General features: G+C 54.6%; 8 protein-coding genes across 8 annotated transcripts; 4 read left to right on the top strand and 4 right to left on the bottom strand.

The window, feature by feature from the left end:
• Positions 1-2,847: 2,847 nt before the first annotated feature.
• Positions 2,848-49,726, bottom strand: KDM2A (lysine demethylase 2A; the record flags this gene model as incomplete). The annotated part of the gene is made up of 20 exons (XM_082000569.1): positions 49,670-49,726; positions 29,200-29,338; positions 27,897-27,975; positions 26,429-26,475; positions 25,888-26,066; positions 24,097-24,203; positions 23,399-23,492; positions 21,148-21,301; positions 19,202-19,317; positions 17,850-17,976; positions 15,889-16,310; positions 9,352-9,435; positions 7,356-7,622; positions 7,007-7,138; positions 6,838-6,927; positions 5,371-6,083; positions 4,065-4,228; positions 3,558-3,716; positions 3,180-3,395; positions 2,848-3,029 (listed from the first exon to the last, which is right to left on the bottom strand). Exons 1-20 carry the CDS (start codon positions 49,709-49,711, stop codon positions 2,848-2,850), a joined length of 3,513 nt encoding a protein of 1,170 aa, XP_081856695.1. The 5' UTR covers positions 49,712-49,726.
• Positions 49,727-53,213: 3,487 nt separating this feature from the next.
• RHOD (ras homolog family member D) lies at positions 53,214-54,953 on the bottom strand (the record flags this gene model as incomplete). The annotated part of the gene is made up of 5 exons (XM_082000600.1): positions 53,214-53,381; positions 53,471-53,605; positions 53,743-53,852; positions 54,103-54,190; positions 54,825-54,953. The coding sequence occupies 5 exons, from the start codon at positions 54,951-54,953 to the stop codon at positions 53,214-53,216; spliced, it is 630 nt and encodes a 209-aa protein (XP_081856726.1).
• A 2,426-nt stretch (positions 54,954-57,379) lies between these two features.
• LOC309405735 (mas-related G-protein coupled receptor member H-like) lies at positions 57,380-58,362 on the top strand (the record flags this gene model as incomplete). The annotated part of the gene is made up of 1 exon (XM_082000591.1): positions 57,380-58,362. The coding sequence occupies one exon, from the start codon at positions 57,380-57,382 to the stop codon at positions 58,307-58,309; it is 930 nt and encodes a 309-aa protein (XP_081856717.1). The 3' UTR covers positions 58,310-58,362.
• Positions 58,363-60,294: 1,932 nt separating this feature from the next.
• On the bottom strand, positions 60,295-61,239 carry LOC309405732 (mas-related G-protein coupled receptor member H-like; the record flags this gene model as incomplete). Its single annotated transcript, XM_082000588.1, has 1 exon — positions 60,295-61,239. The coding sequence occupies one exon, from the start codon at positions 61,237-61,239 to the stop codon at positions 60,295-60,297; it is 945 nt and encodes a 314-aa protein (XP_081856714.1).
• A 6,719-nt stretch (positions 61,240-67,958) lies between these two features.
• Positions 67,959-68,939, top strand: LOC309405431 (proto-oncogene Mas-like; the record flags this gene model as incomplete). The annotated part of the gene is made up of 1 exon (XM_082000201.1): positions 67,959-68,939. One exon carries the CDS (start codon positions 67,959-67,961, stop codon positions 68,937-68,939), a length of 981 nt encoding a protein of 326 aa, XP_081856327.1.
• Positions 68,940-69,362: 423 nt separating this feature from the next.
• LOC309405430 (mas-related G-protein coupled receptor member H-like) lies at positions 69,363-72,666 on the top strand (the record flags this gene model as incomplete). Its single annotated transcript, XM_082000200.1, has 2 exons — positions 69,363-69,471; positions 71,672-72,666. 2 exons carry the CDS (start codon positions 69,363-69,365, stop codon positions 72,664-72,666), a joined length of 1,104 nt encoding a protein of 367 aa, XP_081856326.1.
• A 7,205-nt stretch (positions 72,667-79,871) lies between these two features.
• Positions 79,872-80,858, top strand: LOC309405428 (proto-oncogene Mas-like; the record flags this gene model as incomplete). Its single annotated transcript, XM_082000198.1, is given in 2 exon segments — positions 79,872-80,543; positions 80,547-80,858. Coding segments are annotated over 2 exon segments (984 nt in total).
• A 14,280-nt stretch (positions 80,859-95,138) lies between these two features.
• LOC309405731 (proto-oncogene Mas-like) lies at positions 95,139-96,312 on the bottom strand (the record flags this gene model as incomplete). Its single annotated transcript, XM_082000587.1, has 1 exon — positions 95,139-96,312. The coding sequence occupies one exon, from the start codon at positions 96,310-96,312 to the stop codon at positions 95,356-95,358; it is 957 nt and encodes a 318-aa protein (XP_081856713.1). The 3' UTR covers positions 95,139-95,355.
• Positions 96,313-102,278: the final 5,966 nt, after the last annotated feature.

Raw genomic sequence — 102,278 nt, 5'->3', positions numbered from 1 at the left:
ATGATGACGGGGACACGGGGACAGCCGCCACCCCGGACTCGGGCCCGCCAGCCGGCGCACGCGACGGCCCCCCCGGCTTCCCCTCCAGCGGCGTGGGGAGCCCAGTGCCGGGGCAAGCGGGGGGCACAGGAGGTCCCCGGGGGGGCCGCAGGCCTCCCGGCCCCGGCCTCGTCCCTTCCGCTTCCCTCGCGGACAAACAACGGGCAGAGCTGAGACGCAGGGTTTTTGCTTTTCTTGAAATTTTTTTTTTTTTTTTTTTTTATTCCAAAAATCCACCCCCAAGAAACAAAATATTTCCCTTCAGAGGCTGGTATCTTCCCTCCCCCCCCCCCAACAGCTCTCCCCTCCCTGTGGTAATGTTATGAGCAAAGATCCTTTCTAAAACCAGTATCGGAGAATGCTTAGAAAAAGGAAACCAAACCAACAAAAAAAGAAACAAAAACGAAACAAAACCAAAAAATTAAAATTGCCAACTAGCTCCCCTCCCTCTGCCCCCAGACAAGAAACCCTCAACCCAAACCATACCGACTGAGAGAGCGTAAGACTTTTTTGCTTTTACCCTTAATGCTTACATTTAATTTTAAAGCACAAACATCAGAGATGGACTCTAAATCGCCAACAAAAAAATATATATTTACAATATTTCTCCGGGGGGGTGGGGGGTGGGCGGGGGGGGGGGGGGATTGAAACAAAACGAAAACACAACCAAACCCTTAAACAATAGTGACTTTTCTTGCAGGAGTCGTCTTTAGGGAGCAGTCTGGGTTGCTTTTAAATCACTAAGTGATTTTATATATATAATTCTCTTTTTTTCTTCCTTGTGGATTTTCACCCCCAGCCCGTGGGCGGGGGCCGGTGGTGTGACGAGAGTCGCACGCCCCGAGTCTCCGCGGCCGGGGTGGCAGCACCGGGGCAGGCTCGCGGCCGCCTCCGGCACGGCGGAGGGAGGCCCCGCTCCGGCTAAGCTCTACCCCAGCTTTTTTTTTTTTTAATTTTTTTTTTTTTAAAGTTTTTATTCTTTCTCGTTGCAAAACTCAAAAAAAAAAAAAAAAATCAATCCAAAGGAAAAAAGAAAAGCTTTGATTCTTCCGACGTCTTTTCACGGGAGCCACTGACAAGAGAGACTAAGGCAGAAAGGCCGGGGGCCCGGCTCTCCGCTCTTCCTCTCGCCCGGGGTGTTTTTCTGCTCAAATCCCTCCGGCTTCACTGCGGCAAAAACCTCCCCTTGTCCCGAGGGACCGCGGCACTCGCCCCCTCGCATCCCCCTCCCGCGGCCGGGGAGCGGAGGACGTGCCCCCGGCCCCTGCGCCCCGGGCAGAAGGGTCGGCGGCCGTCTCTCCTCCCTTATTGCTTCTGAAGCAGCTGGGGGGGACGCGGGCTGCCCTCCGCGGGAGCCCCCCTGCCCCACGGCCGGCCTCTCTGGGGCTGGGGACCAGTGGCACGGGGTGGGCCGGTTTGTGCTATCTGTAGGCGCTGCCAGGGCCAGGCTGGGCAGAGCGGTGTCCCGACACCGGCAGGAGAGATGGGGAGCAGGGCAGGGAGGGAAATAAAATAGTGACCCAAAAGAAGATTCCAACCTTTTTTTCCTTTTTTTTTTTTTTTTTTTTGTAGCTTATTTTTTTGTTGTTTTTTTTGTTTGTTTTTTTTTTTTGTTGTTGTGTGGGGGTTTTTTTGTGGTTTTTTTTTTTTTTAAAGTGCAAAAAGCTCTCTGCTGCCCTAGAGAGAGGTTCTTTGGACCGACCATTCATTGCAAAGGAAAAACGGCAGCTAAAAGAGGGTGGGGGAAGGAGAGGACAATGCGGCGGGGCGTTCGTGCCAGTTCGGTCCCAGGCCACAGCGCCCTGGGCAGACAGAGCAGCTGTCACCCCTCCGGCCGCGGCAGCCCTAGAGTGCTTGACGATGCCGGGCCACGCGCAGGGAGCCGGGGAGGAAGAGGAGGCAGCTCTTGTCCCCCTGCGTGCTCACTCACCCCTGGCTGATGCTTTCCGAGTCCTCCCTGAGCTCTGATGTACCTGTGGTTTCTCCCCTGCTCCCAGCCAGCGCCCGGCCCCGGCCATCACCGCTGCGCGGGGCTGCATCGGGACAGATGGTGCTCCGGGAAGGCCGGCGCTGCCCCGGAGTGGAAGCGCGCTGTCCCCCAGCCTCGTCTCCCCGGGCAGGGGGGAGAATGGGCTGCAAAGCCCCTGCTCCCAACCAGCGTGTGCCAGCCCTGCGGCCGGAGAACCCGCAACACCCTGGCTGCGGGGCTCCTGCCCTCAATACTGAAAGAGCCGCCCGGATGCGTGAGAGGGGTGGAAGGAGGAGGGGGTTCGATCACAGCCCCTGCGGCCGGACGAGGGAAAGGGTAAGGGGGCCGAGAGCGCAGGGCAAGCAAGGAGCTGGCGGTGGCACAGAGGGGTATGTTTTGTTCCAGCTCTGCTCCCGCTTCCTTGGAGAGACCTTGACCCTCAAGCTTTGTGCTAACAGGGAAGTGACAAGTGTTTCAAGGCAAGGAGACGACGGGGAGGAGGGGAAAAGCTGGGGGAAGAGGGTGCCCCATTTCTCTGCACAGAGATCTCTATTACCACCTCCGCCTTGGGAGCGGCCAGCCTCGGGGCCGAGGCTCCCTGCCATTTGCCCATTCCTCCTCTGGTACTGGCCAGCCTGGCGGGACATCTTCATCGGTGGAAGTCCCGGGGGAGGAGGAGGAAGGACGGTGGAGCGAGGCCAGCAGCGGCCCTGCCTGCTGCGTCAGGTGGGAGGCAGCGGCAGGACACGGAGGGCAAGGTGGGGATGTGGAGGAGCGGCTCTCCGAGAGGGGTGGGATGGGCTCTTTTCCTTCTCCTCAGTCTGCCCCGGGAAGGGTCTCTAGCTGATTTTTTGGATCAGCTTCTCATCGGACAGGCAGTAGAGGCTGTTGATGGACAGGTCCGAGATGAAGTGCTCACAGGCTTTGCGGGTGATCTGTTTGCAACCTCGCAGGTCAATTAGAGTGACGTTGGAGATGCGGCGCAGGTACAGCAAGGCCTGGTCCGTCAGCTTATTGCAGCCTGCAGGGAGATGAGAGGAAGAGTGAGATACAAAGCCTCTGTGAAGCTGGGAGGAAGAAGCCGCTTTATGACGGCAAGTCCAGCCAGGCCACCTTTAGTCCAGCAGGGCCCGTGGAGGCCAGCGTGGGCCAACCAGAGCAGCGTACCCACCTGCCATGTTGAGCTCAGTGAGGGAGTTGCGTGTAGAAGAGCCCACGGCCGTGAGGAGGTTGGCTGACTGGTCCGTAAGGTGGTTGCAGTGGCTGAGGTCGAGGCGGGAGAGCAAGGGCATATGGCGGATGATCAGCCGCAGCGTGGCGTCGGTGATGTCCAAGCCGGCGAGCCGGAAATCTATCATGTTGCGGAGTTTGCTGCGATTGTCCTGACCTGCAGAAGGGAGAGGAGAAGCTGAGCACAGACTATCTGCCCTGCTCTGTGGGGTCACTCTGGATCCGACGTCACCTCCTCGCTCTGCACCCACCACGTCACCCTTCCTCCAGCTCCCCACCACCCCAGCCTTGCCCCGCAGCAGCCTGGGCAACAGCTTACTGGGTTTGTCTGTTGGAGGCGTGAGCAAGTCCCGGATCTGGGGGTCCTTGATTCCTACTGCCCACCGAAGATCGAGGGTCCTGAGAAGGGGGCAGCTGGAGGTACTGAGAGCACAGACCGCAGACCAGGAACAGCCCGCTAAGATGAGGTCTTTCAGGCCTGCGCCGGGAAAAGGGAGAGAGGTAACAAGTCAGACAGGCTTGGTCAGCTCCGAGGCGTCCCAGATCTCAAACCTCTTTCTCCAGGCACATGAGGAAGCAGGTCACCTCCCTGCCTGGGGTGGGACGGGGAGTCAAGCTCTCTGAAGGAGGAGAGGTTAAAACACACAGATGTAGGAAACCACATCACTATCGGCTGCTTGCTGGATGATGGGATCCAGGCACCCAGGAGTTTTCAAGCTGGTGGGTACCATGGTGCAGAGCCTTCTCTCACTGGGGTCCAAGCTGTCAGGAAGCCTCGGAGCAGGCTGGTGGCGGCGGCAGGGACCCCTCCCCAGCCCACGCTCACCTGGCAGCCTGTTGACGAGCCACGTAAGCTGTTTTTTGGAGATATTGGTCCAGCTGAGGTCGAGGCTGACCGGCTGTCTTTTGATGATGCCGCTCAGCGCCTGGGGGGTGATGGACTTGCACCTGCTCAAATCTATCTTTGTCCACAACCTCTTGTCACAGCACCTGGGGACAAGGACAAGGCTGAAAGTCAAGCACCCCGGGACACAAGACGGCTGTCACCCTGGCTTCAGGGAGAAGCCCAGCCCTGGCATGGCCCCAGCCGCAGAACAAGGCTGCTCTGCCTAGTTTCCCCGGGTTTCCCCAAACACGTGGGAGGTTGCTGAGGGTGTCCGGCCACCCAGGGATGCCCCGAACAGCCCCAGCAGGGTTTTGCTGCCACGTAACAAGACTCCGAGTTGCAGCTGTCAGCCTGCTTGCCCCCTCCCGGGTGCTCCTCCTGCCAGGGCGAAGATCTTAAGCATCGCCGCTCCCAGCGGGTGCAACACTCAGCCTGGTCCCACCCCGCGGCCTCAGCAGCACTTGCTGCTTCGCCAGGAGCTGCAACAGAGCCTGGAGGTGGCACAAACTCCTCCTCTGCCACAGGAGCCTGGGGAGAGCTAGAACCTGATGGCAGCTCAGCTGTGCCCCTGAAGGTGCTGCACCGGTGGCAGGTGAGGGGACGCTCTCCTCCAGCCACCACGCCACGCTGCTCCCACTGGCTGCTGATCAAAGCGGTCCGGTCCTTCCCCATCGTGCTGTTCCCGCTGCTCAGCGGTTAGAAACCTCCCAGTTTCCAGTCCCCGTCTGTTCCCAAGCCCTCTTCATCCACAGTTGTCCCGGTGCCAGCATTGTCTTCAGGCCTGCTGACCCCCGAGGCGTTTCCAGCCAGCAAACCCATCCCCGCCTCAGCCTGCCTTCCCCAGCCTGCCGGGAGGCCGAGGCAGGAAGGGAGGCAGGGAAGGGCAAGGACCATGCAGGGCGGCGGGCAAGGAAAGGGCATCAGCACCTCTCAAGGACGTGGCGGGGCACATGGATGCTCAGGTGACAGCACAGCCTGCCACCGTCTCCCAACAGAGGGGACAGGAGGAAGGCAGAAGGGGGACAATAGAGACCAGTGCACATATGGCAAAGGCAGCAGCTGGTTACAGGGTCCACGGGCAACACCGCCCGGCCAGTGCCAGCTCTGTCCGGGGAGGTCCTTTCCCCCCCTTCCCTCTGGCTGCCCGTCAGGCACAAGGCTTGGCGTGGCCACGCCGGGTCCAGGGGTCAGGATGTGGGCAGGCCCAGCTGTGCCCCCCGCCCCTGCCACACGTCCCCACACTCACCACTTGTACCAGGTCTTGCACACCCGCATGCACTCGCAGAGCTCCCTGCGAGTGAGGTAGCGGAAGACAGACATCCACACCTCGCGCTGCATCCAGCTCTCCTCGCCCTCCTGCGCCCGGCCCCCTCGTCCGTTGAGCCGGGCCGCCCCCCCCTCCTCCACATTCTCGTCCTCCTCTTCCTCTTCCTCCTCATCCTCCTCGGCGGCTGCCTCCTCCTCCCCCCCGCCCCGCAGGGGCATCCTGGCGGGTGTGTGACGCATGACCACGCGAGGCGAGTGCTGCAGGTTGGTGGAGGAGGCCGTGATGGCTTGCAGCTTGGGGACGATGGAAGTGCCGTGGACGTCTTTGGTGGGGCGTTGGAGCGTCACGGTGAGGTAGGAGCCGTGCAGCTTGGCCTTCTCCACCTCCGACAGCTCCTTCTTGCCGCTGGGGTTGTTCTCCTTCTCCCGCACCATGGTTCGCTCAGTGGCCTGGAGCCGCAGCAGCTGCCGTCGCTTGAAGCGCTCATCTCTGCTGGCGCTGTGGTGGTCGCTGGGGCCGGCTCCCGGGGACGAGCGCGTCACCATGCCTCGCGGCGACGCCGGGTCATGGATCAGCTGCAGCATGGGGGTGGGCGAGTTGGGTGGGGGGGTCAGGGGCTCCTCGCAGCTCCGCAGGGGCCGCAGCACCTTGGCTTGCGCCGTGTCGTCATCACTCTCCTCCACCTTCCGCTTCTGCGGGGAAATGGGATAACATGTTAGTGGGGATAGAGCCACGGTGGGCCTGGGGAATGCACCCCCCTCCTCCTCCCCCAGGCAACATGCACGGTGCAAGCAGGGTCTGTACCAGCAGTGCCCAGTACCACCAGGACCGGAGTCCACCCACACCAGCAACCAACATTTTCCTTTCCCCTTAGCAAAAGGGGTGTCCCCTGAGGCTGGGGCTGGCTTCCACTCCATGCCTAACAGTCCCTCATCTCATGCAGTGGAAACTCTCAGGATCACAGCTCAGCGCAAGATACCGTGGGGACAAGGGGTGCTCATCACATCTGCTTGAAGTGCTGGGGAACCCAGGAACCAGGCAGATGCCCACCCCAAACACACACATCACTCAGGCCAGCTGCCACCGCACGCAATCCCCTCGCTGCCTGGCAGAGGAACCTGGCTGTCCCAGCAGCAGCATGGCCTTGGCCTGCTGACTGGCTCCCTGGGAGCCGGGGACAGAGAGCAGGGGGCTGTCAGCTCACCCCGCTGTGGGGTGCCAGGACCAGACCGCGGCAGGAAGCTACCAGGCCCCCAAGCACTGCACCCCCAAAGACCCCCTGCTCTCACTCGTCACTGCCCAGCTGGTCCCCTGGATTGCACTGGTGCCTGCCTGCCCTCCAGCCCACCCGTGCAGCCCGGCCTGGTTGAACATTGCCTGTTCAGTGGGATGCAGTGGGACGGAGGACACGCGTCCTGCCTTGCCGCAGCACAGCCCGCCTCCTACCTGGCCCTTCTCTGCGTCGTCACCCTGGTAGCATTTGGGGCACTCCCAGCAGTTAGGGAGCTCATCGTTGAGCAGCCCTTCACCATCCATCTGCAAAGCGAAGAGGGCAGTCAGCAGCAGTCCTTCCCCATGGCCAAGCACGCTCTGCCCTGGCACCCATGCTGCTCACCTGCAGGCAGCCAGGGTGGACGATCTCATTGCAGATGCAGCACTCCATAAGCTTCTTCTCAAAGTCCTGCGAGTCCTCGTTCTGATCCACCTCCCCGCAAAGTGCACACGTGACCGAGTGAGGCAGCCTGGGCTACAAAGGAAAGCAGGATTGAAACCAGGGCAAGGTGGGACAGCCTTCCCCCTTTCCTCTTTCTATCACCCACTGCCTGAACAATGGGGAAGGGGCCAACTATCCCCCAGGAATCAAACTTAGTCATTGCTCTCCTGTCTCTGAACCTGACTGGCCACACAGAGGTGCTGCCAGGCTGCAGCGGACTTCTGAGAACCGGATCAGGCCGCAGACTCACCGCTAAGCATTGCCGGAGGACACAGGACTGCTTCATGCGGCCAGGCCCACCAAACTTCTTCATGTCCCTGCAGTAGTGGCACATGCCACACTCGCCCTGCATGCAAGCCTTGCATTTTCGGCACCGCACCCGCCTCCGCCTGGCGCCTGACACGATGGGAGAGACTGTAGGCCTGACGGGTGTCGGGCGGGGGGTTGGCTTCATGGTGTGCGGCTTGGTGATGGGTATGGTGGGCAGGCGGACCCTCAGCCGGGCCTGAAGCTTTAGCTGGCAACAGAGAGAGACAAGTGAACCGCTGAATTCAGCTTGGATCAGAAAGCCTCTGATCCCCAGCTCCCTCGCTGCGACCTCAGATAGCGTGCCAGAGAGCAGCCCTGCTCCCTCACCTCTCTGCAGACAAAGGGGCCTGTATCAGCACTGCCCCGGGCAGCTCTCCTCCAGCACACTTGCTCAGCCTTCATCGCCCCACGCCAAGAGCTCTCCTTCCTCCCACCCCCCCATCAGGAGTCAGAAATGGGTCTGAAAAGGACTGCTGAGCCCCAAAAGCATCACGGTGCTCCAACAGCCACCACTCTTTACTTCTGAGGCAAGGAATGACAAAGTCCACCCGAGCAGCCAGAAAGGCTGTCCCCTCTCTGTGCCGCCCAGGTCCTCTGCCAGCTGCGCAAGGGGATGGGGCTCAGCTCTGATGTGAGTGCTCTGGTCACTCTTTCTCACAAGCTCGAGGCGCCCTGGGAACACCCAAGCACTCCTGTTTACAGTGCAGGTGGGACAGCACACATCCCACCAGCCCTCACAGCAAATATGCTGGCTGCAGAATCCTTCTTGTCTGCACCACAGCTGGTGGGCTTGGGGAAGGGCAGGCACCCAAAAAACCCAGCACAAGGACAGGGTCGGGGATGTGCCAAGCATCTGGGTGCTGCATCCAAATTATGCAGATGTCTCCAGGTCTCTTCCCCCAGAAAAGCTGCCTGAGATAATTGTGCTGCTGAAGGACCAGGAAATTACACTGGCTCTCCTTGGGCAGGGCAGGCAGGCAGAGACAGGCACCTCCAAAGGGCAATCTGAGAGGCTTGTTTGCCTCCAGACAACCAGACGAGGTGTTACCCACCCTTCCCAGTGCGATGGGGTCCTGCTCTTCCCATACGCCTGCCCATGAGCCTGTCTCCTGGCAGGAAGGAAGCAGTGACCTACAGGAGCCATCCTGGCAGCCGCGGGAAGGCAGCCTGCGGAGGGGAAGTCCGGCTGGCCAGTCTCACCTCCACTGCCCAGCGAGCTCAGCCCAGGCCGTGGCCCAGCTTTGGGTCCTGGGTTATAACCACAGCTGGAGAGGCAAGGGCAGGGGTGCACTGAAAGGTCCCTTTCCTGAGAAGCTGGCTGCTATCTGCAGGTAGAGACCCCCAGGAGGGAGCTGTCTTCGTTGGGGCTGCAAGAACCAACACTGTAGCACAGGCAGCATGCTGGCAGGGACCCAAGGGGCATGCTCACCTAGCAGTGAGGGGCCAGCCTGCCCACCGAACAGGCACGGTTGATGCTGATCATCAACCCCCACACCTCGTCCTTCATGTCTCGGGGAACACGATAGCGATACGTTCCCCTGACACACAACGTTACTCCTATCACCCAGGACTCCCTCGTCAAGCCAGAGAGCTGCCGGGAAAACACCCTTTAGAGGATCACCCCTTCCACCACCAGCAGGGCTCCAGCTCCTCTGAGCACGACCGAGGGGCTGGAGAACACGGAGCAGCTGGGGCTGACCCAGTTACCACCCGTTGGCTGAGCCAGGGTAACCGGCATGGTGGGAGACCTCCACCGTTGCCAGCGAACGGTGATTACCCGCAGTGCTGTGGAGGCGGTTGCGCCCCACGGCCGGCCTCTGCACTGCTCTCTTCCTGCCTGCCGGCTCAGGCTCCCGAGGCTGGTACGGACCCCCGTCACAGGCAATCAGCTCAGCCACACGCGATACCCGCCCGGGTCCCCTCCTCGCAGCTCCTACCTTATCTCTCTTGGGCCACTGGACGATGGGGATGCCTGTAAGTGCCAGTTTGGGGTCGCTGTTCGCGTATTCTTCTAACAGCAGCTAATGGAGACAGAAAGGTGGGGGGGAAAGCGAGACAAAAAGCACAGGTGTGAGCAGAGAGAAACAAGGCTCCCACCAGCGAGGCGGGCTCCGACCAGATGCCAAGGCCAGCATGCTTCAAACACAGCTGGGAAGGAGCCCTCCTCTACCCACGCCCGCGAGCACCGATCCCTCCCCACATTAGGCAGACAAGCTCTGTCGAGTCGATCTGCACGGGCGGCTTCCATCAACTGCATTTCAGCCCCGAGGCCCCGCTCTGCGCGGTGGCAGGAGGGGAGCGCCAGGCGTTTGCAATCCAGGGGGATTTACGCGGGAGGAAACACAAGGGTCCCCCCATCTGCTCCCCGGGCACTGGGGTAGCTGGAGGGTGCAGCGGTGGCAGGATACGGTGCCCCAGCACCCCTCCGTAGCCTGGCGCAAGCTGCCGGGTAGCCAAGAGCTGCTCCCTTGCACTGCCTCGGGGTTTGGCTTTGACTTTCATCCCTCGGCACTCACCGGACGGCCACGCTGCCCACCGGCACGACAGCACCCTTCACTCTCGGTGGACGGGGGCTCCTTGCGCTCGCCCTGGCCCTTTTGGCCCTCTCGCTCCCCTCCATCACAGCCCCCCTCCCCACGGCCATTCCCCACCGAATTTGCCCGTTGCAAAGGTGCTTTATTTACTTGGCGTTGCCATGGCTACACAGGCAGGAGCCTCCTGCCGGCATCCCCACTCTCCATGCTTCCCGCTGCCAGGCAGGGCCGGAGCAGGAGCCTGCTGGCATCCCCCGCGGGGCTGCCCGCTCCCCAGCGCGGCTTCCCAGCGCTCCCCTGCCCTCCTCGGGTGGCTGCGGGAGGCAGGAAGCCGCGGCCTCCCCTCCACTCCCCGGCAGCACAGCGTGCTGCCTACAGACCTTCCGCCTGCCCGTGAGCACGCGCTGAAAGGAAAGGCCAGGGGCTGGGGGGCTTGCACAGACACACAGACACACAGACATATATATATATAAAAAAATAAGTATATATAAAAGTGTGGGCAGGGAACTGCAGCCTCCCCCGGGCACCGTGGGAGGTGGCAGTGGCTCAGGCATGCTTCCAGCCGGGACGCCGAGGGGGCTGGGGGGGCACCGGGGTCCCATGGCTGCATCTGGCTCGGAGCCGGGGTGGGCAGCAGCCCCCTCGCCCTCTCTGACCCCTCGCGCTCTGGCTGGGGGGACAAGGCAGAGGGGACCCTGCGAGCGCACCGCATGCTTACCCCGGCCGGCAGGAACTCACGCCAGCGAGCGCGCCCCAAGGAAGGGGAGTGGAGAGGCGAGCCCAAGCACCAGCCAGGGACCCCTCCAGGGAAGCAGCGGTCCCCCCGTGCTCCCCTTCCACCCTGGCTGGGTCCGGAGCGTCCCCGCGTCCCCTCCCCATCCCGCGACCATTGCCAACTGCCTGACCTTGTGCCTCTGGAGCTGCTGAGACTCTGGGGTGAAGTTTGCCGAGCCCTCTTTGTTTCGGCGCCCGCACTGCGAGGGCTGGGGCCCCCCCCCCTCTCCCCAGACACCTCCAGGGGCTGGCTCAGTCTGAGAGGACCCGAGCCGGACCCCTGGTCTTCGGGGACATGGCTGGGGGAGCGGCCGCACCCCCTGCCCTGAGCGCTCCCGGCTCCTCCCCGGCTCCGGCAGCCGCACTGGCAGCCGCGTGCTCCTCCCGAGGAGCCCTTGGGCAGCAGCGGCAGCTTCCTGAGCCTGAAACAATGCTGCTGCGTCACCCACATGCGGTTCCCAGCAATGCTTTGCAACGGGAAGATGGCAGAAGAGAAAAAGCGAGCGAACGAGCAGAGGGCAGAGCCGTTCTGCTGCAGAGCCGGGAGGGGCCGGGACGGGCGGTTGGCGCCGCGCGGATTGGCGCAGGGGCCCGGGCGGCGCGGCCCACCTTCCTCCCTCCTTCCGCCACTGCAATCGGAGACGCCGGAGCCAGGCTCCCCGGGGCTGGGGCAGGCTGGGGAGAGCGCAGAGGAGAGCCCTTACCCCAGCCCGCCTGCCAGCCCACAACCCTGCTCACGCCCAGCCTCCCCAACGCCTTTCTTTTGTCTTCTCCAAGGCAGTTTTCGGGGTTCCTGCTGGAAGCCGAAGCCACCTGGATCTAAGAGGCAGCACTGGTGTGAGCAGGGAGAAAGGGCTTTTAAATTAAGGCAAGGGGGATGAGCCCCTCAAAATGTGCAGGCTGCAGGGACTGCACCCACACCCTGCTGACCTGGGTACACAAACTTCCCCTGACAAACGTCCCGTCAGCCAAGTTTGGGAGCAGCTGTAGTCCCAAAGCCACCGGTGACCTAGCCACTAGAGGGGGACAAACCCACACCGGGCGAAGCAAGGTGTCCCCAAGCAGCCCCAGTTCCCTGAGAGCCCCCACCCCAGCTACAGACTACCACAATTAAAATGGAGGAAAACTCTTGAATTAAAGCAAGCTCCCCAAAGCAGGAGTTGACAACAGCGACTGCTCCCATTCCCGATGCAGACAAAGCATCTGCAGGCAACCTCAGTTTTTGGCTCTCCTGTCCCTGGAGAGCCTGGGAAGCCACCGGGCCACACCGACCAGGCACTTGGGTCCAGGCTGTCACCACCTGATGCAGCCATCAGTGATGCCCTCAAGCCCCCGCACAGGCTCTCGGTGGCTCTCGCTGGCTGCATCACACTGGGGACGCCCAGCCCTGCAGCGTGGTTTGGCCCAGAGCAGAGGACGTGCAGGGTGGCTCCTCTGTCAACGTTGCCAAGGTCAAGTCCATCAGATGGCATGCTGAGGTGACGTCTGGTCAGGCGGGACAGCAGAGGGGTCTTTGGCCCCCAGTACTCCAGGCTGCAGTGCTCCCATTTGGTCCATTTGGACAGTGACCATGTTTGCTGCTTCTCTTAGACCTGAGCACCTGGAGAAAAACTGTCTCGGGAAAGCAGATTCCAGCTGGCAGATTTACTGGGGCAGGGAAAGGAGAGCATGAGGCACAGGGAACGTTTCAGACAGATGTGACCCACAGGAGGAGCAGACTAAGCAGACGAGAAGAGTAATGTGCATTTGTAGAGGAACAAGGAGATGTCTGATCATGGGGAGACCCAGACACCTGGAGAGCCAGGTACGTGGGCAATGCCAGACCAGAAGCTTTGAGATGAAGTCCTGGAGACAGGATCCACGCTTCTGGAAGAAGCTTTTCTACAATGCTTGGTGCTCCACCACCTCAGGCAGAGCACAAATATAACCCGTTTGTGCCAGTTACTGAGGCCAGTTACTCAGTGAGGTGGCACTGCAGCAAGCAAACGGTTCAGACGTGGGCTCAGCTCCCCACAAGTCAGCCAACAGCAGGTCTGACAGCTCCAAAGCCAGAGCCTCATGGACCATCCTGCGCCTCTGAAGCCTAAATAAGGGAAAGCAGCACGGGGGGGGTCACAAGCAATGGACAGAAGCAGTCAAAAGGCAACAGAACCTCTCAGAAGTTCCCTCTTTGCCAATGATCTTTCCAGTGCCTCCAGTCCAGACCATGCACAGAGGCATCACCAAATGCACAGAGATTTTTTCAGCAAGGCATCGGTGCTACAAGGCAACATGTTCACAATCTCATTTCACAAAGGCAGATCTTCTCCTGAGGCGGTGCTAGAAGCTATTCTGATTTCTGGGAGCCCTCCAATTTAAGCTACTGGAGAGCAGGAGCTTTCCAAGGGTGACAGGCAAAGCTAGAAAAGTTAAGGCGAGGCAGAGGTGGCAACATGCTTCTTCCTATTGAAGATGCCTGATGCAGCCTTGTTTACAGTCTCAGCAGACCAACAATCCCTCCTGCCATGGAGCTGGAAGCACATCTTTGTCACATCTAAAGTGTCATGTCCCACCATGTGATGGCTCCAGGCTCAACCCATGACAGGATACAGAAGCCTATTTCTTCACGTGACCTGACACATGGGCATCCTGAGGTCACGATCACCACCCAAGAAGCTGTGGGAAAAGGCAGCGTTCTCCCGCTCTGTGCCTGCTCCAGTGTGCCTGGGGACACCGGTTAGCAGAGGGTGGCAGGAGGCGTGGTAGGATGTTTGATCTGACAGGCAGATCAAGGTGCCAATGTATCAGGGCTCTACGATGAGAAAATACCATGTTCTGATACCGGGTAGCAGACCAACCAAATAAACAGCCACGAAACCCTTCCACAACACAGCGTCTGCCTAAGTGGACACAGTTACATAGTGACGGCAAAGTTGGTGAGCCCTGAAAAGACGCTGATTATGTGCTTCTTTAGCGTGGGTCTTTCCCAATGGTCTCGTCGGCCAGATCTCAGGTCTGTTAATGACCTCACCTGGTGACGTAAGGGTAATAGTACCTGCTGCAGATCGATGGCCCCAGAGCCAGGCTAAGATGCTGTGGAGGACGCATGCTTTCCGTTTAGCTTGTCACTAGCGCTCCACTAGAGCCTTGGATTAGGCTCTGGTTCTCCACAAGCACATAAAGAGAAACAGCAGATGAACAGAAGGGATCCAGGTCTGGGGTGCAGCACGAGGGACCCCACACAGATCACACCTCCCAAGAGCTGCGAGGGAAGGCAGGAGCATCAGAAGATGACCGGAGGAGGGAAGGGCCACGCTTATGTACAGCCACAGTAGGACCATGTTCTGGGAGAGTCAGCTACAGCTGTGCCAGAACTAAACAAAAGCTATTAGAGGAGGGAGTTATACTGAAGCTTACAAAGGAAACGTGACTGAACTAGGATCTGTATCCCACATCATGAGTTACAGATGCATGGATGGCCACTTCAAGGCTCTAGCTTGGTAACAACTTGTCCTGCCCTAAAAAAGGTGTTCTCCACACAAGCTGTTGATACTGCAAATTAGACCTCACTCATCAGGCATTTCAGTGACCAGAGCAGTTAAAATGTTTAGCTAAAAATGTCTTATCCCTTTTCAGGTTTTATAAGCCAACCTACATTTTGCCAGTTCCATCATCTCTAAGGAAAATGTAAGTTTTGAAAGTAAAGGTTTAATGTAGTTTGACAAACTTTTCCTGTTTTCTCCAACCACTGCAGTCTGATGACTAAGGACCTTCAGGCCTTGAGGATGCCCTGTAGCACAGCTGCTAGTCCTGAGGGACAGTCCTGCTGCTCAGGACACTTCTGAGCCTCAGAGGACAGCCAGCTTTAAGGAGCAAGTCCTTCAAGGGAAGCCGTTTGCTCTGACCAGACTGCAGGGACTTTGGCAGCTCATCTGCGAGGTACAACCGGACACAGGGGCTGATGGGTCCCATCAAAACCATAGGCACATGTCCATTAGCTCCAGAACATGACAAGTCCTTTGAACAGGTCTCAAAACCCAGCTAAACACCAACAACCTTGAATGCGCTGCCTTTCAGAACATCCAACATCAGCCTCCCTTTCTCAGTCCAAGGGTGAACAGCTTGAGTTTCTCCAGAGCATCATATGTTCCGTGGCAGGGCCAAGGCCACTCCACCACGGTGGCTCAGAAACACATGCGTTGCATACTCCAAAGCCACAGCACACGCTCGAAAAAGCCACAGGAAACCAGAAGTGCAGCCCTCTAACAGCACCTACTCCCACCCCTGCAGCCAAGCTCCACCAGAGCTCAGCCTGCACATGACAGCCCACCCTGGGACCCCAGAGCTGCGCCCTCTGCTCCCAGTGCAGCAGAGCGCTGAGTTGTACTAAATGATCCACAAAAAAAAAGTCAGGAGACAGTGCTCGGAAAAAAACCATGATGGCAAAGACAGGATACACCCATGGCTGTGTCTGGATGTCAGCTTCAGAACAGGCAAGCAGCTGAACAGATCAACAAGGAAGGGAGCAGAAGGTAACTGTGGTTTTAGGCACTAAAACGTACTTCTGGGGAATAGAGGGAGGCTGACATTCTCACTGCAGTGCTGAAAGGGCTAAAACACTAAAGCTCATGGAGTCAGCACAACAGGACTAGCAGATACAGCTCAGGGTGTAAAGCTGGGGCGGGGGAGTGAGGACTCATATAACCTAAGGTCACATCCTGTGCAAACAACCAAAAGAAACAAGGCCAAATGCACCTGGGGCAAGGAAAGGGCTCCAACTGTCACAGTGTCCAGCAGCCCAAGGATTCCACAGCCAGAACGGGAAACAAACTGCATCGCAAATGAGCACTCTTGCGCTGATGCCCGTTAAGCGGCCCAGAGGGTCTCCAGAGGAGTCTCAGCCATGCTGGCTGGGAGCAGTTACTGCTCCTGCTAGCCCCAACCCAAAATCCAAGCCAGGGCTGTCCCTCAGTATCAGCTGGTGTAACATTAGCCTCATGTAGAGGAAGAAGAGCACACCAAGCCTGACGACACACCACCCCTTATGCCAGGTTGGGGGTAAAGTCACAGTCAAGCACAGCATCCTTGTGGGGAAATGCCCTTCCACCTCTGATGCTACCAGGGTATAGCCACTTTCTTGCGGCCCTGAGGAATGCCAGCGCCTGAGTCTCCCTCGCGTCTACGTACCTTGACGTCAGCGATGAGGGCGTCCTCATCCTCAATGCCGGTGGGAACACACTTCTTGTGCAGAGGGAGTGACTCCAGTTTGTCCACGAGGCAACGCAGCCCCTCCAGCTCAAATTGTGTCAGGTGCACCCTCCTGCTCTTGCGTGGGCTGCCACCATTTGGGTCCCAGGCCTGGCCGTTTTGGGAGCCCCGGCTGGAGTCGGAAGAGTCTATAGATGGGGTCTTCTTCAGACCCGGCAGGCTGCTCCGGCAGCTCTTGCCCAGTTCATCATAGTCCACACTGGCACCATTGGCTATGGGGCTGGTGAGAACAGACCGCCTTGTGACTGGTCGCCTGGGTTCCTTCCCTGCTGCATCCTCCTCCTCCTCTTCCTCCTCCTCCTCTTCCATGTTTACCGAGTCCGAGGAGCTCAGCTCCATATCTGCCACAATGGAGAAAAGAGTGAGAGAAGAGCACAGTGGCCAGACAGTCACCCACAGGAGGCATTCAGTTGCTAGAGGAATCCCCCCAGTTACCAGAGATGCTGGGGCAACGGATACATACGGGGACAAGGCGAGAGGAAACGATGGGGCACGTATCGGCTAGAAAAGAGCAATTAAAACCCCTTCCCATTCCTGGCTCGTTTTGTGGGAGGGAGAAGCACAGGACATGGGAAAACCTCCCAGAGGAGGAGACAGCAACACCCTAGACTGAATTTCATAGAATCCTAGAATGGTTTGGGTTGGAAGGGACCTTTAAAGATCATCCAGTCCAATCCCCCTGCCATGGGCAGGGGCATCTTTCACTAGATCAGGTTGCTCAAAGCCCCATCCAACCTGACTTTACTTTGGAGGGCTTGGGATCTCCAGCCATCTGGTCCTGGGAGAGACTTGGGACTTTGATCCTGACTTCATGATGGGAGAGAGAGGATGTGGACCATGAGGTCTCCAAGCCTGACTGTGCACAATAAAGCACCCTTCCCTGACAGTAAAAGGGAAGGGAAGGGGGCTCTCCAGCTCCCTTCCTTTCAGCTCTGCACTAGTTCCCACTTCACGCTGCTCAGTGGTAGAGAAGGAGCGATGAAGGCACTGGAGGCCTCCAGGCAGGAGGAGGACACAGACAGACTTTCCCAAACCAAGTGCTGCAGGAGATCTCCAGAGAACCACAGGAAAAGAACAATAGCTGGGAGCCACATCCCTCTGTTAGGGCCCCTTGGACAGAAGTCGAAGGCCCCAAAGAGGCTGTGGCTGTGAGGAGAGGTGCCCAGGAGTCAGCATTTACAGCCTCTTAGGAGAGTGAGGACAGATTTACTTCAAGGGCCTTGGGTGGAGGCTATGCAACTGCCTCCCACTCTGCAGAAGGGTGTCTGTAAGAAATCATCTCTTGAACCACTGCTCAGGCCCTGCTTGCCTCGGCTGTAAGGAGGCCAAACATTCCTTTTGCGAGACACTCCCTGCGCTCCCTTCCACATAACCTTGACAGCACTTTAAACTCTGCGTGCAGGAAGGCCCTGACCAGCAAGAAAGCATTACTGCCCCGCAGCCCACAGCACAGTGGTGGTTACTGCAACTTCCCTCTGCCTCTTCTGTTAAAGGCTTTGCATGTACCAGCAAGGCCAGGAACTTGTGTGCTGGTTTTGCAGCTGCAGGGAACCTGGCCTGTTGCAGGGGCAAAGGAGGAAGTAAAAGTCTGGCTAGTTTTGACTTCTTACTCAAATGAAAAGAAATAAATTGCACCTCCTTCAGCCAGTCTGCAATGCCCTCTGACTGCTCAGTACAGCAAACAGCAAAAAAGGAGGAAATACCCAAAGAAACCACCTTGCAAAATCGAGGAAGTGATGGTCCCAAATTCTTCCCACACAGCCCTCCCCGGCCCACTGCGCTGCTGAGCCTGGCAGTACCCCAGCAGGAGGGTGCAAGAAACCGCTTACGATACAGGTGAGGAAGGAATAAGGGCTGGACAGCCAACGCAGGGGGCTTACCCATACTGAGCGATTCCTTCTGGAAGTCCTTGGTCAGATGTGAGCGGCTGGTGATGCAGTAGACATAGCGCTCCAGCACGTACCAACACATCTCATAATAGAAGGGATAACGAAACTTATTTGGGACCTGCAAGAGGCAAGGGGAAGGGGATCAGCTCAGGCTGCCTTCACCACTGGGCTGCTTCAAACCAGACCGATCCCCTCCGGAGAGACAGGAAACGCGTGTACATGTTTAACAGCATCATTCATGCTTCTGGCAGCCTGATGCAATTCTCCTTGCTGAAGAATGTTATCACCAGGCAGAGCACAGACTAGGCACTACTCACTTACAAGCCATTAAGATTTTATTTTTCTTTGTTAGGGTTGCAGCTCTTCCCCTCCAGACCTCCTTCTCATTAGTACAAGAAGAGAGCGGCAGATGCCATGAAAGATTTCAGTTAAAGGTTCAAGCCCTCTTCCCAAGCCCCAGCACAGCATCTGACAGTATTTGTATGGTGGCAGGGAAAGGGTTGGTCTATTAAGAGAGGTGTTACCACCTCAGCTATTTAGCAGAGTGCTACTGGGGCTCTGTCACATCGGCCTGGCAATTCACACGCAGGCAGAAGATGGCCCTGACCCTGCTGCCTGCCTCATGCCTTCCTGAGGCTACCCTGCCCAGGGTGGAGCAGGCACACACTCCATTGTCCTATGTACGTCTCAGCTGCTCTGGGTGATAGTCTGACATCTGAGTGCTAACCCACAGGTCCTGACTGCTGCAGCACCCTGAACTGCTTCAGAGAGGCCAACAGTCCGTCCATCACAGCCCAGGCATGTCCCGAGGCTTCTCCGCAGGACCCACATCTCCACAATGAGCAAGCGAGAACACCCACTTGCTGACAGTGTTCTCTGCTCAAGACCTCAGGAAGCCTTTAGTTTTAGTCATCTTAGGCCACATCACGGTCTAAGATCAACAGCAAGCAGCAGCCAAAAGGCAGCCAGGTAACGGAAGAGGCAACACACTGGATGCACTCCCATGGCCATGTTGCTGCCGCCTTCTTCCCTAGGAAGGTAGCCAGGGGAGGTCCCCGTCACACTCACAGCGAGGCTTCCAGCCCCCTCGGAAGCCTGGTGTCAGTCTGGAGGCAGCATGAAGGAACCCAACAAGCCTTAGTGCACACCGCAGGCTGCCCCTCTGCCAAGCTCCTGCCTGTACATCTAGCAGGCTAGGGCATCTCGCTTGCAGACCTCTGGAGTTTGAGCGGTCTGTCACAGGGTGAGGCTCAGCTTGCCTGCCTGCACACCACCGCTCTCGGCCGCACCCTCCCCACCATCGCGGGAGGCCACGTCCTCCCAGCTCTCCCGCAGGTCCTTACCCGCGTGCGGTCTTCGATGCTGTAGATCCGGAGCTGCATAGGGATGTTGAAGCTGTGTAAGAAGTTGCCTCCGAAAACCAGTGTGTCCATGGGAGTGTACACAGCATGGATCCACCCTTGGAGAGAAAGCAGAGTTTGAAGAATCCTTCTGAGCGACTAGGTGAGGTCAAAGTCTCACAGCTGACAGTCCCTACTAACTCCAATTCCTTTGCAGTCTCTTACGAACTGCGCTCCTCAGAGCAGGGCCGTCAAATCTGCACAACCTTCACGCAGCTCAGCTAAACCCACGCTGACAGGCGCACCCTTAACCTGCACCCAGGTTAGCTGCAAACACACAGACTAGCTATTGACCCCTTGTCACATCAGCCAGCCCCAGCAGCAGCAGGGGGCTAGGATGGGACCAGAGACTCTTTGAGGGAGGCAGACATTGCTGTTTTACAGCAACGATGTCCACCTGAAGTGTCACTACTGAATTACTCAATATCCAGCTCACTTGACCCATCTAAGAGCTAGAGACAGACTTGTACTTTGGCACTTAAATACACCTGTGGATCTGGCCTCACATCATCCCATATGTGCCGGTATCCACCTCCTGTCCATAGCTTTTTGTCATCCTGGTGTCTCTGCAAAGTTGCTTTCTAGTTGTGTTAGGCCTAAGAACATCAGCAACAAGGAAAACAGCCTTCCCAAGTCTGTTCAACAATTAAAATACTCAAAAGTAACAACAGAGCTGGGACTTGAGTTATCTCCAAGGCTAAGAGATCCAGCCAAGCCCAACATCTTGGGAATTCCAGCATGGTTCTTTCCTTAGGATGAGGCCACTCAATTCAAAAGAAGTGTCAGTCGTGATAACAGGACTCAAATGAGTAACTTGTGCAATCCCTGGTGGTTTCTGTTCCTGGTCCCGCTGTGAGCTACAACACAGCTTATTCCTGCACTGCTGTTGGAGATGAAACGGCAGGTTACAGCGGCCTTTGACATCTGAGACAGTCTTGTGGACACAATTTTTATGCAACAGTTTTACTTGAAGCCTTCAGAAGGGCCCAACAATCTTTTGCCTTGCAAGGGAATATTCCCTAGTGCAAGCACAACATTTTACAGACGTCCCAAGACTCCATCACAGCTTCTAACAGGCTGTGAGCCAGTCCTTGCAAACAACCAACTTGAGCTGCTTTTTCACCTGCCTCATCTCTTCTGCCTTTGGCGTCTTCTAGCACAGCACTGGACTAACTGTGCATGCAAGACATTGCTGATGCCCTCCAATTATTCTGCTTGCTAAGCCAAGTCAGGCTAAAGATCTCTCCTCACTCTTTTCAGTGTTCCCACTCCCAACCTCAAAGTCTCCTTGCCCAAGCCCTCTGCAAAGCAGTTACCTGCAAGTCTCTCCATGTTACTGCTTCCCAGCTCCCTAGTGGGATTCAGTGTTTTCCAACATCCACTTCTAGCTACATGCTTTCCAATTCTCCTATCTCCAGTACATGCAGACTTCGATTGTCTTTCCTCGTGTCCAGAGCAGTCACTTTGCTCTTTAAACTCACACACTGGCTCCCTTTCTTGCTTCACAATTTGAACATAACTCTGCAGAGATTTCACAAAAGACTCAGGAAGCTGAGGAGTTGTGCTGCCTTGGGCCAGCCTCTGTCCTCAACGTACACTGCTCTGCATGTCAACGTGACGGGCTCTGGGAAAGCCATCTTTAATAATTGATCAAGCGTGATGTGAGTCAGCCACAGCTTTCCTGTCACCTGGGCTGAATCCACAGTGCCATGACAGCCATGTTTCGGGAGCTGCCAAGCAAGAGGACAGAGCCACATCACATCTCCCTCTCCCAGTTACTCATGTGAGAGGAAACTAAATCCTGCCTGTTCTGATTTGTGTCCCAGGAATTTCAGCCTCTTGCCACAAACCTGGCAAAGGCCAGGATGCACCTGCCCACCCTGTGGTACCTGAGGGGATGACAAATGTGTAGCCCTGCTTGAGCTCGATGCGCTGGCACTCTGACACTCTGTCCCCAAGAAAAATGTCTCCCTGCTTCCCTGAGAGAAGCCAGTTTTCATAGAGCTCCAGGTTCTGGGGTGTAGGAGGGATCAACCAGAAGATCTGCAAGTAAGGAGAACACATGTATGTCAGTCATAACATAGTTAACAACAAGGGGCTACCCCCTGCTTCTGCCAAACCTGCCCTGCTCCCTCTCCAGACATCTAAATCTCTTCCTCTCCCCACCCACAGAGGATGCAAACCTGCAGAAATACCCAGCAGAGTGACCTGAACAACAGTCCCATTTGAGAGGGCAAGCTGCTGACCAAGGTCCTTCCTGATCTGACGCACTGAGCACCACAGGCAGGCTGAGCTTGGGATGCTTTGTAGTATTTACAACATGAGTGCCAAGAGATATAGAGCCCACTGAAGACACCAGAGTGTTACAAAGGTGACATCTATCTGCATGTTTCTGCCAGGTAAGACCTTCAACTTAACTAGAGATTTGCACCTCTATGTTCTTAAAGGTCCTTTCCAACCTAAATGATTCTAAATGATTCTGTAATTCTAAAGAAGTGACAAGAGTTTTTTCCTAGAGATCAGCCTTTAATGCCTGTGGAGGGAGTCCAGCCAGCCAGCTTCAGCAGCATACTTCTTCCATAGCAGCTACAAGTGAAAAGGTTCCCTATCCTAAGGCTGTCCATGGCTTTCTCAGAAGCTGTCCAACCACCAAAGGCAGCCTTTTCTACCCCCTGACTTCCTCATGAATTCAGCCCTAGATGGCTGATGTTTTTTTATCAGAAGCAGTGAAGTCTCTTCTAATTGCTCACAAGGGCTAACTCAGGAGCTAGGTGCATTTCCCTGGGCAAGAGGTGGGACCTGCCTTTGGTAAATTCCGCACTACAGGATATTTTCCTCCACATTAGCTTTTCCTAATAATACTAAGCCGAACTACCACCGGATTTTGCTGCTCCAACTGCATCGATTCAAAGGTACTACGATGATTCTGTCTGCATCGCTGCCCTCCCTGGACAGCAGTGCAAAGTCTCCTTGACTACAGTAGAGCTGACAACTGCAGCCAGCGAAAACCTGAATACAAGCTCTTCCATGCTGTTCTAGCAGTAAAGCTAAAGCACGGGCTGAGTCCCAGGCAGTCAGAGGGGAGGTTTTCCCAGCAAGGACTTCATACTAAGCATCATGCTCTGACTGTGACTGTGCTCTCTAGGGCAGCGGAAGCGCTAGCTAGGGTGTCCGACTCAATTGTTCAAGTATTAGCTAGCCTTTTCAGTGATACAGCACCCAAACTATTAGAGATTTGTTTTCTGAAAGTTAAAAGACAAAATACAACATCCCCACCTGTAAAGGGGAGCTTAAGGTGCAATTCAGCCTGCCTAAGGGCAAGTGGGCGGATTGGCACCTCCCCAGATCCCCTTCCAGACAGATTCCTTCCAAGCCAGGCCCTAGTACAACACACAGCTGGGGTGATGGATGCCTGGCACAGGGAAATCCCTGCACAATTATAACTGGAAGTCATCCATCAGTGAATAAACATTGCACTCAGATGAAGTCTGTAACCAGAAAAAACATTCAAAAAGGAGCCTGGGGTTCAGTTTTCATATCTTGGGCTGAGCTCAGCTACAGGAAGTAACTCCAGACAAGCAGCTCAACTCTGACACTGTTTCAGAGCTACTTCTCACTCAAGGCTTTTGCAGTGAAGACCTGTCACTAACCTTCAGTTCAAATACTTCTGCTTTTGAAGTCACTTGATGTTCTAAGGTGACCCCTCACACATCTGTTGGCTATTTAAAACCCCTGGACAGCTTAGCTTTAGGAGAGGCTCCCATTCATCTTTAATTACCTTTCTTCTGTTTGCTGCTGCTCCCAGTGTGCTATTTGCACCACACCAAGAGGTGATCAGCCACGTAGCCAGATGATCTCTCAGAAGCCCAAGGCACTGGATGAATTGGGTTATTCTACCCTAGGTCATTTAATCTTTTGTAAGGTTGTCTCAGCATCATCTCTACAGCATGGGTTTTCAGCCTGTGCCTGGTGGACCTCTGAGGGTCTGAACTACTTCCAAGAACCATATATGAACACGTTTAGGGTGGAAAGAGTTCAATTCGCTGTCTGGGACCCGCATCTTCAAGGATCATCAAGAACATAGACTAAAAGCCACTCTCAAAGCGTCTGTAACTTTCCCAACAGGGACTGTCCTCCTACCTTTCCCCCTCTGTGGATGTGGTACCACACAGAAGTACCACCAAAGTCCACGTGGAAATCTGTATAGCAGCCCTTGACACTCATCAGACAGTACCTGGTGGAAAACAAGACGACAGTAAGGTGAAAATGAGTGGTGATCCACATTTATAGAGCAGATACAATGTCTTCAAAAGGGAATGGGCTACCCAAACCCAGGCCAATGGCTCAGAGCAGTGCCAGAAGCCAATTAACTGCAGCACTAAGCCCTTTAGCTGCAGGGAAGTGGTGGTTTGCGGAAGAGCTCACTTTGCATTTATATCACATCCCCACAAAAAAATCTAGTCCAGGCAAGAGGCGAGCTTTCATCCTCACACACCTGGCAGCTCTAGAAACCCCCATATCACAAGTCTGGCCTACAGGGCCTGATGAGCAGCGCCTAACAGCTCAACCGACTCCAGGTATCTCAGGGTGGTCAGCACCAAGAGTTTCCTCAAAGTGCAGCAAGCTCCTAGAAGCCACGCGACTACCTTTCCACACGGAATTCAGCAGGGGCTTAAATAACTAACTGCAGTGTCCTGACAAGTGTCACCCGCTGAAATAAACAGGGAGACTGTTCCTCTCGCTTTCCCATGATACAAACTGCTTCTCCCTTGGGCGGTTTTCTTGCAATAGATGCTTTGCTGCCTGCCACCACTGGAACAGCTCAGGAAGTCACTTACTTCTGCACCTTTGGATACTGCATCTCCAGGATAGCATTCGTAGACTCTGTCTGACTCTCCTTCAGGTGCCTGGGCCACATGTTATCCACCCAGTCAATCAAATCCACCTACAGCAGAAAGGTGGGAGACATGAGTAGAGATGAAAGGGGCACAGTAACTTCTTTTGCTACCCCCAGGCTGTCCTGGAAGATATACTGACTGCCTGCTTAGTAAGCTGGGTGTGGCTGGGCACCTGCGGGATGCAGGGTTGCGCTGGGCCCACCAAAGCCACTGCAGTGCTGCACAGACTGCCAGCCAGTCCAGCCCAGAGCACACCCACCAAAAATGACAGGACCAAGGAAGGGAAGGAAGCCCTGGTGTTAGCTGAATGGCCATGACACTCCCTTTTTGGCCCCCACACACCCAGCAACCTTCCCGATGCCACTGGCGCAATCCCACACGTAAAGCACTTACGACGAGCTGTTCTGATGCCAGTTGCTGTACTGCGAGCCTCTGAATTCACACAAGCAGCAACCACCACAGCAAGATCCCAAGTACGGTACTGGGATGCTGGTCTCCTACTTAGGGGCTAGGCAGGAACTGCTGTGCACTGGGCTTACATATATGACATGTTGGGCAGTATCTGCAAGGGTGGGATTCAACTCACTAAGCTTCAGGACAGCCAGAGCAGGCAGAGATGTCCAGGCTCCCTCTGCAGTTAACAGAGAGAAGTGAATGGCCCTACAGAGCTGCCCCTTCCGCTCCACCGACTGCAGAGGAAGCCCAGGATGTCCGTCCCATTCAGCCCACCTTCCACGCTTCAGTAAGGGCAACTCGTTTTCCCCCTGCCAAACAGCCTCCTGCCCCGCTTCCGGCACACCTCCAGTCATGGCCTCCTCTGCCCTCAGAGATTCCAGCTCTTTGCATCAGAAACCCTCCCTGCCACGCTCTGGAGCCCCAGCTGAACACAGGGTTGCTGTCCTAATGGGACCATGGTTTCCAAACACCAAGGAAACCACAAAGCTCAACCAGCATCCAGGCTTTAGCTACTCTCTCAAAATGCAGCAAGCATTGCTGAGTTCTGCTGTCCAATTTCAGCCCTGCTAGAGTTTTACACCTGGACATGCATTATGGCAAGCCACCCCTGCCCTGTGCCTCTCTGGCCACAACGGAGCCGATTTCTGCTGCAGGACGCAGGAGAGGGCTCCGCACCAAGCATCAGAGCAGCGCAGTGCACAGCACAGAGGGAAGGTAGGCCGAGGACTGCATGACAGCCAAGGTCTTGGCAGGCAGTGGAATCAGCTAATTGGGAGAGGCTGGGAGCCAGCGTCCCCATCCTGTCCCCAACACTCACTGTGGCTGAGCACAAATCTGACCCCTCTACTCAAACTCAGATACTTGTTCAAACTCTGTGCCTGTTCTTGATCACCAGCCATCAGGAGCAGGTTACTTCGCTCTAATTATTCCTCAGCCAATCACTTCCACTTCTCTAACTGCTGACAGCTAACGAAAAAGTCGGCTCTCAGCAGAATGACACACCAGGGACTTGACCGTGGTCATGACAGCTGAGGGATGCGCAGGCTGAGCAGCCCCAGCCTGACTGTGAGATCAGCTACAGCAGATGAGGTCCAGGTCAACACAGGATCAGCTCCAGTGGCTTCCAGAGCACGGCAGTGACATCCCTGGCTGAGCCCATGCATGTTATGAGCAGCTTCTCTCCTCCCGCATTCAAGTGCCAGGCTGCACCTCGCCTACAGAGGACCACAAGCACAAGGGAAAGGACATTCCTGCGGAAGGAAGAGCCACGCTCACCGTAGCAGGTCTCTGCACCAGGTTCTCCAGTTTGGTGTGGCTAAACTCCAAGCTGATGACATTGTAAAGTTTCTCCCGCTCGGCCTCCGGTGTTTCATAGTAGCGTGCCCACTGTGCCATGGACATCTCAATATCCCTCTGCGTATTCACATCCATGACATCCACCATCCGTCGGCTCCCTGCCAGAACAGACAGATGTCACTGGAACCATCCCTGTGCACAATGGACCACCCAGAAAAGAGACTCCAGGAGACATGAGATCCTTCCCCAAAGAACCCACCCACACAAGTGTGATGTCTTGGCCTCTCTCATAACTTCATCTTCTTCCATACCCACATTGAAACAGAAGCTGCTTCAGATCAAACTAGACTCAGAGGTAAGAGTTGTGATCTGCTGGCGAAGGATGGCTCAGGTTCAACCAGTGGCACATGGGGGAGCTACAAAACCAGACCTCTAGCTTTGCTAAACCCGATGACTCTCCCCATTCCTCCTTATCTGCCCAGAGCACAAGAGAGGTGCACGGTTGTCCCCAGACACTTACCGACACACAGCCGCACATCATTCACGCTGAAGTCTGGATCTGGCATCCTGCAGGACAAACACCTTGCTAAAAAAATCATGAAGTGCTTCTGGTTGCAGACCCTTCCCACCTGTAACCCTGGTATGGGCACCCTGAAGATACTACTGTGCTTCTTTTTGCCTCCTGGGTGTGGGTGAAGAGCATGCAACTATATCTCTGGAGGCATAGATCTGGGCTGCATACTGTGGTGAAACACAGGGCCCAACTTCTGGCTAGGGAAGCAGATTTGGGAATAGGATATACCATCTCTAGAGCATGAGCTGTTGTACAGTGGCTTCTGGCAAACGAACAAGCAGGCCTTAAGCTAAGCAATCCTAGGTCTTATTTTAAAGACTGCTCGTATGAGTTATCCCAATATAAAGGGCATAGCCAGACCAGCACAAGCAGTGTATTTCACTGACGCAACATAACTGCTCTGTTTGTACTGGCATACTTATCTGTAGAAACACTGCTGTCACAGGCAGAATGGGCAGGCAGCCACTCAAGCAGCTCTTGACCCAGAGGAATAACCAAAAGCTCATGAGAAATCCAGTTTCACCCACGCTGTAATCCTCAGTACCAAAGCTCTGCTCTCCCAAATCGCCCAGCAGTTAAAAATGAGCCCGGCACAATTTTCTATCTAATTCACCACAGTAGAGTACACACGTGCTGGATGAGATGTTGCTCATCCATTCACATCCAGCTGAGGAATTTAAGAGCAGTGCTGCTGACACTGGCTCTGACAAAGTTTGCTAGGGCTAATTTATGCCTCTTTTGTATTGATCAAAACAAAAACCACTAACCCAGCAGAAACACTGGATCAGATCAGGTTTTTTTTTTTTATTTTTTAAAAGATAGCTGTAATGATTTGATGTAGTTTTCAGGTATGTAATACTACATCTACCATCCCATAGCTTATTTATATGAACATCACAAACCAGCACAAAGTCTTGCATAGGTACAGCTTTACACTCAAAGCTGTAAACCTTAGTTGACTGACTGTAGCAAGAGAGGCAGATGACAGTTTAGAAGTAACCACATTGGATAAATCAGGTTGGAATTCTGGAAAATGCCAGAAATACTACAAATTGCTTGAGACTCTGGCAATAGATGCCTATATTGCTAGGAGAGAAACCCAGCCAGATGTTGCATCAGAGCAGCAGCGGGACTTTCCACACATTTGGTTGAATTGTGATCACCTACAGCCAATTCAGACCTCTCATTTTAAGTCCAAACAGACTAGTAAGAAGAGGGTAACTGAGGTGGAAGATACATCTCTCTGCTCACTGCACGTAAAGAACAGCGTGGACAGGACACAGTCATACCAATTTGGCAGAGCACAGATCCAGCTACCAGGATCAGATCTCATGCAACGTGGGGAGAGGCAAGAAATCAGGCCATCATCCTGAGTCGTCAGAGTCATCCACTACTCTATGCCCCTAAGACTTACTTTATCCCCAGGCCATCAGAGCTCCTGAAGATGAGAGGGTCTCTCAGGCCGCCCCGCTGGATGTATTCAACTGTGAAGTCTGGTGTGGGGAAACAAAAAGAGGGAAGGTGTTAGAGGAGACTCCTTCAGAGGATTATAGACAAACTGAGGTTAGAGAGGATCTCTGGAGATCTCCAGTCCAGCCCTACTCCCAGCGGACTGACTTCAGATTCAGATCAGGTTGCTCAGGGCCCTGTGCAGTTGAGACACGGGAACCTCCTCGTACCTCTGTGGCAAGGCTAGCCAGCCAACGAGAGCCCTGCTCCTTGCTATTTCTACACCCCTTTGGAGATCCTGAAACTCCTTTGCGGCAGTTCTGTGAGCAGCATGGTGTGAGCTGCTGAAAAGCCTCAGACAGGCCCCCCAGGGAGTGGGGGGAGTTTAATCCAACAGGCTGCACCAGACAAGGGAAGAGCACGGTTTTTGGCCTCACTTCCCTAAGCCCACAGCCAGGCAAGAGACTCCTTGAAGAAATGCTCCTCCTTCACGGTAAATCCTCATGAGGCTTGCACTGGCTGTGCGATGAAAAGACGTCCCACTGAGCCATATGCGTGGTGAAAGAAAGGGGAGAGATCCCACATAGTCTTTGAATTAAGCAACTAGTAGACATGTGGCTGCAATTACAGGTGCTGACCCAGGCGAACCCGCTCGTTCCTGGCTGCCACGTGTCCCAGCAGGCCTGCAGCACTGCACACTGGCTCACTGCTCTCCAGACCAAGCAGCTTCCATGCCATTTCCCACACACGCTCCCTGTTACCAGCTCCCCTGGCCCAAGGGCTTAGCAGGCTTGAGCCAATCCTCCACCAAGATGCCTCACATTGCCTTCAAACTGTTTGGGGACTGCGCAGGACTTGCAGGGGAGCAGGCAGAAACGTCCCCCGCCTGCTCTGCACCACTTGGGTTATGCAAGTAAATCAGTTTACGGCAGAGGAAAGCACAGAACTGGTGTACACAGCAGACAGCTTTCCCATCTTTACAGAAGGATGGAAAGTAAAAGGCAGCAAAACGTAGGACAGTGGGAAAGGATTTCATTAACACCACAATTGCCTTGTAACCGCCCTTCAAGTTGGCGGTCAGGGAGGCTTTGGGTGTAGTCAGATGCACAAGAGCACATCCAACTGCGCTCACTGTTAGCTTTCTACGAAAGGCTTGGGGAAGGGTCATCTCACACACCATGCCTCACTGGAGAAGCGGCCAACCACAGCAGCTGTCTGGTTACTGACAGCAGCAGCACACTCTGCAGCACGGCAATCCCAAGACAAACCTTTGCCTTCCATGAAGACCACGAAGGTGGAGTTAAACTTGTTGGTGGACAGCTTTTCCTCGAGGTCAAATGTCCTCTTCCCTTCAATTTCATCATCGGAGATGCCATCGTCCTCGTAACGCCGCCTCATCGTGCCTCGCTGAGAAGAGAGCAGACCAGGAAGGTAAGAGTTATGGACCAGGAGGAACAACAAGCTGGCCTCCCAGAGCCTCATCTCAACCTGGCACAGCTCAGCCAGGGCCTCTGGGGGAGCCCTTGGCCAGCAGCAGGCGGTCCCCGGAAAGCCTACGCGCTTCTACTCCCTCTATCACCGAGTTATATTATCCACTAGGTCTCTCGCTCAAAAAGCACTGCTGGTATCAGTCTTCAAGAGAGACATGCCAGAGAAGATCTACATAGGCAACATCTGTCATGGATCCAAAACACACCACTGAAACACCAGATTTGCTCCTCCTACAACCAACAGATTTGTGCAAGTTGGGCTCTGTGGGAGATGGATAATTCACTCCTAACGAGTGCTAACACGGAAGGAGGGGAGATAGTTCAGTATAACTGGGGCAAAGGAAAAAGAATCATTTTCCCATTTTTACAGGTGCATCAGTATTATGCTGCGCTGGAGGTAAAGGCACTTGTGAATTCAAATCCCTGCCAGAATGCCAAGTGATAAAGGAAGGGTTTTATGCTGAAGACAGTTCTCAAGTTTTCATCTTTGGCTATGCTTGTACACAAGAGTTGATTTATTCCCTTGTTTGTGTGTGTGGGAGTAGCAGGGGGGAAGTAACCCTTTTCTTGGAGGGTCTCATATGTACATCTGTACTGGGATTCCTGACAGACATCCTCTTCTAGCATTGCTGGATCTGGAAGGAATTACTGTCCCCAGCTGTTAGCCACTCCTCCAGAGACCAGCCATGCTGTGGCAGAGCTGTTCGTGGGAATGCTCCCTAAATCCCCTCAGATAAAAGTCAACCTGGTCTGAATTAGCCAAACTGACTTGCCCCAATTAGGGATGCTCCCGTTATAAAGCATTCACACCAACTGTTGTGCCAGCAGACAGCCAGGGACAGGATGGGGCAGAAGATGACGCAGCAGCTACTGTCACATCTGGGCCTGGAAGCTGGCACCTGCCTGCAGCAGGGAGGCAGAGCGGCATTGCAGCACCAGTAGCAGGGTCCCAGCCCCAGCAACACCACCAGTCCCGGCCACAGGCCGTGATGCTGAAATTCATCATTGCCAGCACGGCGACAGGTGTTGCACGTCTGTGCATCACGGTCCCTGCACGGCCTCCTGCCATGGCACACTTCCCACTGCCTGGAGCAGAGCACATCTGACAGTTCACTTCCTCCTCCTTTCAGGGTCTCCTGGAAAAGACAAGAGTGCTCTTTTCCAGGCGAGGGCACACGTCTCGGGCTCCCTGTGGCAGCGAGCTGCAGGTCTCCGCCCCGTAGCTCAGCGCCGACTGGGGCTTCACCCAAAGCCACTCTCCGCTCGCTTCCGTCTTCCTCACCCAGGCAGGGCTTGCTCTGACCTCATGAAGTCCCAGGAGGTACAAGCTCACCTTTCAGTGATGGTGAAAGCCCTTGAGGGTTTATTTTGCCCCCGAGCAGCCAGCCCCAGCTCTGCCCTGGCCTCACCTTCCCTTTAACCCCTGGCCTGCCAGCTCCCCCAGCCCATCACACACTACAAAGCTGCATCAAACACACCCAGTATACCTTCCAGTGAGTTGCTGCCTGGTATTAGCCACCCATCAGTCTGATCACTACATTGCTTTGCTTGTCCCTCTCCTTTTTGGCCTTACCTATTTACACAGCGTCGGTGAAAAAGAAAGGACCCCCTCATACACATGCACCACTTTAAAGATGCTTTTAAACGAATTAGTTCAACCAGTGCAGGAGCATATGGGGACACTCGTTTTGAAAGCAGACTTCCCCCCCACCCCGTAACATATAAGTTTAGCCTCACGCTTTCAAGAAGGCTGATAAAGTCACAAGTAGTTTCTCTGCCATCAAGGCAGAGCAGCTTACCTCTCCCGGCTCTTAACACCTCATTAACTTCGGCTTCGTTTTCCAAACCCCCCTCCAGAAACCTGAACACAATAGGGGCACAAACACCTCGTCTGCAAGGCAGGAACAACAGGCTGCTCCTGAATGGGGCATCTCAGAAACAGTGTTGGAATGGCCCCGGTGCTTAAACAATCTGGAAAAGGCTTAAGACAAAGGACTGCAAATCCAAAACCCACCACCTAAACAGCGATAGCAAGCAGGAGTACTTTCTTTCACTGTTTTTAACAATACAAAGATAAAATTTTGATAACAATAAAAGAAATATAGTTTTGCTTACTGCTTTTATGGACACACTTATATAAACGCACAACGACGCATTAAAAATAAGGACAAGAAGAGGTGCCACCCGCAGAAGCCAAGCGACGTATTCCCAGCTGGGAACAGCTGTGGGGTGCTAGGGCCACGCATCCTGCTGCTACCAACACAAATCCAGGGGCTGAAACTTCCAAACCCTCAGCCTTTAAACCCAGACCAGCTCTTTCTAATAGATGCACCAGAGCATGAAGTTACAGATGTAGAGGTATCACTGGGAGAAGAGTACCTGGCTGTGTTGTATCGGAGGATGAGCTTACCTTATAAAGCACTTTCCCTTGAAAATCACTGAATCAGTTAACATGGCATGGTGCTCAGTTTTAAACAGGCCTGCCCTGTAGAGGATTTAGGGACACACAAGAGACAGCCTCATACTCAGCTTTTGCTGAAAAGCCCCAGCGTTTCGAGAAAGGCCCATTTCAAACTCATCCCTGCCCCAGGTGGGCACCATCCCGGCAGGCTGGCCAGGTAGGCTGCTGGGAGCATTGCTGTGCTTCTGCTGAAGCCCAACAGCTAGCCAGGGCTGGGCATGGCTTCCAGCTCCCGGGAGGAGCGGAGCCTCTCCCCTCATTGCCAACCCTCTCCCCGCTGCAAAACCTCACATCTCACCTCCGTGCTGGTGGTCTGAAACAGTCCAAAACAGCTGCCTGGGAAGGATGGAGCCAGACGGCCCTGGCTCGGCTGCACCACAAGACACCCATGGCGAGAAAGGATGGCGCAGGTACGCTGCTGTTAGCTGAGAACCGTGTTTGGGTGCCTTTAGGATCACAGCATGGACAGGCGGAGCCATGCTGGCCCCACCTTTGGGGGGCAGGAAGCTGCACAACCAGCTCCCATAGGTCTCAGCTCCTGTTAACCCACGGGAGACCTTGCTGAACTCCCCACAGGCAGCAGAGCACGCACAAACAGCGTCGAGATGCTCATCTCTGGGTGCCAGAGCACCCGCTTTCTCCCCATCGCCGATCAGCCCAGGAAGCACCGCTCGCCGCTGCGTTCACCTGCACCGGGAGGGAGAGCCCTGACAAAAGACGCTCGCAGGTCTGTCAGGCAGGATGCAAACACGGGGCTTTCCTGGCCGGCCAGCGCCAAAGTCCGACAGAAAAAGCCACCCCAGCTGATTCCAGCTCCATGTACATCCACAGATCCTTCCTCACCTCCTCTGGACGTAAAGGGGAAGCCCAAACAGCCCCACGTGCTGGACAACCACAATTCCCATCCCAGAACCATTTCAAATCACTTTTGCCTGGCAGAGCGCTGCACGAGGGTGCGGAAGGCTTAGGTCATATGGGCAAGCACGCCAAGGAAACACGATTTGTAGCTTCCCTTTTATATTTCTGTGCTTTCAGAGAAAAACGTAGAGGTCACGGTGCTTCCTTGTGCTTGTTTGGTTCCTTAGTTGTGCAGACCCTGATAAACTGAAGCACGACTCAAATCCTGCCCTGTGATGCTGTCAGACATCAACTGCCTGTTGCAGTTCCTGCTGGGACACCTCTGACTGCTCTTACTGTTGTAAGGGTGGCAGCTAGAGGAGACTTAAGATTATTTTGTAGGTATCTTGTTCCTTGCTAAAGCACACCAGGGACATTCAAGGCACACCTTGTCCAGACAAGCATGCTAATAATCTTCCCACATGACTAGCTTTTCACTCACCGGTTCCCAGGCAAGCCTAGGAAACAAGGCCTAGGACTACTGGCCCCAGCAGGTAGTTCTCTGTCCTTAAGTCGATTAGAGGATATGCATAATCAAGCAGAGGACGCTGGGCCCTGTAGTCTGTGGGTCTCACCTGCTTTGGGATCAGGTGGGTGGTGGCACACTGCAGGACCAGGCTGTGGTCTGCATTTCAACCTGCTCCCTTACTCCAGACACTAACTTTTTGTTGGCAGGTTTTGGGAAAAGCAGCTCTCTTGCCTTCACTGGGTACAAAACCTCACGAGATGAAAAAGGTTTGGCACGCTAAATGCTGGCAAGAAGAGGCTATATTGAAATTTGTCTCTTAACTTATATTTGGCTCCCAGGCTGGAAGCCTGAATGGTATTTCAGGGCTCCTAGTTAAGCTACACAACGGGGGTTACTACATTGGTCTGAAACTCAGGCATGATCCATTTGACCACCAATCTCTCACCCTGGGAGACCCAGGCTGGAACGCAGCTCCAGCCACGGGCGTGTGACTGGCTGCAGCCCCATTCCACGCAGACATCTCTCATAGTAAAAGCAGCACAGGCCGGCTGACAGCACTTGTCCAAGGACACCGTCAGCCTGAAAAACTAGGTAGCAGCAAGGTACAGCAGGAATGTACCGTGCAGGTAGGTAACCAACACACTGAGAAAGCCCCTCCTCTGCTGTCACCTCGCAGAGACCCCAGTGCCTGGCTCAGGTGCTCGGGTTTCCTTTGTCCCAGTGGAACGTCAGATGGCATTAGCCAGCTTGCTCCTAGGCACTCTTCTACAGCTACTGCCAGGAGAGGAAAGACAGGGCAGCACACGGAAGTTTTACATGGTTTAAGTATAACTACAGCATGGCTGAATAAGCATCCTTGGGAGCCTCTCCCAGACCACGACTGCTGCAGCCACACAACTGAGTACTAACCCAGCGCAAGCTCAGCCTGACAGCTCCCTTTAGGATTTCCTTCTGGAGTGGACGCAGTTACTGCCCTGCTACATCAGGCATTGGCTGTCCTTCTGGAAGTGGCACCGAGCCAGCACGGGCTCTGGATTGTGTAGGCTGGCTAACTTAACAGAAATGTGACCACATGGCCCGGCCTGATCCAGATCCCACTGGGGCCACAGGTGGATGCTGCGCTCATGCTGGGAGTCCAGCCCCAGCAAGAAAGCAGTCCCGCCAGGACCGAATGACCCAGGCTGAGCGAGGGGTAAATTGCCAGAGGTGCTATGCAGAGGAGCTCCTGCTCCCTTCCCCATCCACCCGCTCCCTCCTTGTGCCCAATCACTGCTACTGCCAGCTCTAGCGCTTGGTCACTCCAGTGTGGCATTTGGGCCACAAGACTGCTTTGTGTTGGTTAATCCTGAGCACAAATTACAGCCTTGAGGACAGATCCCACTCCTACCCTCCGTGAACATGCAGCGAATGATCTGGTCACTCACCAACCAACTTGGAGGCTTTATGACCAAAGAAACACAACATGTTTCAGAGGATGCCACTCCACCAGCCCAACCTGCCGTGGACTCGCATTACGTGAAATGGCAGCAACACAAATTTCACCTCACTCCATCTAGATCCACCCCTTGATCTGCACTGTGGCATCAGGGAACCGTTCTGACTCTTTTCCCTGATCTTGTTCACAGCACAGCCTCAGAGGCAAATGGAAGGTGGCCACACCACAAAGGAGCAAACACAAGGAAATGGGCAGAAGCACCTTAAAATGCTAATCCCTTTGCAATGGGGAAACAGGGATGCAAAACACAGAAGGAAAGGGACCGTCTCCTCCAGCTGAGCAAATTCCAAAGTCTAATGCTCTTGTCATCAGCAAAGCATCAGCCACAAACCCCCCCACACACTCCCAGCCTGATCAGTTTTGCTTCTTCCTGTGGGCAGGGAAGAGTCTGGCCTCCTAATTTGCACAGTATGTAGGAGAATAGGATCCCAGTCATGGCTGAGGACCCAAAAGCGTTGCCACAATACAAATAGCTCCCATCAGTTATACAACGCCTCTCGTGTACTCGGCCGGGGCCACAGCACTTTCATGTCATTGTTGTCTTGGGAGGGTGGGGAGAAACAGTATTTCAGTGGATGCAGAGCAGACAGGAGGAAGGAAAGGCTTCTCTGCACTTCCAGGCATGCATTTTGGGAGAGACAGCATCTACTGGGACTTTGGGCAAATCTCTGCAGCAGAGTTTTCCGTGTCTGGAGTCTGCAGCTTCCTCACAGCACGGTTACACAAACCATGGTTCCCTAGCTCCCCAAATCAGGTCTCCGTATGAGGACGGACGTGGCCAGTGCATGAGCCTAGGGCTTGTGAAGGGACACTCCAAGACCCCTTTCTTCTCTGATGGGTTTTGATCCTCACCTGCCATGCAGGGAATTGCTAGCTGGTTAAATAACTGGCTACAGGCAATACCTGCAAAGGGCAAGAGACATGCAAAGCCATGACACACTAATGCCAATCTCACCTTTCCACTAGCACGCACTTCGTGAGAGCAGCACAAATCCTTCCTGCAGCACAAAGTTTGATCTCTTCCCAGGAAGAGCCAGCTACCTTTGTCCCGCAGCCCATGCCAGGGCCGGGTCTTGGCCAGCAGACTGCTACAGCCCTCCTAAACTCTTCTTTCTGCTTCTTGGTGCAACCCCATCCAGGAGGGCCTTGACAGAGCACACCAGCAAATCACAGTGCTGAACTCTTTGACGAGGACCGCTTCTTCCCAGAGGCAGCTCTGCTACTGGGAGGTTTTCCAGTGTCAACTGTCGGTTCAGCCAGGGACAAAAAGGAGATCAGCAGACACCCCCGAAACTGCCATCCAGGAGAACGTCCTGGACGAAGCTCAACCCCAGCAAAGCAAGGAGTAAGAGTCAGGCACACTACATATATATCTGTTGGACAACCTCAGCATTAAGCAGCAATATTTAAATATTACTTTTTTTTTTCCCCCCTCAGCTTTGTGATCTGCGTTAGGATTCAGGCATTTTTCATCCTGATGAGAGTTTTACTAAAGGAAGAATAGACAAGCAGTCCAAAGCCTTTCTCTCTGTGTCAGGCAGGGTCAAGATAAAGGCAGTTTATTCATCCTCCAACACCAGACAGCCAGCAATTCTCATCTAAGATAGCTGTCCTTCACCATTTTTTTTTCTGAGCCTCTTGGGTACTGTTCACTTAATGTAGGAAATAGGAAGTATGAATATTAATCCTGCAGACAGCTCCAGTGCTATCCCTTCTCTTCTGATCCTTTCACTTGCAGTCTCCTACTCACAGGGACGCCAAGGGAAGTGCCTCATCCAGCTCCATGGTGGTACTCTTCAAAACCCTTCCTTGGACACCTCTCTCCATCAGCAAACACTGCCTTGACGGAGCACAGCTACCTCCAAAGGCAGAGGAATGGATAGTCGGCTGAAGAGAACCAGAAGGCTACTCTCCTGTGAGGTTTTTTTGACAGAACTAGTACAAGGTCACATTTGAAAAAAGAACAAGCCGTCCTTTCGCTGAAAGAGCCTCATATATTTACAGAGTGAAACCAACAAACACCACAGTATTTTAGTGACTTCCTGTCCTGTCTGCTACCATTCCTTCCCTGATCTCCCAACATCTCCATCTCCCAGTCCCCAGGAAGCCTCCTCCTGCTGTGCCACTGCTCCTTCCACTTCAGGGGACCAGGGCATGCCTCACTTTTCCTCTCCCTGTGCCTCCTCCCCTTTGTCTGCTGAGTTTCCAGAGCAGCTTGCCTGGTTTGAAGTCTCCCACAACCCTCCCTTATTTCTGTAGCAGAAGGATGTTGACATGAAGACTGCATCCACCTTTCACTCCTGTTTCGGAACTCCTTCCTTCCAAACTCCCCTCTTTGCAGGTATAACAACTTCTACCTGGTTCTTAGCGTACATACAGGGCAGCGTATCTTACCAGTGGATCTCACGTTCACCACTGAGCTTCCTCACCAGGTGCCTCCCAGACACCCATCCCTTTGTAGGTTTACTTTGCTGAAATACATCCAAACTGGTTATAAATCAACAAGCTCAACTCGCTTCAGTTTATGAATTTAACTTCTCACATACTTTTACAGCAATCAGCTATGGCTCTTGTCTAGGTAAGTCCAGACCTTCAACATCCAAACTTGCTGACGGGTGTTTTCACCTTGAGTGACTACCTCTGCTGAGCAGCAGCGTCAAGAACTCAGTCTCCAAGACACCGTGCTGAGATCCTCCAGCAATTAAGAGCCATCCCTCAAAGGTCCCGTGAGATCTGTTACATCAGTGGAAAAGGGTCCTGTTTCTCTGGGAAGGCACAAGGCAAAGACAACCCCTGGCAGGAGGACGGACAAGCGTGGCAGCAGCAAGGCCACTGTCAGACAGACCCAGGGCAGAGCCAATTAAACCCAGGTGCCAATGCCAGGACTGACCATGCAGGGAAGACACTCCCTTGCCAGTATTTTCAGATAGAGTGTGAAGAACCAAGGCACAAAGATTCTGACATCCAGTCAGTGGTCTGCCAGGTTATTGCTTATCTTAAGCACAAGAAGTTTTCCTTCCTATATTCCTCTCCTTCAAGCCTGCACCTCCTACTTCAGCTCCAGGTCTAGGCTCCAAGCTCTGGTCCATACAAGCACGTTACTTGTGTTTCTCTGTGCCAGGCTTCTGTCCTCTGTGCCTCCTCTACTTCAATCACTTCAGTTTCTCTTCAGCTCCTCTTCCTCTCATGCCTGGGAAGCAGTAACTAAACCACAACACCTCCTGCCACCCTCGAGGTAGAAAGGGCCCTACAGAGGTAGGCCCATGTCATTCTGCTAATGTTTTGACTCTGCAGAGCCTCTTGCTTTGACAAACAACTGCCCCACAGATGACCAATAAAGTGGTCCTGGGCTCCCTACTCCCCCAGCTAAAAGGAGGCCCTGCAGAGAAGGCCATAATCCCCCAGGCAAGAGAGCCAGGAAAACCTGCCAGTGGCCATATCTGTGCCAGGGCAAGCCTAGAGGCCAGCCTGACCAGCTAGGACCAGCTAGCAGGTGGCTAATCTTAGCAGCTGTGTGCCCTACCCACCAGTGATGACTAGCTGGACAAGATAAATTAAACTAACTCTTTTGCTGTCTGGTTTAAAAAAAAAAACAACCAACCAACCAAACCCAAAAACTAACCCAGCAGGCTTAACCCAGGTTAAATGCCCCTCATCATCTCCTGCAGACCTGGAGAGCATCACTGGCGTATCCCAGGTTGCACATTCCTGGACAAAGACAGACTCAAAGCACCAGGCTGAGGAGTGAACAAGAATCTACGCAAAACTGGAGCCCTTCCAGGCTACACAGCTCCAAGAGGGATTCCTATCACAAGCAGGGCTGGCAGTGTTTCAGAACGAGCAGGGAGAATACTTTGGTTTGCACTTTTGGGTTACAAAAATTGGATATACACAAGGAGCAATTGGGGAATTGGAGCAAGGCTGAAAGAAGTGGGTGGGGAGACGGTACCAATGGGCCAAGGAGAACTCTAGCAGCTGCCACTAAACCACACACTGACCAGCCACAGCAGAAAACCACAAGACAGAGGAACATGCTAGATCAGATCACAGATGGGCAAGTCTGGCAACAGTCCCAACAAGGAAACACTGCTCCTAGGAATGGATATGGCTTCTCACTCCAGTCACCTGCAGTGTAGTTCACACACAGCCACTGTCCCAAATAGCTTTTATGGCACTACTAACCCTCAAACTGTCCCTACCCACCACTTGCCGTAGCACCCTGGTAACCTGGGCAAACCCTCCTTGGATTCTATGAGAGCTTGAGGAAGCTCATGAAGGACCGAAGTCCTTTCGGGACTGATCACTAATCTTCTGAGACACATAGGTAAAGTGTTACAAGCCACTCTGACATTCAGCCTTGTTATTTCTCAAGTAGACTAAGCAAACCCCTTTAATTACCTCCCACCCCTTCCAAATCAGAAGAAATCCAAGGGAAAAACCAAACTTGCTGTGCAGAGCCCTTTCCTACCAGGGTGTGCCCAGCACATGTGCTATGCAGTCAGGCAGATGAGCCCTACCAGCTCTGCTACTGCTTTTGCTTTGTATAGGAAGGCAACAGAGCATCCCCCAAATGGAACAAAGTAGACCAAACTTGTCCAAAAAGGCAGGCTCGGAAGTTACACGCACGTAATCCATTTTCCCACTTGGGAAAGAGGGGGCTGTTTACGTCCAGACTGCTGAGCCCACACAGACCAGCGGGCAGAGAGCCAGCAGAGCTGGCACAAGGGACAGACGGAGCCACGTGCATTCAGAGACAGCGGTGCAGCTGATCTAGCATTAGTAGGTCAGCTCCACACAACTTTCACTCCTTGCTGGGCCGGGCAGAGCACCTCTCTGTCCACAACACGGTGAGAGTTCAGAGGACTAGTTTGGATTTCTCAGTGAGGAAAAGCTCACCCTCCAAATTTCCCAGTGTCCCAATCCAGCTCTGCAGAAACCTGTTGCCAGTTCTATCCCATGACACAAACTGAACCAGGCTGGACCACAGGAGTACTTGGATAGCAAAAATCACAGGAAGCTTTGGGGTTTGTACCGCAATTCTTGCTAAGCTGACACTGCCCTTTAAAAATAGCAACAGGCTGCCAGAATTGCAGGCTATAGGGCCTAGGATGCTTATGAAGAAGGAAAATAACCTAGGGCCACAGGGAAGAATACGGACAGTGTGTGAAACCATCCACTAGGAAGGGTATTTCCTCCATACTCCGCACTGTTACAGCATGACTGCACACACTCCCTCCCCCTTTGCTCCACAAGAAGCCCAGTACTTGCCCCTTCCTTATTCCAAATGGGACAAAGGGGCTCAGGAGTTCAGCGACACATGGAAATAGTTATGCACAGCGAATTAGAGACACTGAGGCAGCCTAACCTTGAAGGAGCATACATTGCCAGTCTTCTCCTTTCCACTTCCAGCTGCTTCAGCTTGACCCCAAGATTACAGCTCCTGAGAGCCAGGGGTACATGGGAGAGCAAGGGGGAAGCAGGGCACTCTTGGACTAAACAGCACAGGCCAGCCTTTTTAATTTTTTTTTTAAATACAGGCTTTACTGCTCTTACGCCTTCCGACTGTTCCTCCAGCATTCGCTTTGCGGTCTCACCAAGTTCTGCGGCAGCACGTCTCTTCTCCCTCATGCCACAGACTTTCACCACTGCCTCATGAAAAGTTAGGCAAGGTAAGAGGCAACATCAAAAAGGACCATCCCCTCCGCATATCTTGCTTGTAGGGAGAACACTCCTCACTGGTTGGGATCTGCTTCTCTAGGTAACAGTTCTACCAAGAAACGTCCTGATGCTTCCCCCAGTGCCTTCCATCAAGCGACCTCTCCTCCCAAACCCTGTCAGGGCTGGCTCAGGCATGACAGCATGATTCTGCAGTCGGTTCCTAACCCTAAGGACCAGCACTAAAAAAACACAGATGACAATCACACCTCAGAGCCTCTTCCTTGACATAAGAGGGTACAGGGTGTGTGTGTGGGGTGGCTTTATTAAAACTCTCGTTTATGTTCAGTGTGATAGCTAAAACACGTAAGATCCAGGGAAAGACAAAAAGCAGACAGTGTTTAATGTACTATAGGGAGGAAATTTTACTGCTCCACTCACCACCTCACCATCAATATGACCTGTTCTAGTTGATGGCAGTAAAAACTGCCAGTTTCCCCCATCCACCCGCCACCAGCTCGCTCACACACATAAGCACATCGCATGCAGCACCGTGAACCACACCTCAGCTCTTCGGGCAGCAAGGATGCCACTCAGATTTGCACCCTTGCAAGCACCCGACCTGGGTGGGAGTGCTACAGAGAGTGCACCTCCCCGTCAGACTGCTGCTGCACAATGGAAACCCACCTATCTCTTCTTGCCATCCTGCAGCCCGGGGCAGATCCCAGCCCAAAACCTCCTCCCGTTCAAGTTCCTGGGACTTCCACAGGGATTCACAGTCCCTGGACAGGCAGCTCACACTGTTCACTACCGGTACTGTTTCTACAGCAACAGAGATGCACAAGCATGGACGCAGAGAAAGAGAACAGAGAGAAACCCTGTCAAACAAATCCATCATGGATTCACAGGCTATACTTTGTCAGCGGGTTTATCTGAACTATCTCAAGTGCCAGCAAGCAACACCTGCGGACAGCTATGCATCTTCCCTCCCTGGTTCCTAGGAGCTGGGAAAAAGATAAACAGGGAGGATCAGCAAAGATAAAACTTCAAGTTCATCACATCCCTTCTGGTCTCTCCAGATTAAGCTGCAGGCTGTATGAGCAGAGCTGTTCTAGCATCAGTGACCCACAGCAGCTCACGCTCATTCTCATTACGCCATCCTGGAGCCTGTGATTGCCCCATCAGATGAGTAAGGACAAGCGAAAATTAGCCAGCGCAGTCCAACCGTTAGCATGCAGGCTACCTCTAGCTGGGTGAGGGACACAGCACAGAGCATTTCCTAACTGCCCAAGATGCAACACAGAGGTGGCAGAGCATTTGTGCCTAGAGCTGCTACTTGGCAGCACTGACAGGACCTGAGAGGTAGTGAGTTAAAGAGAGAGCAATAAGGACACGCTCTCACCACTCCTTGGCTCTCAAAAAACAGAAGTCATTAGCATCCTTGCCAAGGGAGATCTGCAGGTACCTAAAGGCAGGCAGCACAGGGGAGTTCAGACCACTGTGGAAAGGGAAGAACACCCCCAAAGCTCCCCACAGCCCCTAGGAGGCTGACACCCTACCCTACGCCCTCCAGGAAAAGAATCGAGCCTGGACCAGCAAAAGCACTTGCACAGCAAAGAGTTCAGTCTGCAGCTCAGCTAGCTTGAGACCACCCAAGACAGAAGATAGTAAAATCTGAAGCCAGCATCACAGCTGACAGGCTTTTTCATGATGCATTTGTACAAGTGCAGTCACAGATAGCTGCTTAGCTTCAGCTGAAATAGTCACATCCCGCTTTCCAAATGGGGGCATATGCCTGTCCACTGCTCCCTCCCAGCAGGAGGGCTTTGCACAGGTTTGTCCTCTCTGACCCCCAGCCCAAGAACATCAAATTTTCACTGAGATCCCAGGCCCTCCAAGTCAACCAGAGACAACACTTCCCATTCTGAGGTACATGCTCCCCCTCTTTCTTGCCTCCCAGTGCTTTTGACAGCTTAGTATCTTTGCTACCCAATTACAGACCCTGTCATCCTACTGCAGGTTTTGCTCTTCCACTTGGCTCTTTTGCTTTTCCCAAGGCAACCATGCAAGATCCTTCTGTCCTCTCACACCCCTCTCCAGCAGGACTAAGAACAGGCAGGACATCCAGTAAGGCAGATCTCAGCTACAACTCCTGTTCTCTGAGCACACCGGTACGTGCTTCGGTGCAGCAGCCACCCCCAACCAGCTCCCATCACAGGATTGCACTGCGGACGCACTGTCCGCTGCCACAGCTGCACGACAACGCACAGCGATTCAGCGTGGTATGCCATGTTCCTCCTCACCTTCTACCTCTTCCACTTGCCTTTAACCTCTTTAACCCAAATAAAAGCAAGTCAGGCATTGTGTAAGAAAGTCTGTGGACTAGTAAGTCAACTCCGGCAGCAAATTGAGCTTTTTCCAGAGCTCAGGCTACCCACTCGGAGCTCGGCCATTGTTTCTTCCTCTGGAACCAGCAACACTCTTCTGTCAGCAGCAGCTCATACATTTTCAGAGTTCAGTGTTAACGCACCACCTTGTTTCTCCGCCTTCTGAGCATACCACCACTTTCCCCATGTGGGCCATTTCTCCCCAAAACCCAGCCAGTGACCTGTAGACCCCTGTCTGGGTGGCTCCTGACTAATGAGCCAACAATAAAAAGGTACTGGGGGCACAGGGACTGCTCTCTTAACTTGCTAGTGTCACCTCCAGCTGGGATAACCCTGTGAAAACCTAATGCTGCTTATTAAGAGGAGACGTAGATGCAACTTGCAAATATTGTTTGGTAACTCAGAAGTAACTCCAAGTGCTCCCACACCATCTGGCTGCTCGCTCAGTTAGCACTGCAGCTTCCAGGACACACTCAAGGTACAGCCAGGCTTGGGACAGTAAGAAACCAGCAGAGATATTTACCTCCTGTGTTCCTCTCTGCTGACACGGAACATCATCCAGTTGGTTGCTGGGATGCATTCTCCCAGGGACCAGCACACTCTTGCATCTCTCAGGATCAAAATGCTCACAGGGATTTCTAAAGCTTTCCAAGGATAGCCTTCAGTCGCTGCTAGCTTCCACCAAAGAGCTGCCCGGATCAAATCTGAACAGTCCCTAAATTATTTAGAGCTCAATTATTACACCTGGGTCATTTGGAATGACTCATTTGTAGTGTCTTCAATTTGAGGCATGTGGGAAAGATTAATTACCCTACTCTCACAGGTCCTGTCTAGACTAGGAAATTGAGGTGTGTCCAGCAGACCAGTGACATTTGGCCAGGCAGGATTTCACATAGGGCTCTCCAGCAGACAAACTCCTAGCCCTTTCAGGCAACAGGAGGGAGCATCACTTGACAGGGCAAGAGATTGCTAGTGTCAAACTTCATGGGGAGGCGACGTACAACCACCCAGATTCTCACCCCAGCGCATGTAGCTCGCCATTCCTGCAGGTACCGAAGCGTGGGACGAGCCACGTGCGCTGGGGTGAGAATCTGGGTGGTTGTACATCGCCCTCCATGAAATTCCAGCAGGACAGCCCGCTGTCAAGCACAGCAAGATCTGAGGATGACAAACACCAGCAACCACAAGGGATCATTACCTGGTAGCGAGCAGCATTACAAAGAGTACAAACGAGAAGTCAGGCTGAACCTGATGGGACGCGTGAGCTGTTCAAGACAGAGCAAGGGCAGCTGCTTGACCAACACAGGGAGGGCAAGCAGCTGCGTCCTCCTCTTCGCTATCTTGCCAGACACGAGCAGTGTCCTGCCAGCCCACAGCCTGCTTCCCGCCGACCTCCCTCTCTCAGCTTTGAGGCCATGTATCCCCTTGACAGCATGAGGAAAAGGGCTGGAATTTTGTCACGAGTGTCAGGCGAGTGCTAACACACACATGGGCCTTCCTGGCCCCATGGGTTGTGTCCTGCACTTGACATCACCCCATCCCGCAAAAAGGATTTGGTACCACCGATACGAACAACTTGGAAACCAACAAGATTAGAGCCCCTGTGACTCTGGGCACCTGTCACAGCGAGCCAGCCTTGCCATCCCCCAGGCATGGGCTGCGCACCCCTGAACATGCTGGTGCCACATCACAGTACACACGGCTGCAAGAGAAACCTTTTCCTCCACGCTCCCCAAGCTTCATCCCTCAGCTGATGACTCCACATACTGTAAAGCTCATGTGAACTCTCGCCCAGGGGATAAGTGTGGACACCAACATGTAAGGACAGGTTTGTTAACTGCTGTTTACAGGAGAGGCCTCAGTTTTTGGCTGGTAGGGACAGGCAGAAGCCTCCTCTCAAATTTCAGGTAAGGATCTGACCAGAGGGCAAGGCAGGGCAGTGCTAAGGCAGGACACGGACTGCCCCAAGCAATGGGAGAGACACCATTTCACTTTCTGTCTCCCCCCTCATCTCCCACATGTTCGAGCACCCAGAACACTTGACAGCGGGTGGGTCTCCTCCTCCACAGGCCCACTTCCCTTCATGGGTGTCACAACAAATCTCCAACAATCAAAACAAAGGTGCCACTGCACCCAGCCGGGGACGGTCACTCAGGGCCCAGGCACCACAAAACCTTCAGCAGGAGCTGTGCCAGAGCCCCAGAGAGCACCCGCCGCCCCGAGGGAGGGCGCGGTTCCACCGCAGGCTCTCTCCAGCAGCAGAGCCAGTTTAAGAGGTTCCTACCCCACCCTGTCTCCCCATCTCAGCCTGCCACCTCTCCAGTCTCCTCAGGCTTGCTGGTGGGGCAGTTAGCTCACTAGCCCAGCACAGACAATTTGGATTAGATGCCCCCACCTGCCAACTTTCATCTGGTACGTGATCCACATCTCCCTGAAGCAGCACTCAGCTCAGGGGCATCGGCTCCTGAGGCACTAACAGGGGGAGGGAGAGAACCTCTTAAACCAGCTCTGCCACACTGGCAATCCTAACGTGGAACCACACCCTGAGATATAGGCTGCTGACTTGACAGCAAGAGAGAGACCATGATGGGCAGGATTTGTCGCTTGGGTAATGGCACCCTCCCGCTCTGCTCCCCCAAGCCATTCTGAAGTGATCCAATGCTGCTGCCCTTCCCTCCTCACCCTCAGCGCTGTCACTGAAAGCGTACGGCATCATTTCGGTGATGTGCTAATCTCAACTCGTAATTCACGGAGTCTTGCTAGTCTTTGTTCACACTAACGGCCTGGCAAGATTAGCCCCGGAGCAGACAGAAGGCGAGACTCCCTCACACTTCCAGCACACAGGAATACTCAACGGCTCCTCTGCCAAAGGACAGGCAGACACCAGCCCTGCTTCCCACCGAGGAGCCCTTCAGCAGCTCCACAGACTCACCCGGATGCGGACGGGTAAAGCAGCGTTGTGTGCAGTGATGCCTGGAGTAAGGGAAACCCCTCCTCAGCGGAGCACCACGCACGCACTTGGCGCTGCGGCAGCGAGGCAGGCACACCTAGCCTCGCGCACGCCAAGCACAGCTTTAGAAAAGAGTTGGGTCAAATAGCCCCTCCGGCAGCAGTTTCCAGAGACGTACTGTTGAGTTCGCTGAACAGCTCCCAAGCACCACCAGGAGATTCCTTCCCTCCTGATGACCTAACACAGACCTAACCTTACCAAAAAGTTAAGTTACATACATGCAACAGTTTCTCCTCAGACTCCCAGATCACCTCATTGAGATCCTGGTGAGTGCTGAGGCGGCGCAAGGCGGACGAGGTACTCTGTGAGGAAACTGCTGGAGAGCCTGAACCAGGCAGAGTATCTGAGGACTGCAGCACCAGACGGACCAAACTTCTTTTTCTCTAGAGATGCTCATGTTGCTGCCCCTGCCTTTAAGAAGTCGAGGCTCCAGCTCCAGGTGCCAGCATGCCCTTGGCCTCCTCACAGGGAGCTGAACAGCTCGGTGTGACGTGGGCTGGGTGCCACCACCCAGCCACAGTCAGCGGAAGACTCCCAAGCCTCAGAGAGGAACCATGGCATTGTTAGTGCCAGGGCTGGACTGTCACTCGGGGTGCAGGATACAATAGAGCGTTTCAGCTCCTCGATTAAGGGCCTGCAAAACATGCATCTACAGCTTATAAAGCCAGCACCTCAAACCAGTCCCCGAAGTGCTGCCTTACATAGAGCTGAGGAGCGGAAAGACAGATGCAGACTTAGTCGAAAACTACTCCACAGTGCCTGACAAATCCTATCCTCCACTGCTCACGGTGCAGGGACGCCCAGCTGAATCTCTGGGTCAGGAACACCGACATCCTTTAAGCCGCTGTCGTGGGCACTCTCCCTGCTCACGCAGCATCGCCCACAGGCTGCCTTCCCCTCCCTGTGTCCTCCTCCCAGAGCCTGCCGGGACACAGCTTCTTCCACAGTCTAACTGTTCCAGATGGGTGCAAGACACCCTCTCAGCAATACCCCTGCGTCCAGACCGACTCACCCAGGCATTCAAAATCTTGGGAGTCACAGACGTAGAGCCTGAACTAGGAAGCAAGAACAGTTAGAGCAATACGACCCACATAATGTACTACATCACTGTACTACACAGGGATGTGCAGAGCATTCTTAGAGCAGAGTGACTACTTCTGAAGCAGAGGTGAATTTCTCCTCAAAACCCAGCTCTTTCACCAATACTGACAAATCCATTCAGAAAATATACATAGGTCAGATTTTTGTTGAACCAGAGGAAGGTAACAGTATTGCCCACTAAACAAAGTAACACAAAACACTCAAGACTTCCTCTACATCCTGATGGAAACCAGTCAGTCAAAAGATGCTGTTGGCGTAATTACCCTGACACACCAGATAGCAAGCTGCTTTTGCCATCTCAGGCCACTGGTACCACCAAGCCATGCTACTTGCCCATGTTCCTTCACAACGATAAACTATTCTGGCCAAGGTTGTTTGGCTGGTAGGACTACCACCATGCTTGGATTTATTTATTTATTTTTTAAAAAAATTTATTCTTTTGCTATCACACCCACATTGATCACCAGTCACACACAAGAAACACAGCTTACAGCAGCAGAAACATACTGTACTACCAACTACCTGTTTCCCTACCTAGAACTTTTAATGTAGGCATATTAAAACCAACTCCCAAGACCAAGCTGTATGTAGGAGGATATTCAAAAAAGTCATGTTCAGCACTTTTGTCTTCCTGGATAATTCACTCCTGATACCTTGTTCTGCAAGGGCCAGAAACACTAGCTAAGAGAACAGCATTTCAAAGCATGCATCTTGAAATAAAATAGTCATCTTTTAAAGGTCCTTCAACAAGGGAGCATCACTGACACAGCAAGAGAGTGTAACGAGCTGCGTAACGAGGAAAAGCGAAGCAGGAGGCACGAACTAAGCCTCACCTACCACACAGGGGTCATGCCTCCTCCTCCCGGCTGCCAGGCCGGCAGAGACAACATGCACTTGAGGCCACAGAAGCCTAGGTGAGCCTCATCCTTTGCTCACTGCCCATGTGCCTTCCCAAGCCTGTTAAGCACATACCTCACCCGTCTGCAGCCATTTATCCGGCTTAGCGCATTCTGCTGGAGTCCAGGCCACCTACACCAGAACAGCAACTCTTCCTGATGATTTTTGTTTGTGAGATTATAAGCATTTTTAAACTGGTAAGCTCCTGGCCACTAGTCCCCTTCACCTGCCATTTCTTTATCCAGCCATTTTGGATTACTTCTGCTTAAAGTGTAGCGAAGATCGTAGTTTAAGCAAAATCTGAAGCCAGCATTGTCTCCAAGAGAAGCCATCCTGCCACTGCTGGCTAGAGAAATGGTCAGTCCCAGTCAACTCCTCACCTTGAGCTGTGTGCTGCACAGTCGTGGAACAAGTGCGTCAGGACGAGGGAGGAGGGGGGACTGCTGCTTTTTGGCAGCATTGCCAAATTAAAGCATCCACCAAAGCACTTGGGAAAAACAAGTCATCTTGAAGGGCCCACAGATGTATTACAATTTTCCTTTTTTTTTTTTTTTTTTTTTTTTAGCACCCTCTCAAAAGAGAGAAAAGATTAAAAACCACTTCAAATCAGAGTCACTTCACGTTCCTGAAGCGGGCTAAGGCGGCTGGCTATAAAAGTCTAGATGCATGTTACCAAATCATCTAGTATGACAATCCTCCCTGCAAAAAGTAAACATGCAACAGACACCAAACATCACCCAGAAAAGGAGCACACCTTCAGTAAATCAGGTGTTTGGACACACCATGGCCACTATCCTCCTCTCCACAGGGGCCACTGCTGGAATAACCGTTTCTCTCCTCACTCGGGGATTTCCATCTCTAGGCCACCTACAAGGCACATGCTGGCTACATCTCCCCAGCACCCTTTCTGTGGCCGGGCACCCAGCAGCAACAAAAGAGCAACAAGAGCTGCTTGCTCTTGAGGGCAAAGCTTAATGCCGAGTACCACACTGCCCCACACCAAATGATTTCAGAGCATTAAAGGATAAGGATTTACCTTTACAGACAGCACCTTGAAGATGACGGTACACGTACTGCCGTGGCTTGGAGAGGAACTCCATCACAGAAGGGACACTCACCTTCCCCTGGGGGTTTACAACTGCCTCAAAACAACGTGAAAACAACCTGCAGGAGATAGAGCAGCTTCCCTCCTTCTCTGGGATCTGCAGGAATATCATTGCAGACTCTCAGAGCAGCTGCTCCTAAACTGCTCACAGTTACGGCCCAGCTCACAGACCATGGGCTTTGTGCAGTCCCCTCAACAGCAGCGCAAACATCAGACAAGGCAGAGCTCCTAACAAGGCCTAACTAGGATCCGACTTTAGGAACAGCTCCCTCCGAAAGAAAAAAACAGGAGGAGACATGCACACATGTGCACAAGCAAATTTGAGCCTGAAGCTGAAGCTAGTTTTCTCAGATTTCGCAGCACACTCAAATCAAGTCCAGGCCAACATAATGGTAACACACAGTATTTCAGCTTCTCTGCTTGTTACAAACACATGGAGAAAACCTGCTGTGCCAGAAACTACACCAAAAACTCCTTTCATATTTCTATCCAGCAGCTTCGCAAGGCATCTTACCCAGACTTAGCCTCCAACCTTCCCCTCTTCCAGAGTTCAGTAGCCAAGTGCCCTTCATTACGGCAAACTTTGTGACAAGCCAGACCCACGAAGCCATTTAACCCACCGCCAGCTGAGCTAATACCTCTGGGCAGGCTGCAGCGATCCACCACAACACTTCTTTGGGTTGTTTAAACCTGTTGCCAGTAAAAACCTTTTCTTTCTTCAGTTGTAACAGAACCAAGAACAGAATATGATTGTTTAGGGCCAATACTGACCAGTCTTTGGCTGTAACGGATCCTTTCTTCCTCGGGCTCCATCTCCGACTCTTCTGAAGAGAGCGAGAAGGACACTCCAGGACTGCTGTCTTCCTCCTCTTCCTCCTTTGAAGTCAGAGGGAAACAGTGAAGGAGAGCACACAGACACAAGATGCCTACATCCCTCATTTCTTTGCTCATTTTGAGGCCGATTCCATGCCACTGTGCAGGGATAAATGAACACAGTGGATGTGCCCACCTCAACTTTTAATGCTCCCATTCTAACTTTAGGCATGACCTAGGGTAAATGACTTTACCAGCTGTTCTGTAACATGACATGAGCTGCAGGTCTCAGATCAGGAAAAGGCCTCCGCTCCGCACTACTACCAGCACAAGTAGCAGCTCAGTTGGCCCACAAAACGAGCAAGCTGCTCTCAAATGATCGATGGCAGTCGGGAGCTGCCTGGTTTCCCCCACAGTACAAGATTACGCACTAGAGAACCAACTCCTCCAAACAACACGATCGCTGTCCTCTGGATATCCTGTACCGTGGCACTTGGGAGAAGCTACACAGGTACAGAACACCTCCCATGAACAGGGAAGGCGTACGGGATCTCTCCTACATGCAGCGCTTGAGCACGGCTGTGGTTAGGGCAGCTAACTCCTGTCTTGAGAAGACCTACATGCTCAGATCTCAAAATCTGCCACCTTGTGACACCACACAATAACATGGGAAAACCTCCCAAGGCGTCAGATGGCACCTAAACTTTTTTTTTGAAGGAAGCAAACGAAATCAAAGCCTAGGTATATTGCAGCTCTCAATGCCCATGACTATGCCTACACCAGACCTTCGGGGAAGGAATCTGCCACCCCGTGTAGTGTTAAAGAACCGCTACCATGGCATGGAGAGAACTTGCTTCAAGCCCGCTCTTCCCCAACCCTCTGAGCATGGTTTGACAGCAGAGCGGACACAGCAGAGCGCTTCCAGTCCCGGTAGCATCTCCCCCATCCCCGCTGCCCGCACTGCTCAGGACCGGGGCTCCCCAGCTCAGCTAAGGCAGCCTAAAGCCGTTTCGCTACACTTAGTAAACTCTGTTTATAAACACCCGGACAACCGGAGTGCAGCACTCCAGCCAAGCCAGCCCACTCGCAACACCCGCTGCCACAGCGCGGGGCAAACACCCGGCCCCATCCCACCTCCGCCGTGGAGGCCCGTCCCGGGCCGGCCCCGCCACCGCGGCCTCTCCCCCGCCCCGGGGCAGGAGGGACTCAACCCCGGCCCGGCCGAGCGAACCGGCAGAACAAAGCGGCGGCGGGCGGGGGGAAGCCCTGGGACGGCGCTCAGGACGTCAGTCCCCGGGGAGCTGTCAGCCGGCACCCCCCGGTCCCGGGACCCGCCCGCCCCGCCGCCCCCTGCCCAGCAACTTCCCGGCCCGGCCTCCCGGGGGGCCGCAGAGAAGGGGAGACCCGCCCGCACCCTCCCGGCCGGGGCAGCAACCCCACCGCCCGCGGCGCGACCCGGCGGGGGCGGCGGCCGGTGCCCGCCGCCCGGCCCCTCTCTGGGGGACTCGCGGAAACTTGGGGGTCGGCCGGGGGCGGCGGGACGGGGACGGGCCCCCCCACCGCCCCCAGTGAGTGGCTCACCAGGTCTCTCCTGCGCCTTTGTCCTCTTCTAGCGCCGAGACGGGGAGAAACAGAAGAGACGGAGGAGGAACCCCCGGGTCAGGCAGCAATCGCGCCCCGGGCCCGGGCCCGGCCCGCCGGTCGCGCCGCCCCGCGCCCCTCCGGCCCCGCCGCCACCCCCCCCGCGTCCCGCCGCCCCCGGCGCGGCAGCCGCGGCGAGCGGGCGCTGACAGCCCCGCCGGCCGCCCCGGGCCGCTGCCCGCTCCCGCGGGCCCCGCTCCCCGGCCCGGCGCCGCGTCCGCCCGGCGCCGCGTCTCCCCGCCGCCGCGCCCCACCGCCGCCCCCGCTGCCGGGTGCCGGGCCGCTGCCGGCCTTGCCGCCACCCGCCGTGCCGTGCCCCGCCAGCACCGCCCCGCCACCGCCCCCCGGCCGGGACGCGGTTCCCCTCCTCACACAGGAGCCGCCGCCGCCATTTTGAACCCGTCAGAGTCTCACATACACACTGACTCGGCCGCCGCACTGCGCCTGCGCCGCCCGCAACCTCCCCTGACCCCCCCCGCCGCCTCCCCCGCCTCCCGCCGCGCGCATGCGCCTCCCACCCACCACCATCACCACCCCCCCCCCCGCCCGGTCCGCTTCGGCGCCGGGGCACGGCGCGGGCGCGCGCACGCACCTCACGGCCCCGCCCCGCCGGAGCGGGAGCGAGCGCGCACGCGCGGCTTAGGGACTGGCCCCGCCTCCTGCTGGCCCCGCCCCACCTGACCCCGCCCCCTCCCTCCGCGCATGCTCGGGGGGGGAGGGGGCACGGCTGGGCTGGGTGCCTGCACCCCACGGGCGTGGGCACCTCTGCGTGTCCGCCCAGGCTCCCCGCCCACCCGCGGGCACGCGTATGGGGCTCTAGACACGTGCATGCAAGCGCACAGCCATAGGTGTGCACAAACACTCACGCACACGCGCGTAGGCAAGCCCGCACTGGCACCTATGTAGATGCACGCGTGTACGCATATACATACCTGCAGACACGTGAACGCGGGCAGAGGTACATGTGCACAACCCATACACACACACGCATGCACACCTACATACATGCAGCACACGTGCACACCTATATACATGCAGCACATGCATGCACACGATATACATGCAGCACACACGTATGCACACTTACATACATGGAGCACACACGTATGCACACTTACATACATGGAGCACACACATGCACACCTATATACATGCAGCACACATATGCATACCTATATACATGCAGCGCACATGTATGCGTGCTTATATACATGCAGCGCATGCATGCACATGATCTACATGCAGCGCACACGTATGCACGCTCACATACATGGAGCACACGCATGCACACCTATACACACGCAGCACACGCGTGTACACCCACGCATACTCACGCCCCGGCCAAAAAGCAGGAGGGGGCTCATTCCCTGAGGCTGCCCGGACGCAGGGGGCCCGGGGCAGGACCCCGTCTCCCCGGTGCCGGACCCCGTCTCCCCGGTGCCGTGCCCGGGCTGCCCACAGGGACCGTGGCGCTGAGCAGCATTGAGCTTTAATGGCAGAACTGCACCAAAATCACCCCGTGCTGCCCGTCTCTCGCTGGCCTGCCAGCGGGAAGGGGAACCCCCCCCCCAAAAATCAGTTCTCTGCTCCCAGGCCCCATCTGCCCGTGGGGTGCGGCGTGGGCAGGCTGGCGGAGGATGCTCGGACGTGGGGTTCCCTGGCCGGAGCTTGTCCACGTTCCCTGCTGGGATGCTGTCCTGCTGGCACCCCACGGCGACCGGCAGCGCCAGCCCCCCAGGGCCGGCTTGCAGGGGGACATGGGGGTGGCGGCGGAGGTCGGGCGGTGGCAGAGGAGCTCTGGCCCGAGCCGGGGCGGAGGGACAGCAGTGGGTCCCAGGGGCTATGCCAGGGGTGGGGGGGCTCAGCAGAGGACGCAACCCCTCCTGGGTCGCCTCCTGCGCTGGCTCCGACGGGCGGCACCGAGGGCGGCACCGCAGGCCTCCGCGAAGATGTCCCCGACGTTCTCCTGGTGCCTGGCCGAGCACTCCAGGTAGGACGTGGCGTGGACCTGCCGGGCCATGGCCTCTCCCTGCGGGGGGCTGCAGGGTCAGACCCCGCGGGGACGCCGGCTCCCCCACCACCCCGTGCTGGGGGGCATCCCCGGCCCGTGGCACTTGCCTGCTGGTAGGAGATGGGCTCCAGGCGTCCCTCCTGCAGCCTGCGCGGCACTGCCCGCTCCTGCCGAAGGTCGGTCTTGCAGCCCACCAGCAGCACCGGGATGCCCTTGCAGAAGTGGTTCACCTCCGGGTACCACTGCGGGACACGCACACACGCACACGCATGTCACTCGTGGGACGGGGACACGGGACGGGCAGCAGCCCCAGCTCCACGCCATCTCCCACGGGGAGGACACGCGGGGCAGAGGCAGCCCCCCCTGGGGGCTGCGTTACCTTCGTTAGGACGTTGTCGTAGCTGTTGGGGTCAGTGACGTCAAAGCAGATGAGGACAACACTGGCGCCCGAGTAGGACAGCGGGCGAAGCCTGTCATAATCTTCCTGTCCTGCCAAGCGGAGCAGCAAACCATTACGCACCAGTTCCCTATTGGGCTGGGTGCCCCCTCCAGCCTGGGGGCACCATGGGGCTCCGGGGACAGACAAGCAGCACTGCTGAGAGCGGCATGCTCAGACCTATGGCTGTGGGTTAACCCCCCATCTCCCGGTGCATGGGGACACTCTCGCAAGGCATGACCCACGGGTGTGGGACACCCTGAAACCCACGAGCTGGGGCGGGGGGCACAACAGGAGTCCCACCTGCCGTGTCCCAGAGGTGGATCTTCACCGGCTTGCCGCCAACCTGGAGCGAGGCCGTGTACTTCTCGAACACGGTGGGGACGTAGACCTGGCAGGGGCCGGGGGGGGCGTGAGACAGGCCCCACGGGCAGCGGCGGGGGGCGGCGGCGGAGGGGACCCCCCCGGGGATGTGGTCAGGTCAGGGCACTGGGAGAGGGAAACGGGGGGGGGGGGGAGGGGGTGGCGGTGCCGCCCTGGGGCAGGTGGGGTGGGGACATCGATCCTCAGGCAGGCGGGGTGCCCCGGTGGGACCCGGGGGGCCCGGGAGAGAGGTGCCGGGGTCTCTGTGGGCTGCCCCCCTCTCTCCGCACCCCCCGGGTCCCCTACGTGCCCTCGTGGCGGGACAGACCCTGCTCCCCGTCCCGTGACCCCCCCAGGCAAGGCAGAGGTGCTCCTCCGCTCGCCGAGGGGGGGCCGCCCTGGACCCCCGTCAGCCCCAGGCTGGAGCTCCCCCCGCCCCACCCCACCCCCCCCCCCGCCCCATGTCCCGCTGCAAACGGCCCCGCTGCCGCCGCCGTGCCCGTCCCGTCCCGCGTCCGCCGCCCTTCGCCTGTGCCGCCGCTCCCGGGAGCCTCCCCCGGCCGCAGCGGCGCTGCGCGGGGAGCCGCTCGGGGACGGTGACCCCCGCACCCGCCACCGCGTCCCACCGGGGCTGGGGTCCCAGGGGCCAGGGAGGCTGGTACCTTGGGGAAGTCCCCCCTGGCGAAGGCCACCAACAGAGACGTCTTCCCGCAGCCCCCGTCCCCCACGACGACGACCTTGACCTCGGCCTCGGGGGGGCCTGGGCTCTGCCCCCCACGCTCCCGCTGCATGGGGGCGGCCGGTGGAGCCACGGAACCTGCGCGGCCTCAGCGGGGATGGGGACGGGGTGGCGGGAGGCACCGATCCGGCCCGGGGTGCGGCCCCAGCCCGCCCGCCGGGCCCGCCCGCGGCGCCGCCGGGGCTGGGGCTGGGGCTGGGGCTGGGGCTGGGGCTGGGGCCGGGGCCGTGCCGGCGGCCGGGGCTGGCGGGCGGGCGCGGTGCCCGCACCCGTACGGGCGCCTACGCACACGCGTGGGGCCGCTCCCTGCGCGAGCCCGGGACCCTTCTGCGGGCAGGTCCTGCTGCACGCGTGGCACACGGCGCTCGCTTGTGCCTCCCGTCTGCTTGTGCGACGCTCCCGCTCACGGGCAGCTGCCTGTTGCACACACGCACACGTATGGCTCCATCCCACGCCTGCAGCTCCTTTGCACACACGCACCTGCTCGCACGCCCGGCTCCTCCTTGCACACACCTGTGCAGGTTCCCTTGCACACGTGGACGTGTGCCCGGGTTTTACTGCCCAGAGCATCCGTGGGAAGCAAAGTCCAGGGCGGAGGGAGGCGCGGGGGGGTGACTCACAGCCCCAGCCCCCCCGCCAGTGCCACCCCTTCCATCGCACCGGGTGACGTGCCATGCCCATCCCTGCCTGGCTGTGCCGTGCCGAGCCGAGCCGTGCCCTGCTGGGGCCCTGGCACCCGGCCCAGTGGGATCCGGCTGGCGCGGGCGGCTCCCCGCCCACGGTCTTTTCCCGGTGACCCCGACACGCTGACGGGGATGGGCTGCAACACCCCACCAACACATACACACCCAGGGGGCCCAGACGGTGCCACGCATGGACCCCACGTTGACCCCCCAATATTACCCACAGCAATCCTTGCCCACCTCCCCTGGGACGGGGACCCTCATGGCCCTGCTCTGGGAGGTGGGAGCTCAGAGGATACTCAGACATGAGGGTTTTGGGACGTGGGGCGTTTCTGGGTGGTGGCCGGTCTCGGGGAGCCCCATGTGTGGGTGCCCCCTCCCGCCAGCTCCCCCAGCCCTGCCGTGGGTGCACCAGACGCCCAGGGGAGCCGGGCAGGGGTGTTAGCAGTCCTAGCAGCAATTAGTCGGCTTAACGAGATGAAGCAGCGGCTTCCTGCTCTTGCTAGAGGAGCAGAGGGCACCCGGTGCTGGGGTGTGCTTTGGCTGCCGTCTGGCCACATTCCCCCTCCGGCACGGGGGGGCCCAGCGGCTGGAGGGGACACGGAGGGCAGGCGGTGCTGCTCTGGGGAGCAAGGAGAGACCATGTCCTCCATGTGCCAGCTTGGAGGTCCCCAAGACCCCCTCCCCTCTGGTCGCTGCCCTCCTCTGCCTCCCCAAGTCCCCAGCGGGTGTGAGCGGGCGCTTCTGGTACCGGGGAGCAGGGAGGGATGGGGGGATTGCGTACGCCGTTCCCTGCTGTCCCCCCCCGCCCTATGGCTGGCTCATCCCCTGCTCTCCTGCCTCCGGCCCCCCCATCTCCCTCGGTGGGTACCAGCCGGGCTGGGAGGGCACTGCAGCCCCCAGACCAGCCGGGTCCAGCCTGAACTGATAGCTCCAACACCAAATCTCCACACAGGCCTGATGGAGGAGACACAGCGGCGATTCGCATGCCAGGAGGCTGGAAGGCAAATGGACATGGTAATGAACAATCTCAGAAAGATGCCAGCATCAGGGCAGGGTGGGGGGAGGAGACTGGAGCACGATAAAACAATTAGGAAGGTGGTAATTACCAGTCTAATGAGATATCAGGTTGAATCCTAAAAGCATCAGGATTCTTTCACAGCAAGATGTAGCTGCTGCAGTATTCATTCTCTGGGGTATTCTCTCAAACAAAACATTTCCTTTCCCACAACACCAACAGAAATTTGATGGGAGAAGAGGCTCGGTGATGCAGCATGTGTCTCTGAAACTGCCCAGTGCTTTCTTACTGCCTGACCCGTGATCTTGCAGAAACGCCCCAAGAGCAGCTTTATTTGGAGGAGAGACGGGCCGCTCGGGCCTTCTGAGGACGCGGAGACCCCAGTTCTCCTCATCTGAGAAGATCGTGGCAAGGGGAGCGGCAGGAAGGCAGCGTGCCCCGCTCGGACGCGCGGGTCGGCCCCGGGTGGCTGCCTGGAAAGGTAGGGGGTCGGGACTGGAGCCCAGCCCGGGAAGCAGCTCGTGTCTCCCCGGAGCTCCCCTCATCCTCCCTCGGGTTGCCTGGAGCCCCTCCAGCCTCTCCTCCACACTCACCCCCCAGCCCATCGCGGCGAGGCAGCCGCCTCCCCAGCCCTCCCGTCACCGCCTTGCCCCCAGCCCCACGGTGTCATGTCCCCAGGGCCCCTCTCCCTGGCGTGTCCTTTGGGGTCCCGCTAACTCCCCGTCCGGTCCCTCTGCAGCCGGGGAGCACATCCCACCGCCCGCCCAGCGCCCATCCATGGAGGCGAACCACGCGTCCCCACCTCCGGCACCACCCTCACCGACCGCCGACGGAGACCACCCGTGCAGGATAGAGGTCACCGACGTGGCCGTAGACGGCGTCACGCTGCTCATCTGCCTCTGCGGGCTGGTGGGGAACGGGGCCGTCCTCTGGCTCCTCGGCTTCCGCATCCGCAGGAACCCCATCACCGTCTACATCCTCAACCTGGCCGTCGCCGACTTCACCTTCCTCCTCTTCATGGCCGCCTCCGCCCTCCTCTACGTGGTGGAAAACGTCTCCTGCTCCGCTGTCGTGTCCCTGATGTACCTGAGGTCGCTTTTGCTGCTCTCGCTCTTCTCCTACAACATGGGCCTCTACCTCCTGACGGCCATCAGCATCGAGAGGTGCGTGTCCATCGTCTGCCCGCTCTGGTACCGCTGCCGCCGCCCCCGGCGCTTGTCGGCCGTGGTGTGTGCCCTGCTCTGGGTCCTCTCCATCTCTGTCATTGCTGCGGTGAGTTCTCTGTGCCTGTTGCACGAGCACGAGCACGAGCACGAGCACTGCCGGGTGGCTCTCATCTCCATGTACGTCCTCAATTTCCTCATCTTTGCCCCACCCGTGGTCATTTCCAATGTGATCCTGTTTATTAAGGTCCTGTGCGGCTCCCAGCAGCGCCAGCCCAGGAGGCTTTACATCGTTATCTTCCTCACCGTCCTCTTCTTTCTCATCTTTGGGGTTCCCCTCAGCATCTGGAATTTCCTGCAGCAGTTCAGCTACAGCCTCGTGTCCTCCCAGGTCGTTCTCCTGCTCGCCTGCATCAACAGCAGCATCAACCCCTTCATCTACTTCTTGGTGGGGAGCTGCCGGAGGCACTGCTCCGTGGTGTCCCTCCAGGTCGCCTTCCGGAGGGTTTTCGAAGAGACGGGGGTCACCATGATCTCCAGCTAAGAGGCCACTGTGGTCACACTGGCCACGCTGCCCACCCCGGCTTCACGCTCCGCTGCCCACCCTCTCTCCCAGCCGGGCTCGCAGGTCACCTGCCCGTGGCTGTGTGTCGGGATGCATCCCCTCTCCTCCATCCCACATCCCCATCCCTTATCCCATCCCACATCCCATCCCTCACCCCATCCCACATCCCATCCCTTACCCCATCTCCGGCCGCTCCCCGGCCCCAGCGCGGGGCTTTGCTGCCCTCCAGCGAGGGAGGAGGAGACCGGAGCACGCCCGGGGCCCCCCCGCTCCAGCCCCAGCCCCAGCCCCTGAGGAAGCGGCTCTCCGGGGCTCGGTGGGGTGCCCGACAGTCCCGCTCCTGCCCCCCCGGGGCTGCGCGGCCCCGGCCCCGCTCCTCCCGCCCCAATAAACGCCGCTGGCTCCATCCGCCGCCTCTCTGTCCTCTCCGGGGGCGGGAGGGAGGCTGGAGGGGGCCGGAGTACCGGAGGTGAACCCGTGCGGAGCGGGGGTGTCCCCGAGAGACAGCCCTCCCCCAAAAAACCCCATACGGGGCGGCCCGGGGTGGGCAGCCCATAGGGAGGCACTGGAGCTTCAGGCGTGGGGCTGGCCGGGGGGGGCGGTGGGGCCGCATGGGGGGTGTGGGATGTGGTAGTGTTGGTATGAGGGGTGTGGGACGTGGTGGGGTTGGTGGGAAGGTGTGGGACGTGGTGGGGCTGGTGGGAAGGTGTGGGACGCGGTGGGGCTGGGTGGGGGGTGCAGGAGGCGGTGGGGGTCCGCACTCATCAGGACAGCACCAGCACCAGCCCCAGCCGTGACCGTGGGGCAGCGCGCGAGGAGGCTGCACCAGCAGCTCGCCGTGTCCCCGGGGCAGCCCGGGGATGGGCCGTGCCCGACCTCCCGCCTCCCCGACGGTGCTGGGGGAAACTGAGGCCCGGTGTGACGGTGCTGGATCCGAAGCCGTCCGACGCACCGCTGCCGGCTCCGGCACTGCCTTCCTTGGCAAAGCTGTAAGGAGGCGAGCGATGCCCCGCGGAGCCCGTGGTGACCAACACAGGTGGCACCCTGCTCCGGGAAGGCGGTGGCCAAGCTGGGGACCGTGGACTCCCCCTCCCCTCGCTGCTGCACCATCCCAGCCTGCTGAAGCAGCAGCAATGCTCCAGCCTACCAAAGCCAGGGGAGAGGAAGAATTTCGGAAGGAAGAGTCCTTTACACTTACCCCTGGCTCACAAAATTAAAAAAAATTATATATATCTTTGGGTAGATATTTGCTGTGACAGCAATACAACAGCCTGGGGGCACTGCCGAAGCCCTGGGCCCGTCCTGCCCGCACCGGCTGTGCCGGCGCAGTCCCGGCCGCGGGCGGTTGGCATCGGTTTCGCTGCGTGTGTGTCTCCCCTCCCTCCACCCGCACCCCTGTCCGGCAGCGGGACCCAGGCGAAGGGTGCACGACGCTGTTTATTGATGTCAGGCAGCAGCGGGACACGGGAACCGGGTACCGGCGGGAAGGGAGGGCGGCAGGGCCCCGGCAGAGCCTGGGGAGGGGCAGTGGGGTCCCTCCCCGCCAGCCTTGTGGGAGGGGAGCGAAGCTCAGAGAGGCCCCGTGGGCTGGGACGTGGGGTGGGGAGAGGGGCTTAGGACGCCAAATGGGTTTTGCTCCCCGCTCTGTACGCGAGTCAGGGTTTCCCAAAGGCGATGCTCACCCCGAAAAGCCGCTGAGAACACAGTCCTCTGGGGGAAGAGCACCCTAGGATCCGGGGTGGGCTGGCAGGGAGGAGGAGAGCCGTGCTCCAAGGCGCTCCCCGCAGAGCATCCCTCCCCACGTCGACCTCGGGGATGGCCCCCCTCTCCTCTTCTGTGGGGGGCAGGAGCACGCGGTGAGAGGGTGACGTGGGGGGAGACGCTGCAGATGTTTATTAACCTGGTTTCTCAAGGAAACCCTCAGCCACTGTCCCGGGGGCCTTAAGCAGAGCGGTGGAAAGGCTTCAACAGGCTGGGGCCAGCGTGTCCATCGTGGTGTCGTTGCTGCACGCTGTGTTGTCTTCCGGCTCCTCAAAGACCCTCTGGAAGGCGACCTGGAGGGACACCACGGAGCAGTGCCTCTGGCAGCTCCCCACCAAGAAGTAGATGAAGGGGTTGATGCTGCTGTTGATGCAGGCGAGCAGGAAAACGACCTGGGAGGACACGAGGCTGTAGCTGAACTGCTGCAGGAAATTCCAGATGCTGAGGGGAAGAGCGAAGAGGAGGAAGAAGAGGACGGTGAGGAAGATAACGATGTAGAGCCTCCTGGGCTGGCGCTGCTGGGAGCCGCACTGGACCTTAATGAAGAGGATTGTGCTGGAAACGACCATGGGTGGGGCAAAGATGAGGAAATTGAGGACATACATGGAGATGAGAGCCACGCGGCAGTGCTCGTGCTCGTGCAACAGGCACAGAGAACTCACTGCAGCAATGACAGCGATGGAGAAGGCCCAGAGCAGGGCACACACCACGGCCGACAAGCGCCGGGGGCGGCGGATCCTGGAGCAGACGATGGACACGCACCTCTCGATGCTGATGGCCGTCAGGAGGTAGAGGCCCATGTTGTAGGAGAAGAGCGAGAGCAGCAAAAGCGACCTCAGGTACATCAGGGACACGACAGCGGAGCAGGAGACGTTCTCCAGCACGTAGAGGAGGGCGGAGGCGGCCATGAAGAGGAGGAAGGTGAAGTCGGCGACGGCCAGGTTGAGGATGTAGACGGTGATGGGGTTCCTGCGGATGCGGAAGCCGAGGAGCCAGAGGACGGCCCCGTTCCCCACCAGCCCGCAGAGGCAGATGAGCAGCGTGACGCCGTCTACGGCCACGTCGGTGACCTCTATCCTGCACGGGTGGTCTCCGTCGGCGGTCGGTGAGGGTGGTGCCGGAGGTGGGGACGCGTGGTTCGCCTCCATGGATGGGCGCTGGGCGGGCGGTGGGACGTGCTCCCCGGCTGCAGAGGGACCGGACGGGGAGTTAGTGGCTTGGAGAAGCCGGGGCCGAGCCTCGCCAGCTCCTTGCGCTGGGAAAGCGTCGGCGGCGGGTACGGGGAAGTGCTGGGGAGGGGAGCGGTGGACATTGGGAGGGGAGGGAGAGGGAGGTTCGGCAGGAGAAGGCAAGCGCAAGGGAGGGGAGAGGACCTGGGGAGAGGGCTGCTGGCCTCCAGGAGAGGGTGGGAGGAGGGTAGCGGGTGCTGGAGGAAAGGCAGGTGGGGACGAAGGAGAACGTTGCACTTACCTGTTGGCTTTGGGGGAGCGGCAGGCAGGGGCTGTCTCTCCAGCCGGGCTCGGGCAGAGCAGCGTCAGCGTCTCGGCATCCCACGCTGCCTTCGGACCCGCACCCCGAAGCGGATCCTCCCGGGACAGCTGCAAGAAGGCGACAGTCCCCGGGTCGCCGGGAGGTCTCGTCCCGCCGGCTCCGCGCCCCGTCCCCGGCGCACCCCTCGGCGGCGCGTGCCGCTCCCCCGGCCGCAGTGGGGTCGCGGGGGAATCGGGAAGGGTTTTGTAACCGCGGCTACGTCACAGCTCCGCTTCCCTGTTTTTATTTATCTCGCTCTTTCTCTTCCCCCCCCCCCCCAAGGAAGTGGCTTTTGCCAGCAGCTCCGCTCGCGGAATTTTGTGAATGGCGCCGTGTTTCCTCCTGATGGGAAACGCTCCGCTCCGCACACGGACCTGCTCGCTGACCGCCTGCCCTCCCCCGGCGCCTTTCTGCCCTTCCTCCCTTCTCCCCCGCCCGCCGCCGGGCTCCCGGCACCTCGGCACCCCCGGGGGCGCGTCCCCCTCCAGCGGCGCGGCGCCGGCGGGGCCGGCGGGGCAGCTGGGCGCTTCTCGGAAGCGGCTCCCCGTCTGGGAGGGGCGCGGGGACCCTCGCCAAAGCCTAGCTAGAGCCCAGATTAATGACTGCTGACGCCCCTTAGGGATGCGCTGTGCTCCCCTCCCAGCCGGCCGCTACGGCGAGCCGCAGCCCTCCCGGCTCTTGGCCGGCAGCAACGCACCCTCCCCGGCCTTGGCAGCCCTCGCGGTTCTTTTTACGCGATCCCACCCCGTCGGTAGCCCCCGCACCCCGGGCCGCGGGTCCTGAGCTCGGCCCCGGTAGCGTTAAACCCTCTCCTGCGGCTCACGGGTCCCGCTCGGGGCCAAGCAGAGCGTCTCCTCGGAGGCACTTGCCCCCACGCCTGGTCTGGCTGCACCGTCCCCTGAGCGGGTCCACGGGGACCCCGCGCTCCTCGCGGCCACGTTCTGGCCACCGCCGAAACACGTTCTGAGCGATGGGCGTCCTTGCCGCGACGATTCGCACGACGACGGCGGGCCGTAAAGCGCCGCTGGCGGTTGCCTCAGCCGCGGAAGAGGGATCCACTGTCCAGAGTGGGCCCTTGCAGCTTGGGGGGCATTTTCGGCTTCTGTCCCCGCTGCCCGGGCTGACTACCTGGTTCTCTGCCGCGGTAGCCTTCGGCTGCTCCGAAACGTACCGTGAACGCTTAAAATCGGCTCCCGAGGCCACTGGATTTCTCCCGTTATCCCCGTTCCCGCGCTTTTTGGTAAGGGCGGGGTTGTTTCCAGGGGTTTCATATCATCGAAGCCCCTTCCTCCGGCAGGGGCTGTACTGGGAAAGCCGACCCGGTCGCCCGCGTTTCGCGCGGGGAGCCAGACCCGGCCGCACGTTATGGCGCGCTGACTCCGAGGGTTTTTGTTTTTTTTTTTTTGGGGGTGGTGGTGGTGGTGAGGGGTTTGTCCGTTTGGTTGCTTTGTTTTTAAGGCTAAACAGAGCATTCTGAGTCACTGCGAGTCGCAGCGGAGTGCTTCAGAGTACCGACCCGCCGGAGCGGCGAGGAAGCCCTCCTGTGCCCGGTGCCCGGTGCCCTCGGCCACTAATTACGGGACCTAATCCCTGGGCAGGCTGGACGCTCCCGAGCCGAGCCCAAGCCCCGCTTTCCGCCTGGCAGCGCTTCCGTCCACCTCCCTCCGGCCCCGCAGCTGGGAAATAGCGATAAATACTATTTATCAACTGGCCGGAGAGCGGGGATTCCCTGCGACGTGTGGGGAGGGCGGCTGAAAACATCAGCCTTTTCAAATCGGTGCCGGGAGTTCACAAAGTCGCGGCCGTTTTTTGGCCAGTGAGGTTGAGTGAAGCAGATGGAGGTCTCAGGCTGCGGACGATAGGAATACGTTTTCTGCCTTTTTTTTTTTCTTTCTTTCTTTTCCCTGACTCTCCGTTTACCTGATAAAGCGCATAGGAAGCGGAAATCTGGTTAGGCTGAATCTTCGGTGTGTTGGGATTCTCTGTAGAGTCTTTTTTTACAATAAAGGATTTTGCTAAATTAACTTCCAAAACCCGAAAGCTCCCCAAGTGGCAGCGCTGCTGTGCGTCACCCTTTCCCTCTTCTTGATTTTTTTTTTTTGTGTGGCCGGAGCGGGGGGAGAATCTTGTTTTTCTTTTGCTATAGGGAAAAGAAGAAACAGATTTTCTCATGTACTCGTTTAACCTCTTCCACAGGGCTGGCACCCTCGTCGCTGCTGGCGGTGGGAGGGATGATTCATCTGACGCCGGGACAGCTCCGGCGAGAGGCCGCCGAGCTCTGCACGATCCTCACGGCCGCTTCTTTCGGAAAGGGGAATCGTCCGTGTCGTAAACCTCCTGTCATGAAGACAGCCTCGTGCAGGGGGGCACGTGCTGGAACTAACCTTTTACAAAGTTTATAAACGACAGCGAAATTAAATCCGAATATCATAACCTGCGTGTAACTTGCAGCTCAGGGAACGATCCCTTGCGTAAAAGAGCAAATCCTCTCGTTTCGTGCAGTTCAAGCCAATTCTTAGTGGCCAGCATTACACCCTCTGAGCTTGAGGGAACGGTTCGGGGTTTTTCTTTTCCCCCGGTGCAAATGCTTAAGGATCTGTCACACAGAAAGGTTTTCAGCCTTTTGCTGAAATCGGGTCGTGCTCCGTCTCTGCGAAAGGACTTCAGGAGCGCGCAGCGGGGTTTTCTCGGCTCCCAGGTGCCGGCACAGCTCACATCTCCTCAGCTGCTTCCAAGGAATGCTCCCCGGGGCAGAGGGGTCGTGTGGCCACCCCTGCAAGATTCGTACCCCGGGGAAAGCCAAGACGAAAGGAGAACCCGATTCGGACAGGTTTCAGCGAGAAAAATGCCTGGGAAGCGAGAGCTGTGGGGATGCCGTCGTGCTGTTCGTGGCTCTGTGGATGCTGCGAAGGGTCTCAGCCGGGGCTGGGCACAGCGCCGGTGCCGGCGGGCTCAGCCTTCCCGGGAGGAGGAGGAGGATGGGCGGCGAAGCGCAGCGTGCCGTTCCGCAGACACGTGCCGACTCGCACTGCCTGAAGATGGACGAAGGAAGAACAGGGTCACGCTTCCCCCCCCCGCCCCACGAAATCTGGCCGAACAGAAGCTTCGGGAGCAGCAGGGAGACGGAGCTGCGGGGCAGCCGCATTGCGTTTAACGCAGCCTGAAACCGCCGGGGCGCGACGTTTTTAGCTAATCCTGACATTGCTTTGACGCAAAAAAGCTACTTTGGGGTTGATTTTTGCAGGGGCCGGGGGAGAAGCCCCGCGGCAGCGCTGGCCCGGAGCTGGCAGGGTGCCTTGCCCGCGATCCTGCCGCCCGTGACTATTCCCAGCCAGGCCGGCACATTTCTCTTCGGGGCTTCCCGAGGGATGCTGCACCGGCACAGCCTGCCCGCTCCTCCGTGGCCGGAGCAGATGCTGGGAGCGCGCCGAGGGGGAATTTGGAGCGAGCCGGCCCAAAGCACTTGTGGTTGGAAGGACATTTGGGGCACAGGCGGCGAGAGCCGGCGACGGCAGCGGTGATTAGCGCGAGCCTCAGCAGCGGGGTTATTCACTTGGGTGCCTGGAAGCTCAGCACTAAGATACTTGAATTTTTCTCAGGCTATTGAAACGACCCCGGGTGGAAGGATTGCCCTTTCTTATCCGTTCTATGTTTTGTCACTACCCTGTTGGAGTTCTTTACAATTTTGTTCCAATTTCTTGTAACGGTACGGGTTCTCTTTGGTTGCTGGGTGGGTCGTAAGAAGATGTTTCTGCTGGGAAATGTGTGCCTCCGGTCGAGCCCTCCCCAGCGGCGTAGCGTGAGCTGCAGGCAGAGGAATGCCGATTAATTAAGTTCAGTTCACACATATGTTCCTGTGGTTTGGCGTTGGGTCCAGCTGGCCCTGGATACGGCAGAGCTGGTAAAAGACAGGCTCCAACTCCGCCTGCTGCTTTTATTTATTTATTTTTTTAAATAAATTTTTAAATTATTTTTCCTGGGATCGTAGCGATCTAAAAGGAGATACAAAGCCAGTCAGCGAGTCTTCCAGGAGGAAGCCGATGGAGCCTTTCCCGCGGCGGTCCCGGGAAGGAGAGGGTGACGCGCGGCGGAGACGCCGCGAGGCGACAGCCCGCGCAGCCCCGAAGAAACGCGTCGGCGCCCTGTGACGGCAGCCAGGCACAAGCCGGGTCTTCGTAAGAAGTCGGCCTCGGGCGCGCCGGGGGCTCCGGCTCAGGCGCTGCCGGCGGGAACCACATCCCCGGGCCTCGTGCACGCCCTTAATAGTAATGACAACACCACCAGCAACAGCAACATCAGCAACAACACTAATTTTTATTTATAGCTTACCTATTTTATTTGTATTTATTTCCAATTTGCTATTTATATTTATTATTTGTTGCTAATTTGTTGTTACTTATTGTTTATCGCTTATTATTTACTATTTATTCACTAATTTACTATTTATCATCTACCACCTACAGCTTGTTATTTACCGGCTACGCTTAGTTACTTACCACCTAGAGTTTAGCATTTACTTTTCACATATATATATGTACATTTACATATACCACTATGAGTGGTATATATGATTTTCTGTTTGTTATTTATTTATCACATCATTTAACGTTTAATAAATATTTAACATCATTTACAAAGAACTGGGAAACGCAGCCAAGTAGCTGCCGGCTCCACTTCACCGGCGAAGAAAGAGCCGACAGGAGGGACCAACCGTCCCCACAAGCAGCCTCCGCCTTCGGCTTGGTCCTACGACTCCCTCCTTCAATCTCATTCTCTGTCGAGCCCTTCCTTTAAACACAAAAAGCAGGTTTTCAGACCCAGCCTGAAGCCGGGCGAGTTGCCGCCCCGCTGAACTAAAGTAGCCGGGTTACCAAAAAGCGAAGGCTGGGGCGCGCGCCGGGAAGCGCCAGCAGATTTAGGCGTTGCTGCCCACGGTTCTTGCCGGTTTCTGCCTTAAACCCGCTCGCCTGGGTTACATTTATTTCTCGGCCGGCGCCGACCCGCGCTCTGCTCGTCTCCGGCGGGTTCCGGGCTGCTCCGTCGGACCGGCTCTGCCGCCGGCGGGGAGGCAGCGGGCGCCGCGCAGGGCGTCGTTTCCCCGGCGTCGCGGCGGGTCTCGGGGACGTTGCCGCCGGGCGCAGGAGGGCAGGAGCGAGTGAGGAAGAAGATGGTGATTTCGCGCTCCAGACGACGGCGGCAGGTTTGCAAACAGGAAGCGTCTGAAGCAACCGGCGGATCGGGTCTGCAACGCCCGTCCCGTGAGGGTGACTCTTGGGCAAAGCCGCTTCCGCGGCTCTCGGGAGCCGCGACTGAGCCCCGGCACGTCGGCGTGCCCGCAGCCGCCCGCCCCTGGGCAGAAACCCGGGACCGTGGTCCCGGAGCCCATTCGGCCTCCAGCTGAGGAAGAGGCAGGGTGCCGGCGCCCGCGCGCAGACCCTCGGCGGAACCTCGTCGTGGAGTTACCGTGTTCCCGGCGGCCAGATCTCATCCGGGAGGGTTTTGGCGTGGCAGCTTTGTAAAATTCCACGTGCAAGTCCGACGGAGAGGACTGGGGTTTGCGGCTCTGGGATTCCAAGGCTGTGCAAGGGCTCTGCCCTCGCCGGACCCCCCTGCCCCTGGTGAGAGGGGTCTGGGGCTCACCTCTGCTCCTGCCACTGGGGCACGCGGCGCTGCTCTGCCTTCGGCCTTTCCGTCCTTCCCCTCCACCTCCTCAGCCCTTTTCAGTCCTTAAAGGGAGAGTGGCTCTGCACGTCTTTTCTTTCTCCCTCCTCTTCTCTTCCAGCTCTCTGTCTGTCTCCTGCCACCCTGGGCCCAAGCTTTTCCCTCCTATTCCTATTCCTATTCCTATTCCTATTCCTATTCCTATTCCTATTCCTATTCCTATTCCTATTCCTATTGACCTTCCCTTCCCTTCCCTTCCCTTCCCTTCCCTTCCCTTCCCTTCCCTTCCCTTCCCTTCCCTTCCCTTCCCTTCCCTTCCCTTCCCTTCCCTTCCCTTCCCTTCCCTTCCCTTCCCTTCCCTTCCCTTCCCTTCCCTTCCCTTCCCTTCCCTTCCCTTCCCTTCCCTTCCCTTCCCTTCCCTTCCCTTCCCTTCCCTTCCCTTCCCTTCCCTTCCCTTCCCTTCCCTTCCCTTCCCTTCCCTTCCCTTCCCTTCCCTTCTTTCATTTTTTCTCTGCACAGATCTTACACTCTCTGGGTTGCAGATGTTGCAGCCCACGGAGAAGGGGGGAAGACCGGATGACCGGAGGACATTCACAGTGCTGGGGAACTGAGAGTCGCTAATTTTGCCCTCATCTCTTGCCTTTCCCCAGGCGAGCGCGAGAGAGAGAGGAGGAAGATGGACCGACCTCCCAGCCACATGACCCGTGACTGGCGCACGGCGTCCCCGGCGCCTACGGAGAGCGTGGTCTATGGGGACGGACACAATGGGACCAGGTGCTTTGAAGAACACGTCCCCGAAATCGTCACCGGTAGCATCACGCTGCTCGTCTGCCTGTGCGGGCTGGCGGGGAACGGGGCAATCCTCTGGCTCCTCGGCTTCCGCGTCAGGAGGAACCCCTTCACCGCGTACCTCCTGAACCTGGCTGTCGCCGACGCCTGCTTCCTGCTCTGCGCGTCGGCGTTCCTCGTCATATATCATATGCCCATGCTCAGCTGCTTTCAGCCGGGGCTTTTGCGGGCGCTGCCGCTGTTTCACTCCATGGTTCTGCTCACCTACAGCACCAGCCTCTACGTCCTCACGGCCATCAGCGTGGAGAGGTGCGTGGGTGTCCTCTGGCCCTTCTGGTCCCGGTGCCGCCGCCCGAAGCTCCTGTCGGCCGTCACGTGCAGCCTGCTGTGGGCCCTCGCCTGCGTCCTTGCCGGGCTGGTGTACCTCGTGTGCGACCTGGGCCACTCTCGGCGCTGCTGGATGGTTCTCGGAGCCTTGTGCTTTCTCAATTTCTGCTTCTTCGCTCCCTTGATGGTTCTTTCCAACGTGATCCTCTTCGTCAAGCTCAGGCGTAGCTCTTGGCAACACCACCCGGCGAGGCTCTACGCTGTCATCTTCCTCACTGTTTTCTTCTTCCTCCTCTTTGGCATCCCGCTCACTGTCCAGATCTTCCTCAACTTCTTCATCTACGTTAATTTTGTCTTTGAGGTCTGCCTGCTGCTGGCCTCTGTCAACAGCAGCATCAACCCGGTTATTTACGTCCTGGTTGGGAGCTACGAAAAGTCCCGGTTCAGGCGATCGGTCAAAGTGGCTCTTCAGAGGGTCTTTGACGATCGGGCAGATTCCCAAGAGGTGGGTGAGACCCCGGTGATGGGAAATGCTGCCTAGACCCCCGTGGCCGCAGGCTGGCGCCTGGAGAGGGGCAGCCCTGCCTCCGCGCCCCGGGCCAGCACCCGCCAGAGCACGGCCCTCGCCGGGGGGGGGTGAGCGGGACTGGCAGACCCCCGGGACACGGCCACGCTCGATGAGATTTCCAGGGGCAGGGCTGGTTCCCGCCTCGTTTTTAACTCGTTTTAATAAAAGCGTCTTTCGTGCAGCTTACTGGGGATGGCGGTTTCTCTCCCGTGCCGGCTCCGTGGGGTGCCCTCGCTCCTTCCCAGAGCGGCGGTTGGGGCAGTCCCCTCACGCTGCCCGCCGGTTTATAACGCCAAAATGATGTGCTCCAGAAAGTCCTGCCTCATCCGTTTTGCTCTCCAGGGTTCACACGGCCACGCTCCCGGGCCCTGGTCCGTACCTTGCCTGCTTCCCAGCATGGACACATCCCAGCTCCTCCTGCCTCTGCCCGCTTCTGGGACCTCGGCGCCGGATGCTAAAGCCCTGGCCCACACCTCGATCCTCAAAAGCCCCCAGGCCAGAGGAGGTGAGGGCGAGGTCAGAGATGACATTGCCCCAGTCTGACAGAGAAAACCCACCTCAGCCTGGCCGACGGAGCTGGCAGCACCGGTCAGCAGCCGACCCGCCGCCCGGCCGCGGGGCTTTAACCGGGGAGGCAGGAAGGGACAGGCGAAGGGGCAAGCGCTGCTGGTGGTCGGCTGGGCAGAGGGTGGACAGCCAGCCAGCCAGCTGGGGACTGATGGCTGCTGGAGAAGCCCATGGAGCAAAGTGCCAGGACGGACCCACGGAAAGAGGCAGAAATGGAGGGTGGGGAAGGCTCTCGCAGGCTCCAGGAGGTTGAGCTCTGCCTGGCGGGTGGTTTTATCGGCTTTCCCGACGCACAGAAACAACTGCTACCAGGGCCGTAACATTTACGGAAGGCAGCTTCCTTCGAGCAGATACGAGCCTAACCCCGCCACGAACAAGCCACCCAGGTGTGTGAATCTCGCCTCGGGAATACAGCTCTGGGGGAACAGGCTCGGGATGCCGCCCGCAAAAGCAGAGGCTGAGAAGCCCTGGGTCACTCTTCCTGCAGAGCGCACGGGTCGATCGCGCGGCACGCGGCGTGTCGCGCGGCAGTACGCCGGTCCACCTCCACGCTTTCCTTCCCGCGCCCTGTCTGCGCTTGGAAGGGTTGGCTTGGTGAGGGGATGGGAGCACCCCTCGCTCCCAGATGCGACGGGAGGGGTTTGCACTTCACCCTCCTCGCGGTCAGCCTGGGTAGGAACCATCTCCATCATCATCTTCAGCTCTCCAGAACTTAGGTGGGCCTGTCTGGGAAAACCATTGTAGGCTGCTGGCTGACTACAAAGGGAGTGTAGGAGACAACTGGGATGAAACCCTTGACTTTTAGATGGCTATAGCCCAGTGAGCAGCACCGATTCACCTCTCCTTAGGAAAAAAAAGGCAAATTTCAGGATTTTTGCTGAAACCCTAAGCCGTCTCTCCATGTCGTCTCTGGTTGACGCACAGATCTTATTATTCATTTAGCTCCCTGATGCACGTAGTAGCACGCTCCTGGAAACTGGGTATTTGAAGGTCACGTATCACCGTGAAGTCGTGGTACACAAGCAGCAAACTTGGATCTGAATCAGAAATAGATGTTCTGGAGCCACGTCGAGCTTGTAGCGCCGGGTCCCTGGAACGATAGGAGAAAAGTTCAGCCAGTCCAAAGATACGAATATTTTTGGGATTGGGGTTGCTTTAAAATGAAACGAAAGAGGAACCTGACACGGAGACGATCTGCTTTTCCCATAGGTCCAGTTTCTGAGACTCTTTTTTGTTAGTCATTTCCTGTACAAAGCCAAGAATAGATTATAACCAGAACCCTGATGCTGTGAAGTAGTACCCTGTTTGCAAGAACACTTGAGAACACGACCTGCGTGGCTAACACTGTGGAAAGCGGTTTGTGAAAGGACCTGAGAAAGACCCCACGCTGGACGCTGCACAGGCTCACCAAGGCAGGCTTTGGTCTAGTTTTCCAAGTGGCAATTCCAGGAAACCTGACGAAGATCCCATCACGCGGGCAGCAGCCGGCGAGCACGAGGTGGTGTAAGTCTGCAACGCGCCTGCTCCAGTGAAGTTCTCCAGGCTCCAGGGGAAAGGAGGTCAGACTTTTCTAGTTTGGTGGGTTTTTTTTTTGGGGCCTAATCAGTGCCTCCCCTCACTGGTTTTGAACCTGTTTGTCAATTTGCACCAAATCTGATTGGGCAATGGTAGTCTCTAGGATGTTAAGACCTATAAATATTGTGGAGAAAGGTTGTAAGGGGGTACTGAAATGAGTGTCCCATGGAAGGAACCCAGCAGCTTAGTAAGATCAACCATAAAATTAGACACCTGAGAATCCCAATGACATCCCACCCCCAAACCCACTTGCTCTTTGACATCTCCAAGGACAATCCTTTCATCTTATTATTTCTCTCCCCCAGACCTCCCTGTCCAACGCCAGGAAGGAGGCACCTCCCTAGCTTTTGCTCCACATGCTCTGCTACCGGGCGTTTCATACCCATCTTCCCACATCCCGTCTTCTATCTCTCCTGTCACTCGTTTCGCTCTGTCCTCCTCCACATGGAAGCTGGGGCATGTCCGCAAAGGTCTGAAAAGCCTGGCGTGGGAGACAGCAGAGCTGCTAACGCGTCCCTCTTTCATCTCGTCCCTCTTTCATCTTGTCCCTCCAGCTGTGTGAGGGGGAAGGAGAAGCAGCAGAGGTTTCGTAAGGAGCACATCGCTCCCTGCCATGGAAAGAGCCAGCCCTGCTTGCTGGAGCCAGCCCGGTGGGACGGCGTGGAACAGGACTTGGCATCACCAGCTGCTGAGGCACGAGGACGATGACTACAACTGCACCGACTGTGACGCCGGTCACTTGAGCAAAGTCCCTGTCACGCTGCTCATCTGTCTCTGCGGGTTGGTGGGGAACGGGGCCGTCCTCTGGTTCCTCAGCTCCTGCGTCCGCAGGAACCCCATCACCGCCTACGTCCTGAGCCTGGCTGTCACCAACTTCACCTTTCTCCTCTCCATCGCCACCGCCCTTGTGATATTTTACGGCCCAGAGAGCCTTTGTCACAGGCTGGGCTCACGGGACGTGACGACTGCGTTGAACATCACCATCCTCTTCGCCTTCACCGCCAGCGTCTACCTCCTGACGGCCTTCAGCGCCGTGACGGCTCTGTCCGTCCGGGCCCCGGCCCGCGGCCCCTGCCGCCGCTCCGGGTGCTTGCCGGCGCTGCTGTGTGCCCTGCTCTGGGCCCTCTCCTTCCTCCTCGCCCTGACCCTCTACCTCTGCCCCGTGGCGCTCGTCGCCTTCGTCCTGAGCTACCTCGTGTCGACGCTTACCCTGATTTTTTCTGCTCTAGCCCTGCTTGCCAGGCTCTTGTGCTGTTCAGGGCACTATCCCCCAGGGCGGCTCTGTGCGGTGGTCTTGCTAGCCGTCTTCTTCTTCCCCTTCTTCACCGCTGACTTTGGTTACTGGCTCTTGCTAAGGCTGTTTGATTTTTCTGTTTTTGCCTTTGACGCCTCCCTCCCATTCGCCTGCGTGAACAGCAGCATCAGCCCTGTGCTTTACTTCTTGGCTGGGAGCTGCGCGAAGAAGTTCACACTCTCTGCCCGGGTTGCTTTCCAGAACACTTTTGAAGATGTAACAGAGCCCCAAAACAGAGAAAACACAGTGGAAACAGCTGTTTAAACCTCTGCAGCCCTCCCGGAGAGAAGGTGCTGTAGGGATGGAGGTGTCCCGTGAGCTAATTCCTGAAGCTAATTAGCCGCAGCTCAACAAAACGTGCTGGGCGGCGCGGGAACTCCTGCCTGGGGCGGACACTGGACAGCGTGATGAAATACCCATCGAAACCTTTTGCTTTGAAACCTTTGCTCGGAACCTGTCCTATTCAACAGGTCCGAGCTTTCCCCGTCTCAAAAGTGAGCTCGCTGCGCCCTGAGCACTATTAAAACAGCCGCGGGGGCTCTTAGCTCCTGCCAGTGGCTTTTTTGGGGTTTTTTTGGTTTTTTGTTTTTTTTTTGGTGTATCAGCTTAAGAGCAGATTGTGGGCGGATAAGAAAGCTTGGCACAGCAGGACAGAACAATTCCTGGGCAAACCCTCGTGCGTGCGCGACCAGCGGGTGCCGACACGTGCGGAGAATACGCGGAGACTTCACATCCAGCTCCGTTACCAGGCGAGCGGGTGCGCGCTGGGGATCGCCGCTGGAAGGCTTTCCCCGAAACGCCTCGCTCCCGCGGCAAACCCGAGTTTCGTCTGCGCGTCATGTAGGTTGTCTGCATGCAAGGGTTTGTGACGGGAATGGCCTCTCGTGGTTCCTCCCCCTTTTCTCCCGGCTGTCCGGATGGTTAGCTTGAGCAAACGCCATTTCGCAACCACGACCTGAGGTCTGTATCTATTTCTGGTGTGTCTGTTCCTCATCTAGAAAAACAAGAGGAGGAGGGTTAGAAGGAAACAACCCAAAAAGAACGGCCCTGCCTGAAGACTCTATGGATTTTCCCTGTGAAAGAGGATACAAGGAGAGGGAAGGAAAACAGTGGCCTTTTTATGGATGGTGACAGAAGCTTCTCTGCCCTTTGGCTGGTCCCTCAGCCCAGAGCTACGTGTCACCGGACAGGCTGGCAGGAAAATCAATCACTTGGCGCAGGACAGGTACAGAGCCATGACAACTAAACACATGAAGCGCTCTGGTAAAAACAAGAAGCTCAGGTAGGTGGTGGCCTGGGTGACCCTGCGGGCAAGGGAGATCCCGGGAAGCAGGAAAAGCACACGGGGGGATCGTGGTCCTTCTGCACTGGCCTTGGGAGATACTCCCTGGATGACGGGAGCCCTTTCCTGGACAACAGGTTGTAACTTGGAAAGATTTTACTTTCCAAAGGACAGGAAAGTGGGAGAGAGGGAGAAAAAAAACCCTCTCAACGATGGAAGACTCCTGCCTTATTCTGTAAAACAACTCTGTTAAATCATAGAATCACACAATCTTTGGGTTGGAAGGGACCTTGAAAGGCCATCTGGTCCAACCCCCCTGCAGTGAGCAACTCGATCAGGTTGCTCAGAGCCCCGTCCAACCTGACCTGGGATGTCTCCAGGGATGGGGCATCGACCACCTCTCTGGGCAACCTGGGCCAGTGGCTCGCCACCCTCCCTGTGAAAAATTTCTTCCTTATGTCTATTTAAATCTGCCCTCTTTTTGTTTAAAACCGTTACCCCTTGTCCTATCGTGACAGCCCCTGCTAAAAAGTCTGTCCCCATCCTTCTTATATGCTTAGATGTTTAATCTTATCATGTGTCTTCAAAGCATGACTCACCACCCAGGGGTTATACTTTAGCTTCTCTTTCTAAAAGCAGCGGCACGTTAGTTACCCTCGGATTGAAGGCAGCGGGAGAGGGACGGACAACTTCCCACCGTGTAAGAGGCAGGGAAACGGGTGGGTGAATACAGGCGACCCTGCCGCCTGCAAATGCGATGCTCTCCCCGGTCAGGCTGTGTGCCTCCTCCCTGCTTCTCCCAGCAGTCTCCCAGGTGCTGGGATGCCGCGAGGTCCTTTCCTTCTGGTCTTTTCCTCTGCCCGCCTCAGCCCTCCACCCCTCCAGGGAGATGCTCTCCTGGTGTCCTCAGCTGTTCCTGAGGAAAGCTTTCGGCTCCACTGCCGTGGTTTGGCTCAGCTGGAGGCTTCTAACCATGAGATACAGCTCTGCTAACTGCAGGCATCCCAGAGAGATGTCGTCTGCTGCCCAGGTCCCTCCCAGAGGAATGAGGAGGTCTTGGCATTGTCAACAGATGGTTCATCCCAACTACTGCAGGCACCTACCTTAGGATGAGGTGCATCATGCTCTGGAGGTACTTGTCCTCCTCATAGACAAGACAGAGGCTTTAGAATGAGAGGAAATGAGCCGCTTTCCGACAGAGCTGAGTCAGCCTTGCTCTGTTCACCAGTGACAAGCCCTGCAGTGAAGCCCAGTTGTTGTTTATTCAACAAATTCTGGGGTCAGAGTTACCATGTTGGAAAAAAAAAAAAAGAAATCCAAATTTAATTTAGGAGTAGTAACAAAACGATCAGCACAATCAGGATTTTGGAGTGTATGGTTAGTCATTGAAACAGCTGTGCAGAGGAGCTGCTCAGCTCCTCCTGAGGATGGCCAGGCTCAGGATGGAGGCATGAAGGGCTTCCTCTTGACGCTAAAGCTGGAGAACTGAAGGATGGCCCCACTCCCCGCCCGCCCGCACAGGCAGAGGAGCAGTGTGATGATCCTAATTTCTATAAGATTAAGTGGCCCATCGTTATATTAATTTCCATATTTCAGGCTCTTTTTGGTTATGGACGCAGGCGTGTTCAGTGGAGTTGCTATGAAATCTTTGCCGCGAGCAAAGACGATACAGGAATTAGTGTCTCTGACTTGCCAAGACCATCTGATCTGGTAATCCCCTGCCTTGCTTCACGGCACGGCTTGGAGCCATGTTTGGGGAGCGTTTGGTGAGCTGTGCCAGAGCAGGTTCCCGTCTCAGCCTCTGCAGCCGACATTTGGCCGCTGTGCTTCTCTCTGGCATCAGCGAGGCGGTCTTTGGCATCAGGCACCCTGAGCTGCGCTGTGTTATCTCACTCTTCACCTTGAAATATTTCCTTTCCAAAATCGGTGCCTTTTCCGGAGAAAACAGAAAAGTTCCCCCATCTCCCCTTCCACATTTGGAGGGCAGGGTACCACAGCCTTGGCTGAAGGAAGGCAAAAGAGTCCGAAGCCTCCTTTGGGACGCTTTTGTCCCTGTGGACAAAACTTTTATGGAGATATTGAAAAGCGAAACATGTCTTAACATCCCCTCTTGGCTTTCCTGTAGAGACTGATAGGAGCAGGGCTGGAGCAGATTCCCTGCCCCCTTGCAGGGACACTCACTGTGCTGTCCGGTCCCTGAGAGACCCCAGCAGGGAGGTGACAAACCTTCAGGGTACGATGTCCCGTCAGCCAGCCGTAGTCTGTCGCAACAAGCCGTGTTCCCCTGGAGCACTGCCGGAAAGCAGCACCTTGCGTGAACCTCTTGGCACCAACCGCAGCGCCGGGAACACGCCACTCGTAATCCCCCGGCACTACCGAAGCCGTGCTTTCCTCAGAACGATTTAACCCTGGAATTAAACGGTGTGACAAATTCGCACGTAGTATAAGAGGCTGCTCTTGTTTCTTCCCCAGCTCTGCAGCCCCACACGATGTGGTTTTGTTTCTCTTTCCACCAGCCGGGAGCGCAGGGCCGGCTCTGCTGACCGGCTCTTCGGGGAGAAGAGCAGGGATGCTCCGTGCAATCCGTACCCCTCTCCTGCCATCTAGAGGCATCAGCCCCGCAGACGTTCGTGAAATCACCGCCGGCGCCGGGCTGGATGTGTCCCCGCAGCCCCCCGAGCCCGCGGTGTGTGTGGGCAGCGGGGGTCCGGGGCTCTCGCTCCTGTTGTGGGGAGCCCGCACGGTCCTGGAGGAGGCAGAGGGGTTCTGCTGGGCCTGGAGGGGGATTTTGGTGGGGATGAGTTGCCAGCGAGCCCCTCTTCACGAGAGTATCCTGCTCGGCTTCCAGGAGCAAGTGGCTCTCCCAGGGGTCCTCACCCTCCACCTCCCTGCGGGGCAGCAGCAGAGGCCAGCTCTGCTGTCGCAGCGTCTCCGTGCCGAGGGAACCAGGGTCAGGAGGGGACCGCACCGGCCCACGGACGAGCCGCACGGCCGCTTCCCACGGCAGCGCTTGCCTCTACGCCTTGCTCAGCCTTTCACCTCAGCCTGGGTGCAGCGGTGCCGGCGAGGTGCCCGCCGGACCGCCTTGGCTTGCCCATTTTTGCAATCCTTTTTGCAGAGCCCTGCCTCGCTTGGCCAGCAGAGATGGCCAGAGCTCCCCCAGGGACTGATGTGTCAGACCTTCCCCAGGCAAGAGATCCCCCAAAACACCGCAAAACACATCTGCTGAGCCAAAGGAGCCAGAGTTTATTCGCTGGGACCAGGGCAGGGAGGGTCATTGCAATGGGGGATACAGCCCGGGCACAGGGACCGAGCCCGGCTGAGCGGTGCTGCGCCGCGTCCGTGCCACGTGCCCCCATGCCTCCATCCCCCAGGCTGCTTGCGAGGCTCCACACCTCCAGACCTCCTCGCCAGCGGTGCCTTATACAGTGGTCTCCACCGCAGCGTACTCAGGCCCATGGCTCTCCTCCTCGCTCACCGCTTTCTCTTCGAACACTCGGAGGAGAGCGACTTTCGCGGAGCCCTGGAACTGGCGCTGCTGGCAGCTCCCCGCCAGGAAATAAATGAGTGAGTTGATGCTGCTATTCAGTGATGCCAGCAGGTAAGAAATATGAAAGTAAAACTGGTTTAAATAAATAGGATCAAGGAAAACCACCACACTGAATGGAAACCCAAAGATGAACAAGATCACACTGAGCTGGACAGCAACATAGAGTTTCCCCGGGTGTTGTCTCTGTGAGCCGCGTTGGAGTTTGATGAACAGGGAAAGGTTGGAAAGTAGCGGGAATAAAGAGAAAATGAGAAAGTTCACAATGCTTACACCTCGTAATAGTTGTACACAGCTTATATTCAAATGGAAATAACAGCTAATGAAAACGAAAGAAACAAAAAGCCCGGCAAAAGCCCAGAGCACTCCACACATGATGCCTGACAAGTGCTTTGGGCGGCGACACCGGTACCAGATCGGGAACAAAACAGACAGGCACCTCTCCATGCTCATTGCTGTCAGGAGATACATGCTGGCAAAATACCAAAACAGAAACAGATCCATCAGGATATACTTGATCAAACTATGTTCAAATAAGAAATGACAAAAGGCTTTTGAAATAATGTATAATGTAAGTATAACAAGAAGGAGCAGGAGCAGAGAGAAGTCAGCGATGGCTAGGTTCAGGACACAGATGGTGAAGGGGCTCTTCTTCATGTGGAAGCCCAGGACCCACACGATTATCATATTGCCCACAAGTCCACACAGGCAAATGCCAATACAGACACCTGAAATTATCAACAACATATAATCTTACGGTATGCACGGAGACTGATTAACTGCCGGAGAGTCTGCATATCCAGAAGTCATGTAGTTCAGAGAGAGGTCTGTTGTGTTGGCCTCCACCATGGCCGATGACCCTGCTCTGGGTGGCCACTTTCTCCTTCTCCCACCACCTCCTAGGAGAGACGAGGAAGGAGAAGGAAATGAGGGGCATCGGCGCTCCCAGCACTCACCGTCTCTCCCCACAGCCCCACGCCAGCCCCAGGCTGTGCCGGGAAGGACCCGGTCCCCTGCCATGCCTGGGAAGGGCTCCCAGCCCTCCAGCCCTGTCCCTGGCCAGGAGGCATCTCCCACCTGCCCGTCCCTGGCCTCCTACCTCCTGGTGCTCCTGGGAGCAGCGCTGCCGCAGGAGATCCCGCACACAGGTTCCGCGAGGCCGGGCTTGCCGGGAGAAAGGGACTGGTGATGGGTGCTGTGGCCTCCCCGCTCTGCTTTGGCCTCGTCCCTTGCGCCCGAGGAGCAGACCTTTGCTCAGAGATCACGTCCCATGGTCAGGAGAGTCCCCATGGTTAAGGCCATGGGACTGTCAGGGATTTCTGAGGGGTTTCTACTGGTTCATCCCCGTTGTTGATGGTCCCTGTCCCATCTCACTCATTCTCATCTTTCTGTCTTCCTCCTGCCCTGCCAAATCTCTTCCACACCATCCCCTTGGCGATGCCGTAAGGATAGCAAAGGAACAGAAGAGAGTTAGGGGAAGTCCTCCACCACCAGCTTCGCAGAGCAACACCCAGGAGACCCCGCCATGGTGAGCTGAAGCTGGAGAACGGGGGTGTAGAGATCCTGAGCAGAAGACCATTATACATCGTGGAGTTAGTGATCCACAAAACGCTCAACCTGAGCAGCCGCAGGCCCGTGCTGTGCCATGCCGTGCTGTGCTTTGCTGTGCATCTCCCTTGGCCGCGGGATAAACGTGGTGGGTTGACAATAAGGTAGGAGCCTGCAGGCAGCTCCTACGGGGTGCTGGTGATTACACCACCTGCACGTCCTTGCCTTTATCTGAGACCGCTGCAGCGGTTCTCATGTGAACGCCCTTTTTGTCTGACAACAGAATGAGTTGTTTTCTTTTTCAAGAAAAGCCTGTAATAGCTCAAATGAGCGTAACGGGGTAACCTTTCCACGGACAGGATCTGCTCTGATCGGAGGTCTGTTTGATGCTGGGGTTTGCAGCCCCTGAAGGGACATAAGGTTATCTGTGCTATCCTGCCCTTCTTCACAGTTTTAGATCTAGTAAATGGCATTTAAAACGATACTTTACAGAGTCTGAGTGCCTTTCTTAACAGGATCCTAACTGATGAGCAGCTCCTGGTGAAAAATTGGGGGGAGGAAAGGAAGGGAGTGATGTGGCCAGCCCTGACTGACAAGATCGCCGTGCATGGGACACGCGAGGGGAAGCTGTCACCGATGAGATGAGATTGTGAGGGGACTCTCCTGCCCACGGGACGTGATCTCTGAGCAAAGGTCTGCTCCTCGGGCACGAGGGACGAGGCCAAAGCAGAGTGGGGAGGCCACAGCACCCATCACCAGTCCCTTTCTCCTGGCAAGCCCGGCCTCGCGGAACCCGTGTGCGGGATCTCCTGCGGCAGCGCTGCTCCCAGGAGCACCAGGAGGTAGGAGGCCAGGGACGGGCAGGTGGGAGATGCCTCCTGGCCAGGGACAGGGCTGGAGGGCTGGGAGCCCTTCCCAGGCATGGCAGGGGACCGGGTCCTTCCCGGCACAGCCTGGGGCTGGCGTGGGGCTGTGGGGAGAGACGGTGAGTGCTGGGAGCGCCGATGCCCCTCATTTCCTTCTCCTTCCTCGTCTCTCCTAGGAGGTGGTGGGAGAAGGAGAAAGTGGCCACCCAGAGCAGGGTCATCGGCCATGGTGGAGGCCAACACAACAGACCTCTCTCTGAACTACATGACTTCTGGATATGTGGACTATGGGGAAAATAACAGATATGGATGCTCAAGACTGCCTTATGGATTGATGGTCTTTGCAGGTGTCTGTATGGGGATTTCTCTCTGTGGACTTGTGGGGAATGGGATAGTCATGTGGTTCCTGGGCTTCCACATGAAGCAGAACCCTTTCACGGTCTACATCCTAAATCTAGCTGTTGCTGACTTCTCTCTGCTGCTCCTGTTTTTTCTGCTCATATTGGCAATTTTGAGCTTAACAGTAATTTGTTCTTATTTGTATAATGTTATTTCTTTCTATGTGGATTTTGTATTTGTAGTTGAATTTCTGTGCCACTTCTTTGACCTTAGCAGCCTGGGTCTCTTGACAGCAATCAGCATGGAGCAGTGTATCTCTGTCCTCTTCCCAATCTGGTACCGTTGCCACCGCCCAAAGCACTTATCAGGTGTTGTGAGGGGGGTGCTCTGGACTCTCCCTGGATTTTTTGTTTCCTCAATGTATCTTAGCTTTAACTTTGCTGAAAGCCACGAGACGGTATTTGCAGGTGTAGCCATTGCAATTTCCATGATTTTGTCATCAATGATGTTGATTTCTAACCTGTCCCTGTTCATCAAACTCCGATGTGGGTCACAGAGATGACACCTGGGGAAACTCTATGTTGCTGTCCTGCTCAACGTGATCTTCTTCTTTGCCCTTGGTATTCCTTTTGGTGTAGACGTTTTCCTCAATCTTCCAAGTTCGCAGGAGTTATTTCCTGAAAATACATCTTTTCTGCTGGCGTTGATGAACTGCAGCATCAATCCGGTCATCTACTTCCTGGCGGGGAGCTGCCAGCAGCGCCGGTTCCAGGGCTCCGCGAAAGTCGCTCTCCTCCGAGTGTTCGAAGAGAAAGCGGTGAGCGAGGAGGAGAGCCATGGGCCTGAGTACGCTGCGGTGGAGACCACTGTATAAGGCACCGCTGGCGAGGAGGTCTGGAGGTGTGGAGCCTCGCAAGCAGCCTGGGGGATGGAGGCATGGGGGCACGTGGCACGGACGCGGCGCAGCACCGCTCAGCCGGGCTCGGTCCCTGTGCCCGGGCTGTATCCCCCATTGCAATGACCCTCCCTGCCCTGGTCCCAGCGAATAAACTCTGGCTCCTTTGGCTCAGCAGATGTGTTTTGCGGTGTTTTGGGGGATCTCTTGCCTGGGGAAGGTCTGACACATCAGTCCCTGGGGGAGCTCTGGCCATCTCTGCTGGCCAAGCGAGGCAGGGCTCTGCAAAAAGGATTGCAAAAACGGGAAAGTCAGTGGGGCCTGGTGGGTGATGGGTTGTTTAGTGGTGGAGAGAATAAGACTTAGGGTAAAATTACAATTTGGAGAATGAGGAGGAAAGAGAAGGAAAGAAAGAAAGAAGGAAACTAAGAGAGAAAGAGAGAGAGATGGAGAGGAACAAAGAAAGGAAGGAAGGAAGGGAGAAAGGAAAAAAGAGACAGAGAATGGGAAAGCAAAAGAAATACAGAGAAAAGTGAGCTGTCTCCATGGCGCTGGTGGATGAGATTTGGTGAGACGAGAATCTTGCAGGCAAAATCCCATTTGCAGCCCTATGTAACCCACAGATGCAATCTCTAAGGTGACCCTGGGGAGTTTTGTCAGAGGCAGTGGGTGAAGCCCTTATGCTGTTGCATGTCCACACACAGGTGATTTCCCAATGAGAAGGGTCTCCTGGTCCACTGCCAGGTACACACAGCAAAAGCCAGAAGCCCCTCGCATGGTGGGACGAAGCTGGAGGATGGCAGGAGAAGACACAGAGGGTGACATGGCCAACTCCTACTGACAAGATCGCCGTGCATGGGACACGTGAGAGGAATCTGTCACCGATGAGATGAGATTGTGAGAGGACTCTCCTGACCACGGGACGTGATCTCTGAGCAAAGGTCTGCTCCTCAGGCACGAGGGACGAGGCCAAAGCAGAGCGGGGAGGCCACAGCACCCATCACCAGTCCCTTTCTCCTGGCAAGCCCGGCCTTGCGGAACCCGTGTGCGGGATCTCCTGCGGCAGCGCTGCTCCCAGGAGCACCAGGAGGTAGGAGGCCAGGGACGGGCAGGTGGGAGATGCCTCCTGGCCAGGGACAGGGCTGGAGGGCTGGGAGCCCTTCCCAGGCATGGCAGGGGACCGGGTCCTTCCCGGCACAGCCTGGGGCTGGCGTGGGGCTGTGGGGAGAGACGGTGAGTGCTGGGAGCGCCGATGCCCCTCATTTCCTTCTCCTTCCTCGTCTCTCCTAGGAGGTGGTGGGAGAAGGAGAAGGTGGCCACCCAGAGCAGGGTCATTGGCCATGGTGGAGGCCAACACAACAGAACTCCCTCTGTTCTGCAATTCCTTGTATGATGTAGCGCATGGGAGAGAGGGCCAGTCTTGTGAATCACAGACTTTTACAGTTCGCTTTTTCGCACTCTTTTGGTGGGGTGTTGGGCTCTGTGGGCTGCTGGGGAATAGGGTAGTCGTGTGGGTCCTGGGCTGCCACGTGAGAAGAGCCCTTTCACTGTCTATGTCCTCAACCTGGCCATTGCTGACTGATCATCTTTTTTTGTTTACCATTCTTGTTACACGGTGCAGGGTTTTTTTTGTGTTTGAACTTCCTAGATGTAATTTTCATGGCAGTTTACCTCCTCTTCCTCTTGTCACCTTAGCAGCACGTATCTCCTGACAGCAATCAGTGTGAAGCGACGTCTCTCTGTCCTCCTGTCAATCTGGTGTCTATGCCGCTGCCACAACCACTTGTCAGGTGTCGTGTGTGGGGTGCTCTGGGCTTTGCCTGGCGTTTTCATTTGCTTAACTTCTATCTGCTGTGATTTTTACCTAATGTCTGCCTGTAGCAACATATTCAGAGGTGCAGACCTTCTGAGCTCCCTCACATTCTCCACCCTGCCACTGCTGTCAAACTCAATCCTATTCATCAAACTCCCGTGTTGCTCGCCGAGGCGTCCCCCAGGGAGGCTGCACATAGCGCTTCTCCCCACCAGCCTCTTCTTCGTCTTTGCTGTTCCTTTGACTGTCGAGCAAGTTTTGGAAGGCTTATTCATTGAACGTGGTGAACTTTGGACAAATGCATTGTCGCTGCTGGTGGCTGCAAAAAGCAGCACGAACCCATTAATTTACTTCCTGGTGGGGAGCTACCAGCAGCGCCGGTTCCAGGGCTCGGTGAAAGCTATCCCGCAGCAAGTGTTGGAAGAGAAAATTGTGTGTAAGGAGGGAAGCGTCCTGCCCGGGGACGCAGCTGTGGAGATGGCTGGCTGAATCCCTGCTGTCGAGGGGAGGGAGGCCGGGGCTGCTCCCGTGGGGCAGAGCGGAGAGGCAAGCGGCTGAGCTGGTGACGTGCCTCCTCTGCCTGGGACTGTGGTGGGGACAGTCACTGTGGGAGCATCCTCAGGTCTCCTCGAGGCTGATTCCTCTCCTCATTCCTGGTATGAGGCGATACTGTGCAAGGGGCACAGACCAGGTAGGGCAGGGGAGGAGGAGCGACCCTGGATGTTGGCCAGGTCTGGACCCTGCATGCCAGCTTCTCCCTCGCTTGAACTTAAGACCAAGCCTGGAGGGCTCCAGTGCAGTGTGTCAGCCCGTGGGAGGCTGCTCCCAGCAGACATGGGGTTCGTTGCAGCTACCTCAGGCTCATACAGAGACATCCGACGGTGCAAACGCTGGTGGGAGTGGGGAGACCTCAGGCAGGGGAACACGGCGGGTCGGCAGGGGCTGAAGATGCTGAGCCCCCCAGGCAGCCCGGTGGGGAAAGAGGGCCCCCATGCCCTGGGCCCGACCTTAATAAACTCTTGCACCCTTTGGTCAGTGAGAGTCTTTGTGGTCTTTTGGGGGATCTAAATCTGCTTTTTTGAAGCTAGATCTAAATCAGAGAAAGAAGGGAAAATGTTCTGATCAGAACATGCAAAGACTCAACAGGGGCTCATAGCCTTTCTTTTTTGTTAGTTTTTCTTTTTACAGGGCAGCACTTTCACTGAAGCCATTTCATGTTAGTTAACAAGGTTTGGAGAACTTTTGATGACTGATTACAATGTTGTTTTAGCGTAGATTTCACTAGAAACCATGATGCCTCCCCACCGTCTTCTCCCCTTACCTAGTTATGCTCTCAGCTCCACTAATTGTGTTTAGGGGATCTCTGTGTCTATAGTGGGGTCACCAGGCACACCTGTGATTCCTGCACTGCAGGAATGCCTCTCACATAAATATTTTACATTTATTTTATTTCTAACCAGAGTTTTCTTCAACAGTAAAAGAGAAAAGTAAATCACCATAACAAAAGAAGTATTGCTGTTCCTTATGATAGTCTTGGGACATAACTGAGGGAGGATCTGTAGCTATAGGCAATGTCTCTGGACCTTGCTGGAGTTCGCTGTCACATAAATGCAGCTCCCATGAAAGCTTTGCTCTCTCATGGGCCAGAAGCAGCCTCAAGAATCTGTGAACAACAGCCGAAGTGTTTACACAAGTGTAAATGTCTGATACAAACGCTGTAGGTGGAGAGCCTGAGCCCCGCAGCCTACAAAGCACAGGGCGCTGGTATGGAAGGAGGGCACATGAACACCTACCTTGGGATGCAGATCAAAGAGGTGCCAGCGTGGCTAGAGGTACAGGTGGAATTGGGGAACAGGGACAGTATAAAGTGCTTGCATGACGAAGGATTTGCTTGGAGAGAACAGATGAAGAAGAGCATCCCCAGAGTGCTAAATCCTCATGTGTAGTTGGGTGAGTCACACAGGAGCTGGTCCTGTTCCCGCTGGAATCACTGGAGAAAGTGTTATTCACTTGGCAAAGAGCAAGCGCAGCTGTCGAAATACCAGACTAAACAGCTGGAATTATCTGTTCTAAAATAAACTTGGCTTTTCTGTCCTATTTCAGCCCACATTGAGTTGAAGGTTCTTCCCATGTCTCAAAGAAAAAATTATTTATGTGTTTCAGTCCCCATTTTCTGTTTTCATTTTCCCCTTTGTTTATTTTCATTATGATTTGCCTTATACTTAGTGCTCTGTCTTTGACAGTAATTCACGTATTATTTCCTCTACCACACATCGTGCAATGAGTATTCCTGGTTCTTCTCAGAGCCCTCCTTTTTGTCAGGAACTTCCCATAAAATGGGTGATGCATACATTTGTGCTCTAATGCAAAGCACAGCTATGATGGAAACGCACCCTAAGGAAGCTCTGGAATAGGCATAATGGACTGAGTTAACAAGATGTATTTTAAGATGGAGAAAATCACATCCATGAGATTCATCAATTAAAAACAGAGAACAATAAAACCAAAACAATTAAGTAGGTGCTAATATTAATATAATTACGAGGACAGAAACAATCTATGTAAAATATCTCTCAGTAAAAAAGGATGTTTTCTATACTGCTTATCTTCTGAAGTCTCTTTCCATTACTCATTTCCTCTACCCAGAGAAGATTAGGAGTCATGAGCGTTGCTCAGTGCCCTAAAACTTGGTCCGTGTTCGGAAGAAATTGGACTTCATGAGCTCATTCCTCCTTCGGTTTAAGGTGATGTAAAGACAGACTCTTTGTGAAAGGTCCCAAGAGATCCTGAGGGGACAAATTCCACCCATGGTGCAGCTGGGAAATATTAGACTTCCAAGTGACTGGTTGTAAATCAGAAAACATTCACATGGAAATTGTGGGGAAAATCGCCAGTGAAAAGCCACTGAGGTTGTGGAGTTGATCTGCTGTAACTGCATGCCAGACTCCCTACAGAACTTGGTTCAGGCCCAGGTGCTGAGAGGAAGGATTTATTTTTTTCTAATACTAAAAACACTTTAGCTTATTGTTTTTGCAGAACTGGTTCCCACCCATTCCATTTCTGCACCTTTCACTAGAAGTCCCCTTGGTCATGGTCTCACTCCTTGTTTTTCCCACACACATTGGGATGCGGCAGCTCCAAGCTGGGACCTGGATTGGGACAGACATTACCAGAAAAGTACAGACCCGGGCATAGGAGAGTTCCTATTTCCTTTTTTTTCTTAAAGGATGGGAAAGAAAGGGGAGAAGTGGGGAGAGAAACATCAATGAGGAAAGCTTTTTAATGAGTCCTTTCCTCCGACAGAGGCAGGTTTGAGGTACAGGGATTGATGTATTATGGCAGACCCTCAGAACATAACAGAAGTCCTCAGTTCTCTTTAAAACTGGTGAAGAGGCAGTTCTGTGTATGGGCAGAAGCAGGACTTGAGAGCTTCCAGCACTGATAGTAATGCTCCTCACAGGCCTGCTTTCCCAAGGGCATGGGTGGACTTTGCTGCACAAAATCTATTTTGAAGGGCTTTCGTTTTGTTTTGTTTTTCTGTGTGTTTTGTTTCGTTTTCCTGTGTGTTTTGTTTCGTTTTCCTGTGTTTTGTTTCCTTAGACCTTGAAGGCTGAAGATCTCAAATTTCTAGGCAAGCTCAGAAATGCATTCCTAGAGTGCAAGGGCTCCTTCCCAGCAGAAGGCACGCCCCAGTGCCCTGTGTCCAGCTACCATGAGCTGAGCACCCAACCGGGATGCTGAAGTCAGCTCTCTGCACCAGGATCCCTTCCTCACTTTCCTTCAGCGGACAACAAGCAGTTTCTTCAGATACATAATAGGTCGAGCTAAGGTCTGACCCACATCTGGCAATACCTCTCTAGCTTTCCCAGTAGGTGCACAGGTTGCCCAGAGAGGTGGTGGATGCCTCATCCCTGGAGACATCCCAGGTCAGGTTGGACGGGGCTCTGGGCAACCTGCTCTAGTGGAAGATGTCCCTGCTCACGGCAGGGGGGTTGGCCTAGATGGCCTTGAAAGGTCCCTTCCAACCCAAACTGTTCTGTGATTCTATGATCCTATGATTCTAAGAAATGTGTCCCCAGCTGCCCTTTGCACAGGAGATCCCTTACCAACTACTGTCACAGGCAAAACAGACTTGACTTGGGGAAAATTAATTTGTTGGCAATTAAAATAGATTTGTGTAGGGAGAGACGATTAAAATACGACCTTCCCCCATGGCCCCAGCTCAGCTTCACTCCTTCCCTCCAGACTCCTCTGCCCCCCAGGCAGCACAGGGGTGCTCGCGGGGCGTTACGGTCCGTGCATGGCGGTTTCCTGCTGCCGCTCCTTCCCTTCCCCACTTTGCCCCTGCCCCAGCGTGGGTTCTGCTCCGGCGGCCGTTCCCGCCAGGTAATACCCACCCACTCCGGCGCAGGGTCCGACATGGCTGCAGGGTGGCCCCCGCGCCCCTTTCCCCTTCTCCGCCCACGCTGCTCTCCTCGCTCTTCCTCATGCTTTTCCCCTTCCCCTCTGTGGTGTTTTCCGCCCGTTCCCACACACGATCTCAACAGCGGCGCCACACACCAAAGGGCTCAGCTGCGGCCGCCATGCAACCGGCCAGAACCGGCCGGAACCGGCCGTGCCCGGCGCAGGGCAGCCCCTCAGCTCCCCTCACAGAGCACCGGCAGCGCACGCTGCCGGCAGCTCGCCACAGACACCCGGGACACACGCGCACGGACGGAATTTTGCGTCCCCGGCGCCGGTCCCTCTCCTGTGGGACGCAGGCGCAGGGTCTGCCGTCTCCAGAGCCGCCTCTGCCGCGGCCTGCGCTCGCCTGGGAGCTCCGTCCGGTGAGACTGGAGGGGACGAGACGCTGAGCTGGAGAAACCCCCGAGGTACCGGTCTGGAAGGAAGGGCAGCCAGTTTCTTGAGCTGATTTTCACATGTTTTTGATATATTGTTGTACATTCTTTCACTCCTTCGTTCTTAACGCTTCCCCCCCGCCTTTACCTGAGGTCAGCCAGATCCCTGTATGTTCCCTCTCTGTTCATGGCCAAGAACCCACTTAGACTGAGTCCCTGTCGTTGGGTACCATCACCATTTTTCTGTCTGGGGCTGATTTCCATCCTCCCCATTCCTCTTTTCTTTGTCATCTTTGAAGGGATGAGGTTTCCAGCCTCCCCCGCTCCTTGTTGGGTGCTGGTTTGCACCTCTGTTACCTGCTTCCTCTTGCTGGTTAGTGCAAACATTTGCTTCTCATCTTGCTTCAAAACTGTGAATTTAACAGTGCTACAAAGTTCTGTGCAACGGCAGTCACCCATCAGCCCTGAGGGGAATCGGCATTTTGGGGTCAATAATTGACTCCTCGTTGGTCCAGCGTCGAGTCCACCAACCCAAGAGCCTATTGTCTAATGTTGTGTGGAGCAATGCGTTTTAACAATGAAGATACATGTAAGTCCATCTTCATACCAGATTTCCTGATTTGTTTATTTTTGCTCCTGATTTTTCTCCATCTTCTCCTCCTCATTAGCATCTAAAACATACACAGAGCAATATCAGCTAGGAGAGATCTACATTCTTACTACTACCTGTTGTAGGAAGGGCATGTACATCCTCAGGGCATGTATCAAACGCACCAAATTTTTAGTTGGTCAACACATCTTGCATCCAGAGGTTTTCTTCCTGCAAACAGCAGCAGCAATTTTTTTAATCTGCTACCCAATAAGGAATGACCCAAGAAGGTCAAGGGTTTTGTTGTGCTATGGAGAGCCTCTGAAGAGTAAAACAAAGATGGAAGGTAGGAGACAACTCCTGCAGAGAGACAGTGGAGGAGTCACCTCATTGAACAGTGTCATCAGGTGGAGCTCAAAGGAACTGTTCTCAGAATGTATTTAACCTGAAGTTTGCTAAGTTAGCTTGATATAACGAAAAATCACCTCTCCCTACCATGACTGCTTCACTTCTGTCCTTAGCTCAGCTTTTTGACAAAGGTACGTTTTCTGTTGGGATACCATAACATTTTCTGCCTTGTTTTCTAAACCTTCCAAATTCCTGTCCAGTTCATTGCCAGGGGAGATGTAGAAGCACTTTACTAGCCTGAATAGAAAAAGCAGAATAATAGTATCTGTACTTTGAAGTTTGGGGTAATTTTGACATCTTAAATAGCATTAGCATTTTAATTCTAGTCTCAGGTGACATCCGTTCTCTTAGGGAAGAAACAAGGTGTGAGTGGCATATTGAGGATTAAGACTGACACGGCAGATGCCGGGTAGGGTGTCCAAGAGCCCATGCAACAGCCTTGGCCCAGCTCTTTCCTTGGCTGAATTCATTGAATTAACCTCACTCGAATTTCTGTGACCAGTAAGCTTTCCTGTAGGGACATGTCACACTGTTTGAGATGTATTTACTCAGGAGGCATCCCCAGTTGCCTGAGCTGGGGGTGAAGGACGGAGAAAAGGCCCCTTTGTTGCTATGCAAGTGCTTTTTGAAGGTGCATGAAAGGAGTAAAAACGAGGGTAAGTGAATTCTGCCATAAAGGTAGTTTCAGGAATGAGAATGTCCTTGATCAGCACCAATCCCGTCTGTGTTCTCCAACACCTTTTGACTCCCCCTGTGATTCCCCCAAAAGATGTTCTAGATATCGTCTGGCCAGGGCTTCATGGGACACCCACAGGGATTTGAAGCAGATGCCAGGAGAGAGGGTCTGAAAAATCTCGCCTGCACCTGCAGCCAGGTAACACCTTTTGCTGCCAAGCCTTGCAGAGACTCCTCTGCTGTGCAGGACTGTGCAGCGTGTGCCTTCCTCAGCTGCTTCTGATGTCCTTCTGCACCATCTCCCCCAGAAGCTCATCCATTCATTCATTTTTTCCCCTAAAAACATCTACCCCACGTCTCTCCATCCCTCTCTTTTTTTTTAAGAGAAGGCTTTCAGTTTGTGGCTGGGGAGGGTTTGCCAGGCTCCTTCTGGTGAGTCCCTCGGGAGAGTGTCCAGGCAGACCCCTGGGGAGGAGCCTGTGGTCAGAGGAGCGTAGCTCCCACAGAGCTCTCCTGGCCTCCAAAACATTCTGGGTGTGCTTGCTTCCATGTTCTTTTTCGAACGACTGGTTTCTGGTGTTTGTTTGTTTTTCTTTTAAAGAATGAATGCTGGGGGGATGAAGAGAGGTTGCTTTTATGCTTTATTGCCAAAAATAATTGGTTTTGAAAATAGTTTTGAGAAGGCATTTTTGACAATATGTGAGCTAGGTAACGGCTTTAGGAGTGATGGAAAAGGAGATGAAATGTTGGCTCTAGAGTGTCAGTTGAGAGAAAAAAGGCAAACAGAGACCAGGCAGAGCCATTTTAAAATGCTGTTGTTTGGACTTGGCACCCAAAGAGTGACAGTAAGTAAAGTAAACTAGCCGCAAAGACAGTTCTCATGCTTTACCATGGAGGAGTCTAAATAAACAAAAATGCGTTTGAATTTGGGGTTAACATATGGAACTACCAGCTGGCTTGGTATAGCCCTAAATTAGACTCATATATTCTGTTTTCCTCCCACTCCTGGGATCTAGGGCCCAATGGTTCAAAGGAATCTTTACGTTCATCCTCTCTTTTTCCTCCTCTCTCCATTTCAAAAGGTGATTGGGCTAAAAAAGGGAGAAATTTAAGAGGACAGGAGAAATTTAATCCCACAGGCAGCGCTGATGAGGCAGAAGCTCTCCATGAACTTAAGGACAGCATATGATGGCTCTGTCTTTCCCACAGCCCCACTCTGATTAGTCCCGTGAGCCTGGCTTGCATTGCTTTGAGGAAAGAGCGTTATGAGCTCCCCCGTCATGATGAAATAGCCCAAATCACATATGTCTTTCCTTTCTGTTTCTCTTGGAATCAGAGAGGAGACAGCGAGCATTTAGTGAGTGACATACTGATTTTATTCTTACAGCTTTGTGGCTTGGGACAGATAACTTTCAAGGGGCATGCATGCCCTATCTATGCATTACCTATCGTGCATTACCTGTCTATGTAGGTAACAGCTAAATAGATGCAAAATGTTGAAGAGAGGGCAAAATCATGCAGGAATTTGCAGAGGTGGAGATCAGCTAAGTGTGGCATCTACGCAGAAGAAGAAAGAATGAGACCGTTCAACGGAGTAAAGAAAGAGAAGCAGAAGAAAACGTTGCTACTTACGGACAGAGCAGTAGGAGATGGGGCAGGTGTGACTACATAGCGACTGCGTGTGCGTGTATCCTGTGAGAGAGGACCGGACAATGGCACAGCAGAGACAAAGGACACTGCAAAACGTGTGTTGGACGGTGAGGCATTTCTAAACCTGGTCCTCATATGCTTGCCTTCTGCCCCTGTGCAGCAGAACTGAGCTCTCAGAGTGTCTTTCTCTTGGTTCCTAACCTACCCCATTGGATCTCCTGGGAAACACTTTCTGTGGAAAAGACGGGGAAGATGTTTCAGTCTTTGGGTCTTCTGTGATGTAATGAAGCAGGCGCTGTCAGGAAGGACCATCTTCACTGTGCAGAGAGGGAGGATGGGATGAAGTCAGCAGCAGATGACAATGAGTTTCTTTTATGTTGTGAGGCAATTTCACATTTCTGCTCCACTTCTCCTGTTGCTCCTACAGTAGCTGGAGAGAAAATTACCTGCCAGGGATTCCATTGCCGACGATGCTCTGGGATATTGCTTGCATCTGCAAAAGGCTCCTTGTGTGTTTGTACTGGGGCCAAACGCTGTTATGCTAGGGATGTATGAGTGGTTGGTAGAGATTGTAGGAAGTTCTCAGAGGAATGGTATTCTATTTCGTTTTGTCTTTCTTAGAAAATTAGGCTCGGTTTAGATTGGGTTAGTCTGAGGGACAGTATCCCTTTCCCCAGTGTTTCCTTCAAAATTCACTTCCCGTGCAATGCCTTACCCCAAATCCTGCCAAGATCCAAGAAAAATGGCTTGTCCAACGTGCCTGGGCTGAGGGAGACAGATCAGACAGTGAGGCCTTCATCCCCCGAGTGCTAGGCATCAGTAATCCTTTCTGGACATGATCAGCCCTCACCTTCCACCCTGCAATGCTCCTGAGCCTTCCTTCTTTCACGGCATGTGTTAACCGGTGCTTATTTCTTTCTCCTGCTGACAGGCAGAGCCTCTCTAAACTGCACAGGGCTCTTACGGCTCCTTGATGACTCGTTACTCACCTCTGACCCCAGAGAAATAAAGTATTTTAAAAGGCTGAGCCAAAAAGGACTTCAGAAGGATAGTAAATGCAGCAATTTATTCACAGCAATTAACAGAAATACTGCAGGCAGGAAATAAACTTGCTGTGTGCCACTTACAAAACAGACAGAAAGAAAAGACTTTTAACGATGTGGCTGTGCGAGTTTTGAAATGGGCGGGTGTTGGCTCCAGGGGGACAAATGTCCCTCAGTCTTCAGCCGCCACGCTGTGAAGAAGGAAGGATCTTTGTCCACCTCTGCAGTCAGGAATTGCCTTTGAGCAGGCCTGACCCAAATTTTGTCATGTTGTGATAACCTGACTTCATCACCTCTCTTAGTTCAAATTAAACAGAGCTTAGGATCGGACTAAGTCCTTTGGCAACAGCTTCTTGCCTACGGACGCTTGCTTTGACGTGCTGTCTTTTTCTGGCCTGGCTACAACGGGTGACTATGTTTTCGACAGTTAAGCTTTTAAAGCATACAACCTGTAAGACCTAAACTGGGGTTTCTATGACGTATCTCGGGTCTCACCAGCAAGGCCTGCCAAAGCCTGCTTGCACTGTTGTACCTCCTCCGCTCCTCTTTGTGCCCGACCCCGAGCTGCTCTGTGGCTTTGTAAGACACCACTTGGCTACGAGCTGGTGCAACACCTAAACAGCACAGAAAATATCTGTCCGGGGGTGCTTGCCCCTCCTTCTGCCCCCAGTTAGCTGGCCCCGACTCTCCTCATTCAGAGAGAACGTGGTCTTCTCTTACTAAGCTGCTGCCCCTTCCTTCCGGTGGCGTGAAGCCACGTCTCCGTGAAAGGTGCAAGAGAAGGAACTTGGCAGCTGATGCTGGGGAGGGCTGCGAGGGGAAGGCTGCTCCTTTGAGGTGTGTGTGAGGTAGGCTGGGGCGAGGGAGAGAAGTGGGCTGGTTGTTGTAGAACAACCTTGGAATGGAGAATGTGACAGCTGCTTGAAGGGGAGGGTGGGGATAACTACTGAGGAGCAAAGTTCTTGGGAAAGGAAACCAAATCAAGGCACCAGACAGTCTTTCACTATCCTGCGTCTGGTGAAAACTGCACTGTTCTGAAGTGTCCACATGCCCATACATATCCCTTCCTCCAGGCCTTAACTGCACTGCAGAAATACCAACAGTGAAGTGTGTGCCTTCTGCTGAAATCAGTGAGAAAATCAAGATTATTTCAGACTCCGGTCTCTAGGGACTCCTCAGAGGAGTGGAGTTAGGTTTGCTGTCCTTGGAGAAGAGGTGACACCATCCCTCACAGGCACCGCATGCCTCTGGCACATGGACCGTGTTGAGGAGCACTCCCAACACTTATGGCCTGGGCTGCCTGTCTCCTTTCAGCTGTCCCCAGGGAAGCAGAAATGTGGGCTTTTTTCAGGGTGCTGGTGGCCCCTGAGGAACGTACCCTTCTCATGCGTGACGGATGGTCTTCTGGATGCCCTGGCATCCTTCCAGAGAGATACCGAGCAATTCAGAGGACAATCTTCGTTCAGATGCTGAGGACATTCTCCCTGGCAGGCTGGGCTGACTGTCTTGGTGTTAGCTCAGGGTGGAAAAGCCTGCAAATGATCCCCATCTCCTTGCAGATCCTACGACTGACTTCTTTTGGGTCACGGGAGATGACACGCTGCAAATATCTGGCAGATGCCACCCCTGAGAATGCTTGTCTTTTACCACGGATGATTGAGGGTGTTTATGATGGTGGTTTATATGCAGGCATCACATTTAAATGCCCAAGGTTGGATGTAAAGTGTTCACATTAATGTGATGGGTAAAATATGTTCACATTAAATGCCACACGTCTTCATAATGGTATGTTTAAGGACAAACTGTCAGGATGGAAAGTTTTTCACAGTTTATATTCTGTATGTTTTTATCGGTTGCTGGCTGCTTCTGAGCACAGTAATGTTTTTTAATACAATTTGCTTTCCTTTAAAAAAAAAAGGCTTTTGACATTTTTCAGAATAACGGAAATGTTTCAGTTCCCCCAATGATAAAATCATTACAGATATTAAAAGGAAAGCATTTTTAACATGTTTTCTGATAAATGGATGCGCTCTTCCCCTCAGCAGCAGAAGTTAGAAGAAAAAAACCCTTACTAAAAATAATTGATGACATGGACCTAATCTGAATCAACTATATGTACATTGCAGAACAATAGTATTAAAAATTAAAGAATAGTAGAAGTGAACTCAAATTTCATCTTTCGGGAACTGTAAACAGGAAGCACAAAGCAACTACAGACATTAGGATGAACCACTATTTTTTTAAGTGGTGCTTTTCAAAATTAATAAAATGAGAAATGAACAGAAAGAAGATAATAGACAATAGAAAAATGCAGCTTCCCTTTAGGAAAATATTTGCAGATGAAGGCATGAAGAGGAAATCTGTAAGGTTTCTCAGAGCAAATTACCTGTGTTGCCTTTTTCTATCAGTACAGGTTAAAAGAGCAAATGTTACGTAGTCTGATAGTACAACACTTCGAATAATCACATCTTGCATCTCAAGGGATAGGGTGTGGAGAACAATTTGTTGCAAATCATGGTATTTATTTACATTTCTTCTGTTTCCTATTTTTTCCCTATCCTTGAATTTATTTCTATGCATAGAAGAGATGTTAGAAGCCATGGGTTCTTATCTGTCCTTCTTAAAGGAAGAAATAACAACACAATGCATGCTGTAATTAGATGCAGATACTCTCTCCTGGGCTGGAGGAAGCTAAAATAATATGTAACTCTTTCATTTCTTTGAAATACAAGAAAAGGGAGCGTGCAACTCAGTGCATAAAGTTGTAAGGCAAGTTGGTAGGGGTTGGAGCCCTTTTCTACCATATCACAACTCTATGGTACGGAAACCTCCCCAGTTTATAGAAAAAAGGGACTTCTAGGGCATGAATCATTTCACTATTTGAGATGGTCACATTAGGAAGCAAAGAATCATGCACTCCCTGAGCCGCAAAAAGTTGCATGTGTTTCTGAGATACAGATATTTAAAATTAAGTGAGATAGATAGACTCTCCTTCCAGGAATTTCGTGGCTGATTTCAAGAGAAGAAGTATTGGTTCCCATCTCATCTTGAGAGATCTGAGTAAAAACTGGCAGAGAATTTATGAATTTGATATTGTTGTGCTCTGAAAGACAGATTTATTGAGTGAGCTTCAAATTCTGAGTGGGATTCCTTTCATGACATGCAGACACCACGACATTTCATCTTATCAAACTGAAATCATTTAATGGCCACTGAAAAGAAATAGGCACTTTCGATGTGGTCCTAATACAGGTCAGATAAATTCTGTGGTTCGGTGCTTATGTGTTTTCACCAACCACAGATGGAGCTTAAAATAACTAGCTAAAGGGTAGAGATCTGCCATGAAGATACTGAAGGACAGGTGAGATAAACCGTCCCCAATACCTCAGGGTTCTTCAATTCTGTAAACTATTGGCCTTCAGCTCCAGACCAGTGTTACTGTCTTAGGCACAGCAGGTTATTAGGAGGACATAGTTATTGTGTCACGGGTTTCCCGCTCGTCTTTGTCATCTGCTGAATCTTCAAAGGCCCTCTGGAATGCCAGCCTGAGGGTAAACTTGATTCTTCGATCCTTGTAGCTCCCCACAAGGAAGTAAATGACAGGGTTGAGACTGCTATTCACGCAGGACAGCACAAAGCCGATCTCTGGGGAGTAGAGAAATCTGTAGCCCAAGAAGTCAAAGAGGATCAGGATGCTCAGAGGCACAGCAAAAATCAGGAAGAAGAGGACGGTAAGCATGATGACAGTGAAGAGCCTGCCTGTTCGGAGGTGTTGGGAGCTGCACTTGACTCTAAGGAAGAGGGTCAGGCTGAAGAGCAGCATGAGGGGCGTGCAGAAGAGGAAGTCCAAGGCTCCGATGGTGATGAGCAGGAGCTTGCAGCTCCTGGCAGAGGGGCGAATGGTGCACAAAACATACCCGAGAGTGTTCAGCAGCAAGGAGAGACCCCAGAGCAGGCCGGAGATGATGCCGGACAAGTGCTTTGGGCGGTGGCTTCGGCACCAGATTGGGCAAAGGACAGACAGGCACCTCTCAATGCTGATGGTGGTCAGGAGATACAAGCCGGTCCCATACATGAAAAGATCCAGGAAGAGGAATATCCCAAACTGCACCCCCACGTTGAACTGCATCAGGTATTGAACCGTCTCAATGGCGATGCAGAGGAGATACCCGAAGTCAGCAGCGGCCAGGTTCAGGATGTAGACAGTGAAGTGGTTTCTCCGGATGCGGAAGCCGAGGTACCATAGGACCATGCCATTTCCCACCATCCCACAGGCAGCGCTGATGAGGCAGAAGCTCTCCATGAACTTGAGGACAGCATATGATGGCTCTGTCTTTCCCACAGCCCCGCTCTGATTAGTCCCGTGAGCCTGGCTGGTTGCAGTTGGAAGGAAGATTGGTGTAGCTGAAGTACTCATGATGAGCGGTTTCAGACAGACCTGTAAGCAGGGAGGAGAGAGATCGTAACTCCAGTGTGACTTTCCCTCATGGTGACCTGGTGGTGTTCCTGTATTTGTTCCAGCTCTTTGTAGCCAGGCCTTGATTTAGGGAGGGATTGCTGTGTTTGGACTTGGAGCACAGAGCTTTGAGGTATTGTTCAAAGCACTGTATCTACGGCCAAATTCTACACAACGTGTAGGAAAAGTTAGATTGCAGTGTATTTCTCTCTTTTAAAAACTCATTTCCTGAGGGTCCTTTTTGCAGTCAGTAGTGGGAAACAAATATCTTAAAAAAGCAATTATAACTTGGATTAATCATGTCTGAAAAGTACCTCTTGTCTGAATAAAAAGGGAACCCAGTGTTAACAACTCTGGGATAATTGTCTTTGCTTCATGTAGCTATGATTAGGTGAGACAAAACTTGTCAAAATTGTATGAAAGTTCTAGGCAATCAGCATACGAGTTTAATCAGCATGAAAGCTGATTGAGTTTTGTCCTATGCATATGCCCAGAAAACGTGGTAGAGAGTACTCAAAATAGCTGGCAGTTTTTATGTTGATGACTGATTTCTATTTTAATAAAGTGTAGTTTAATGTGGTTGGTTTGTTCTCTTGAGCCCTATGTACAGACAATAAACCACTGAGTCCACTGTCATCCAAAAGCCTGACAGAGTCAGCTCTTAATAACTTCCTTCTCAGAGAGAAACTGTAAGAACCATATGTGGGACAAAATGTCTGACCCTCACAGGACACTGGAATTATGGCTCAAATAATTATTTTACCCCATTCCTTGAGGCAGTTCACCCTGCTTCTTCCCCCATGATACTGGTATCTGAGTGAGAATCTTGGGGGGGAAAAAAGGTCAAAAATTAGATTTTACACCTTTTTTTTTGTCTGATGAGGTGAAACGGTGTGACTCTTTTCCTCTCTCCCCACCAGCTATTAATTTTGACACAGGAAAGTAGAGAAGTATCATGAAAGACAGCAGGAGATAGTTAAAAAAAAGAGAGGAACAAGTCAAAACGGGGAGAGCTAGGAAGACGTGAATCATTGAATGGTCTAACCAGCATGAATATTCTGTTCTTTCTTTGTAAAATGCTGTAGCATACATGGGGACAGACTTCCATAAACAAGTGAAATGTGACAGACTAAATCATTATTATTTCAGCTCAGGACCCCAGACACAGTGTCTTCAGTGCTGCATGGATAGAGGCAAGAAAAATGCATGAAGCAGGTAATTTCCTCACCCAGCTGATGGCTTGGAGCAGTGGAGACAGTCTTGCCGCATTAACATGTAGACGTGGCACTTTAGGACATGGTTTAGTGGGCATGGTGGTGTTGGGTTGATGGTTGGACTTGATGATCTTAAAGGTCTTTTCCAACCTTAATGATTCTGTGATTAGTCCATGGAAGGCACCTATGCCAGCAGTGCTTGGTTGAGAATCCAGCCGGGACTGTTACACGCAACTTCCACCATTAAAAATGCAAACATGTCATTTAACACAGCCTTTAAAGCTGCCATTTGAATTAATGGAGGTTTATGAGCACCTCCAACAGTAATGCATTTTATCCCAAGATAGGTGTCTTAGGTAGATGTGCAGTTACCTGCCTGTCTTTGCTGACTGCAGAACATCGCGGAGTGCCAGACTCAGCGAGAGGATTAGTGTGTGGACAGCTGAAGTTAGATGAGGTGCACTCCACCCTTAACTTCACCAGGGCTTGCAGCATGTGAAACTTTTAGGGCTGACTGAAACCAGGGAATTTCTGGCACTGCACCATACTCTTGTATAGGAAGCTGGATGATTGATCATGTTACGGGACCTCGAGTGCTTCTGACATTAAGACTTCAGAGACTAGCAGTCTCTTCTTTAGACCACTGGTCTCTAAAGTCTGAACGTTAGAAGCTCTCTCTAAAGAAGACACCACTTCTCTAAAGAAGAAACCACTGGTCTTTCGGTAGATACTGGAAGGGATTATGGAAAGCAAGAAACATGATCTCCTTCGGAATGCACAGAATCTCTGTTGTAGCACAGTTTCACAACAGGAACATCCCTGAGTTCAAACTCACCTTCTCTTTCTTTATGTGGGGAGAGCAGCATACCGCCTGACCAACACCACTAGCAAGGCTACCTCTTCCCTGAACATCTGTGGCAAGCAAATTGAAAAGATACAGCCTTATGACTTTGTTCACTTCCTCGCTACCTGCTTTTGGGGTGGCAGCAAATCATCAGACCACAGTAGAAAGCAGCTGAAGCAGCCTCTAATTCTGTGAACCAAGTCTGCTGTGAGGAGAAAGGAAGACTCAGTGGTCAAGTGGTTTCCTAGCCTTTAAAAGACCCAATGCAGCACTATCCTCTGCCACAAGCCATGTGAAGCATATATCCGATTGATTTGAAGAGGACATGAACATCTGAGTGTCACTTAAGCTCCGTCTAAGCCTATTCCAGCCTGCTGACCAGGTGCCCATCTTACGAAAGCAGCTATTCTACCTCCCTGCTGCAGTGATCTCCAGAAGGCAATTGACCCCATCCTCCGGCAGTGCATCTCTCTCCACTGGGCGTGCACGGAATGCCAGGCGATGAGTTGTCTAACCTAAGCTTGTCAAGCATATCTCCTAATGCTAAATGACAATGCTTTGTGCCATTGATCATCTGTGCATAAAGGCTGCCAGGTACAGCTTATGGTTGCAATGGATGGCAAAACATCAATAATTTTGCCTTCCACTGTAACGGAAGTGAAGGAATCCTTCCCTGACTTCTGTAGACCATGGAAAAGAATACCAAAAAAGTCACTCACAGGTCTCATATATTTATTGTATGATCTTGGAAAGACTGATTTCTTGTTGTCTCCAAGACACATTCAAGATGTGAGTCTACTTCCTTAACAAAACTAATTAATGAAAATTTGCATCAAACAGCAGCAAACTGAGTCCGATGTGGTCTTTTTCTCTCTTGAGATTAAACATCCTTCTTGTGGTTTGCATGCTAATTACCATGTAGTCCTTGTGGCAGATGTCAGTCTGAACAACCTTGACACCACAAAGACATTTTAGACTATGGACACAAAGTTATGATGTTGTATTTTCTTGGCTAATCATAAATTATGATTTAAGACCAAAACTGCCAATGCTAGTTCTTTGAGTAATGCCATCTTATATTACAGAAGTGTATTTAAAGCAATTCAATAGCACTTGTTGATGGAAAAGGGTCCCCAGACTGAAGCTCTCCTTATCTTGAAAATGATCCAGACAATTTCTAACCAGCAGGAGAAGAAAATGTTTGATCTCCTTTCCTCCATTTCTTTTTCAGCTTCCCCTCCCCTCACCATCTTTCCAAAAGCAGGACAGAAAGAATTAGAGTGCAATTTCTCACCTTTTTGTGGGTTCCTTGGAATTTCAGAGACTGATTTGCAGCAGCTGCCTGGTAGGGATCAGTTGGGTAAAATTGTCACCTGAATTCTGTGACATATGGTCCAGATAAAAACCTTGTGTCATACTGTAGCGCTGGGCTAGTTAGACACTGTTTAAAAAGCCACGGTCTTTTCAACGTGACATCCAACAGCCAGCCAATCACTCTCTTGGGGAAATATCTAGTTTGTTGTGTGTGGTCACTTACATTTGAACCACTTCCCCCTTCCCTCTTTGTACAGAACCTGTCACTGTCATGGTTCTGGAAATGTTTTTTTACTACTTCTCCCTTCTTCATCCAGTCTCACAATACAAAGAAAGCAAGAACTGTCTGTACAAAATTCTACCTTACCTCTTGCACTGATGCTTTGTTTCCTACTCGTGTCCCTGAGATGCTCTAGTTTCACAGTCCTTGAAGACGATGCCTTACTGCTGCTTAGGGACACAGAGATTGAGAAATTGTCGGTCCTCTTCCATAACGCCTGCTGATGATTTCACAACCTCCCTCAGAACAGCTTCTCATTCCCCAAGGACCTATTGTCCCTGCCAAACTGGCCTTAACACACCCATCACCACAGAGTGTCCTCTTCTGACCCACAGCCTCTCCCAACACAAGTTACCACCCTACTTAGTCCCTACTGCTTCACACAACCTTTCCTGGAGGAGGGTCCACCCAAACTCCATAGCCTTACCACACCTCAGCAGCTACAGTCGCACAGCCTCTGCTTGTGCTGCCTTCAATACACAATGCCCACTTCTGATGTCAGAGTTCTTTCAATGCAGCTTCACAACCCACCGTATTACCTACCGCTTCACGCTATCTTTCAGCACAGTCCTTCACCACACCTCAGGCACTTCCGATTTCACAAAATCCCTCGAGACAGCCTCCAGCCTTGTGCCTTCCAGTTTCACAATTTCCCCCCAAACAGTGCCTCAGCCCCATCCTGCCCACCATCAGATTCACACCACCACCTCATGACTCTATCAAGACAGGCCCTTGCCAGCATTCACTACCCACGCACACCACCTCACTCATCTTCCTACCATGCACAGCCCCTCCATGTGCATGAGGTACCACCACCATGCTGTCCAGATCCACATGCCAAAGTAAGTGGAGTGCAAGCAGAGAAAACACCTTTCTCCTTTCCGGGCAGTAAGCACATCCTTACAGGGAACCATTTTGCAACAGGAGATATCAGCAACTCTTGATTTGGGCTTGTACATTAAGTCACTTCCGCTAGTCCATTTGGCTAGGGAAGCAAAAGGAGATGGGTATGATGCTAGCCAAACTGCTGCCATGTGTGTCAGTGGGTACAGAAACTGGCAGATGTGTCCCAAATAGCTTAGCAGGCCAGATACCTGATGGTTCATCTTTAACTTCTTCTGTCATTTGTTGTTCCTCTTCCTTTCTCAAAGATTGTAAGACTGGTTTTAGTTTCTTACCCAATACTCTGTTTCCTGTAGTGACTAGTGTTAACCCTTATTAACCTGGCCAGGACTCCAGGCTACAGTGAAAGATGATACTTAAGTTAGAGGACTGTTTTCACCCACAGCAGTATTTAACCTCCTCATTCATTTGAGGATTTTAATTTTCACTGCATGGATCGCTGGCATTCTCTGTTGGGAGATGGTTACATTACCTTGGTTGTTATTGGGCCATTCTAAATTTCAAGAAATGTCAACAAAAAAAGCAATGGGCAGTGGATGAAACAATTTATTTATTGACACTCATGAGTCTGAAGCTAAAAATACACAGTAAACTTCAGAGCAGTGATGAGTTTGAGTTGAACTGGATTGGCATATCCGCTTGCTTTATTGTGCTTCATTTAATAGATTCACCTTTGGCTACAGAAGTTTTAAGTTAAGAAAGATGAGTCTCTTCTTGACAGCAAGATTGCATAGAATCCTAGAATGGTTTGGGTTGGAAGGGACCTTTAAAGATCATCTAGTCCAACCCCCCCTGCTCTGGGCAGGGACATCTTTCACTAGACCAGGTTGCTCCAAGTCCCATCCAACCTGACCTTGAACACTTCCAGGGATGGGGGATCCACAACTTCTCTAGGCAACCTGTCCCAGTGTCTCACCACCCTTATCATAAAAAATGTCTTCCTTATGTCCAATCTAAATCTACTCTCTTTCAGTTTAAAACCGTTGTCCCTTGTCCTGTCACTACAAGTCTTGTTGAAAAGCCTTTCTCTGTCTTTCTAATGATCTCCCTTTACATATTGAAAGGCCACAAGAAGGTCTTGAGGAGCCTTCTCTTCTTCAAACTGAACTCTCTCAGCCTTTCTTCATAGCAGAGATGTTCCAGCCCTCAGATGGTTTTCACAGTCCTCCTGTGGACCCAATCCAACAGGTCGATGTCTGTCTTGTACTGAGGACCCCAGAGCTGGATGCAGTACACTGGGTGGGGTCTCACCAGAGCAGAGTAGAGGGGCAGAATCACCTCCCTCGACCTGCTGGTCGCAATTCTTTTTATGGAACCCATAATACGGTTGGCTTTCTGGGCTGCAAGTGCACGTTGCTGGCTCATGTTCAAT

The sequence above is a fragment of the Phaethon aethereus genome, assembly GCF_964289735.1.
Source record: "Phaethon aethereus genome assembly, chromosome: 5".
Classification (NCBI taxonomy): Eukaryota; Metazoa; Chordata; class Aves; order Phaethontiformes; family Phaethontidae; genus Phaethon; species Phaethon aethereus.
Note: the sequence above shows the minus strand (reverse complement) of the source record. Positions and strands in the feature narration are given on the sequence as shown.